Here is a 143,887-nt window from a genome sequence, read left to right as displayed (position 1 = left end):
TGTCAACCAACATAATTCATTATTTTACATGAAACTTGTATTAAATGCATTATGAAGAAAATTGTGATTTAGGCTCCACGAAATATGAAATGCGTAATGAAGAATATCGTGTCCTGTTGCCTTCACGAAAAAAGGGCCTTTCTGACTACAAGTGCACCAGTATCCCAAAGTATTAAGCGAAATCAAACATAGAAAACAACAGTGGCATTAATAAAAATGTTTTTCCAACGGATTAAGTCGCATATAAATGTGTGTCTTTTCTCACAAATTCTGATCAGAAAGTGTCCTCAGAAAAATCGAAAACAGTATATAGCAATACAAACACCATTTATAAAACGGGATTAAATAAATACAACATTAAGGTATATTCATAACGTTCAATAATGAAGAAAAAATTGAAATATAGGCTATCGTGTTCAAATTCTTGTCTTTTCTCACGAATACGCCACAAAAAAACATGCTGAAATACATTATGTACATGCACGAATTGAATGTGAGATTGTGTTGTCAAATTGGCCTGAACCGGTTTTGAGTGCCCATTTACAATTTATTTACAATACATTTACAGAATAATAGCAAACCACTCAATTCAATTGGGCACACGTCAATTCACGGGAGACTGCCAGGGTTGGGTCACTAACCTTGATTTACAGACCAATGATGATTAATGGCCCATCTCAGGGTCCTAGATTCATATTGTCATTGGGGCCGAGACAACAATGGTTTGATGACTGTCCATCTGTGGAGTATTCTAGAAGGACTGGGCTGATCCAGAAAGCTGGTTGTGTGTCTTCTACTGCCCTACTTAGTCTGTTTATTTGGAAGGTAAAGATTGCCTATTGACAAGATTGAAACGGTGTCTGTTTCCTTACATCAGTGTTTCTCAACAGCACACATCGTTGTTGTAGCTCCGGACAAACTCACCTGATTCAACTCATTGAGGGCTTGATGATTAGCTGCCACCACATCACAGTCTACAAACTAGTCAGTCTGTTCCAAAAGACTTCTAAGCAAAATATCCACTCGTAAATCCTCTTACAACTGTCCGCATCCAGTGTGTTAGAGACGCTAAAGGAAGTCGCCAACACAACACAACAGCGTGGACAGTCTCTTCAGCACTTCTCTCGCTCTGGTCCCACCCATCTCCCAACAACAAGTATCCTCAGGCCTGGGGCAGTGTACCAACCCATCTCCCAACAACAAGTATCCTCAGGCCTGGGGCAGTGTACCAACCCATCTCCCAACAACAAGTATCCTCAGGCCTGGGGCAGTGTACCAACCCATCTCCCAACAACAAGTATCCTCAGGCCTGGGGCAGTGTACCAACCCATCTCCCAACAACAAGTATCCTCAGGCCTGGGGCAGTGTACCAACCCATCTCCCAACAACAAGTATCCTCAGGCCTGGGGCAGTGTACCAACCCATCTCCCAACAACAAGTATCCTCAGGCCTGGGGCAGTGTACCAACCCATCTCCCAACAACAAGTATCCTCAGGCCTGGGGCAGTGTACCAACCCATCTCCCAACAACAAGTATCCTCAGGCCTGGGGCAGTGTACCAACCCATCTCCCAACAACAAGTATCCTCAGGCCTGGGGCAGTGTACCAACCCATCTCCCAACAACAAGTATCCTCAGGCCTGGGGCAGTGTACCAACCCATCTCCCAACAACAAGTATCCTCAGGCCTGGGGCAGTGTACCAACCCATCTCCCAACAACAAGTATCCTCAGGCCTGGGGCAGTGTACCAGCGGCCTGGACCAGAGTTAGGCTTCTCCGACTTGACCAGTGGTGGAAAAAGTACCCACTTGTCATACTTGAGTTAAAGTAAAGATACCTTAATATAAAATGACACAAGTATAAGTGAATGGCACCCGGTAAAATACTACTTGAGTAAAAGTAAAGATACCATAATATAACATGACTCAAGTATAAGTGAATGGCACCCGGTAAAATACTACTCGAGTAAAAGTCTAAAAGTAAATGGTTTAAAATATAGCAGCCTCTAACTTGCAGGGTTGAATTGGCATAAAAAGCTACCACCCGGTTTAAGGGTTATTTTCTTCTCCTCTGTCGTTCCTAATGCTGAGGACATCAGTTTGGAACAGTATGTAGTTACTATGTTTTGTAGAATGTGTTATAAAATAAATCATTACTAAGGTGAATCTTTAGTAAATGTGCATCCCCTCATCTCAGTCGTGGCTCTATGAAATATGTTGATTTTATAACTAACCAGTCTAAAAAAATTCCCAGCATACCACTAAGATCTAAATTCCACCTGTAGACAATGCCCTATATAGTGCATTACTTTAGACCACAGCCCTATATAGTGCACTACTTTAGACCACAGGCCTATATATCTTGCAGTACTTTTCACCACAGCTCTGTATAGTGTACTACTTTAGACCACAGGCCTATATAGTGCACTACTTTTCACCACAGCCCTATATAGTGCACTACTTTTCACCACAGCCCTATATAGTGCAGTATTTTTCACCACAGCCCTATATAGTGCCCTACTTTAGACCACAGCCCTATATAGTGCACTGCTTTAGACCACAGCCCTATATCGTGCATGACTTTAGACCACAGCCATATATAGTGCACTACTTTAGACCACAGCCCTATATCGTGCACTACTTTAGACCACAGGCCTATATAGTGCACTACTTTAGACCACTGCCCTATATAATGCACTACTTTAGACCACAGCCCTATATAGTGCACTACTTTAGACCACAACCCTATATCGTGCACTACTTTAGACCACAACCCTATATAGTGCACTACTTTAGACCACAGCCCTATGGACCCTGATCAAAAGTAGGGTACTATTTAGGAAATACAATGCCATTTGGAACACAAACATGATGTGCAGACAGGGACACCTTTTTAGGGACACCTCACTGATAATTAAGACACACAGGAGCAGCCAGTACAGATATTATTGTTATTATTATAGCAGTTGTGTTGTTGTCAATAGTAATGCTCTTATAATAGTGATATTAGGCCTGTAGACTTGCAGCTCTACAGTTAGATTAGAGCATGTCGTTTTAAAAAAAGAGTCAGGAAAACACAAGTGTCAATTCAAATTGTATTTGTCACATGCGCCGAATACAACAGGTTTAGACCTGACCGTGAAATGCTTACTTACAAGGTTAACCAACAATGCAGTTCATGAAATAGAGTTAAGAAAATATTTACTGAATGACCTAAAGTAAAAAATAAAATCAAAAGTAACACAATAAAATAACAATAAGGAGGATGTTGGTACCGGTATTGAGTCAATGTGCGGGGTACAGCTTAGTCGAGGTCATTTGTAGGTGTAGGTAGGGGTACAGCTTAGTCCAGGTCATTTGTAGGTGTAGGTAGGGGTACAGCTTAGTCGAGGTCATTTGTAGGTGTAGGTAGGGGTACAGCTTAGTCCAGGTCATTTGTAGGTGTAGGTAGGGGTACAGCTTAGTCGAGGTCATTTGTAGGTGTAGGTAGGGGTACAGCTTAGTCGAGGTCATTTGTAGGTGTAGGTAGGGGTACAGCTTAGTCCAGGTCATTTGTAGGTGTAGGTAGGGGTACAGGTTAGTCCAGGTCATTTGTAGGTGTAGGTAGGGGTACAGCTTAGTCCAGGTCATTTGTAGGTGTAGGTAGGGGTACAGGTTAGTCCAGGTCATTTGTAGGTGTAGGTAGGGGTACAGCTTAGTCCAGGTCATTTGTAGGTGTAGGTAGGGGTACAGCTTAGTCCAGGTCATTTGTAGGTGTAGGTAGGGGTACAGGTTAGTCCAGGTCATTTGTAGGTGTAGGTAGGGGTACAGCTTAGTCCAGGTCATTTGTAGGTGTAGGTAGGGGTACAGCTTAGTCCAGGTCATTTGTAGGTGTAGGTAGGGGTACAGCTTAGTCCAGGTCATTTGTAGGTGTAGGTAGGGGTACAGCTTAGTCCAGGTCATTTGTAGGTGTAGGTAGGGGTACAGCTTAGTCCAGGTCATTTGTAGGTGTAGGTAGGGGTACAGGTTAGTCCAGGTCATTTGTAGGTGTAGGTAGGGGTACAGCTTAGTCCAGGTCATTTGTAGGTGTAGGTAGGGGTACAGGTTAGTCCAGGTCATTTGTAGGTGTAGGTAGGGGTACAGCTTAGTCCAGGTCATTTGTAGGTGTAGGTAGGGGTACAGGTTAGTCCAGGTCATTTGTAGGTGTAGGTAGGGGTACAGGTTAGTCCAGGTCATTTGTAGGTGTAGGTAGGGGTACAGGTTAGTCCAGGTCATTTGTAGGTGTAGGTAGGGGTACAGGTTAGTCCAGGTCATTTGTAGGTGTAGGTAGGGGTACAGGTTAGTCCAGGTCATTTGTAGGTGTAGGTAGGGGTACAGGTTAGTCGAGGTCATTTGTAGGTGTAGGTAGGGGTACAGGTTAGTCGAGGTCATTTGTAGGTGTAGGTAGGGGTACAGGTTAGTCGAGGTCATTTGTAGGTGTAGGTAGGGGTACAGGTTAGTCCAGGTCATTTGTAGGTGTAGGTAGGGGTACAGGATAGTCGAGGTCATTTGTAGGTGTAGGTAGGGGTACAGGTTAGTCGAGGTCATTTGTAGGTGTAGGTAGGGGTACAGGTTAGTCGAGGTCATTTGTAGGTGTAGGTAGGGGTACAGGTTAGTCCAGGTCATTTGTAGGTGTAGGTAGGGGTACAGGTTAGTCGAGGTCATTTGTAGGGGTACAGGTTAGTCCAGGTCATTTTTAGGTGTAGGTAGGGGTACAGGTTAGTCGAGGTCATTTGTAGGTGTAGGTAGGGGTACAGGTTAGTCCAGGTCATTTGTAGGTGTAGGTAGGGGTACAGGTTAGTCGAGGTCATTTGTAGGTGTAGGTAGGGGTACAGGTTAGTCGAGGTCATTTGTAGGTGTAGGTAGGGGTACAGCTTAGTCCAGGTCATTTGTAGGTGTAGGTAGGGGTACAGGTTAGTCGAGGTCATTTGTAGGTGTAGGTAGGGGTACAGGTTAGTCCAGGTCATTTGTAGGTGTAGGTAGGGGTACAGGTTAGTCGAGGTCATTTGTAGGTGTAGGTAGGGGTACAGGTTAGTCCAGGTCATTTGTAGGTGTAGGTAGGGGTACAGGTTAGTCGAGGTCATTTGTAGGTGTAGGTAGGGGTACAGGTTAGTCGAGGTCATTTGTAAGTGTAGGTAGGGGTACAGGTTAGTCCAGGTCATTTGTAGGTGTAGGTAGGGGTACAGGTTAGTCCAGGTCATTTGTAGGTGTAGGTAGGGGTACAGGTTAGTCCAGGTCATTTGTAGGTGTAGGTAGGGGTACAGGTTAGTCCAGGTCATTTGTAGGTGTAGGTAGGGGTACAGGTTAGTCCAGGTCATTTGTAGGTGTAGGTAGGGGTACAGGTTAGTCCAGGTCATTTGTAGGTGTAGGTAGGGGTACAGGTTAGTCGAGGTCATTTGTAGGTGTAGGTAGAGGTAAAGGGAACAACAGTTCAGTTTTTTCCTCCCCAAAGTAGCAGGGAGAAACGTGGATAAACGTCTAATTCTCTAATGAGAGATAATTACATTGTTAATGTTGTAAATGATTGTTGTAGCTGGAAACGGCAGATTTTTTTGTAATATCTACATAGGCGTACAGAGGCCCATTATCAGCAACCATCACTCCTGTGTTCCAATGGCACAACATTACAACATTAAGCAGGTCTACACTGTATTTCTGATCAATTATGTTATTTTAATTGACAAAACAATTGCTTTTCTTTCAAAAACAAGGACATTTCTAAGTGACCCCAAACTTTTGAACGGTTTTGGTCTACCAACATATGTTTTATGACTGCATATCACCGGCAAGGGTTTTGGTCGGCCAACATATGTCTTATGACTGCAATGAGCGCAACAATACCCACAAATATTAAGTGAAATCAAGCTCATTAAACAGTATTGCCATTGATTAAAAAATAAATATATATACACATATATGTATTTAAATGTTCCCTGGCAGAGAGCCCAAAGAGGTCCATTACCTTGAGTAAACCCTGAACGGTTTCAAGATGCCTACCTGTTGAATATCCTCTTGTCTGCAGACAAGAAATGTATTATAGAGCATTGGTTAAATGAGGACATTCATACTATGGAAGAGTGGAGCGGTAGACTGAAAGAACTGTATTTAATGGAAAAGATCACCTACAACATAAAACTGCAGACAGATTTAGTCTACTTGAAAAGGATGGGAACCGCTCGTTGTAAATAATATTGTGTAGACACGACTCAGTCTCAAAGCAACCAAACATATGATCATTGTATATATATATATTATTTTATTGTTTAATTATTATTACTTTAGTTTCTTCGTTGTAAAGTTATCTTGTTTATTGTATAGCCTACTTGTTGGTGTCTCAGACGACCCGAACCTTAATAATAATCCCACAATTACGTCACAGACAATAATTCTACTAGTTGACTGCACGGACACACAGCAGGATACTGACACTCAGTCCGCAGTGGTCGGGAATGCGTTTTGGGGCTGGACACACCGCGAACCAGCCCCTACTGTTGTCGATCACACATACTAATGCCACGTTCACATGCAATCGGAGTTATCGGAAATACCTAGTTCCGACTGGGTAGTTTTACTTGCATGACCCTCAAAATTGGAAATACAAGTGGGAAACGGAGAAAATGTTGTTGACAATCTATTGGCTTATGAATTGTTCCGACTTGAACAGAACTTGAACACAATCATGTCGGAGTTACGACTTCCCATTGTCCAGTGTCCCAGGAGAATATGAAGCCAGCATTATACAGCATTCAAGTGCTATTCGGTACTAGGAAACTGACATTTCTGACTCGCTAACATGATTGACACAGTAATAATCATAATGAAACGGCCTTGGAAGAGCCACAAGTGTCAACCAACATAATTCATTATTTTACATTAACCTGTTTAACTTGTATTAAATGCATTATGAAGAAAATTGTGATTTAGGCTCCACGAAATATGAAATGCGTAATGAAGAATATCGTGTCCTGTTGCCTCAACACAGTCTCACATTCAATTCGCGCATATATGTACAAAATGTATTTCAGCAGATTTCGTGCGTTTTTGTGCATTTTTGGGGTGGTTCAATTCGTGCGAAAATACACGAATTTCTGTGCTACTTAATTCGTGCGAAAATACACGAATTTCTGTGCTACTTAATTCGTGCGAAAAGACACGAATTTAACCAGTAGGCGACACAAGCCTTTGCAACAACCATATAGACGCGATAATTTATATTTCATTTTTGTTCTTCTTAATGGCTAATTCAACGTCATGAATATACAGAAATGTTGTCTTTGTTTAACCATGTTTTAAAATGTGTCGTTGTATGCCTATATGTACTGTTTTAGACTTGCTGAACAGAATTTTTGAGAAAAGACGCACATTTACCTGCGACTTAATTCGTGGGAAATATTGTTTTATTAATGCCAATGCTGTTTTCTTTGCTTGATTTCGCTTAATACTTTGGATACTGGTGCACTTGTAATCAGAACGCCTTTTTGTCATGTAGGCAACCATACACGATTTTCTTCATAACCCATTTCATATTTCGTGGAGCCTAAATTACACCATTTAGGAGAGATCTTTCAGGAAGTCATCAAACTAAATCTCTCGGACGTTCGGTTTCCGTTTTATAAAAATAACACATTTTGGTCATTTTTCCGCAGTCTAGGAAATTCCCACCAGAGGGAAAATAAATAATATTGCAAATGCACAAGCACATTGCAAATGCATGTGGCCTTTTCTCCTAAACGGAAAATATTTCGAAGACGTAATGGACAGTTGGCCCCGAACAAGATGGCGTCGAGGCCTCAACGCTTTTTGAGTTATGGCCATTTTTCTGGGATTAAAGGTCAAAAACGTAAAGTAGGGTGCTAATTTGACCGCTTCACGTCAAAGTACATAAGCATACGGTGTCAGGGAAAAAAGAACCAGCCATTTATCTATCGTAATTTAAGAGAAATCGTACATTGACAAATTGGTCATGTTCACAAAAAGGAGTTAAAAAAAAAAAAGTTACAGATCCAGTTGCAGTGTGTTCAGACGAACATTTTTTAAGTGGGTCTCGAAGCTCTGCCACTGCATCGCAGTGCTAGCTGCGCCACCAGAGTCTCTGGGTTCGCGCCCAGGCTCTGCCGCAGCCGGCCGCGACCGGGAGGTCCGTTGGCCTAGCGTCGTCCGGGTTAGGGAGGGTTTGGCCGGTAGGGATATCCTTGTCTCATCGCGCTCCAGCGACTCCTGTGGCGGGCCGGGGGCAGTGCGCGCTAGCCAAGGGGGCCATGTGCACGGTGTTTCCTCCGACACATTGGTGCGGCTGGCTTCCGGGTTGGAGGCGCGCTGTGTTAAGAAGCAGTGCGGCTTGGTTGGGTTGTGCTTCGGAGGACGCGTGGCTTTCGACCTTCGTCTCTCCTGAGCCCATACGGGAGTTGTAGCGATGAGACAAGATAGTAATTACTAGCGATTGGATACCACGAAGAAAAGGGGATAAAAGGATGGAGTGAAAAAGTACGGTGCTTAAAGACACACAAAGCCTGCAATGGCATTGCCATTATCTCCAGGCCGTGCCGAGTTCAACGAGATGCCCCGCTTGACCGTAGCTAGCTCGGTCTGAGTGCAGCGACATGGACAAGAAGAAGGACCCAAATGACCCTTTGACCTCAATTTCATATTTTTTTGCTTTTGGGAGACAGAGAGAGAACCGTTAAGGTTAGAAGCACAATTTGACCTCAGGAACGTTCCTAAGGTCCTCCCGATCTGTGCAAGCCTAACATTGACCGTGTGGCATTAACCCTTAATAGTTAAAAGAAGGTGTTTACATCAAACAGTTTACAATGACATGTCTCCCCATAGGAATACATTGCCTGCTCCCCTAAATTCAACCTGAAGCCTATGTGGGTTAATAATGCCTTATGAACCTGTCTTCGATGACAATCCATCAGGCCACTATGAGGTCTACCTGTGTCGATTCTAAGCTTCCTGGAGCAACCGGAAGTGGTTAAATCACCCTAAAAGTGTTTGCCATACCCAACCTGCAGTTTGAGAGAAATAGTGCATTCAACCCTATGTAAATCAGTGAGTTCTTAACGTATAGACTTAAAACTCAGGATTCTGTAAAAGCCCACTCCAATGAGGATATGTGTTTACTTTCAGCTTCCTGTGCCAACCGGAAGTGCCATAATTGGTGTCAAAAGGGCTGTTTCGAAGGGTTAAAAAAGTCAAATCTTTCCAAAACTTAATATATGTGAATAGGCAACCCTCATGAACTGTAAATCAGTCATTCATCCCATCAGATTTCAAGGAAAAATGTACACACCCACACAGAAAGGATGGAGTGACACACTGAGGGGCTTAGAGGCAGACAGTGCCTGCAATAGTTACTTTTGTTTGAACTTTTAAAGAACCGTCAGACCTAGAGTTCTGAAACTTTACAAACCTGTTCTAGAGCTCAGGTCGATTAAGCACGGTGAGTTATGTGGCTCTAGAAGGTTCTCGGACCGATAAAAAGCCTCGGTGCATTTGCATTGACTTCAATTCATTTTGAGCATTACAAAATGGTGACATTTAGAAAAGTCCCAGAGTTGCAAGACTAGGTGCATTGAAACCGGCTCGGCCCATAGAGACGGACCCCGACATTTCTGTCCGATAGCTCATTCAAGGACCCCGTAGCAAGGCATGGAAAAAAGTGGAATTTCAGCACCAATTAAGGTTTTGCTCGGGCACCGAATGACCTATCGAGCCGAAACTTGGGATTCGAGGTCGCCTCACATAGGGCTAAACATAATGTGAAAACTGGACCCGCAGCTAGAACATAACTACGTATTATTTGTTTTATTATGGTTTAAATGGAAGGCGCTGTGAATTTTGGGCCTGCTCTGAAATATGTGATAGTTGGCTTCTAAACGAGTTGGAAAAAGTGAGTTTGGAGTCAGATGGTATCAGTTTGGTGTCTGAAAATATCTAATTGGCTGATGGACACTGACTTGCTAGTTGACTTTTGTGCATTTGCAATATGTTTCAACAGTGAAAAACCACCAAAATAGCATTCTGAAATCACCACTAAAAATGACATCACCATAGCCGTGCCGAGTTCAACGAGATGCCCCGCTTGACCTTAGCTTGCTCGGTCTGAGCGCAGCGACAGTGACAAGAAGATGACCCTTGACCTACATTTCAAGTCTTTTGCTTTTGGGAGACAGAGAGAGAACTGTTAAGGTTTAGAAGCACAATTTGACCTCAGGAACGTTCCTAAGGTCTCTGTGCAAGCCTAACCTTGACCGTGTGGCATTAACCCTTAACAGTTAAAAGAAGGTGTTTACATCAAACAGTTTACAATGACATCTCACCCCATAGGAACACATTGCCTGCACCCCTAAATTCAACCTGAAGCCTATGTGGGTTATGAATGTCTTATGAACCTGTCTTCAATGACAATCCATCAAGCCACTATGAGGTCTACCTGTGTTGATTCTAAGCTTCCTGGAGCAACCGGAAGTGATAAAATCACCCTAAAAGTGTTTTGCCATACCCAACCAGCAGTTTGTGATATATAGTGCATTCAACCCTGTGTAAATCAGTCAGTTCTTAACGTATAGACTTAAAACTCAGGATTCTGTAAAAGCATACCCCGATCAGGATATGTATTTACTTATAGCTTCCTGTGCCAACCGGAAGTGCCTTAAAATGGGGTCATAGGTGCTGTTTCGAAGGTTTAAAAAAGTCAGATCTTTCCAAAACTGTAAATGTGTGAATCGGTCAACCCTCATGAACTGTAAATCAGTAATTTTGCTAAACAGATGTCAAAGAAAAGCTCTCTCACACACACACACACACACACACACACACACACACACACACACACACACACACACACACACACACACACAGCAAGGATGGAGTGAAAAAGTATGGTGCTTAAAGACACACAGAGCCTTAAATGCTTTTAGGGGGGATCCAGACTTCCATACCCGCTCTGGGAGCGCTATACTACCGCCCCAAATCAATGGGTGCTGGCCTGAGTGATTTATGGAGGTTTTCAAAAAATATTCTGTTTTTTCTTCTCGAGTCAATGGCCTGAGTGATTTATGGAGGTTTTCAAAAAATATTCTAAGTCCAAACTTTTCATGCACCTGGTATTTTTTTGGGGTTACCAGGCGTCATTTTTCAAAACGGTTGAAATTGCTTTTAGGGGGCATCCAGAGTGTCACATGACCGGATGAGGTAACTATTCTTGTTCTTCTTGTAACTTTCCGGTAGGCTAGAAGCTTTCCGGTGTTTAGCTGCTCGACACAGGTCGACGCAGGTATTGCACTTGATTTATCGTTATCGTAACCGTAGGTGCAGCCAAGTGGAAATACGAAAGCTTTCTAGCTATTTCGCACTGACGGTAATTTGAACACAAGAACGTTTCTAGTGAAAAGGTGCTTACACTCAGAGCCATGTATTTACACTCAGCCACCCTAGCCTTATTACGGGTTAACGTTTTGGTAATTTTGGTTGGCCAACAAAATGTAAGACTACAATGACTGCATACGTTTCCCCAAATGTTATATGAAAAAAAAAAGTTTTGTTATTGATGGACAATGGCAAGGCTGCCATTGTATTTTCAGTTACATTCTGTTCAATAAAAATGGTTTACACGTTTATTTTTTAAGAAATACATGGAACTACAACCGAATAAAACACCATTAACCATCATGCATTGCTTACATTCATTCTATCCTGAAAAGTCTGTTCAGAAAAATCGAAAACAGTACATATAGGCATAAAACCACAATGTTTTAATAGGGATTAAATAAAGACAATATATATATAACCTCTTATGGTTAAATGGTTAAAAAAAGACAAAATATCTATATATTCATAACGTAAAATAAATAAATACAGGCGATCGCGTCTATGGTTGTTGCAACGGCTTGTGTGTCGCCTACTGGTTAAATTCGTGTCTTTTCGCACGAATTAAGTAGCACAGAAATTCGTGTATTTTCGCACGAATTAAGTAGCACAGAAATTCGTGTATTTTCAAACGAATTGAACCACCCCAAAAATGCACAAAAACGCACGAAATCTGCTGAAATACATTTTGTACATATATGCGCGAATTGAATGTGAGGCTGGGCTGGTTGCCTTCACGAAAAAAAGGGCCTTTCTGGCTACAAGTGCACCAGTATCCCAAAGTATTAAGCGAAATCAAACATAGAAAACAGCAGTGGCATTAATAAAAATGTTTTTCCCGCGGATTAAGTCGCACATAAATGTGTGTCTTTTCTCACAAATTCTGATCAGAAAGTCTGCTCAGAAAAATCGAAAACAGTATATATAGCAATACAAACACCATTTATAAAACGGGATTAAATAAATTTAACATTAAGGTATATTCATAACGTTCAATAACGAAGAAACAATAGAAATATAGGCTATCGTGTTTAAATTCTTGTCTTTTCTCACGAATTAAGCCACAAAACAACATGCTGAAATACATTATGTACATGCACGAATTGAATGTGAGTTTGTGTTGTCAAATTGGCCTGAACCAGTTTTGAGTGACCATTTACAATTTATTTACAATAAATTTACAGAATAATAGCAAACCACTCAATTCAATTGGACACACGTCAATTCAAGGGAGACTGCCAGGGTTGGGTCACTAACCTTGATTTACAGAACAGTGATGATTAATGGCCCATCTCAGGGTCCTAGACTCATATTGTCATTGGGGCCGAGACAACAATGGTTTGATGACTGTCCATCTGTGGAGCATTCTAGAAGGGCTGATCCAGAAAGCTGGTTGTGTGTCTTCTACTGCCCTACTTAGTCTGTTAATTTGGGAGGTAAAGATTGCCTATTGACAAGATTGAAACGGTGTCTGTTTCCTTACATCAGTGTTTCCCAACTCCAGTCCCCCAACAGCACACATCGTTGTTGTAGCTCCGAGTGGAAAAAGTACCCACTTGTCAAACTTGAGTAAAAGTAAAGATACCTTAATATAACATGACTCAAGTATAAGTGAATGTCACCCGGTAAAATACTACTTGAGTAAAAGTCTAAAAGCAAATGGTTTAAAATATACTTAAGTATCTAAAGTAAATGTAATTGCTAAAATATACTTAGGTATCAAAAGTAAAAAGTAAAGCAAACCAGATGGCACCTTTTTGTTGTTCTTTATTAATTTACAGATGGCCAGGGACACACTCCAACACTCAGACATCATTTATAAACGAAGCATGTGTTTAGTGAGTCGGCCAGATCAGATGCAGTAGGGATGTTCTCTTGATAAGTGTGTGAATTAAACAATTGTCGTGTCCTGATAAGCATTCAAAATGTAAAGAATAGTTTTGGGCATCAGGGAAAATGTACGGAGTAAAAAGTACATCATTTTCTTTAGGAATGTAGTGAAGTAAAAGTAAAAACCTTCATTTAATTAGGCATGTCAATTAAGAACAAATTCGTCTTTACAATGACGGCCAAACCCGGACGACGCTGGGCCAATTGAGCGATAGCCTATGGGACTCCCAATCACGGCCGGTTGAGATACAGCCTGGATTCGAACCAAGGAGTCTGTAGTGACGCCTCAAGTACTGAGCTGCAGTGCCTTAGACCGCTGCGCCACTCGAAGCCCAATTAAAGGACAGATACCCCCAAAACTATTTAAGTAGTACTTTCAAGTATTTCACTAAAGTACTTTACACCAATGGACGAGACATAGACAGAGCTGTAGGTGGTTTCGACCAGGGGACAATGGTGCCTGTTGGCGGCTTGGGCCCCGGTGGCCCCGCAGAGAGGGCAGTCATACAGCCGCAGGTACGGGCACATCATGTCCCCATCCTGGTCCTTGAGGCTGTGGGACGCATACACAGACTCAGACTCCCCGTTGTATTTGCAGAAGCCGCAGAACTTGCGCTCAGGTGATGGCACCTCCTCCGGCGTGTTTCTCCCACTCTGGCCCCAGGTGCCAGCGGGGGATCTGGACGCTGCTGTAGGGGGCTCGGGACCCTCGGTGCTGCTCGGCCATAAAGGAGCGTCTTCATGCAAGAGGTCGATTTCTGAATCCAGGGGTTCCATTTCGTGCCATAGGGGTGGTGTCGCCACAGGTGTTATCGGTGACAGCAAGGCTCGCGGCAGAAACTCTTCAAATTCCACCATGGTCGAGCATATCCCGGAGTCATGACCCTCAACGGTTGACGGTTCTGAGGTGAAGTTTCCTAACTTCATCTCCCGCACTAGGTCAGCCAGCTTCAAGTAGTCCCGCCACGGTTCGAAACGCTTGTTTTCGGACTCCGAGTAAGGCGGTAGGTCTATGAGTTGACAAATCATAGCGTTCATTCTCACACTTGTATTTTTTTAGCCCAAAAGACTAGTGTCTGATAACGATCGGAATGTACCAGAATAAAGAACGCTGGGTCTCAACTGACAACTCAACTGAAGGCAAATTTGACAACGTTCACGTTTTAACCTGTCGGTGTTTTGTTAAACAGCCAATCAGATGGCGTTGTGCGGAGTCCGTGGCACGTGACAAAGCCAATCAAATGGTTTCAAACTGACAACTGCTAAATTGGTCATTTTAGAAGATCAACTATTTGGGATACAATTTTACACCTCAACAATATTAAAAACGTCAAATATAACTGTTTAATCTATTCTATGTTCTAAATTGATAGGACTTCTAATTCTTAGTTATAGGAAGCTGTTTGATAATAGCCTATTTTAATAAGAAAATATCAGTAAAATAACTGTTAAAATTCAAAACTGCTTTTTAAAATATTTATTTTATTTCACCTTTATTTAACCAGATAGGCCAGTTGAGAACAAGTTCTCATTTACAACTGCGACCTGGCCAAGATAAAGCAAAGCAGTGCGACACAAACAACAACACAGAGTTACACGTGGAATAAACAAGCGTACAGTCAATAACACAATAGAAAAAAGTCTATATACAGTGAACTTCCTTGCTGTTCACTATGCTTCGACGTCCTTGCTGTTCACTACGACCAAAACGATTTTATAACACAATGGAAATGACAAAGGAACAACAACTGAAACAGACAATATTATAAAACATACAATGGAAACTACATAAACAGCATCCTACTGAAATGACCAGTCCAGGCAGGGACGGGGACGGGAGTTGGGGGAGTCGGGGTTTGGAGAGAGGGATGGGGACGGAGGGGAATACAGGGATTAGAGGAATGGGGAGATGGAGGAATTTCGTTACAGTCAAATAAATACACACGCAACAATCTACACAAAAGTCCATCTGTTATCATATCAGATCAATGATTACCTCAATCACCAATAATGATTTTCCCTTTGGGGATGATTAATAAAGTTACGTTGAAATCCATTGAATTGAAGAAAGACGGCAAAGAAGGAAGGATTTAAACAGTTTAGTAACGAGGTCTGCGTCTTAAATGACTCCCCATTACCATCCCAAGTATCAACCCAGATTTGAACTGAAAGTGTGTGAAGTTATATGGGTCCAACGTTATAATAATAATGCAGGTCTATAAATCACATTTTATTGTGTCACATATACATATTTATCAGATGTTATTGTGGGTGGAGCGAAATGCTTGTGTTCCTAGCTCCAACAGTGCAGTAATATCTAACTATTCACAACAATACACAAAATCTAAAATTAAAATAATGGAATGAAGAAATATATAAATATTATGATGAGTAATGTCGGAGTGGCATTGACTAAAATACAGTAGAATAGAATATAGTATATACATATGAGATGAGTAAAGCAGCATGTAAACATTATTAAAGTGATTAATGTTCCATTATTAAAGTAGCCAGTGATTCCATGTCTGTGTATATAGTGCAGCAGCCTCTAACTTGCAGGGTTGAATTGGCATAAACAGCTACCACCCGGTTTAAGGATGGACAGTTTAAGGGTTATTTTCTTCTCCTCTGCCTTTCCTAATGCTGAGCACATCAGTGTGGAACAGTATGTAGTTACTGTGTTTTGTAGAATGTGTTATAAAATAAATCATTACTAAAGTGAATCTTTGGTTATTGTACATCTCCTCATCTCAGTCGTGGCTCTATGAAACATGTGGCTTTTATAACTAACCAGTCTAAAAAGATTCCCAGCATAAAGATCACCTTTACCACTAAGATCTAAAGTCCACCTGTAGACAATGCCCTATATAGTGCACTACTTTAGACCACAGCCCTATATTGTGCACTACCAGCATAGCATAGGAGAGCTAGGAACACAAGCATTTTGCTACACCCGCAATAACATCTGCTAAATATGTGTATGTGACCAATAACATTTGCTAAATATGTGTATGTGACCAATAAAATGTGATTTATTTGATTTGCCGAACAAGGCAGAAAGTAACCTCCCCTGCAGCCGATTGTGTTGACGAGCTGGAACGCGCTCTGTATTACATTGGGTTGAAAGTTGCCGATGTACAGCACTGATCTTGGGTCAGTGTTCCATTATTTTCTGGTCGGCTTGGGGAGAGAAAGCTGATCCTAGTTAATTTACCACACTACCGTTCAAAAGTTTGGGGTCATTTAGAAATGTCTGTCACGTTCTGACCATAGTTCTTGTGTGTTTTAGTGTTGGTCAGGACTTGAGCTGGGTGGGCATTCTATGTTGTGTGTCTAGTTTGTCTGTTTCTATGTTTGGCCTAATATGGTTCTCAATCAGAGGCAGGTGTTTTGTGTTGTCTCTGATTGGGAATCATATATAGGTGGCTTGTTTTGTGTTGGGGTTTGTGGGTGGTTGTTTCCTGTCTTTGTGTTTTCGCTGCACCAGATAGGGCTGTATCGGTTTGCCACATTTGTTATTTTGTATTCGTTGTAAGTGTTCACTGTTTATCGTGTTATTAAACATGTTGAGCACTGGCTACGCTGCGTGTTGGTCCGATCCCTGTTTCACCCTCTCTTCTCTTGAAGAGGAGGAAGGCTGCCGTTACAGCAACCAAACATATGATAATTGTATATATATATATTATTTAATTGTTTAATTATTATTACTTTAGTTTCTTCGTTGTAAAGTTATCTTGTTTATTGTATAGCCTACTTGTTGGTGTCTCAGACGACCCGAACCTTAATAATAATCCCACACTTACGTCACAGACAATAATTCTACTAGTTGACTGAACGGACACACAGCAGGATACTGACACTCAGTCCGCAGTGGTCGGGAATGCGGAGTTGCGGGAATGCGGAGCCAGCATAATACAGCATTCAAGTGCTAGTCGGTACTAGGAAACTGACATTTCTGACTCGCTAACATGATTGACACAGTAATAATCATAATGAATCGGCCTTGGAAGAGCCACAAGTGTCAACCAACATAATTCATTATTTTACATGAAACTTGTATTAAATGCATTATGAAGAAAATTGTGATTTAGGCTCCACGAAATATGAAATGCGTAATGAAGAATATCGTGTCCTGTTGCCTTCACGAAAAAAGGGCCTTTCTGACTACAAGTGCACCAGTATCCCAAAGTATTAAGCGAAATCAAACATAGAAAACAACAGTGGCATTAATAAAAATGTTTTTCCAACGGATTAAGTCGCATATAAATGTGTGTCTTTTCTCACAAATTCTGATCAGAAAGTGTCCTCAGAAAAATCGAAAACAGTATATAGCAATACAAACACCATTTATAAAACGGGATTAAATAAATACAACATTAAGGTATATTCATAACGTTCAATAATGAAGAAAAAATTGAAATATAGGCTATCGTGTTCAAATTCTTGTCTTTTCTCACGAATAAGCCACAAAAAAACATGCTGAAATACATTATGTACATGCACGAATTGAATGTGAGATTGTGTTGTTAAATTGGCCTGAACCGGTTTTGAGTGACCATTTACAATTTATTTACAATACATTTACAGAATAATAGCAAACCACTCAATTCAATTGGACACACGTCAATTCAAGGGAGACTGCCAGGGTTGGGTCACTAACCTTGATTTACAGACCAATGATGATTAATGGCCCATCTCAGGGTCCTAGATTCATATTGTCATTGGGGCCGAGACAACAATGGTTTGATGACTGTCCATCTGTGGAGTATTCTAGAAGGACTGGGCTGATCCAGAAAGCTGGTTGTGTGTCTTCTACTGCCCTACTTAGTCTGTTTATTTGGAAGGTAAAGATTGCCTATTGACAAGATTGAAACGGTGTCTGTTTCCTTACATCAGTGTTTCTCAACAGCACACATCGTTGTTGTAGCTCCGGACAAACTCACCTGATACACCTCATTGAGGGCTTGATGATTAGCTGCCACCACATCACAGTCTACAAACTAGTCAGTCTGTTCCAAAAGACTTCTAAGCAAAATATCCACTCGTAAATCCTCTTACAACTGTCCGCATCCAGTGTGTTAGAGACGCTAAAGGAAGTCGCCAACACAACACAACAGCGTGGACAGTCTCTTCAGCGCTTCTCTCGCTCTGGTCCCACCCATCTCCCAACAACAAGTATCCTCAGGCCTGGGGGGCAGTGTACCAACCCATCTCCCAACAACAAGTATCCTCAGGCCTGGGGCAGTGTACCAACCCATCTCCCAACAACAAGTATCCTCAGGCCTGGGGCAGTGTACCAACCCATCTCCCAACAACAAGTATCCTCAGGCCTGGGGCAGTGTACCAACGGCCTGGACCAGAGTTAGGCTTCTCCCACTTGACCAGTGGTGGAAAAAGTACCCACTTGTCATACTTGAGTAAAAGTAAAGATACCTTAATATAAAATGACTCAGGTATAAGTGAATGGCACCCGGTAAAATACTACTTGAGTAAAAGTAAAGATACCTTAATATAACATGACTCAAGTATAAGTGAATGTCACCCGGTAAAATACTACTTGAGTAAAAGTCTAAAAGTAAATGGTTTAAAATATACTTAAGTATCTAAAGTAAATGTAATTGCTAAAATATACTTATGTATCAAAAGTAAAAAGTAAAGCAAACCAGATGGCACCTTTTTGTTGTTCTTTATTAATTTACAGATGGCCAGGGACACACTCCAACACTCAGACATCATTTATAAACGAAGCATGTGTTTAGTGAGTCGGCCAGATCAGATGCAGTAGGGATGTTCTCTTGATAAGTGTGTGAATTAAACAATTGTCGTGTCCTGATAAGCATTCAAAATGTAAAGAATAGTTTTGGGTATCAGGGAAAATGTACGGAGTAAAAAGTACATCATTTTCTTTAGGAATGTAGTGAAGTAAAAGTAAAAACCTTCATTTAATTAGGCATGTCATTTAAGAACAAATTCGTCTTTACAATGACGGCCAAACCCGGACGACGCTGGGCCAATTGTTCGATACCCTATGGGACTCCCAATCACGGCCGGTTGAGATACAGCCTGGATTTGAACCAAGGTGTCTGTAGTGACGCCTCAAGTACTGAGATGCAGTGATTTATACCGCTGCGCAACTCGAAGCCCAATTAAAGGACAGATACTCCCAAAACTACTTATTAAGTAGTACTTTCAAGTATTTCACTAAAGTACTTTACACCAATGGACGTGACATAGACAGAGCTGTAGGTGGTTTCGACCAGGGGACAATGGTGCCTGTTGGCGGCTTGGGCCCCGGTGGCCCCGCAGAGAGGGCAGTCATACAGCCGCAGGTACGGGCACATCATGTCCCCATCCTGGTCCTTGAGGCTGTGGGACGCATACACAGACTCAGACTCCCCGTTGTATTTGCAGAAGCCGCAGAACTTGCGCTCAGGTGATGGCACCTCCTCCGGTGTGTTTCTCCCACTCTGGCCCCAGGTGCCAGCGGGGGATCTGGACGCTGCTGTAGGGGGCTCGGGACCCTCGGTGCTGCTCGGCCATAAAGGAGCGTCTTCATGCAAAAGGACGATTTCTGAATCCAGGGGTTCCATTTCGTGCCATAGGGGTGGTGTCGCCACAGGTGTTATCGGTGACAGCAAGGCTCGCGGCAGAAACTCTTCAAATTCCACCATGGTCGAGCATATCCCGGAGTCATGACCCTCAACGGTTGACGGTTCTGAGGTGAAGTTCCCTAACTTCATCTCCCGCACTAGGTCAGCCAGCTTCAAGTAGTCCCGCCACGGTTCGAAACGCTTGTTTTCGGACTCCGTGTAAGGCGGTAGGTCTATGAGTTGACAAATCATAGCGTTCATTCTCACACTTGTATTTTTTATATCCCAACAGACTAGTGTCTGATAACGATCAGAATGTACCAGAATAAAGAACGCTGGGTCTCAACTGACAACTCAACTGAAGGCAAATTTAACAACGTTCACGTTTTAACCTGTCGGTGTTTTGTTAAACAGCCAATCAGATGGCGTTGTGCGGAGTCCGTGGCACGTGACAAAGCCAATCAAATGGTTTCAAACTGACAACTGCTAAATTGGTCATTTTAGAAGATCAACTATTTGGGATACAATTTTACACCTCAACAATATTAAAAACGTCAAATATAACTGTTTAATCTATTCTATGTTCTAAATTGATAGGACTTCTAATTCTTAGTTATAGGAAGCTGTTTGATAATAGCCTATTTTAATGAGAAAATATCAGTAAAATAACTGTTAAAATTCAAAATTGCTTTTTAAAATATTTATTTTATTTCACCTTTATTTAACCAGATAGGCCAGTTGAGAACAAGTTCTCATTTACAACTGCGACCTGGCCAAGATAAAGCAAAGCAGTGCGACACAAACAACAACACAGAGTTACACATGGAATAAACAAGCGTACAGTCAATAACACAATAGAAAAAAGTCTATATATGGTGAACTTCCTTGCTGTTCACTATGCTTCGACTAAATGGAGGAATTTAGTTACAGTCAAATAAATACACACGCATCAATCTACACAAAAAACCATCTGTTGTCATATATGATCAATGATTACCTCGATCACCAATAATGATTTTCCCTTTGGGGTGATTAATAAAGTTACGTTGAAATCCATCGAATTGAAGAAAGACGGCAAAGAAGGAAGGATTTAAACAGTTTAGTAACGAGGTCTGCGTCTTAAATGACTCCCCATTCCCATCCCAAGTATCAACCCAGAGTTGAACTGAAAGTGTGTGAAGTTATATGGGTCCAACGTTATAATAATAATGCAGGTCTATAAATCACATTTTATTGTGTCACATATACATATTTATCAGATGTTATTGTGGGTGGAGCGAAATGCTTGTGTTCCTAGCTCCAACAGTGCAGTAGTATCTAACTATTCACAACAATACACACAAATCTAAAATTAAAATAATGGAATGAAGAAATATATAAATATTATGCTGAGTAATGTCGGAGTGGCATTGACTAAAATACAGTAGAATAGAATATAGTATATACATATGAGATGAGTAAAGCAGCATGTAAACATTATTAAAGTGATTAATGATCCATTATTAAAGTAGCCAGTGATTCCATGTCTGTGTATATAGTGCAGCAGCCTCTAACTTGCAGGGTTGAATTGGCATAAAAAGCTACCACCCGGTTTAAGGGTGGACAGTTTAAGGGTTATTTTCTTCTCCTCTGTCTTTCCTAATGCTGAGGACATCAGTTTGGAACAGTATGTAGTTACTGTGTTTTGTAGATTGTGTTATAAAATAAATGATTACTAAGGTGAATCTTTGGTTATTGTACATCTCCTCATCTCAGTCGTGGCTCTATGAAACATGTTGCTTTATAACTAATCAGTCTAAAAAGATTCCCAGCATAAAGATCACCTTTACCACTAAGATCTAAAGTCCACCTGTAGACAATACCCTATATAGTGCACTACTTTAGACCACAGCCCTATATAGTGCACTACTTTAGACCACAGGCCTATATAGTGCACTACTTTAGACCACAGGCCTATATAGTGCACTACTTTAGACCACAGGCCTATATAGTGCAGTACTTTTCACCACAGCCCTATATAGTGCACTACTTTAGACCACAGCCCTATATAGTTCACTACTTTTCACCACAGCCCTATATAGTGCACTACTTTTCACCACAGCCCTATATAGTGCACTACTTTATACCACAGCCCTATATCGTGCACTACTTTAGACCACAGCCCTATATAGTGCACTACTTTAGACCACAGCTCTATGGCCCCTGGTCAAAAGTAGGGCACTATTTCGGAAATACAATGCCATTTGGGAACCAAACATGATGTGCAGACAGGGACATCTTTTTAGGGACACCTCGCTGATAATTAAGACACACAGGAGCAGCCAGTACAGATATTATTGTTATCATTATAGCAGTTGTGTTGTTGTCAATAGTAATGATATTATAATAGTGATATTAGGCCTGTAGACTTGCAGCTCTACAGTTAGATTAGAGCATGTCGTTTTAAAATAAGAGTCAGGAAAACACAAGTATCAATTCAAAATTGTGTGATTTAGGCTCCACGAAATATGAAATGCGTTATGAAGAATATATTTAGACCACAGGCCTATATAGTGCACTACTTTAGACCACAGCCCTATATAGTGCACTACTTTAGACCACAGCGCTATATAGTGCACTACTTTAGACCACAGGCCTATATAGTGCACTACTTTAGACCACAGCCCTATATAGTGCACTACTTTAGACCACAGGCCTATATAGTGCACTACTTTAGACCACAGGCCTATATAGTGCACTACTTTAGACCACAGCCCTATATATATTGCACCACTTTAGACCACAGCCCTATATAGTGCACTACTTTAGACCACAGCCCTATATAGTGCACTACTTTAGACCACAGCCCTATATAGTGCACTACTTTAGACCACAGCCCTATATAGTGCACTACTTTAGACCACAGCCCTATATAGTGCACTACTTTAGACCACAAGCCTATATAGTGCACTACTTTAGACCACAGGCCTATATAGTGCACTACTTTAATTTATAAGCGAAATCAAACATAGAAAACAGCAGTGGCATTAATAAAAATGTTTTTCCCGCGGATTAAGTCGCTCGTAAATTTGTTTCTTTTCTCACAAATTCTGATCAGAAAGTCTGGTCAGAAAAATCGAAAACAGTATATATAGCAATACAAACACCATTTATAAAACGGGATTAAATAAATACAACATTAAGGTATATTCATAACGTTTAATAATGAAGAAACAATAGAAATATAGGCTGTCGTGTTTAAATTCTTGTCTTTTCTCACGAATTAAGCCACAAAACAACATGCCGAAATACATTATGTACATGCACGAATTGAATGTGAGATTGTGTTGTCAAATTGGCCTGAACCGGTTTTGAGTGACCATTTTTTAAATATTTTGTTATTGGGGTGGATCAGTTTAATATTGCGGAAAGAATGTTGCTTCCAATGTAATTGTCTGCATCATTTCCAATCCCCCATATTTTTTGGGTAAATATATATATCCATACACGCATGCATACATATACACATATATACATACACATACCTATATTTCTTGCAACATAGAATGATTTCTATGATTTCTATACATACTTTTTTAAAGAATATACCTTTATTATTATTCCCCGCAAACCCTACCATCGATCCCCCAATTGGAGTAAACTAATAAACACTTCTGCTTTTACCTTCAATTTATACATCTTATACACATTTTATAGACACATTTTACTTTACAATAGTTCTCTCCTGTTTGTTCTTAGTCCTTCCTCTATTTCTGATGTCCATCCAGTTTGATTTCTATTTGTAACTGTGCTATTTCACAAAAGTTCCGAACCTATATACATTTTACAGATCCCGTATGTTTTACATTGTTTATCTTGTTATTAGTCCCACCCTTCAGCTCCATTCAACCCCTCCCATCTATCTCTCAACATCATCCATTTTGGATTTCTATTTGCCATATATTTTTCAACTGTGCTGTGATGCTTCACAAAATAATTGAACCTTCCTATTCTCATAGCTTCTACAGATTGTAAATTAAAAATAAACATTTTTGCTAAAATAATTATTATATTATTGATTGATTGACTATGGCTTTTCAAATCACCCAGTATTGCTATCTGTAGCGTTAGTTCTAGGCAAATGTTGCAATTCTTCAGCCATTCCTGGACCTGTGACCAAAAACGAGCTACATATGGACAATACCAAAATAAATGATCTAATGACTCTGCCTCCTCACAGCAGAATCTGCAGAGCTGGGAAGATTGTATCCCCCATATATATATATATATATAACATTCTATTAGTTGCAAGAATTTTGTATAGTAATTTAAATTGAAAAATTCGAAGTTTTGAATCCGGCATTGTTTTGCGTATCAATTCATAAACCATGTGCCATGGAATGGATACATCAAAAATCTCTTCCCAATTATTTTGCAATTTATATGGCACAGCTGTCAGTTTTTTGGTCCTTAAATGAAATTGGTATATGTTTTTATTTATCACACTTTTCTTTAACCATTTATGTTCTTTAATACAGGGCCGACATACAAGTTCCTTACTTTTTCCCCCTTCTACTTGCCTCTTCCATTTTTGTGGTAATGCTGCAATTAATTGGTTGTAATTTTGGGGAGAGCAGACATTTCCATATGTCTGTGTTAGCTACATGTGTGACATAACTCCACCAGTCCTATTTATGATATCATTCACTAAAATTATACCTTTTTTAAACATTTCTTCGATAAATATTTTTTTTTTAATCAATTAGTATATTTGAATTTAACCACAATATTTGTTGTACTATTTGTTCCGTCCTTTCAGGTGGATTAAACTGAAATTGCAACCAACTTTCTAAGGCTTGTTTAAAAAATAAAGATATTTTGGAGATTATTTCCTTTTCAAACAACCGAAAGTGAGCAGGTGTAATCTGAATAAAGGGGAAAAGGCCCTTCTTGAATATAGGATGAGACATTCGTACCAATTGACTAGAGAACCAGCTTGGATTTAAGTATAACTTTTGTATGACTGATGCCTTTAGTGAGAGGTCTAATGCTTTAATATTTAATAATTTCTGCTCACCGAATTCATATTCGTTATATAAATAGGCCCTTTTAATTTTATCTGGCTTGCCGTTCCAAGAAAAATGGAATATTTTTTGTTCATATAATTTAAAAAGCAGGTCACGAGGTGTAGGCAAAACCATAAGCAAATAGGTCAACTGTGATATAACTAAAGAGTTAATCAGGGTGATTTTTCCACAAATAGACAGGTATTTTCCTTTCCATGGTAGCAAGATCTTATCTATTTTTGCTAACTTTCTATAACAATTTATTGGAGTGAGATAATTTCTTTCTTTTGGGATTTGTATACCGAGTAAATGGTATGTTAAACTACATTGTAATGTAAAATGTGAATTTTTTAGTGATCCAATACGTAATATGGTACATTTATCATAACTTGGTTTTAATCCAGAGAGGATAGCAAAAGTATCTAGATCCTCTGTGAGGCCGTGGAGAGACTCTAATTGTGGTTTTAAAAGAAAACATGAATCATCAGCGTACAATGACACCTTTTACAACACCATTTACAATTTATTTACAATACATTTACAGAATAATAGCAAACCACTCAATTCAATTGGGCACACGTCAATTCACGGGAGACTGCCAGGGTTGGGTCACTAACCTTGATTTACAGAACAGTGATGATTAATGGCCCATCTCAGGTTCCTATACAACAATGGGTTGATGACTGTCCATCTGTGGAGCATTCTAGAAGGACTGGGCTGATCCAGAAAGCTGGTTGTGTGTTTTCTACTGCCCTACTTAGTCTGTTAATTTGGGAGGTAAAGATTGCCTATTGACAAGATTGAAACGGTGTCTGTTTCCTTACATCAGTGTTTCCCAACTCCAGTCCCCCAACAGGACACATCGTTGTTGTAGCTCCGAGTGGAAAAAGTACCCACTTGTCAAACTTGAGTAAAAGTAAAGATACCTTAATATAAAATGACTCAAGTATAAGTGAATGTCACCCGGTAAAATACTACTTGAGTAAAAGTCTAAAAGCAAATGGTTTAAAATATACTTAAGTATCTAAAGTAAATGTAATTGCTAAAATATACTTATGTATCAAAAGTAAAAAGTAAAGCAAACCAGATGGCACCTTTTTGTTGTTCTTTATTAATTTACAGATGGCCAGGGACACACTCCAACACTCAGACATCATTTATAAACGAAGCATGTGTTTAGTGAGTCGGCCAGATCAGATGCAGTAGGGATGTTCTCTTGATAAGTGTGTGAATTAAACAATTGTCGTGTCCTGATAAGCATTCAAAATGTAAAGAATAGTTTTGGGCATCAGGGAAAATGTACGGAGTAAAAAGTACATCATTTTCTTTAGGAATGTAGTGAAGTAAAAGTTAAAACCTTCATTTAATTAGGCATGTCAATTAAGAACAAATTCATCTTTACAATGACGGCCAAACCCGGGACAATTGTGCGATACCCGGACGACGCTGGGCCAATTGTGCGATACCCTATGGGACTCCCAATCACGGCCGGTTGAGATACAGCCTGGATTCGAACCAAGGTGTCTGTAGTGACGCCTCAAGCACTGAGCTGCAGTGCCTTAGACCGCTGCGCCACTCGGAAGCCCAAGAAAAGTCCAGATAAGCCAAAAACTACTTAAGTAGTACTTTCAAGTATTTCACTAAAGTACTTTACACCAATGGGCGAGACATAGACAGAGCTGTAGGTGGTTTCGACCAGGGGACAATGGTGCCTGTTGGCGGCTTGGGCCCCGGTGGCCCCGCAGAGAGGGCAGACATACAGCCGCAGGTACGGGCACATCATGTCCCCATCCTGGCCCATTGTGTTTGCAGAAGCTGCAGAACTTGCGCTCAGGTGATGGCACCTCCTCCGGTGTGTTTCTCCCACTCTGGCCCCAGGTGCCAGCGGGGGATCTGGACGCTGCTATAGGGGGCTCGGGACCCTCGGTGCTGCTCGGCCATAAAGGAGCGTCTTCGTGCAAGAGGTCGATTTCTGAATCCAGGGGTTCCATTTCGTGCCATAAGGGTGGTGTCGCTACAGGTGTTATCGGTGACAGCAAGGCTCGCGGCCGAAACTCTTCAAATTCCACCATGGTCGAGCATACGCCGGGGTCGTGACCCTCAACGGTTGACGGTTCTGAGGTGAAGTTCCCTAACTTCATCTCCCGCACTAGGTCAGCCAGCTTCAAGTAGTCCCGCCACGGTTCGAAACTCTTGTTTTCGGACTCCGTGTAAGGCGGTAGGTCTATGAGTTGACAAATCATAGCGTTCATTCTCACACTTGTATTTTTTATAGCCCAAAAGACTAGTGTCTGATAACGATCAGAATGTACCAGAATAAAGAACGCTGGGTCTCAACTGACAACTCAACTGAAGGCAAATTTGACAACGTTCACGTTTTAACCTGTCGGTGTTTTGTTAAACAGCCAATCAGATGGCGTTGTGCGGAGTCCGTGGCACTTGACAACAAATGGTTTCAAACTGACAACTGCTAAATTGGACATTTTAGAAGATCAACTGTTTGGGATACAATTTTACACCTCAACAATATTAAAAACTTCAAATATAACTGTTTAATCTATTCTATGTTCTAAATTGATAGGACTTCTCATTCTTAGTTATAGGAAGCTGTTTGACAATAGCCTATTTTAATAAGAAAATATCAGTAAAATAACTGTTAAAATTCAAAACTGCTTTTTAAAATGTTTATTTTATTTCACCTTTATTTAACCAGATAGGCCAGTTGAGAACAAGTTCTCATTTACAACTGCGACCTGGCCAAGATAAAGCAAAGCAGTGCGACACAAACAACACCACAGAGTTACACGTGGAATAAACAAGCGTACAGTCAATAACACAATAGAAAAAAGTCTATATACAGTGAACTTCCTTGCTGTCCACTATGATTCGACGTCCTTGCTGTTCACTACGACCAAAACGATTTTATAACACAATGGAAATGACAAAGAAACAACAACTGAAACAGACAATATTATAAAACATACAATGGAAACTAAATAAAAAGCATCCTACTGAAATGACCAATCCAGGCAGGGACGGGGACGGGAGTTGGGGGAGTCGGGGTTTGGAGAGAGGGATGGGGATGGAGGGGAATACAGGGATTAGAGGAATGGGGAGATGGAGGAATTTAGTTACAGTCAAATAAATACACACGCAACAATCTACACAAAAGTCCATCTGTTGTCATATATGATCAATGATTACCTCGATCACCAATAATGATTTTCCCTTTGGGGTGATTAATAAAGTTACGTTGAAATCCATCGAATTGAAGAAAGACGGCAAAGAAGGAAGGATTTAAACAGTTTAGTAACGAGGTCTGCGTCTTAAATGACTCCCCATTCCCATCCCAAGTATCAACCCAGAGTTGAACTGAAAGTGTGTGAAGTTATATGGGTCCAACGTTATAATAATAATGCAGGTCTATAAATCACATTTTATTGTGTCACATATACATATTTATCAGATGTTATTGTGGGTGGAGCGAAATGCTTGTGTTCCTAGCTCCAACAGTGCAGTAGTATCTAACTATTCACAACAATACACACAAATCTAAAATTAAAATAATGGAATGAAGAAATATATAAATATTATGATGAGTAATGTCGGGGTGGCATTGACTAAAATACAGTAGAATAGAATATAGTATATACATATGAGATGAGTAAAGTAGCATGTAAACATTATTAAAGTGATTAATGTTCCATTATTAAAGTAGACAGTGATTCCATGTCTGTGTATATAGTGCAGCAGCCTCTAACTTGCAGGGTTGAATTGGCATAAACAGCTACCACCCGGTTTAAGGGTTATTTTCTTCTCCGCTGTCTTTCCTAATGCTGAGGACATCAGTTTGGAACAGTATGTAGTTACTGTGTTTTGTAGAATGTGTTATAAATAAATGATTACTAAGGTGAATCTTTGGTTATTGTACATCTCCTCATCTCAGTCGTGGCTCTATGAAACATGTTGCTTTGATAACTAACCAGTCTAAAAAGATTCCCAGCATAAAGATCACCTTTACCACTAAGATCTAAAGTCCACCTGTAGACAATACCCTATATAGTGCACTACTTTAGACCACAGGCCTATATAGTGCACTACTTTAGACCACAGTCCTATATAGTGCACTACTTTAGACCACAGCCCTATATAGTGCACTACTTTAGACCACAGTCCTATATAGTGCACTACTTTAGACCACAGCCCTATATAGTGCACTACTTTAGACCACAGCCCTATATAGTGCACTACTTTAGACCACAGTCCTATATAGTGCACTACTTTATACCACAGCCCTATATAGTGCACTACTTTAGACCAAAGCCCTATATAGTGCACTACTTTAGACCACAGACCTATACAGTGCACTACTTTATACCACAGCCCTATATAGTGCACTACTTTAGACCACAGTCCTATATAGTGCACTACTTTAGACCACAGCCCTATATAGTGCACTACTTTATACCACAGCCCTATATAGTGCACTACTTTAGACCACAGTCCTATATAGTGCACTACTTTATACCACAGCCCTATACAGTGCACTACTTTATACCACAGTCCTATATAGTGCACTACTTTATACCACAGCCCTATATAGTGCACTACTTTAGACCACAGTCCTATATAGTGCACTACTTTATACCACAGCCCTATATAGTGCACTACTTTAGACCAAAGCCCTATATAGTGCACTACTTTAGACCACAGGCCTATACAGTGCACTACTTTATACCACAGCCCTATATAGTGCACTACTTTAGACCACAGTCCTATATAGTGCACTACTTTAGACCACAGACCTATATAGTGCACTACTTTATACCACAGCCCTATATAGTGCACTACTTTAGACCACAGTCCTATATAGTGCACTACTTTAGACCACAGTCCTATATAGTGCACTACTGTTGACCACAGCCCTATATAGTGCACTACTGTTGACCACAGTCCTATATAGTGCACTACTTTAGACCACAGTCCTATATAGTGCACTACTGTTGACCACAGCCCTATGGCCCCTGATCAAAAGTATGGCACTATTTAGGAAATACAATGCCATTTGGGACACAAACATGATGTGCAGACAGGGACACCCGCTTTGAGGATAACACAGTGCCACCAACGCGGCCGCTACCAAGGACTGTGTGCTCTCCTTCTCCGGGGCCGACTTGAGCAAGACATTTAACCATGTTAACCCTCGCAAGGTTGCCGGGCCAGACGGCATCTCACCTTTTTAGGGACACCTCGCTGATAATTAAGACACACAGGAGTAGCCAATGCAGATACTATTGTTATTATTATAGAAGACATGCATAATAATAAACAAACATACTATTTAAACATAAGGTTCTGTAAAGTGAGATTAGATTTAACGTTAAAGTCGTATACAGCCAATCAAATGACATCACATTTTATTCGTCACATGCTCCAAATACAACAGGTGTAGGTAGATCTTACCGTGAATTAATTACTTACAAGCCCTTAACCAACTAGGCAATTTAAGAAATATAGTTAAGAAAAGATTTGCTAAAGAAAGTAAACAATAAAAAGTAACACAATAAAATAACAATAATGAGGCTATATACAGGGGGTACCGGTACCGAGTCAATGTGCGGGGGTACAGGTTAGTCCAGGTCATTTGTACATTTAGGTTGGGGTAAAATGTCTATGCATTGATAATCAACAGCAAGTAGCAGAAGTGTAAAAACAAAGGGGGGGAGGGTGTGTGAATGTAAATACTCCGGGTGGCCACGTGATTAATTGTTCAGCAGTCTTATGACTCGGGGTCGAAGCTGTTATTAAGGAACCTTTTGGACCTAGACTTGGCGCTCTGGTATCGCTTGCCGTGCAGTGGCAGAGAGAGCAGTCTATGATTTGGATGACTTCAACCATTTGTTGGGCCTTCCTCTCCAATCTAAGTAGCATACACGTTGGAAAGTAAAAAAACAAGAAACCACCCTTCTAGATCTATTAAAATACAAGTATAACACTAAAATAGTAGCTAGCACGGTAAATGAGACATACAAAGTAGCTCTGCACACCACGTCATAAAACAGAAGTTGTCTTCTTGTCAATAGTAATGTTCTGATAATAGTTATTTTAGGACCGTAGACTTGCAGCTCTACAGTTAGATTAGAGCATGTCGTTTTAAAATAAGAGTCAGGAAAACAAGTCTCAAAACAAGACAACCCTTCCGTTTTTTCCTCCCCAAAGTAGCAGGGAGAAACGTGGATAAACGTCTAATTCTGCAGTGAGAGTTTGTTGATAAGGGCGGTTTATTAGTCGACACAGTAATAGAGGTTGGGAGGTTTTACAAAATCTCACAGCAACATCTAAAGACGCAGTTAGTTTGGTCACAGACAGACAGAGACATTTACACTTTAAAGTAAAAACAGAAAACTCAAAGCCACAATGTGTTGTAAAGAACAAGTGAACGGGCATGCAAATAATGAAAAACCACACGTTATAAACAAATAGAAATAAGTGAAAAAAAGTTGAAAACACACGAGAAAAAGTAAAGGCAATAAATAAAACAAATCACACGACTAACAGGCTATTACACAGTCTACAAACTAGTCAGTCTGTTCCAAACGACTTCTAAGCTAAATATCCTCTCGTAAATCCTCTTACAACTGTCCGCATCCAGTGTGTTAGAGACGCTAAAGGAAGTCGCCAACACAACAGCAGTCTCTTCAGCGCTTCTCTAGCTCTGGTCCCACCCATCTCCCAACAACAAGTTGACTATGTTAGTAGGTCTAGAGGGTAGCGCAGTAACGGCCTGGACCAGAGCTAGCGCTTCTATCACTTGACATAGACCGACCTGTAGGTGGTTTCCACCCGGGGACAGAAGCGCTTGGTGTGGGCTTGAGCCCCGGTGGCCCCGCAGAGAGGGCAGATATACTGCCGCAGGTACGGGCACACCACGTCCCCATCCTGGTCCTTGAGACTGTGGGACTCAAACACAGACTCAGACTCCCCGTTGTGTTTGCAGAAGCTGCAGAACTTGCGCTCAGGCGATGGCACTTCCTCCGGCGTCTTGGAGCGGGTCGCCTTCTTTCTCTCCCTCTGGCCCCGGGTGCCCACGGAGGGTCTTGATGCTGCTGTAGGGGGCTCGGAGCCCTCGCTGCGGCTCGGATGTAAAGGAGCGTCTTTACGCAAGGGGACAATTTTGGAACCCAGGGGTTCCTTTTCGTGCCGTAGAGGTGGTGTCGCCAACGGTGCTATCGGCGACAGCAAGGCTCGCGGCGGGAACTGTTCAAATTCCACCATGGTCGAGCATATACTGGAGTGATGACCGTCAACGGTTGACGGTTCTGATGTGAAGTTCCCTAACTTCATCTCCCGCACTGCGTCCGCTAGCTTCATGTAGTCCCGCCACAGTTGGAAAGTCTTATTTTCGGACTCCATTTTCGGTAGATGTTGGAGTTGATAACTAAACGATGCCATGGTTCAATGAATTGAGAACTAAACTGAAGGCAAGTTGGACAACACGCAGGTTTTGACCTGTCCGTGTTTTGGAAAGCAGCCAATCAAATGGTGTTGTGCGGGGGCCGTGCCAAGTGACAACAGCCAATCAAATGGTTTAGAAAATCAACTATTTGGGATACAATTTTACTCTTCAACAATATTCAAACACTTCAAAGATAATTGTTTAATCTATTCTAGGGTCTAAATTGATAGGACTTAGATTATAATTCTTAGTTATAAGAAGATGTTTTATAATAACCTATTTTAATAAAATATCACTGAGCGGGTCGCCTTCTTTCTCTGTTAAAATTCAAAACTGCTTCGACTTCCTTGCTGTTCACTACTATGATATTGTAACATTTCTCCTGGCTCATCGAATCATTCCAGTAAATATTGGTATTGGTACTGCGGAGTTGGAGGGATGGGTGGAGGGAATGGGGGTGAAGGAGAGGTTGGCGGGTAATGTTTCGGAGGACGCATGGCTCTCGAACCTCGCCTCTCCGGAGTCCGTACTGGAGTTGCAGCGATGGGGTAAGACTGTAACTACCAATTGGATATCACGAAATTGGGGAGAAAAATGGGTAAAAAGTCAAACAAAATAAAGAATGGTCTTACTGAAGAGCTCAGTAACCTCAACTGTTATTATTTTTGGAAGATTGTTGTATTTTTATCCCCCCAATATTGCGGACCACCTGCAGTACCCAGCGATAACCACTGATCTAGATATTTCATCTTGTTTCAGGAACATTACTGGTTAGTTACATTTATCCATCTTCCTAGAACCAGTACACTATTTTAGAACTTTGTATTCACTTGTTTTGAAGCCTACGATGAACCCCTATTCCCCATATAGTGCACATGTGGCCCTGGTCAAAAGTAGTACATTATATAGGGAATGGTGCCATTCTCTGTCTCTCTCTTCCCCTTAACTAGTGAGAAAGAGGAAGAGGAGAAAGAGGAAGGGCATGAAGACGCTACAGAACTGGTCTGTGGCCTGATCAGAGAACTCTCCTACCTAAAGTGAGTCTTCCTCTCTTTTCCCTCCTCTCCCTCCATCCTTCTACTTCTTCACCACTTTCTCCTAGTGATGACCTTTGACCTAATGAACTTTAGAAGTCAGCCTGATCCGCCCCACAGATCTCTGAGCTCTGATTGGCTAGATGGCTGTCTGCTCAGATGGACACATAGATTAGGATCTCTCCTCCTTAGTTAACACAGGAGAGGAGGAGAACAGGGGATGAGGTCCTAACCTTAGTTAACACAGGAGAGGAGGAGAACAGGGGATGAGGTCCTAACCTTAGTTAACACAGGAGAGGAGGAGAACAGGGGATGAGGTCCTAACCTTAGTTAACACAAGAGAGGAGGAGAACAGGGGATGAGGTCCTAAACTCTCCAAGCTCTCCTCCATCTCTTCTCTCTCTCAATTCAATGTTTCAAGTGAAATAAAAAATGAACAGTAAACATTACACAACGTTTCAAAAGAATAAATACATTTCAAATGTCACATGATCTATTCTAATGAAATGTGTACATAAAAGGTATTAAAAATGACTGTAAAACCACAACGAGGACATGGACCTATCAAGTAAGTGTTCATCAATCGTCGGGTACAGTGCAAGAAAAAGCATCAGAGTAATTTGAAGTAGCGGCATAAACTCATGTCCACATTTACAACATAACACGCACAGGGATTTATTATTTAACTAGGCATGTCAGTTAAGAACAAATTCTAATTTACAATGACGGCCTAGGAACAGTGGAGCCTTGTTCAGGAGTAGAATGACAGATTTATACCTTGTCAGCTCGGGGATTCGAACTTGCAACCTCTCGGTTACTAGCCCAACGCTCAAAACACTAGGTATGTGGCACTGTAGCACAGTGCGCAGCCTCTGCATTTATAGCTACCATTCGGAAGAGGGCGTAAAAGCGCCTGGCTCACTTTATTTTGTGGCTGGTAGTTGGCATGGATCAATTTGTTGCGTAAATTGCGACCTCTCCTATATACAATATGTGGTGGGTTCTTAAATTCAGCTGGCAGAGCTGGGTCCGATGATAAAACATGTCAATGTGTGTCTTGAGAGCATCTCCCACTTTGCGCGAGTTCAAAGTATATGTGGTGGTGAACATTACAGTGTTCTTTAGCTAGTGGGTCAATTTTGTAGTACTCCATCTCGTGTTTTCCCCATCGCCAAATCAAGCTCCATCCACACATTGCGGAGAGTAGCGGCTTCTTAGAGCCCTATTGCGCACCGCTTCTTTTTCTAGATTGTCCGGAGTGGAGTGGCATATACGGCGCAGACTGAAAAACGAGCTTCTTGGAAGTCCTCTTTTTAAACCGCTCGGCGTGGAAGCTGTTCACCTGTATTAGAGTATTTCTGTCCGTTTCTTTTCTATACAGAGTTGTAAACAGGGTCCCATTTGATTTCTCAATCCACATATCGAGGTAATGAACACGTTTAGTGTCACATTCCGTAGTGACTTTGAGATTGGGGTCAGTGTCATTGAGTAATGCCATACCAGTCTGACTGACGGCTCTTCTCCCGTTACCTTCAGATTTTGTGGCATAGAGAAAGTCAAGATATCAGACAGAGGAGGTGATATAAATAATACTCTTTGTAAAAGAGAATGTTTCGGGATTTTCACCCTCCAGACATTATTGCCTAAAGGTCTTAATTAATAATGAAATGCCCGTGCATGTTATGCTGTAAATGTGAACATGAGTTAATGTCTCCACTTCATATTACTCTGACGCTTTTTCTTGCACAGTACGCGATGATTTATAAAAACTTACTTGATGGGTCATGTCATCGTTGTGGTTTTACAGTATCGTTTAATACTTTATATACACACCTTATAAGAATACTTATGAAATGCACATTGTTATATGTGGTAACATACGCTTGTGTTCCCTGTACTCCAACCCCATTCGATGCATTGAACGGATGTGGGCGGAGCAATGTCTACATACGGGTGCAAATTAAAACCAGCTCTGAGCAAGGTCTCGAGGCCGATGCTTAAAGCTTAATGAAGAGCAGTGGCACGTTTATTACGTTTTCTCATCTTATTCAACTGTTACCAGGCATCTGCAACAAAGATAGCTCAGATGTTCCATTGCCTTTGGAATAACTAACCAGTCTAAAAAGATTCCCAGCATAAAGATCACCTTCACCACTAAGATCTAAAGTCTACCTGTAGACAATGCCCTATATAGTGCACTACTTTAGACCACAGCCCTATATAGTGCACTACTTTAGACCACAGCCCTATATAGTGCACTACTTTAGACCACAGGCCTATACAGTGCACTACTTTATACCACAGCCCTATATAGTGCACTACTTTAGACCACAGTCCTATATAGTGCACTACTTTAGACCACAGACCTATATAGTGCACTACTTTATACCACAGCCCTATATAGTGCACTACTTTAGACCACAGTCCTATATAGTGCACTACTTTAGACCACATACCTATATAGTGCACTACTTTTCACCACAGCCCAATGGCCCCTGATCAAAAGTAGGGCACTATTTAGGAATAAGAATGCCATTTGGGACACATACATGATGTGCAGACACCTTTTTAGGGACACCTCGCTGATAATTAAGACACACAGGAGTAGCCAGTGCAGATTTTATTGTTATTATTATAGAAGACATGCATAATAATAAACAAACATACTATTCAACATAAGGTTCTTTAAAGTGAGATTAGACTTCACATTAAAAGTCCTGTACAGCCAATGTAAGATGCAGAGGTTGAAAAGTCAAATTTAAAATAAAAAAAATTAACACTTCTAGATGTATTAAAGTAATTAAAATACAAGTATAACAGTTTAAAATAGTAGCTAGCATGGTAAATGAGACATACAAAGTAGCTCTGCACACCACGTCATAAACTAGCAGTTGTCTTGGCAATGGTAATGTTCTAATACATGTTATTTTAGGCCTGTAGACTAGCAGATGTACAGGTAGATTAGAGCATGTCGTTTAAAAGTCAGGAAAACAAGTCTCAAAACAAGAAAACAGTTCCGTTTTTTCCTCCCCAAAGTAGCAGGGAGAAACGTGGATAAACGTCTGATTCTGCAGTGAGAGTTTGTTGATAAGGGCGGTTCAGTAGGCGACACAGTAATAGAGGTTGGGAGGTTTTACAAAATCTCACACCAACATGTAAAGAAGCAGTTCGTTTGGTCACAGACAGACAGAGACATTTACACTTTAAAGGAAAAAAAAACAACCAAAATGTGTTGTAAAGAACAAGTGCACGGGCATGCAAATAATCACAAACCACACGTCATAAATACATAGAGATAAGCGACAATAGTTGAACACACACGAGAAAAAGTAAAGGAAATAAATAAAATCACACGACTAACAGGCTATTACACAGTCTACAAACTAGTCAGCCTGTTCCAAACGACTTCTAAGCTAAATATCCTCTCGTAAATCCTCTTACAACTGTCCGCATCCAGTGTGTTAGAGACGCTAAAGGAAGTCGCCAACACAACAGCAGTCTCTTCAGCGCTTCTCTAGCTCTGGTTCTCTAGCTCATCTCCCAACAACAAGTTGACTATGTTAGTAGGTCTAGAGGGTAGCGCAGTAACGGCCTGGACCAGAGCTAGCGCTTCTATCACTTGACATAGACCGACCTGTAGGTGGTTTCCACCCGGGGACAGAAGCGCTTGGTGTGGGCTTGAGCCCCGGTGGCCCCGCAGAGAGGGCAGATATACTGCCGCAGGTACGGGCACACCACGTCCCCATCCTGGTCCTTGAGACTGTGGGACTCAAACACAGACTCAGACTCCCCGTTGTGTTTGCAGAAGCTGCAGAACTTGCGCTCAGGCGATGGCACCTCCTCCGGCGTCTTGGAGCGGGTCGCCTTCTTTCTCTCCCTCTGGCCCCGGGTGCCCACGGAGGGTCTGGACGCTGCTGTAGGGGGCTCGGGACCCTTGGTGCTGCTCGGACGTAAAGCAGCGTCTTTATGCAAAAGGACGATTTCGGAATCCAGGGGATCCATTTCGTGCCGTAGGGGTGTTGTCGCCACAGGTGTTATCGGTGACAGCAAGGCTCGCGGCAGAAACTCTTCAAATTCCACCATGGTCGAGCATATCCCGGAGTCATGACCCTCAACGGTTGACGGTTCTGAAGTGAAGTTTCCTAACTGCATCTCCCGCACTAGGTCAGCCAGCTTCATGTAGTCCCGCCACGGTTGGAATCTCCTGTTTTCGGACTCCATGTAACGCGGTAGGTCTATGAGTTGACAAATCATAGCGTTCATTCTCACACTTGTATTTTTTATATCCCAACAGACTAGTGTCTGATAACAATCAGAATGTGCCAGAATAAAGAACGCGGTGTCTAAACTTCTGAACAGTGCTATGTGTTCAATTAATTGACAACTCGACTGAAGGCTTGACAACATGCATCTTTGGGCTTGTCCGTGTTTTGGAAAGCAGCCAATCAGATGGTGTCGTGCGCGAGCAGTGCGGAGTCCGTGGCACGCGACAACAGCCAATCAAATGGTTTCAAACTGACAACTGCTAAATTGGTCATTTTAGAAGATCAACTATTTGGGATACAATTTTACTCAATATTAGAAAACTTAAAATATAAGTGTTGAATCTATTCTAGGGTCTAAATTGATAGGACTTCTAATTCTTAGTTATAGGGAGCTGTTTGATAATAGCCTATTTTAATAACAAAATATCACTGAGCGGGTCGTCTTCTTTCTCTGTTAAAATTCAAAACTGCGTCGACTTCCTTGCTGTTCACTACTACCACCATTAAGTTAACGTAACATTTCTCCTGGCTCATGGAGTCAATTCAGTAATCATTAGTAGAGAAGGTACGTGTCAAACAATTAATCTTTATTAATCACATTGAAAAACGATTTCATAAAACACAACAGAAACGACAAAGGAACAACATACACCTGAAACAGACAATATTATAAAACATACAATGGAAACTACATAAACAGCAATCCTACTGAAATGACCAGTCCAGGCGAGTACCAGGGGGGGCGACCTGGAGCCTCTCTGCCCCCACATCCCAGCACTCTGACTGGGCATCACTCTCACTGGACCTGCGGAGTTCGAGGGACGGGGGCGGGGTAATGGCAGAATTTATATATATCACAAACACACACACACACACACACACCACAACAAAAATCCATCTGTAATCATATAAGATCAATCTTATTGAAGAAAGAGGACAAAGACTGGATGGATTTAACAGTTTAGTAACTAGATCTACATCTTAAATGACACCCCATTCCCTATATAGTGGCCTACTTCTGACCAGGCCCTGGTCAATAACAGAGCACCAAATAGGGAATAGGGGGCCATTTGGAACAGAGCCAGGACATGTCTGGGCCTGACCTGCAGCTGTAGGGCAGTTGGAGGGCAGAGTAGAGCTCTGGGGTGCTGGGCGTGTGAACTTTGACCCTGCCATGAACCTGCAGAGACCCCGATGACCCTAACCAGGGCATGATCCCAGACTCGGCAGAGGAGGGCGTGGCCAGCCGGCAGCCGGACAAGATCATGTGATCAGAATCTGAGAGATCTGCGAGTGCAAACAGGAATCCCCTGAAGTGACTAAAATACGATGCTATAGTAAAACCTGTTAGTAAAGCAATAACTATAGTTGTAACCAAACTAGTAAAGCTTTTGCAAATATCTAGCAGTATGTAGTGTTCATTGTTGATTATAAACTGGGTAGTTGGAGCCTAAATACTGATTGGCTGAAAGCCATGGTATATCAGACATGTATCATGGGTATGACAAAAACAAAGTAAAATTTACATTGGTAACCAGTTTATAATAGCAATAAGGCACCTCAGGGGTTTGTGGTATATGGCCAATATTTAAAATTTAACTAGGCAAGTCAGATAAGAACAAATTCTTATTTACAATGGACGGCCTACCCCGGCCAAACCCGGACGATGCTGGGCCAATTGTGCGCCGTCCTATGGGACTCCCAATCACGGCCGGTTGTGATACAGCCTGGAATCAAACCAGGGTGTCTGTAGTGACGCATCAGCACTGAGATGCAGTGCCTTAGACTGCTGCGCCACTCGGGAATCCCCAATAAACACTACATGACAAAAGTATGTGGACACCCCTTCAAATTAGTAGCTTCGGCTTTTTCAGCCACGTTCGTTGCTGACAGGTGTATAAAATCGAGCACACAGCCATGCAATCTTCATAGACAAACATTGGAGGTAGAATGGCCTGACTGACTTTCAACATGGCTGCCTTTCCAACAAGTCAGTTCATCACATTTCTGCCATGCTAGAGCTGCTCCTGTCAACTAAGTGCTGTTATTGTGAAGTGGAAACATCTAGGAGCAACAACGGCTCAGCTGCAAAGTGGTAGGCCACGCAAGCTCACAGAACGGGACCACCGAGTCCGGGACTACGGGACTACGTGCCTCCCGCTGAGGCACGTAGCGAGTAAAAATAGTCTGTCCTTGGTTGCAACAGTCACTAACGAGTTCCAAACTGCCTCTAGAAGCAATATCAACACAATACCTGTTCGTCGGGAGCTTCATGAAGTGGGTTTCCATGGCCGAGCAGCCGCACACAAGCTTAGGATCACCATACACAATGCCAAGCGTCGGCTGGAGTGGTGTAAAGCTCACTGCCATTCGACTCTGGAGAAGTGGAAACGCGTTCTCTAGAGTGATGAATCACGCTTCACCATCTGGCAGTCAGACGGACAAATCTGGGTTTGGAGGATGACAGGAGAACGCTACCAGCCCCAATGTATAAGGCCAACTGTAAAGTTTGGTGGTGGAGGAATAATGTTCTGGGGCTGTTTTTCATGGTTCGGGCTAGGCGCCTTAGTTCCAGTGAAGGGAAATCTTAATGCTACAGCATACAATGACATTCTAGACAATTCTTCGCTTCCAACTTTGTGGCAACAGTTTGGGGAAGGCCCTTTCCTGTTTCAGCATGACAATTTCCCCATGCACAAAGTAAGGTCCATACAGAAATGGTTTGCCGAGATCGGTGTGGAAGAACTTGACTGGCCTGCTCAGAGCCCTGACCTCAACCCCATCGAACACCTTAGGGAAAATTTGGAACGCCGACTGTGAGCCAGGCCTAATTGTCCAACAGAGCCCGACCTCACTAATGTGCTCGTGGGTGAATGGAAGCAAGTCCCTGCAGCGATGTTCCAACATCTAGTGGAAAGCCTTCCCAGAAGAGTGGAGTCTGTTATAGCAGCGAAGGAGGGACCAACTCCATATTAATATCCCTAATTTTGGAATGAGATGTTTGACCAACAGGTGTTCACATACAACTGGTCATGTATATACAGTAGATGTATAGAACAAGATTTCTGCTGACTCACTGAGGACGGTGCTCTCTCTCCTGTTGTGATGCTGCAACGGAGAGTCAAATAGATACTGCTGCTTCACCACACAGGCCCTCTGCTGCTCAAAGTCACGTCTCTACACACACACAGCAGTATTTAAAAAAATGTATTACAAGCATTTCGCTACACTAGCAATAACATCTGCTAACCATGTGTATGTGACCAATAACATCTGCTAACCATGTGTATGTGACCAATAACATCTGCTAACCATGTGTATGTGACCAATAACATCTGCTAACCATGTGTATGTGACCAATAAACATCTGCTAACCATGTGTATGTGACCAATAACATCTGAATTGATTTGAGACACTAAGTACGTAATAAAATAACCACAGTCAAACACTTCACTAAGAGGGGGTTGGGTTAAATGCAGAAGACACATTTCAGGTGAATGCATTCAGTTGTACAACTGACCAGGTATCCCCCTTTCCCTAACCACCCATCCCTCTAGTCTTTCTTTCAATCCAAGGAGACCGGTTTCACTCCCTCCCCCTTCCTGTCTCTCCCGTCCCTCACCTCGTGGCCCAATCGGATGGCGGCGTCGGTGAAGGCCCGTCTCTCCCTATGGAAGGTCCGCTTCTGGTGTTCTAGCTCCGCCCAGCTGTCCTGAAGCCGCTCCCACTCTTCCAGGAAGTAGCAGTCTGTCAGAGCATCCGGGACCGGAGTGATCACACTGTCCTGGGGAGGGGGAGATGACATGGAGAAATGGGGAGGGAAGGTAGAGATGGAGGAGAGGAGAAAGAGAGGGGCGTGGGGAGAGAGAGGGCTTGGAAGAAGGTGGATGACATGGAGAAATGGGGAGGGAAGGTAGAGATGGAGGAGAGGAGAAAGAGAGGGGCGTGGGGAGAGAGAGGGCATGGAAGAAGGTGGATGACATGGAGAAATGGGGAGGGAAGGTAGAGATGGAGGAGAGGAGAAAGAGAGGGGCGTGGGGAGAGAGAGGCTTGGAAGAAGGTGGATGACATGGAGAACCGGAGAGAAAGATGACTAAGTAACTTTGTCCAAAAGTTCAAAGCTTGCCTTAGCTGCCAAGTTAATGCCTAGACCAGCTCAGCGGATTAACATTCCTGTGTTTCACAGGTTTGAACCCAGCTGGTCACATACTTGTGTGTTTCTATGAACGCCAGTGTGTGTCGCTTTCTTCAGTGACTAGCCGTAACATTGTAGCGCGTGTCGGTTTCTTTAGTAACGAGCCGTAACATTGTAGCGTGTCGCTTTCTTCAGTAACGAGCCGTAACATTGTAGCGCGTGTCGGTTTCTTTAGTAACGAGCCGTAACATTGTACCGTGTCGGTTTCTTTAGTAACGAGCCGTAACATTGTACCGTGTGTCGCTTTCTTCAGTAACGTGCCGTAACATTGTAGCGTTCCGGTTTCTTTAGTAACGAGCCGTAACATTGTAGCGTGTCGGTTTCTTTAGTAACGAGCCGTAACATTGTACCGTGTCGGTTTCTTTAGTAACGAGCCGTAACATTGTAGCGCGTGTCGCTTTCTTCAGTAACGTGCCGTAACATTGTAGCGTGTCGCTTTCTTCAGTAACGAGCCGTAACATTGTAGCGCGTGTCGGTTTCTTTAGTAACGAGCCGTAACATTGTAGCGTGTCGGTTTCTTTAGTAACGAGCCGTAACATTGTACCGTGTGTCGCTTTCTTCAGTAACGTGCCGTAACATTGTAGCGTGTCGGTTTCTTTAGTAACGAGCCGTAACATTGTAGCGGGTGTCGGTTTCTTTAGTAACGAGCCGTAACATTGTAGCGCGTGTCGGTTTCTTTAGTAACGAGCCGTAACATTGTAGCGTGTCGGTTTCTTTAGTAACGAGCCGTAACATTGTAGCGCGTGTCGGTTTCTTTAGTAACGAGCCATAACATTGTAGCGTGTGTCGGTTTCTTCAGTAACTAGCCATAACTTTGTAGCGCGTGTCGGTTTCTTCAGTAACGAGCCGTAACATTGTAGCGCGTGTCGGTTTCTTCAGTAACGAGCCGTAACATTGTACCGTGTGTCGCTTTCTTCAGTAACGAGCCGTAACATTGTACCGTGTCGGTTTCTTTAGTAACGAGCCGTAACATTGTAGCGTGTCGGTTTCTTTAGTAACGAGCCGTAACATTGTAGCGCGTGTCGGTTTCTTTAGTAATGAGCCGTAACATTGTAGCGCGTGTCGGTTTCTTTAGTAACGAGCCGTAACATTGTAGCACGTGTCGGTTTCTTTAGTAATGAGCCGTAACATTGTAGCGTGTCGGTTTCTTCAGTAACTAGCCGAAACATTGTAGCGTGTGTCGGTTTCTTTAGTAACGAGCCATAACATTGTAGCGCGTGTCGGTTTCTTTAGTAACGAGCGGTAACATTGTAGCGTGTCGGTTTCTTTAGTAACGAGCCATAACATTGTAGCGTGTGTCGGTTTCTTTAGTAACGAGCCGTAACATTGTAGCGCGTGTCGGTTTCTTTAGTAACGAGCGGTAACATTGTAGCGTGTCGGTTTCTTTAGTAACGAGCCGTAACATTGTAGCGTGTCGGTTTCTTTAGTAACGAGCCGTAACATTGTTGCGGGTGTCGGTTTCTTTAGTAACGAGCCGTAACATTGTAGTCTGTGTCGGTTTCTTTAGTAACGAGCCGTAACATTGTAGCGCGTGTCGGTTTCTTTAGTAACGAGCCGTAACATTGTAGCGTGTCGGTTTCTTTAGTAACGAGCCGTAACATTGTAGCGTGTCGGTTTCTTTAGTAACGAGCCGTAACATTGTAGCGTGTCGGTTTCTTTAGTAACGAGCCGTAACATTGTTGCGGGTGTCGGTTTCTTTAGTAACGAGCCGTAACATTGTAGCGTGTCGGTTTCTTTAGTAACGAGCCGTAACATTGTAGCGCGTGTCGGTTTCTTTAGTAACGAGCCGTAACATTGTAGCGGGTGTCGGTTTCTTTAGTAACGAGCCGTAACATTGTAGCACTGTCGGTTTCTTTAGTAACGTGCCGTAACATTGTTGCGGGTGTAGTCCACCTGTAATAGATGCTGCTGCAGTTTGACCAACTGTTGACTCTGATCCAACTCTGTCTCTAGTTGGGCCAAGAGCTTATCCTGGTCAGTCCCCACAGCCACGTGACCTAAACACACAAAAACCACTGAATATTTCTTTAGTCATAAACAAATTCATGTTTATCTCATACAAGTCGCTGTGTGCTTCCGAAATGGCCCTATGTTCATAAGTGGTGCACTACATAAGGAATACGGTGCCATTTCGTGCTTCATCCCCTCTCACCCTGACTCAGGAGGTCCCGTAGTCTCCTCTGCACACTCTTCCATCCCTGGACCACACCCCCTGTCACATGTTCGCCCAGGGACTCCTCTGACTGGACCAGCATCTTGGCGTTGTCTGGGTCCTCTTCCTGGTCACCCACAGTGTCCAATAGGGTCTGTGGGAAAAGTGACAAAGTAGTAGCTTTCGGGCCAATCCTCTCAATCATACCCAGGGTTGGGTTCAGTTGCCAAATGTTGCAGATAGAAATGCCATGAATAGAGCTGACATGACTCCTTATTCTATGTATCGAGAGGCATGTTAGTTCTACATAACATGTTTATAGCTGAACGTTCCAAAATGTTGTCTCCTGCTGACCGTGCCCAAGTTCCAGTTCCCATCCGTAGTCCCTTCCTCCACCCCAAGACCCTGTCCCTTCCTCCCACCCCAAGACCCTGTCCCTTCCCCCACCCCAAGACCCTGTCCCTTCCTCCACCCCAAGACCTTGCCCCTTCCCCCCTTCCCCCCACCCCAAGACCCTGCCCCTTCCCCCCCCCCAAGACCCTGTCCCTTCCTCCACCCCAAGACCCTGTCCCTTCCTCCCACCCCAAGACCCTGTCCCTTCCTCCCACCCCAAAACCCTGTCCCTTCCTCCCACCCCAAGACCCTGTCCCTTCCTCCACCCCAAGACCCTGTCCATTCCTCCACCCCAAAACCCTGTCCCTTCCTCCCACCCCAAAACCCTGTCCCTTCCTCCCACCACAAGACCCTGTCCCTTCCTCCACCCCAAGACCCTGTCCCTTCCCCCCACCCCAAGACCCTGTCCCCCTGTCCCTTCCTCCCACCCCAAGACCCTGTCCCTTCCTCCACCCCAAGACCCTGTCCCTTCCTCCCTTCCTCCCACCCCAAGACCCTGTCCCTTCCTCCACCCCAAGACCCTGTCCCTTCCTCCACCCCAAGACCCTGTCCCTTCCTCCCACCCCAAGACCCTGTCCCTCTGTCCCTTCCTCCCACCCCAAGACCCTGTCCCTTCCTCCCACCCCAAGACCCTGTCCCTTCCTCCCACCCCAAGACCCTGTCCCTTCCTCCCACCCCAAGACCCTGCCCCTTCCTCCCACCCCAAGACCCTGCCCCTTCCTCCCACCCCAAGACCCTGTCCCTTCCTCCCACCCCAAGACCCTGTCCCTTCCTCCCACCCCAAGACCCTGCCCCTTCCTCCCACCCCAAGACCCTGTCCCTTCCTCCCACCCCAAGACCCTGTCCCTTCCTCCCACCCCAAGACCCTGTCCCTTCCTCCCCCCCCAAGACCCTGCCCCTTCCTCCCGCCCCAAGACCCTGTCCCTTCCTCCCACCCCAAGACCCTGTCCCTTCCTCCCACCCCAAGACCCTGTCCCTTCCCCCCACCCCAAGACCCTGTCCCTTCCTCCCACCCCAAGAACCTGTCCCTTCCTCCCACCCCAAGAACCTGTCCCTTCCTCCCACCCCAAGATAGGAGCCGTCTAACCCGTTCCCTGTCTGCTCTGAGCTATAGGAGCCGTCTAACCCGTTCCCTGTCTGCTCTGAGCTATAGGAGCCGTCTAACCCGTTCCCTGTCTGCTCTGAGCTATAGGATCCGTCTAACCCGTTCCCTGTCTGCTCTGAGCTATAGGATCCGTCTAACCCGTTCCGTGTCTGCTCTGAGCTATAGGAGCCGTCTAACCCGTTCCGTGTCTGCTCTGAGCTATAGGAGCCGTCTAACCCGTTCCCTGTCTGCTCTGAGCTATAGGAGCCGTCTAACCCGTTCCGTGTCTGCTCTGAGCTATAGGAGCCGTCTAACCCGTTCCGTGTCTGCTCTGAGCTATAGGAGCCGTCTAAAGCCCGTTCCCTGTCTGCTCTGAGCTATAGGAGCCGTCTAACCCGTTCCCTGTCTGCTCTGAGCTATAGGAGCCGTCTAACCCGTTCCGTGTCTGCTCTGAGCTATAGGAGCCGTCTAACCCGTTCCCTGTCTGCTCTGAGCTATAGGAGCCGTCTAACCCGTTCCCTGTCTGCTCTGAGCTATAGGAGCCGTCTAACCCGTTCCGTGTCTGCTCTGAGCTATAGGAGCCGTCTAACCCGTTCCCTGTCTGCTCTGAGCTATAGGAGCCGTCTAACCCGTTCCGTGTCTGCTCTGAGCTATAGGAGCCGTCTAACCCGTTCCGTGTCTGCTCTGAGCTATAGGAGCCGTCTAACCCGTTCCCTGTCTGCTCTGAGCTATAGGAGCCGTCTAACCCGTTCCCTGTCTGCTCTGAGCTATAGGAGCCGTCTAACCCGTTCCGTGTCTGCTCTGAGCTATAGGAGCCGTCTAACCCGTTCCATGTCTGCTCTGAGCGCGTGCAGTAGCGTGGTGAGTTTGTGTCGGAGCTTCATGGCCTCCCTTAACTCCGCCTCTCGCCGCTCCAGCATCACACGTAGCGCTGCCTCCTCCTTCCTGGGGGGTTGAAGGTTAAATCAGGTGCATTAGTGCTGGGCTGGAACCTGCGTCTCAATTTCCTGGATCAGAATAGGTGATCTCTGGGGTTCCAACCGGAATCCACAGCCCCAGTAGTCAACAGTAGTGCACTATAAAGGGAATAGGGTGCCATTTTGGACTCAGGCTCTTACCTTCCGTTGGTCCTGGCTGGTCTGTCCCTCTTCACCTGACCTCTGGGCACCGGGTTCAACAGCTCCATGGCTACAGAGAGAGGGAGAGAGACAGGGATGCAGTTAAGCCCCGCCCTCTTCAACATATCCATCCAAGATGTGGCGAGGGCACTAGACCAGTCTGCAGCACCCGGCCTCACCCTACTAGAATCCAAAGTCAAACGTCAACTGTTTGCTGATGACCTAGTGCTTTTGTCACCAACGAAGGAGGGCCTACAGCAGCACCTAGATCTTCTGCACAGAGTCTGTCAGACCTGGGCCCAGACAGTAAATCTCAGTAAGACCAAAATAATGGTGTTCCAAAAATGTTCCAGTTGCCAGGCCCACAAATACAAATTCCATTTAGACACCGTTGCCCTAGAGCACACAAAAAACTATACATACCTTGGCCTAAACATCAGCGCCACAGGTAACTACCACTAAGCTATGAACGATCTGAGAGACAAGGCAAGGGCCTTCAATGCCATCAAAAGGAACTCAATTTGACATACCAATTAGGACCTGGCTAAAAATACTTGAATCAGTTATAGAACCCATTGCCTTTAATGGTTGTGAGGTCTGGGGTCCGCTGACCAACCAAGAATTCCCAAAATGGGACAAACAAAAAATTGAGATTCTGCATGCAGAATTCTGCAAAAATATCCTCTGTGTACAAAGTAGAACACCAAATACGTGCAGAGTAGAATTAGGTTGATACCCGCTAATGATCAAAATCCAGAAGAGAGCCGTTAAATTCTACAACCACCTAAAAGGAAGCGATTCCCAAACCTTCCATAACAAAGCCATCACCTACAGAGAGATGAACCTGGAGAAGAGTCCCCTAAGCAAGCTGGTCCTAGGGCTCTGTTCACAAACACAAACAGACCCCACAGAGCCCCAGAACACAATTAGACCCAACAAAATCATGAGAAAACTAAAATAATTATTTCTAATATGTCAATTAATTAACAAAAAACAGAGCAAACTAGAATGCTATTTGGCCCTAAACAGAGAGTACACAGTGGCAGAATACCTGACCACTGTGACTGACCCAAACTTAAGGAAAGCTTTGACTATGTACAGACTCAGTGAGCATAGCCTTGCTATTGAGAAAGGCCGCCGTAGGCAGACCTGGCTCTCAAGAGAAAACAGGCTATGTGAACACTGCCCACAAAATGAGGTGGAAACTAAGCTGCACTTCCTAACCTCCTGCCCAATGTATGACCATATTAGAGACACATATTTCCCTCAGATTACACAGACCCATAAAGAATTTGAAAACAAACCCAATTTTTGATAAACTCCCATATCTATTGGGTGAAATACCAGTGTGCCATCACAGCAGCAAGATTTGTGACCTGTTACAACCCAGATTTAGGTATATTTATTTCATTTTTGAAATGTCTTCTTTAGTAACTTATGAGTGTAATGTTTACTGTACATTATTGTATTGTTTATCTATTTCACATGTGAACATGTTTCTCATGCCAATAAAGCCCCTTAAATTGAAATTGAATTGAGAGAGAGCGAGTCGTGTTTAGTCTGAAGTTACTTTTAAAACTTCTTAACCTCCACAGGATTGGTGGGTCCCCCTGCGGGACGGTTGAGCTAACGTAGGCTAATGCGATTAGCATGAGGTTGTAAGTAACAAGAACATTTCCCAGGACATAGACATATCTGATATTGGCAGAAAGCTTAAATTCTTGTTAATCTAACTACACTGTCCAATTTACAGTAGCTATTACAGTGAAAGAAAACCATGCTATTGAGGAGAGTGCAGTTTTGAACTGGAAAAGTTGTTAAACAAATTAGGCACATTTGGGCAGTCTTGATACAACATTTTGAACAGAAATTCAATGATTCATTGGATAAGTCAAACTTTGCACATACACTACTGCCATCTAGTGGCCAAAATCTAAATTGCACCTGGGCTGGACTAATACATTACGGCCTTTCTCTTGCATTTCAAAGATGGATTTTATTTTTTATTTTTTGTACCATTGTATTACCTTTTACCAGATCTAACGTGTTATATTCTCCTACATTCATTTCACATTTCCACAAACTGTTTTATTTCAGATGGTATCAGGAATGTGTATCCTTGCTGCAGGTCCTGAGCTATAGGCAGTTAGACTTGGGTATGTCATTTTAGGCAAAAATTGAAAAAAGGGGCGGATCCTTAAAGCCAGTAAGAAAAGGTAAAATATATTACTGTAATTTATTTATAAGGACTGAATGCTAAGGTTACCTGGGTTGCTAGCAACTTCAATTAGCACTGAGGTGTGAAGTGAGGTGTCAAAGCTCATGAGCCCAACAATGGCAGGAGAGTTTCACAGCCTCCCCCACCCAAATGCAGAGGCCTTTGAAGCCCTCTCCCTCTGTGCAGAGGTCATTACAATAGGTAGGTAGAAGGAGAGAGATAGTTCTAGCGCGGGCACTAGAACAGTCTGCAGCACCCGGCCTCACCCTACTAGAATCCGAAGTCAAATGTCTACTGTTTGCTGATGATCTGGTGCTTCTGTCACCAACCAAGGAGGGCCTACAGCAGCACCTAGATCTTCTGCACAGATTCTGTCAGACCTGGGCCCTGACAGTAAATCTCAGTAAGACCAAAATAATGGTGTTCCAAAAAAGGTCCAGTCGCCAGGACCACAAATTCCATCTAGACACCGTTGCCCTAGAGCACACAAAAAACTATACATACCTCGGCCTAAACATCAGCGCCACAGGTAACTTCCACAAAGCTGTGAACGATCTGAGAGACAAGGCAAGAAGGGCATTCTATGCCATCAAAAGGAACATAAATTTCAACATACCAATTAGGATCTGGCTAAAAATACTTGAATCAGTCATAGAGCCCATTGCCCTTTATGGTTGTGAGGTCTGGGGTCCGCTCACCAACCAAGATTTCACAAAATGGGGCAAACACCAAATTGAGACTCTGCATGCAGAATTCTGCAAAAATATCCTCCGTGTACAACGTAGAACATCAAATAATGCATGCAGAGCAGAATTAGGCCGATACCCACTAATTATCAAAATCCAGAAAAGAGCCGTTAAATTCTACAACCACCTAAAAGGAAGCGATTCCCAAACCTTCCATAACAAAGCCATCACCTACAGAGAGATGAACCTGGAGAAGAGTCCCCTAAGCAAGCTGGTCCTAGGGCTCTGTTCACAAACACAAACCACAGAGCCCCAGGACAACAGCACAATTAGACCCAACCAAATCATGAGAAAACAAAAAGATAATTACTTGACACATTGGAAAGAATTAACAAAAAAACAGAGCAAACTAGAATGCTATTTGGCCCTGAACAGAGAGTACACAGTGGCAGAATACTTGACCACTGTGACTGACCCAAACTTAAGGAAAGCTTTGACTATGTACAGACTCAGTGAGCATAGCCTTGCTATTGAGAAAGGCCGCCGTAGGCAGACATGGCTCTCAAGAGAAGACAGGCTATGTGCTCACTGCCCACAAAATGAGGTGGAAACTGAGCTGCACTTCCTAACCTCCTGCCCAATGTATGACCATATTAGAGACACATATTTCCCTCGGATTACACAGATCCACAAAGAATTCGAAAACAAATCCAATTTTGATAAACTCCCATATCTACTGGGTGAAATTCCACAGTGTGCCATCACAGCAGCAAGATTTGTGACCTGTTGTCACAAGAAAAGGGCAACCAGTGAAGAACAAACACCATTGTAAATACAACCCATATTTATGCTTATTTATTTTAACTTGTGTGCTTTAACCATTTGTACATTGTTACAACACTGTATATATATAATATGACATTTGTAATGTCTTTATTGTTTTGAAACTTCTGTATGTGTAATGTTTACTGTTAATTTGTATTGTTTGTTTCACTTTTGTGTATTGTCTACCTCACTTGCTTTGGCAATGTTAACACGTTTCCCATGCCAATAAAGCCCCTTGAATTGAATTGAAATTGAATTGATAGAATGGTGTGTGTAAGACTAGGAGAAATGGAGAGAAAGATGGAGTGGTATAGAATATGAGAGGGCACATTAAGTGTGAGAGAGATGGTTAGACAGAGATCCTTACAGGCGCCTCTCTCTCTGTGTCTCTCTGCAAGTTGGGTTAGTCTCTCCTTCAGTCTGGCGCTGTGCTGCTCTCTGCGCCTCAACTCTGACCCCTGCTGATTACACCGAGACTGCAGGCTGGAACCCTTCAGAGAGTGTGTGTGAAAGAGAGAAGAGGGAAAAGGTTATTCATCAACATGGTTGATATTTTCCATCAAACTCATGATACCTGAGACACACCTTCTCTCTCTCGCGTCTCAGTGCATCCTGTAGTCTGGCAACGTGCTGATTTCTCTCAACCAGTTGCTCCTGTGAACAAAACCCATATTTTACCAGGTAAGTTAATGGAGATCACATTCTCATTTACAGCAACGACCTGGGGAATGGAGCGGGGGGGAGCCATTTCTAAACTGGGGATGATTGGGGGCCATGATGGTATGAGGGCCAGATTGGGAATTTAGCCAGGACACCAGGGTTAACACCTCTACTCTTACGATGAGTCCCATGGGATCTTCTTGCCTTGTCTCTCAGATCGTTCACAGCTTTGTGGAAGTTACCTGTGGCGCTGATGTTTAGGCCGAGGTACATACGTGCCATCCGAAAGACAGCACATGGCAATGTCCCCTATCACTGCCCTGGGGCATTGGGATATTTTTTTTAGACCAGAGGAAAGAGTGGGTCCTATTGGTTCTCCAACACCACTTCCAGCAGCATCTGGTCTCCCATCCAGGGGCTGACCAGGACCAACATTGCTTAGCTTCAGAAGCCAGCCAGCAGTGGTATGCTGGGTGGTATGCAGGGTGGTATGCTGGGTGGTATGCAGGGTGGTATACTGCTGGCATAAGTTATTAACACAGAAAAACACACTATTCTATCACTCGCATTCTCACCTGACTGACTCAAACTCACAATGTTAATTTGTTAAGTACACACCACACGCACAAGCTTACCCCAAGGGAGGGCCCAGTCTCTGTGTGCTCGTCCCTGCCGGACCACCAGGAGGCGTGGAGAGACAGGTTACTGAGAGGAGGGCTAGGCTCCCCATGGAGGAGGTATGTGTCCTGGAGGTCTGGAGACAGAGAGAGGGAGGGGATTGGATGGTGGTATGAGGGGAGAGAGGGAGGGGGTTGGATGGTGGTATGAGTGGAGAGAGGGAGGGGGTTGGATGGTGGTATGAGTGGAGAGAGGGAGGGGATTGGATGGTGGTATGAATGGAGAGAGGGGCAGAGGTGGTAAGATACTTTTTTATTATTTAACTAGTCAAGTCAGTTAAGAACAAACAATTATTTACAATGATGGCTTACACCTGCCAAACCCAGACAACGCTTGGCCAATTGAGCACCGCCCTATAGGACTCCCAATCATTTCCGGTGAGATGAGGGAAAGAGGTATATACAGTGGACTTGGACTGAAATAGGTTCCGGTACTCATTTTGGGTGACAGTACTGTTTATATTTAGGTGCAGGAGCTCCACAATACTTCTGAGCTAATATAAGAGGAACAGGAGGTGTGTGTTAATATAAAGTTTTACCTGAGCTCTCCTGTCGTCTTCTCTGAGGTTGGGACCCTGCTGCCCGTCCCTGCCCACATCTAGAAGCCATCTGTGTTAACGTTTACTATCACGAACGGTAACTAGCTTAACAGGTATTCAGGTGTGTGTGTACTGTAGGTGTTGTGTTGGCCGTTCTACCTGAGCAGAGGTTTGCTACTTTACTGGCAGCCATCTTTAATTACCAGCTGGCAAGTGCAACCAGGTGCTAGCATTTCAGCTAATCAATAACCTCATTGATTGACATGCTCACAGCATTCTTTTTTCATACTGTTTGGTCGCGTTCCTCTGCTCAGACATTGCCGGCGTATAACAGATCTTACATGGTTCGAGCTAAGCCCCTTAGTTGCAGTGAAGGGAATTCTTAACGCTACAGAATACAATGTGTATCAGCTAACCAAGTTATAGCAATCTGGTACCCGACAGCACAGTCGATGACATAGCACGCAACCATTGGTTGATGCATGCAACATGGGCAGGGCAGTAAAGTACACGGGAGAGTGAAAAGCAGCACACTCGACCCTCCAGGAACTGAGTTAGGCACCCTGCTTTATATTCTAGGGCGTATTCAATTCTTACCCTACGAGGAGCCTGCTGGTCTTCTGTTCTACCTAATAATGAATTGCGCCCACATGGTGTCCCAGGTCTAACTCAGTCCCTGATTAGAGGGGAACCACAGAAAGAATGCAGGGGACCTGACTTCCAGGTCCAGAGTGGAGTCAGAGGGTTCTAGGGCCTACAGTCCAGGCTGCTGCCAATATACTGACTCATCTCTAGCCACTTTAATACTGAAAAGTTGATGTAATAAATGTATCACTAGCCAATTTAAACAATGCCACTTTAGATAATGTTGATATACCCTACAATTCTCATCTCATATGTATATACTGTACTCTATACTATCTCCTGCATCTTGCCTATGCCGTTCGGCCATCACTCATTCATATATTTTTTATGTACATATTATTCATTCCTTTACACTTGTGTGTATGAGGTAGTTGTTGTTAGATTACTTGTTAGATATTACTGCACGGTCGGAACTAGAAGCACAAGCATTTCGCTACACTCGCCTTAACATCTGCTAACCATGTGTATGTGACCAATAACATTTGATTTGAAAGTATCAACATACATCACCTTCTCCCTATAAAATGGATGGAGCTCATTAAATACTTAATATTGCCATGAGACAGTCCACATACATTAGAAATCTGAGATTGCACACAACTATATATTAGAATCCATACGATATATAAATTATAAAGCGGACTAGTTCTCCAGCCATGTTTAATTTGCCTCTTTGGAGGACATTCTGTTTTAACTTTTCATTTTGGGGGGAAAAGGAAGAAAACAAAGATGAAAACAAAACCATGAACATTTTAGACCATTTGACCAAACAGAAGATGTAAGGAGGGACTGAGTCTTTAGCTCAGGGATGGGTAACTCCCAAACAGAAGATGTAAGGGGGGACTGAGTCTTTAGCTCAGGGATGGGTAACTCCCAAACAGAAGATGTAAGGAGGGACTGAGTCTTTAGCTCAGGGATGGGTAACTCCCAAACAGAAGATGTAAGGAGGGACTGAGTCTTTAGCTCAGGGATGGGTAACTCCCAAACAGAAGATGTAAGGAGGGACTGAGTCTTTATCTCAGGGATGGGTAACTCCCAAACAGAAGATGTAAAGAGGGACTGAGTCTTTAGCTCAGGGATGGGTAACTCCCAAACAGAAGATGTAAGGGGGGACTGAGTCTTTAGCTCAGGGATGGGTGACTCCCAAACAGAAGATGTAAGGGGGGACTGAGTCTTTATCTCAGGGATGGGTGACTCCCAAACAGAAGATGTAAGGGGGGACTGAGTCTTTAGCTCAGGGATGGGTGACTCCCAAACAGAAGATGTAAGGAGGGACTGAGTCTTTATCTCAGGGATGGGTAACTCCCAAACAGAAGATGTAAGGGGGGACTGAGTCTTTATCTCAGGGATGGGTGACTCCCAAACAGAAGATGTAAGGGGGGACTGAGTCTTTATCTCAGGGATGGGTGACTCCCAAACAGAAGATGTAAGGGGGGACTGAGTCTTTAGCTCAGGGATGGGTAACTCCCAAACAGAAGATGTAAGGAGGGACTGAGTCTTTAGCTCAGGGATGGGTAACTCCCAAACAGAAGATGTAAGGAGGGACTGAGTCTTTATCTCAGGGATGGGTAACTCCCAAACAGAAGATGTAAAGAGGGACTGAGTCTTTAGCTCAGGGATGGGTAACTCCCAAACAGAAGATGTAAGGGGGGACTGAGTCTTTAGCTCAGGGATGGGTGACTCCCAAACAGAAGATGTAAGGGGGGACTGAGTCTTTATCTCAGGGATGGGTGACTCCCAAACAGAAGATGTAAGGGGGGACTGAGTCTTTAGCTCAGGGATGGGTGACTCCCAAACAGAAGATGTAAGGAGGGACTGAGTCTTTATCTCAGGGATGGGTAACTCCCAAACAGAAGATGTAAGGGGGGACTGAGTCTTTATCTCAGGGATGGGTGACTCCCAAACAGAAGATGTAAGGGGGGACTGAGTCTTTATCTCAGGGATGGGTGACTCCCAAACAGAAGATGTAAGGGGGGACTGAGTCTTTAGCTCAGGGATGGGTAACTCCCAAACAGAAGATGTAAGGGGGGACTGAGTCTTTATCTCAGGGATGGGTAACTCCAGTCCTCTGGGGCCTGATTAGTGTCACACTTTTCCTCCAGCCCGTTACTACACCTGACTCCACCAATCAACCAATCCTGATCTTCAGGTTGGAATGCAATTATATAAACACAACATGACACAATTTCAAAGATTTTCCTGGGTTACAGTTCATAGAAGGAAATCAGTCAATTGAAAGAAAGAAATTTGGCCCTAATTGATGGATTTCACATGACTAGGCAATGGGTGGGTATAGGCCCACACTTGGGATCCAGGCCAAGCAAAACAGAATGAGTTTCGACCCACAAAAGGGCTTTATTACTGACAGAAATACTTCTCAGCATCACCCCTCCCCCTCAGACGATCCCACAGGTGAAGAAACCGGATATGGATGTCCTGGGCTGGCATGGTTACACGTGGTCTGCGGTTGTGAGGCCAGTTGGACGTACTGCCAAATTCTATAAAATTATGTTGGATGTGGCTTATGGTAGAGAAATTAACATTCAATTATCTGGCAACAGCTTTGGTGGACATTCCTGCAGTCAGCATGTCAATTGCACTCTCCATCAACTTGAGACATCTGTGGCATTGTGTTTATATTTTTGAGCGGCCTTTTATTGTCCCCAGCACAAGGTGCACCTGTGTAACAATCATGCCGTTTAATCAGCTTCTTGATATTCCTTAACTGTCAGGTAGATTAGCAAATGAGAAATGCTCACTAACAGGGATGTAAACAAATTTGTGCACAAAATGTGAAATAATTTTTTGTGCGTATGGAAAATTGCTGGGATCTTTTATTTCAGCTGATGAAACATGGGACCAACACTCTACATGATGTGTCTGCAAGGAGACTGTCAGTGTCCCAAATGGCACCCTATATAGCATACTACTGTTGACCAGAGCCACACGGGACCTTAATCAAATGAGTAGACTGGGGAATATGGAGCCATTTGGGATATCCTAGGAGGTTGCACGACGTCTCTCACAGTTCCCCATAAACACTTGTTAAACAGCTAAAACATTACACCCTAAACAACAGGGGCCATATTCAGTAAGGTGACATGACTCCTGTTTTAACATGACAGAGAAATGCTGCACTATTATTATATATCTGCAGCGATGCACCCTACAGAACAGAACCCCTGGCTAGTCTACAGACCCCACCCTACAGAACCCCTGGCTAGTCTACAGACCCCACCCTACAGAACAGAACCCCTGGCTAGTCTACAGACCCCACCCTACAGAACCCCTGGCTAGTCTACAGACCCCACCCTACAGAACAGAACCCCTGGCTAGTCTACAGACCCCACCCTACAGAACCCCTGGCTAGTCTACAGACCCCACCCTACAGAACCCCTGGCTAGTCTACAGACCCAACCCTACAGAACCCCTGGCTAGTCTACAGACCCCACCCTACAGAACCCCTGGCTAGGCTACAGACCCCACCCTACAGAACCCCTGGCTAGTCTACAGACCCCACCCTACAGAACCCCTGGCTAGTCTACAGACCCCACCCTACAGAACCCCTGGCTAGTCTACAGACCCCACCCTACAGAACAGAACCCCTGGCTAGTCTACAGACCCCACCCTACAGAACAGAACCCCTGGCTAGTCTACAGACCCCACCCTACAGAACCCCTGGCTAGGCTACAGACCCCACCCTACAGAACCCCTGGCTAGTCTACAGACCCCACCCTACAGAACCCCTGGCTAGTCTACAGACCCCACCCTACAGAACCCCTGGCTAGTCTACAGACCCCACCCTACAGAACCCCTGGCTAGTCTACAGACCCCACCCTACAGAACCCCTGGCTGGTCTACAGACCCAACCCTACAGAACCCCTGGCTAGGCTACAGACCCCACCCTACAGAACCCCTGGCTAGTCTACAGACCCCACCCTACAGAACCCCTGGCTAATCTACAGACCCAACCCTACAGAACCCCTGGCTCGGCTACAGACCCCACCCTACAGAACCCCTGGCTAGTCTACAGACCCCACCCTACAGAACCCCTGGCTGGTCTACAGACCCAACCCTACAGAACCCCTGGCTAGTCTACAGACCCCACCCTACAGAACCCCTGGCTAGTCTACAGACCCCACCCTACAGAACCCCGGCTAGTCTACAGACCCCACCCTACAGAACCCCTGACTAGTCTACAGACCCCACCCTACAGAACAGAACCCCTGGCTAGTCTACAGACCCCACCCTACAGAACCCCTGGCTAGTCTACAGACCCCACCCTACAGAACCCTGGCTAGTCTACAGTGCCAAAAAGACCCCACCCTACAGAGACAATCTCCTGTTCCGATTGGCTAAAACCTGGACAAACTCCACCCTACAGAGACAATCTTCTGTCCCGATTGGCTAAAACCTGGATCACCCTCTCTCCCTCGCAGCTGCCGGTTTGGTTAGACACTCAGACTGTTTGCTTTGATTGGTCGGTTGAAAAAGGTAACCTTGGGTGAAAGGTTAGGATTCAAGAATTTATTGATCGGGACGTTGGGTCAAAAGCGACGGGCTGGGGAAGAGGGAAGTGATTGGTAAAACTTCACAGAAGCTCAAAGTCATTTCTGTCCTGCAGGAGGCTCTGTGTGTGTGTGTGTGTATAATACAACTGTGTGTGTACGTTTCTAAACCCCTATAGCCACAGTAAGTACATAAGATCCTTCTAAATGTTTCTATGTGGGCTGTGGATACATTAAACATAATGGTTACAAGCACACACCTTTCAGTCTGCCTCAGAATGGTGTTGAGACAAAAGGATATGTTTAGGCAACATTACTTAAACCTATCAACGGTTGCAATCCAGACGGAATAAGTAGGACTTCAGAAATCCTCCAACCAGAATTTCTGGAAAACCTGGACATTTGACAACCCTAAACCTTTCAGCGTCTAGTTGATTCTGGACTGGGCCTGAGAGATCAGGACCCAGAGAACGGAGGGATGAAGGGAGGAGAGGGACGTCCAAATTATCAGTCCAGTTTGGTTTCCTTCCAGCTGTTGGAGGTCCAGAGAAGGGGAGGAAGGAGGGGAGAGGAGGGGAGCTACGGACGGTTGGTAGGTCTTAGCTCCCGTAGTGCATAGTGTTGCTAGGCATCGCCATGGGAGACGACATGGAGATGGAAGGCCCGCCCATGGTGAACTGGCTGTTGTTGATTGGGTATTGAGGACTGTTGCCGGGCCCCGATTGGCCAGTTGCCACTCCTGAGGAAGAGAGAAACAGGAAGTGAATTGGGGTCTTCAAAGAGCAGCTAGGGGCAGTTTCCCAGACCCAGATTAAGCCTAGTCCTGGACTAAGAAACATTTTATATCTAAAATAAAACAAACATTAAAACAATGTCAGACCATACACGAACTGAACTGTGGACACGACTATGACATTAGCAACAGTAAACAGCTGTAGCTCTGTAACTATGGCGACACACTCACTCACCCTGGCCCACGCCTGTACTCATGATAGACCCAACTCTAGAAGATGTATGGTTCACTACCCCTGTGTTCACTGCCCACACACACACACAGAGGAGATAATTCACAAATTGGCAAATTTTATTTGGAGCAACAAAACACAGCAAAACTAGAATACAAAAAGGTCAGTTACACATATAGCTGGAGTTCAACATATAGACACACAACTGCCATTACACACAGCACAGTTAGGGTTGCAACATTCCAGGAACTTTCCCAACCTTTACAGAAATCCTGGTAGGACGATCAACGGATTTCCTGGAATAATCTAACTGGGATTTCTGGAAAACTTGGGGGACAGTATTTTGTAACCCTCTACAGCAGAGGTATTCACATGTAACACTGTAAAGTCTAGACTAGTGCTGGTTTTCTACCTGATGACTCATTACCCCCACCTGGACCCCCACCTGGATCCCCACCTGGTCTCCCAGGTGGAAATCACTCCCTGATTAGAAGGGATGCATTTTTAAAAAGCAGTGAAACTGGTTTAGAGATCCAGATGTGAATTAAAGGGCTATACAGTAAGGAGGGTAGGGATTGGTCAGTCACACACACACAGCGTACCAAGAGGGATGAGATTGTTGTGGGACACGGTGGAGCCACCGCCACCAATGACTGTACTCAGGTCATACACCGCAGGCATCCCTCCTGATAGACAGAGAGACAAATTAACAACAGGAAATAAACTATTCTGTATTCACCCGTCTGTGTGGTGTGTGTAGTACCTGATTCATGCCGTGTGTGTGTGTGTGTGTGTGGTGTGTGTAGTACCTGATTCATGCCGTGTGTGTGTGTGTGTGTGTGGTGTGTGTAGTACCTGATTCATGCCGTGTGTGTGTGTGTGGTGTGTGTAGTACCTGATTCATGCCGTGTGTGTGTGTGTGTGTGTGGTGTGTGTAGTACCTGATTCATGCCGTGTGTGTGTGTGTGTGTGTGGTGTGTGTAGTACCTGATTCATGCCGTGTGTGTGTGTGTGTGTGTGGTGTGTGTAGTACCTGATTCATGCCGTGTGTGTGTGTGTGTGTGTGGTGTGTGTAGTACCTGATTCATGCCGTGTGTGTGTGTGTGTGTGTGGTGTGTGTAGTACCTGATTCATGCCGTGTGTGTGTGTGTGTGTGTGGTGTGTGTAGTACCTGATTCATGCCGTGTGTGTGTGTGTGTGTGTGGTGTGTGTAGTACCTGATTCATGCCGTGTGTGTGTGTGTGTGTGTGGTGTGTGTAGTACCTGATTCATGCCGTGTGTGTGTGTGTGTGTGTGGTGTGTGTAGTACCTGATTCATGCAGTGTGTGTGTGTGTGTGTGTACGTACCCTGGTTCATGTTGTAGACTCCTCCATTGCTCCACATGTTCTCTGAGGGGGAGGAGTAGTGAGAGCCTGGGGGCGGGGCTGACGTGCTGCCTGTGTACCTGCGGAACACACAATCAACCAATCAGATGGAGGCGAGCTCAGGGACAGTCAGTCATATACAAAGGACTTTAACATGTCTAGCAGGGAAAGAGGAGGGTTTAGACCACGATGAAGAGGAGGAGGATAGCAGATAAATAACAGCTTTAGGAACAACAGAAGGATAGAAAGTGAAAGAGAGGGAGTGAGAGAGGGAGTGAGAGAGAGGGAGTGAGTAGAATTGTAAAAGGAAAGAGATGGAGAAAACAAGGAAATGGTAGAATGTCCATGCTGACCTGACCTGAAGAAATGACAGAGAGAGAGTGAGAAGAGAGGTAGAGAGAGGAAAGAGAAGGAACAGAGAGAGAGAGAGTGAGAAGAGAGGTAGAGAGAGGAAAGAGAAGGAGTGTGAGAAGAGAGGTAGAGAGAGGAAAGAGAAGGAACAGAGAGAGAGAGTGTGAGAAGAGAGGTAGAGAGAGGAAAGAGAAGGAACAGAGAGAGAGAGTGTGAGAAGAGAGGTAGAGAGAGGAAAGAGAAGGAACAGAGAGAGAGAGTGTGAGAAGAGAGGTAGAGAGAGGAAAGAGAAGGAACAGAGAGAGAGAGAGTGAGAAGAGAGGTAGAGAGAGGAAAGAAGGAACAGAGAGAGAGTGAGAGTGAGAAGAGAGGTAGAGAGAGGAAAGAGAAGGAACAGAGAGAGAGAGAGAGTGAGAAGAGAGGTAGAGAGAGGAAAGAGAAGGAACAGAGAGAGAGAGAGAGTGAGAAGAGAGGTAGAGAGAGAGTGAGAAGAGAGGTAGAGAGAGGAAAGAGAAGGAACAGAGAGAGAGAGTGAGAAGAGAGGTAGAGAGGAAAGAGAAGGAACAGAGAGAGAGTGAGAGTGAGAAGAGAGGTAGAGAGAGGAAAGAGAAGGAACAGAGAGAGAGAGAGTGAGAAGAGAGGTAGAGAGAGGAAAGAGAAGGAACAGAGAGAGAGAGAGTGAGAAGAGAGGTAGAGAGAGGAAAGAGAAGGAACAGAGAGAGAGAGTGAGAAGAGAGGTAGAGAAGGAACAGAGAGAGAGAGAGTGAGAAGAGAGGTAGAGAGAGGAAAGAGAAGGAACAGAGAGAGAGAGAGTGAGAAGAGAGGTAGAGAGAGGAAAGAGAAGGAACAGAGAGAGAGAGAGTGAGAAGAGAGGTAGAGAGAGGAAAGAGAAGGAACAGAGAGAGAGAGAGAGAGAGAAGAGAGGGAGAGAAGGAACAGAGAGAGAGAGAGTGAGAAGAGAGGTAGAGAGAGGAAAGAGAAGGAACAGAGAGAGAGAGTGAGAAGAGGGAGAGAGAGGAAAGAGAAGGAACAGAGAGAGAGAGAGTGAGAAGAGAGGTAGAGAGAGGAAAGAGAAGGAACAGAGAGAGAGAGAGTGAGAAGAGAGGTAGAGAGAGGAAAGAAGGAACAGAGAGAGAGAGAGTGAGAAGAGAGGTAGAGAGAGGAAAGAGAAGGAACAGAGAGAGAGAGAGTGAGAAGAGAGGTAGAGAGAGGAAAGAGAAGGAACAGAGAGAGAGAGAGTGAGAAGAGAGGTAGAGAAGGAACAGAGAGAGAGAGTGAGAAGAGAGGTAGAGAGAGGAAAGAGAAGGAACAGAGAGAGAGAGAGAGTGAGAAGAGAGGTAGAGAGAGGAAAGAGAAGGAACAGAGAGAGAGAGAGTGAGAAGAGAGGTAGAGAGAGGAAAGAGAAGGGACAGAGAGAGAGAGAGTGAGAAGAGAGGTAGAGAGAGGAAAGAGAAGGAACAGAGAGAGAGAGAGTGAGAAGAGAGGTAGAGAGAGGAAAGAGAAGGAACAGAGAGAGAGAGAGTGAGAAGAGAGGTAGAGAGAGGAAAGAGAAGGAACAGAGAGAGAGAGAGTGAGAAGAGAGGTAGAGAGAGGAAAGAGAAGGAACAGAGAGAGAGAGAGTGAGAAGAGAGGTAGAGAGAGGAAAGAGAAGGAACAGAGAGAGAGAGAGTGAGAAGAGAGGTAGAGAGAGGAAAGAGAAGGAACAGAGAGAGAGAGTGTGAGAAGAGAGGTAGAGAGAGGAAAGAGAAGGAACAGAGAGAGAGAGTGTGAGAAGAGAGGTAGAGAGAGGAAAGAGAAGGAACAGAGAGAGAGAGAGTGAGAAGAGAGGTAGAGAGTACTTCTGACCTGAAGAAGGGGTTTTTGAGATCCAGCAGGTTGCTGGACTTGCTTCCTGTCTGGTCCACCTGGGCCACCATACTGATGTCATAGCTCTGTCTGGGAGCACAGGTCAGATGAATCCTTTAAGGGGGAACCTTGACAGGTGTGTGTGTTCAGTGCGGTAGTTACCTGTTTAGGTGTGTAAGTGGGTGTGCATGGTAGTTACCTGTTTAGGTGTGTAGGTGGTAAAGTTACCCGTGTGTGTGTGTGTCTCACCTCTTGTTGGCAATGAGCGTTGCAGTGCCAGACAGGGTGTCTCCTGCCTTGGTGAAGAGAGGGGACTGGAGCAGACAGCGGACCTGGTACCAGTGGGTCAGAGGCTCCGTAGGGGAGGTGGAGAGCCACACTGTTACCCTGCACACACAGTTAGATAAACATACACACAGTTAGACACACACACACACACACACACAGCTAGATGGACACACAGTTTGATAAACACACACTTACCTTGGACACACAGCTAGATGGACACACGCACACAGTTAGATGGACGGACACACACACACACACACACACAGTTAGATGGACAGACACAGTTAGATGGACAGACACAGTTAGATGGACAGACACACACAGTTAGATGGACAGACACACAGACAGTTAGATGGACAGACACACAGATGACCACACACACAGACGATTAAGGACAGCAGGTCAATCAAGACGGACAGAGTTTACATAACAACACACAGTTAGATGGACAGAGTTTACACAACAACACACAGGGGACTCACGCTGAGCCGATGAAAGCCACGTCGAACCAGAAGGCCAGACCATGGACCAGACCTGATGTCATCATGTGGAACTTAAAGGGAATCTCCATCCTGAAAGAGAGAGGAGAGAGAGGAGAGAGATGGAATAGTTTAAGGATGAGTAAACTCTCAGCAGTAACCTCAGTCACCACAATCAGACTAAACAACATCAGGCCCTGGATTCATAACCAGTCTCAGAATGCTGATCTAGGATCAGGCCCCCCTGTCCATTCATTATCATCTAAAAATAGTTCAATTGATCCTGGATCCGCACTCCTACTCCAAGTCTCTAAATACAGGCCCCAGAAGGAGAGCTCTCTAAATACAGGCCCCAGGAGGAGAGCTCTCTAAATACAGGCCCCAGGAGGAGAGCTCTCTAAATACAGGCCCCAGAAGGAGAGCTCTCTAAATACAGGCCCCAGGAGGAGAGCTCTCTAAATACAGGCCCCAGAAGGAGAGCTCTCTAAATACAGGCCCCAGAAGGAGAGCTCTCTAAATACAGGCCCCAGAAGGAGAGCTCTCTAAATACAGGCCCCAGAAGGAGAGCTCTCTAAATACAGGCCCCAGAAGGAGAGCTCTCTAAATACAGGCCCCAGAAGGAGAGCTCTCTAAATACAGGCCCCAGAAGGAGAGAGGAGGCGATGGACTCACCTGTGCAGATCCCCCTCTTTTGCGTCCAGGAAGTTGACGGTGTATTTGACAGACTTGGACATGAGGATACGGATATCAAAGGTGTCCTGAGAGAGAGAGAGATCATTACATTTCTGTATTGGATAGATAGAGATAGACAGTTGAAGTCGGAAGTTTACATACACTTAGGTTGGAGTCATTAAAACTAGTTATTCAACCACTCCACAAAATTCTTGTTAACAAACTATAGTTTTGGCAAGTCGGTTAGGACATATACTTTGTGCATGACACAAGTCATTTTTCCAACAATTGTTTACAGACAGATTATTTAACTTATAATTCACAGTATCACAATTTCAGTGGGTCAGAAGTTTACTACACTAAGTTGACTGTGCCTTTAAACAGCTTGGAAAATTCCAGAAAATTATGTCATGGCTTTAGAAGCTTCTGATATGCTAATTGACATCATTTGAGTCAATTGGAGGTGTACCTGTGGATGTATTTCAAGGTCTACCTTCAAACTCAGTGCCTCTTTGCTTGACATCATTGGAAAATCAAAAGAAATCAGCCAAGACCTCAGAGAAAAAAATTGTAGACCTCCACATGTCTGGTTCATCCTTGGGAGCAATTTCCAAACGCCTGAAGGTACCACATTAATCTGTACAAATAATAGTACGCAAGTATAAACACCATGGGACCACGCAGCCGTCATTCCGCTCAGGAAGGAGACACGTTCTGTCTCCTAGACATGAACGTACTTTGGTGCGAAAAGTGCAAATCAATCCCAGAACAACAGCAAAGGACCTTGTGAAGATGCTGGAGGAAACAGGTACAAAAGTATCAATATCCACAGTAAAACAAGTCCTATATTGACATAACCTGAAAGGCCGCTCAGCAAGGAAGAAGCCACTGCTCCAAAACCGCCATAAAAAAGCCAGACTACGGTTTGCAACTGCACATGGGGACGAAGATGTTACTTTTTAGAAAAATGTCCACTGGTCTGACGAAACAAAAATATAACTGTTTGGCCATAATGACCATCGTTATGTTTGGAGGAAAAAGGGGGAGGCTTGCAAGCCGAAAAACACCATCCCAACCGTGAAGCACGGGGGTGGCAGCATCATGTTGTGGGGGTGCTTTGCTGCAGGAGGGACTGGTGCACTTCACAAAATAGATGGCATCATGAGGATGGAAAATTATGTGGATATTTTGAAGCAACATCTCAAGACATCAGTCAGGAAGTTAAAGCTTGGTCGCAAATGGGTCTTCCAAATGGACAATGACCCCAAGCATACTTCCAAAGTTGTGGCAAAATGGCATATGGACAACAAAGTCAAGGTATTGGAGTGGCCACCACAAAGACCTGATCCTATAGAACATGTGTGGGCAGAACTGAAAAAGCGTGTGCGAGCAAGTAGACCTACAAACCTGACTGAGTTACACCAGCTCTGTCAGGAGGAATGGGCCAAAATTCACCCAACTTATTGTGGGACGCTTGTGGAAGGCTACCCGAAACGTTTGACCCAAGTTAAACAATTTAAAGGCAATGCTACCAAATACTAATTGAGTGTATGTAAACTTCTGACCCACTGGGAATGTGATGAAAGAAATAAAAGCTGAAATAAATTATTCTCTACTATTATTCTGACATTTCACCATCTTAAAATAAAGTGGTGATCCTAACTGACCTAAGACAGGGAATTTTTCTAGGATTAAATGTCAGGAATTGTGAAAAACTGAGTTTAAAGGTGTATGTAAACTTCCGACTTCAACTGTATGTATATATATTTAAATTTTGTATTATAGCCACTATTCTTATTGTTGTTTTGATAATTGTTCTGAGTAACTTGGCTTCAGCAACATTCACCTTGTCAATCATGCCAATAAAGCAGAGAGCGAGAGAGATGGAGAGAGAGAGCGAGCGAGAGAGCGAGCGAGAGAGCGAGCGAGAGAGCGAGCGAGAGAGCGAGCGAGAGAGCGAGCGAGAGAGCGAGCGAGAGAGAGCGAGAGAGAGCGAGAGAGAGCGAGAGAGAGCGAGAGAGACTCACCACAATGGGTTGTCTGAAATACTCGTCTACTGCAGCTTCTCTCAGTGATGACAGATCAACACCATGGAAAGATGGCTGATACCTGACAGACAGACAGAGAGAGAGAGACCGTGGGAAGTGACTTTAGTTATTTGACTTTGTTACAATTATACAAAAATATTTAATTGTCACTAAGGCCTGGTGAATTCGCTCTCCCCCCCAACACTTTCCAGGTAAAAATGAAGCTTTAATAATATAGTAAATAAAGTTAAAGGTTATTCACCAGAAGTTGCATAATTAAGAGTGAGACTGTAGCTTGTTAAATAAAGTTAAAGGTTATTCACCAGAAGTTGCATAATTAAGAGTGAGACTGTAGCTTGTTAAATGAAGTTAAAGGTTATTCACCAGAAGTTGCATAATGAAGAGTGAGACTGTAGCTTGTTAAATGAAGTGAAAGGTGACTCACCAGAAGTTGCATAATGAAGAGTGAGACTAGCTTGTTAAATGAAGTGAAAGGTTAAAGGTTACTCACCAGAAGTTGGCCTTGGTGAACTGTTCCATGTATAACTGTTCGTCTGTGAAGGGAGCCAGGTGGACGTCACCTAAAGTGGGGAACATGTTACCTAGGAGAGGAGAGAGGGTTAGGGCTGTCACCTAGGAGAGGAGAGAGGGTTAGGGCTGTCACCTAGGAGAGGAGAGAGGGTTAGGGCTGTTACCTAGGAGAGGAGAGAGGGTTAGGGCTGTTACCTAGGAGAGGAGAGAGGGTTAGGGCTGTTACCTAGGAGAGGAGAGAGGGTTAGGGCTGTTACCTAGGAGAGGAGAGAGGGTTAGGGCTGTTACCTAGGAGAGGAGAGAGGGTTAGGGCTGTTACCTAGGAGAGGAGAGAGGGTTAGGGCTGTTACCTAGGAGAGGAGAGAGGGTTAGGGCTGTCGGCAACACCTGTATACGCCTTCTACGAATTCCATTTCCTCATCCCCCTCCATCTTTCCATCCATCTTACCGTTGGGCTGTATCCCTCTCTCATCCATCACTTCCTCTATCCCTCTCTCATCCATCACTTCCTCTATCCCTCTCTCATCCATCACTTCCTCTATCCCTCCCTCTCATCCATCACCTCCTCTATCCCTCCCTCTCATCCATCACCTCCTCTATCCCTCCCTCTCTCTCTCATCCATCACCTCCTCTATCCCTCCCTCTCTCTCTCTCATCCATCACCTCCTCTATCCCTCCCTATCTCTCTCATCCATCACCTCCTCTATCCATCACTTCCTCTATCCCTCTCTCATCCATCACTTCCTCTATCCCTCTCTCATCCATCACCTCCTCTATCCCTCCCTCTCTCATCCATCACCTCCTCTATCCCTCCCTCTCTCATCCATCACCTCCTCTATCCCTCCCTCTCATCCATCACCTCCTCTATCCCTCCCTCTCATCCATCACTTCCTCTATCCCTCCCTCTCATCCATCACTTCCTCTATCCCTCTCTCATCCATCACTTCCTCTATCCCTCCCTCATCTATCACCTCCTCTATCCCTCCCTCTCATCTATCACCTCCTCTATCCCTCCCTCTCTCTCTCATCCATCACCTCCTCTATCCCTCCCTCTCTCTCTCATCCATCACCTCCTCTATCCCTCCCTCTCTCTCATCCATCACCTCCTCTATCCCTCCCTCTCTCTCATCCATCACCTCCTCTATCCCTCCCTCTCTCTCTCATCCATCACCTCCTCTATCCCTCCCTCTCTCTCTCATCCATCACCTCCTCTATCCCTCCCTCTCTCTCTCATCCATCACTTCCTCTATCCCTCCCTCTCATCCATCACCTCCTCTATCCCTCCCTCTCATCCATCACTTCCTCTATCCCTCTCTCATCCATCACTTCCTCTATCCCTCCCTCCTCTATCCCTCCCTCTCATCTATCACCTCCTCTATCCCTCCCTCTCTCTCTCATCCATCACCTCCTCTATCCCTCCCTCTCTCTCTCATCCATCACCTCCTCTATCCCTCCCTCTCTCTCATCCATCACCTCCTCTATCCCTCCCTCTCTCTCTCATCCATCACCTCCTCTATCCCTCCCTCTCTCTCTCATCCATCACCTCCTCTATCCCTCCCTCTCTCTCTCATCCATCACTTCCTCTATCCCTCCCTCTCATCCATCACCTCCTCTATCCCTCCCTCTCATCCATCCCTCCCTCTCATCCATCACCTCCTCTATCCCTCCCTCTCATCCATCACCTCCTCTATCCCTCTCTCATCCATCACCTCCTCTATCCCTCCCTCTCATCCATCACCTCCTCTATCCCTCCCTCTCATCCATCACTTCCTCTATGCCTCCGACCCTCCCTCATCAATCACCCCCTCTCTCATCCATCACTTCCTCTATCCCTCCCTCCCATCCATCACTTCCTCTATCCCTCCCTCTCATCCATCCATCACCTCCTCTATCCCTCCCTCTCATCCATCACCTCCTCTATCCCTCCCTCTCATCCATCACCTCCTCTATCCCTCCCTCTCATCCATCACCTCCTCTATCCCTCCCTCTCATCCATCACCTCCTCTATCCCTCCCTCTCATCCATCACCTCCTCTATCCCTCCCTCTCATCCATCACCTCCTCTATCCCTCCCTCTCATCCATCACTTCCTCTATGCCTCCGACCCTCCCTCATCCATCACTTCCTCTATCCCTCCCTCCCATCCATCACTTCCTCTATCACCTCCTCTATCCCTCCCTCTCATCCATCCATCACCTCCTCTATCCCTCCCTCTCATCCATCACCTCCTCTATCCCTCCCTCTCATCCATCACCTCCTCTATCCCTCCCTCTCATCCATCACCTCCTCTATCCCTCCCTCTCATCCATCACCTCCTCTATCCCTCCCTCTCATCCATCACTTCCTCTATGCCTCCGACCCTCCCTCATCAATCACCCCCTCCCTCACTCCCTCATCAATCACCCCTCCCTCCCTCCCTCATCAATCACCCCCTCCCTCCCTCCCTCATCAATCACCCCCTCCCTCCCTCCCTCATCAATCACCCCCTCCCTCCCTCCCTCATCAATCACCCCCTCCCTCCCTCCCTCATCAATCACCCCATCCCTCCCTCCCTCCCTAATCACCTCCTCCCTCTCTCAGCTTTAACAACTTCTTGGCATGTAGGAAGCTCCCTAGCATTCCCTAATTCCCCTCTCCTTCCATCCCTCCCATCTCTCCCTCCCTCCTCACCGTTGGGCTTGAGGAACTTCTTGGCGTGTAGGTAACTCTCCAGCATTCTCTCGTTGAAGAGCATGTATCCCATGGGTTCAGAGATGATGATGTCCACCTGCTCTGGTAGAGAGATCTCCTCCACCTTCCCAGCTATCACCACCACACGATCCCCCATTCCGTTGGAGTTTACCAGCACCTACACACACACACGGGGTTAGGGTGTGTGTGTGTGTGTGTGAGGTAGGGTGTGTGTGTGATAGTGCGCATGGTTGAGGAGGCCTCTCAGTGTAGTCTAATTAACAACAGCTTTATTACTAAGAATCACCATAATAAAAATACATCACAGCAAAAGAAACAAACCCACACTCGTACGGTCAGTGTGGTGGTCAGTGTGGTGGCAAGTGTTTGTGTGTGTTACCTCTGCGTGCTGGGCCATGGTGCTAGCCTCCACAGCGTAGACCTTCCTGGCTCCGGCCTGCGCCGCAAAGAACGACAGAATACCTGAACCACAGCCCACATCTAACACCACCTAGAGAGAGTGGGAGCGAGGAAGAGGGAGAGAGAGAGAGATCACATATCATTGGATTGGCAGCACGCATAAAATCAGTCACCGCGTGTCTGTGCCCGTGTGTGGTACCTTGTCCTTAAAGTCAGCATGGTTCTGAAGGATGGCACGTTGGTAGGTTCCGGTCCGAACATAGTCCTGCATCATGTTCTGCTGCTGAGAGAGATAGCCATAGAACTAGAGGGAGACGAGGGTCAAAATGGAGAAGGCAAAGGTCATTCAGAGGCCAATCAGTCAAAATTCAGCAGTTATCTCCAATGTCTTTTAGACTTGATAACGCTGTGTGTGTGTGTGTGTGTGTGTGTGTGTGTGTGTGTGTGTGTGTGCGCAGTGATAAAAAAATAATAATAGGTGGGTAAACTGATGGCCACAGTAGAAAAAGTAACGCTTCCTTTTCTTTCAATGCATTTTTCTGAAAAAGGTGTGTAAACTGTTGGGCCTAAAAAAAGGTGTGTAAACTGTTGGGCCTAAAAAAAAGGTGTGTAAACTGTTGGGCCTAAAAAAAAGTGTAAACTGTTTACTTGCGTTACCCCTCCACTCCACCGCCGTGTGAGAGTTGGATTAGATGGAACTGCAGGAAATGCCTTAGACTCACAGTAGTCCAGCGCAGGTGTGTGTGTGTGTGTGCCCACCTGAAAGTATTGCACAGCAGAGGACTCTTCCGTCCGGTCACTGAAGACGGAGTGTTCTGCATTGTGGCCCCGGCAACTCTTCAGAATGTTATAGAAGGAAGTAAACTCTACACACACACACCCACACACAGTTAGAAACAGATTGAACATCACCACCGATGAGGCAATCACTGCACAACGTTTGTAAACATCCACACAGCCTACCTGCAGGTGTGGAGAACTGTAGCAGGACACTGTTGCAGCCCAGTGTGATGATGAATGACTGTTTCCCCACACGACTGCATTCCGTTTCCCTGGACAACGAACACTTGAAGACTGAGGTCTCATCGCCTGTTGACAAACCATCAGACAGGTCAGATAAAGATACACAATATTTACAAAGTCGAATTAAACCAACTTTTCAAAGCACTGGTAGGGAGTTAAAATGGCACTATCCTGAAGCATCCGCTGAAGCAGGTAAACAGGTGCAAGAGCTTGGCAAGCACGCATGCTTCTATTCTCATCTTGTGCACATGCTTCAGGTGAGAGACATTTTTACACACTAGTACTTTGAAAAGTTTATTTAATTACACTTTTTTGTATTGTCTCATTCCTACATGTAATGGACCAACCGCACGGGTAAAGTAAGTTAAAATATATTTTTATTCAACATTCTGGCTTGCAGAGGTCGAGAGAGTTAACTTTCCTGATCACAACGATTAAATTATGCCCAACATCAAATTCAATGAAATTCAACGTCGGGTTTCCAGGCTAACTGACGGGCTAACGTTACTCTACAATGAAGATTTGTAGCTACAGGACAAAGCCACCAAGATGTATAGGCATAGCCAGCCTCAAACTTAGCATGCTAGTTACCTAGCTATCTCATAACGTTAATAAGATGCTATTTTATATGTAGTGTATCAATATTCTGGTAATAACCACCCAATTTATACAACAGCAACATTAGTTCACTTTGAAAAACACATTTTGGGTAAACTTGTGCTATCCCAATGCACCGGCCCATCACAGTGAAATGCTACCTGGCTAGCTAGCTAGGAAGATGCTAAAGTTAGTTAGCCGCTGCTTTACCGAATCCTATTCATTCTTCATAGCATCGTGAAGGGTTCTCGGGCTACCACAAGGCAGGAAGCGCTAGCTAACTAGCGGATAATCAATACGCCGGGAGCTGGTTATAGCAGCTACTTACTATTGGAGAGATTTAGGAGAGCCGTGTCTGGGGTGCTTTTGACCTCCAACCTCAGGGGCTGTTGCTCGGAGTGTCGCTGGATCTCTCCGTTCACGTCCCCGATGGACCGCAATCGCACACAGGGAAACACCGATACCGCCATCTTTGCTACTTGACTTTGCTTCGTCGGCTCAGACTTCACGATCAAGCAAACTGTTGCTATACTGCCACCCACAGTCAGTCGGAGCATAACAGAAGCTGCATCTTGTGAAATACCAAGGCTATCTGACCTTGTTTCTCAAACCTGGTGGATAGAGGGTAGTCCAATAATGTGTGTATATATATATATATATCCATTAAAGAGTTTGGGGTCACTTAGAAATGTTGTTTTTGAAAGAAAAGCTATTTTTTTGCCCATTAAAATAACATTAATTGATCAGAAATACAGTGTAGACATTGTTAAATGTTGTAAATGACAATTGCAGCTGGAAACCGCAGATTTTTAATGGAATATCTACATAGGTATACAGAGGCCTATTATCAGCAACCATCACTCCTGTGTTCCAATGGCGCTTTGTGTTAGCTAATACAAGTTTATAATTTTAAAAGGCTAATTGATCATTAGAAAACGCTTTTGCAATTATGTTAGCACAGCTGAAAACGGTTGTGCTAACTAAAGAAGCAATAAAACTGGCCTTCTTTAGACTAGTTGAGTATCTGGAGCAATAGCATTTGTGGGTTCGATTACAGGCTCAAAATGTCCAGAAACAAAGAACTTTCTTCTGAAACTCGTAAGTCTATTCTTGTTCTGAGAAATGAAGGCTATTCCATTTGAGAAATTGCCAAGAAACTGAAGATCTCGTACAACGCTGTGTACTACTCCCTTCACAGAACAGCGCAAACTTGGTCTAACCAGAATAGAAAGAGTGGGAGGCCCCGGTGCACAACTGAGCATGAGGACAAGTACATTAGACGGTCTAGTTTGAGTAACAGACGCCTCACAAGTCCTCAACTGGCAGTTTCATTAAATAGCACCCGCCAAACACCAGTCTCAACAGTGGAGAGGTGACTCCTGAATGCTGGCCTGCTGCCAAGGAACTGACGTTTGTTTTGTTGCTTTGTCGGCACATTGGAAGAATGCCTTTCAAAAATGTTTAGGCGTCAACAATCTATCCAGAGAACCACCCACACACATAAAGTAGTCACACACACATAGTGGTAAATGTGATTTACTAGGTTGGAAACACAGTTACAAAGTTAAGGCACAGAGGATCGACAGTATATCAGGTATCAAATTAAAACTCCTCATTCAAGGCAGGTAGCTAGGCTAGACAGTTCCACGATATAAATATAAACTTATATAGGCTGATGGAATCATAAAAATGGCAGTCATGGTGATGTGGCTAATCAGTAATCTGATACAAGCTGAAGCACCAGCTGTGGCATATGGAAATGAGTGTTGTTTGTCTTAGTTAAATACGTTCCCATTTGCTACAGTGTTATCGGTGACTGAATGTAGGCCAGTGGAAAAACGTGCTACAGTGTTATCGGTGACTGAATGTAGGCCAGTGGAAAAACGTGCTATAGTGTTATCGGTGACTGAATGTAGGCCAGTGGAAAAACGTGCTATAGTGTTATCGGTGACTGAATGTAGGCCAGTGGAACAACGTGCTACAGTGTTATCGGTGACTGAATGTAGGCCAGTGGAAAAATGTGAGAAGGACATGAGAATTTCCAGGGAGAAAGGCCAGGACAGGAGTGTCTTCCTAAAAAAAGGTACAGGAGGGCACAACAATGTAACATTTAAGATCACATCAGTATCATCATGACCGAATGAACGAACCCTTCGATAAAAAGGCTGATTATTTTATAAAACCTTAAATAAAATAGGTAGAGGAAAGTTTAAAAGAAACATGTACCTGCCAGTCTCTTGTATAGAGTACAACTGGGGAATATGTGGTTAGTGTTCTGCATGAATTCTATATTCTAATTCTATGGTTCTGTATCCCTGGGTTGAGAATGTCAACCTGTACCGTGTGGTAGTTTGTACCAGGAAGTATACTGCATGTGGAACACGAGCAATAGAAGGTGACAAGACAGCATGTAGGCCAATAGGCTAAGAACTGTAGGCTAAATATCAATACATACCCTGGTTAAAACATTCAACTGTTGGTCACTTCCTTATTGTGCTGTACATGTCGTCGGACACATAAGTTGCATTCCAAATAACACCCTATTCTCTATATACTGCACTATAGGGCTCTGGTCAAAAGTAGTGCACTATATAGGGAATAGGGTGCTATTTGGGAGACACAAAGAGAGACAACCTCAAAAGGCACATTCACTGGCTGCCTGTCAGAGGCTGATATCATACTGATGGAAAGTACAGTGCATAGATACAATGTAGGGTTTCAGAACTACAGTAACTTTCCAGATTTTCCTGAAATTCCAGTAGAAGATTCCTGGATGTTCTGCTTATTCCCTCCTGATTCCAGGAATCTTCCAACAGGAATTTCTGAAAAACTGGGGAATTTTCAGGAAGTTACAACCCGAATACAATGTCATCATCATCATCATAACAAATAGGATATCACATCAACATCCTGAACATACATGTATAATGGCACTACTAGGCTTTATCTTAATACATGGACTGTCTAGCCTGGTCCCAGATCTGTTTGTGCGGTCTTGCCAACATCTATATGGTCATTGTCGTGCCTTGGCATGCCAGATCTGGGATCAGGCTAGAGGTTAACATTGGGATAGCTGCAGCACACAAACGGACCAGCAGTAGAGAGAGAAGAGGAAGGGTCCCTCATAGGACATACAGCAACAACTCCTCCTCCATACACTGACTGCTGCTGCAGAGAGAGACAGACAGAGGGGGTGGGGGGAGAGAGAGAGAGAGACACAGAGAGGGAGAGACAGACAGAGGGGGTGGCGGGAGAGATAGAGAGAGACACAGAGAGGGAGAGGGAGAGAAACACACAGAGAAAGAGACAAAGAGAGAGAGGGGGGGGGGCACAGAGAGGTATGGTAAATAAACAAAACACTATCAACCACACACATAATTATTATAATTAGGAGGATCTGACATATTGCCAATTCACCAGCATCTATCCCATCCTAAAACCCAGACAGGAGAGGAGACTGGAACAGGGGAGAGAGTGGAGAAGAGGAGACTGGAACAGGGGAGAGAGTGGAGAAGAGGAGACTGGAACAGGGGAGAGAGTGGAGAAGAGGAGACTGGAACAGGGGAGAGAGTGGAGAAGAGGAGACTGGAACAGGGGAGAGAGTGGAGAAGAGGAGACTGGAACAGGGGAGAGAGTGGAGAAGAGGAGACTGGAACAGGGGAGAGAGTGGAGAAGAGGAGACTGGAACAGGGGAGAGAGTGGAGAAGAGGAGACTGGAACAGGGGAGAGAGTGGAGAAGAGGAGACTGGAACAGGGGAGAGAGTGGAGAAGAGGAGACTGGAACAGGGGAGAGAGTGGAGAAGAGGAGACTGGAACAGGGGAGAGAGTGGAGAAGAGGAGACTGGAACAGGGGAGAGAGTGGAGAAGAGGAGACTGGAACAGGGGAGAGAGTGGAGAAGAGGAGACTGGAACAGGGGTGAGAGTGGAGAAGAGAGAGGGAGGGAAAAGAGGAGACGAAGGTGTACATCCGTAGAACAGGCTGCAGGACTCTGGAGAGAGAAGGAGAAGAGGGGGAGAGTGGATAAAGGTGTCCTAGACTACCCCAGAACAGGCTGCAGGACTCTGGAGAGAGAAGGAGAAGAGGAGGAGAGTGGATAAAGGTGTCCTAGACTACCTCGGACCAGGCTGCAGGAATTAGGGGGTGAGAAAAGAAGAGGTGGAAGAGGAGGACAGGAGATTGGGTACTAGGTTACCTCGGACCAGGCTGCAGGACTCTGGAGAGAGAAGGAGAAGAGGAGGAAGAGAAGGACAGGAGAATGTGTACTAGGTTACCTCGGACCAGGTTGCAGGACTCTGGAGAGAGAAGGAGAAGAGGGGGAGAGTGGATAAAGGTGTCCTAGACTACCCCAGAACAGGCTGCAGGACTCTGGAGAGAGAAGGAGAAGAGGAAGAGGAGGACAGGAGATTGGGTACTAGGTTACCTCGGACCAGGCTGCAGGACTCTGGAGAGAGAAGGAGAAGAGGAAGAGGAGGACAGGAGATTGGGTACTAGGTTACCTCGGACCAGGCTGCAGGACTCTGGAGAGAGAAGGAGAAGAGGAAGAGGAGGACAGGAGATTGGGTACTAGGTTACCTCGGACCAGGCTGCAGGACTCTGGAGAGAGAAGGAGAAGAGGAGGAAGAGAAGGACAGGAGAATGTGTACTAGGTTACCTCAGACCAGGCTGCAGGACTCTGGAGAGAGAAGGAGAAGAGGAGGAAGAGGAGGTACTAGGTTACCTCAGACCAGGCTGCAGGACTTTAATTTGGGGGTGGGGCATATATTTGTCCTGTTACACAAGTGTGTAATGTAAATGTGTTTCTTGCATATCCCAACTCCCCCTGTGGGGTCCCGACCAGGGTCACCATTGTATAGCGCCCCTGGAGTAATTCAGGTTAAGTGCCTTGCTCAAGGGTACAGCGACAGATTTTTCACCTTGTCGGCTCCGGTGTCCGAACCAGCGACCTTTTGATTACTGGTCCAGTGCTCTAACCTCGAGGCGACCTGTGGAGAAGAGGAGGAGAGTGGACGAAGGTGTTGTAGACTACCTCAGAACAGGCTGCAGGACTTGGGGGGTCTGAAGGGGTTGTCACTGGAGGGTACCCCCATCAGGAGAGGGTCCTGGTGAGCATTCTGCAGACAGTAGTTCTTCAGCTCCACTGCAGCCTGAGACACCTGGGGGTTCATTACAATAATTATTCATTACAGAATACAAGAAGATATATGAATGGGACTGATGCATTATGGGGCGGCTTGCCAGACACAGATTAAACCTAGTCCTGAACTAGACAGTGATCTCAATGGAGAATGTCTATTAAAAGCTGTAGTTAGTCCAGGACCAGGCTTAATCTGTGTCTGGGAAACTGCCCCTAGATACCAGGGCTCTCCAACCCCGTTCCTGGAGAGACACCTTCCTGTATTTTCACTCCAACCCCGTTCCTGGAGAGATAGCCTCCTGTATTTTCACTCCAACCCCGTTCCTGGAGAGATACCCTCCTGTATTTTCACTCCAACCCCATTCCTGGAGAGACAGCCTCCTGTATTTTCACTCCAACCATGTTCCTGGAGAGATAGCCTCCTGTATTTTCACTCCAACCATGTTCCTGGAGAGACACCCTCCTGTAGGTTTTCGCTCCAACACTAATCTAGCACACCTGATTCTAATAATTAGCTGGTTGATACGTTGAACCAGGTTGGTTACAACTGGGGTTGGAGTGAAACCATACAGGAGCTATATACACTATGGACCGGTTTCCCAGACACATATCAAGCCTAGTTCTGGTTCAAAATGAGCTTTAAATAGAGAATCTCAATGGAGCATGCTTTTAGTCCAGCACTAGGTTTAATCTGGGAACCCGGGCCTGTATGCTACTAACACATGACAGGTGTAGACACACCAGGACTAGGTTTAATCTGGGAACCCGGGCCTGTATGCTACTAACACATGACAGGTGTCGACACACCAGGACTAGGTTTAACCTGGGAACCCGGGCCTGTATGCTACTAACACATGACAGGTGTCGACACACCAGGACTAGGTTTAACCTGGGAACCCGGGCCTGTATGCTACTAACACATGACAGGTGTCGACACACCAGGACTAGGTTTAATCTGGGAACCCGGGCCTGTATGCTACTAACACATGACAGGTGTCGACACACCAGGACTAGGTTTAATCTGGGAACCCGGGCCTGTATGCTACTAACACATGACAGGTGTCGACACAGCAGGACTAGGTTTAACCTGGGAACCCGGGCCTGTATGCTACTAACACATGACAAGTGTAGACACACCAGGACTAGGTTTAATCTGGGAACCCGGGCCTGTATGCTACTAACACATGACAGGTGTAGACACAGTGGAGAGCTGACAGAGGAAACAAGGGCTCCGTACTGCATATTGACTGGCTGCATCACTGCTCGGTATGGCAATAGCACCGCCCTGGATCGCATGGCGCATCCCTGTCCCCTTATCCCTATACATATCTACCTCCATCCCTCCAGTGTCCCTGTCTCCTTACCCCTATACATATCTACCTCCATCCCTCCAGTGTCCCTGTCTCCTTACCCCTATACATATCTACCTCCATCCCTCCAGTGTCCCTGTCTCCTTACCCCTATACATATCTACCTCCATCCCTCCGTGTATCCCTGTCCCCTTACCCCTATACATATCTACCTCCATCCCTCCAGTATCCCTGTCCCCTTACCCCTATACATATCTACCTCCATCCCTCCGTGTATCCCTGTCCCCTTACCCCTATACATATCTACCTCCATCCCTCCAGTGTCCCTGTCTCCTTACCCCTATACATATCTACCTCCATCCCTCCGTGTATCCCTGTCCCCTTACCCCTATACATATCTACCTCCATCCCTCGTGTCCCTGTCTCCTTACCCCTATACATATCTACCTCCATCCCTCCGTGTATCCCTGTCCCCTTACCCCTATACATATCTACCTCCATCCCTCCAGTGTCCCTGTCTCCTTACCCCTATACATATCTACCTCCATCCCTCCAGTGTCCCTGTCTCCTTACTCTACCTCCATCCCTCCAGTGTCCCTGTCTCCTTATCCCTATACATATCTACCTCCATCCCTCCAGTATCCCTGTCCCCTTATCCATATACACATCTACCTCCATCCCTCCAGTGTCCCTGTCTCCTTACCCCTATACATATCTACCTCCGTCCCTGTCTCCTTACCCCTATACATATCTACCTCCATCCCTCCAGTATCCCTGTCCCCTTACCCCTATACATATCTACCTCCATCCCTCCAGTATCCCTGTCCCCTTATCCATATACACATCTACCTCCATCCCTCCAGTGTCCCTGTCTCCTTACCCCTATACATATCTACCTCCATCCCTCCAGTGTCCCTGTCTCCTTACCCCTATACATATCTACCTCCATCCCTCCAGTATCCCTGTCCCCTTACCCCTATACATATCTACCTCCATCCCTCCAGTATCCCTGTCCCCTTATCCATATACACATCTACCTCCATCCCTCCAGTATCCCTGTCCCCTTACCCCTATACATATCTACCTCCATCCCTCCAGTATCGCTGTCCCCTTACACATATCTACCTCCATCCCTCCAGTATCCCTGTCCCCTTACCCCTATACATATCTACCTCCATCCCTCCAGTATCCCTGTCCCCTTACCCCTATACATATCTACCTCCATCCCTCCAGTATCCCTGTCCCCTTACCCCTATACATATCTACCTCCATCCCTCCAGTATCCCTGTCCCCTTACCCCTATACATATCTACCTCCATCCCTCCAGTATCCCTGTCCCCTTACCCCTATACATATCTACCTCCATCCCTCCAGTATCCCTGTCCCCTATACATATCTACCTCCATCCCTCCAGTATCCCTGTCCCCTTATCCCTATACACATCTACCTCCATCCCTCCAGTATCCCTGTCCCCTTATCCCTATACATATCTACCTCCATCCCTCCAGTATCCCTGTCCCCTATACATATCTACCTCCATCCCTCCAGTATCCCTGTCCCCTATACATATCTACCTCCATCCCTCCAGTATCCCTGTCCCCTATACATATCTACCTCCATCCCTCCAGTATCCCTGTCCCCTATACATATCTACCTCCATCCCTCCAGTATCCCTGCACATGTAAATATGGTATTGGAACTGACTCAAAATATTTCCTGTGTATAGAATGCTGACCTACATACTGTACTTTATCCTGTACTTGATATTTCTTATTTCACGTGTTTTTTTTCTAGTAATACATTGTTATTGATTATTGCATTGTCGGGTTTTGAGTTGACAAAAAAGGCATTTCACTGTTCTTGTGCATGTGACATTAAAACTTGTACCGCAGTGGTGTTACTACACAGCCTCATTTCCATAGTAACAGATTAACACAGAAGTTTTGAATACATTTTCTAGTGACTAAACGACAGTTAGGCTACAGCTGGATTTCCAATGCAAAGAAGAGAGTACTTCATGCCCTGTACAGGAAGTAGCCTACCCCATTCACAGATTCTACTCTAGTGCTTATTGACGATAAGTGTCTTCTGACCAGGGGATCTTTGTTAGGAGCCCTGATGCTTTGCTATAAACATGAAAACACATCGCTTGTGGTACCGTTTTGGAAACATAAGGAACGCATCACTACAGTCCCTGGTTCGATTCCAGGCTGTATTACATTTGGCCGTCATCGGGAGTCCCATAGGGCGGCACACAATTGGCCCAGCGTCGTCCGGGTTTGGCCGGGGTAGGCTGGCATTGTAAATAAGAATTTGTTCTTAACTGACTTGCCTAGTTAAATAAAGGTTAAATAAATAAATTAAATCTCTTTCATTTCAGCGAGAAATACATTTTCAAAAAAACAACATGTAAATGATCACACACCATAAGAGTTACGATTAGTGTTCCTACATGGCCATGTTACAGCGCTTGTTTGCGGAAGACATAGCTAATTAGCACAGGTGGCGGCCTATCTAGCTGCTCCAAACACCTGTGCGTAACGCGTGCCACATTTTGTAACAATGCGAAGGGCTCCGCATAGCTCCACATTGACATGATTGGTTGACGGTGGGGGTGGAGTTGGGGGGATTGGTTTGAACTCCTGGAAAGAGATCCGGGAGGTAATGGGGATAGATGTGGTAAAGAGGTAATTGGAATGCAGACAGTGGGGGATAGAATGCTGGATTGGTGCACAGCCAACAAATCTGAAATAATGTGGATATTTGTCAAACCCGTCATGATTGATGTATTGTAAGAGTGGTTACTAAAATCTGATTTAGATATATTTGGCTGTTTTCACTGCATAACATTTAGAAGTTGTTCCTTTTCAGGTTTAGAAGAAGTGACTGCTAAATGCTAACTACCATTCGTATAAACTGGTAGCATAACTAACTTACAGAAATCATTGGTGGTAGTCAGTCGTTAAACTAATGCAGTTGATTGGTGACGTGAACAAGTATTGGGGTTGACATCCATACAATAATTAGTCAGATTTAACCTCAACATAGTGTGAAATGCACATAGCATTTCTGATAAATCAGTTATAAGGTCATTCATATTCCCCCCCCATCAAATCAAATTAGTGCACTAGGCCTTTTAGTCTACTCGTGAAAGGGCTGAGCAAAATACTGGTCAGCAGAGCGGGGAGAAATGGCGCCCCCTATGGCTACAATAAGATACACACGTCATTAATCATCCATTTCCCGAAACGGTTTTCGCAACATATGCTGATATGCCCCTTATCTTTAATGTCAGCTAGAAATAATATTTCAAATAAAAAATATACACTTACTGTAGACATAACCCCTCCCCACCCACCCACCCAACCAGCGTCTATGGCTACAGTAACTGTATATTTATTATTTATTTTTATATTTAAAATATTCTGAGACAAGAAAAGGGGCATATTAGCATAGGTTCCGAAAGCGATGATTATTGACGTTAAAGCACAGCTTCAGAATTGTAGTTTACATACATAGAGCCAAATGTAATAGCTGAAAACCATACATGCGGAAAAGGGTTTTCGGGAGCTAGGAGTAGCCTAGCTACACTAGGCAGAGGCAGTAATATGACAAGTTTACTTAGAGAAAGAAAAAAATGGCTTCGGAATATTACTAACCCGTGGGAATGTCAGTGAACTGACTCATCCAAGATAGGCCTACACGCTGACCCGACTTTCAATCTATTTCACTAGGCCACCGATGCAGGACCATGGTCCTAGGACTGTCTCGATAGCAGGCAAAAGTTGATGGAATTATGAATTACTTTCCTATTTGATCGCCTTTATTCTTTTTGGCTATGTCAACAATACTAGCCTACTGACAGGAGGCGACGATGTAGACCAGCCTACTGTTCAATAGACATTTGTAACATGACAACATTGATACAAGGCAGCAACATGTACAACTGTATTATACATAACATGACAACTTCATAAAGCAACCTTTGCATCATTGTAACGTCGTGTTTGTTACTTTGTTTCACGTCACTAGCCTAGCCTACTCCAAGCCGCGACGCTGTCCCAGCGACAGGAGTGTCGTTAACAGCTCTTCCGTGTTTGTTTGGTGTTAGTGTTGCTGCTACTATCCCTTTTACCTTGATCCTACGGACACTGGCCTCCAACCGCAGCTGTTTCACTACTCTCTGAGCGACGACCAAGTTGCTGCTGGCGTTGTTGTTTGACATGTCGAGGGTCAGAAGTGCGAAAGTAGGTTATCCTACTAGGGCGACTGTGAGTGAAAGTGTCAGAGTTTGTGAAGCAGTCAGTCTGTCGTTCTCTCCCCGCCCACTCGACACAATGTTTCCTCAACAACAACATTCTAATTGGTTGTCCGTCAATCGATCACTAAGTACGTTTACATTCACACTAACTATTTGATATTAAACTGATTATGGATGAAGGCCGAGTATGGCAATAGTCATGTAAACACCTTGTTCTTCTTATCTTAATCGGCGTAAGGTCATGATCGAAGTAAGCATACGTTGATTAACACACCTGGGTTTCTGAACAATTTAAAACAATTATTAGGACACGTAAACAGCAGAATCGGCGTGGTCTGCGGTGCATTTCATCTGCTGATGTGCCAGCAGCCGGTAGCGCGAAGCTTCGCTCTTTTGCGCGAATGAGAGGAGTTCGGAAAAACTGAAAGTATGCATCTTATAAACAATTTTCACAGACAAACTTTGTCTTTATATGTCCCAAATCAGAATCAAATAGTCTTCGCAAAGATAACATGGTCACCGTGGTAGAACGTTTATTTTGATTGGCGATTTTCTGCATTTATCAAATGGCAAAGCAGTAGCCTGATTTCAGATGTGGCCATATAAACTGGCTTATTAGGGAAATCGTTATTCTTGCAAAACATGTAAACGTTTTTAAACGAACTATTATATTAATCTGACTATCCACAATAATCGTATTATTGTGTGCATGTAACCTCTTTGTAGTTTACGCAGTCTCCAATATGGTGTAATTGCAGAACGCAATTCAGGGCGTTTCTTGATGTGATCGTTTCTTGACAGCAGGAAACGCCCATTGGTGCTTGTCTTTGGTCAATTCCGATGATAATGAGACTGACCGTTTCTCGACACAAATTATTTGTTTATATAGCAGGTTAGGATAACTGACGTGGCGGGTTAGGCTTCACTATAGTGAGTAGGTTCGATTAATCTCGCCCGTTTTACTCCAGTTGAAAGTTGATCGCATTCGATTTGGAACCTGGCTGCCTTCCCTGGCCTATGGCGAAGTCGGGTGAAAACAGAAGTGACTTAATTTAGCACGTGGATTGATGAGTACTATTCTGTGTGGTCCAATGCAAAAGTGATTTATCTTTATTTTATTTGGTTCATGGGGAATTTAACAGCAAACGGTATTTTATGTGCACTACGTCATCACGCACAGCCTTGTATCTGCAACAAGTCAATTTGATGAAAACACCTGTCTGTTGGGAAAATGCGCATATTGTTTATATGCGGATTAGAGAATATTCGCATGAAAATCTGTCATCAATTGGATGGAAACCTAGCTATTGCCAGTCTTCAACAGCTGTTGTCCCTAATGCGAAAGAAACGGCCACGGACCAATGACGAGCATCAATGGGTGTAATTTAACTCAAGAAATGGCTTTATCAGAAAACGCCTGTAATTGCCCGTCTCAGTGGCAGATTTACCATTAGGCATAACAGTCAACCGAGACGGAAGCGGAAGCTAGACACCCCACTCACTTTTTTCCCCTGGTTCAATTATAGGCAATGAACTATAGTAGACCAAACCCAGCTGCTATTCCATTGGTGTCTATGGCAGTCACCCAGTCCGGAACTGACAATGTTTTTCAATGATAAAAGGCCTGAGTAAGTGATCTTCATTTGTCCATCTTTATTTAAAAATATGTATTTAAAATATATATATATAATTATGGTAACAAAATAAAACGGGGCCTACATAATTTGCCTTAATGTTCATGCTTGAGGCTTTTACTGGGCTGGGTCTCAAATTCTGAGAATTGATGTGGGCTGGGAGGGTTTCGGACTCTGTATCAAGATGATACGTATAGGCAAGAGTGCACTCAGAAGAATGATGTTCCACCAGACCAGGACAGGCAGCGTATCTCAGAAGCCCATAACTCTAATTGTATCTGTTAATACCAATATACAGTTTATCCTAGTAACAATATGACTGTCCTGCTAATATGCATCACTATACCTGGTAACCTATCGAAAGGAGACCCATAGGCCTAACTGATCCAAATATTTCCCTCAGACAGGCTTGTTAGTTTGTAATACATTTTTTGAGCGATTTAAATGTCTGACAGAAAATCTATTTATGTATTTGCTTAATTAGTCAAGGCACAGACCTTATTTTCACCATTTATCCCCCCAAAAACATTAATTGTCCCATAGGCTTTGGCCAACGAGGCATGGCAGAGTTGCGCTGCTTTCACATGCTAGTCGTAACTAGAAAAAACCTCACATTTCCGACTAGCTAACTGGTAGTAGTTATATACGTGCAGTGTCCAACGAATCAGCCAGTAGAACATTTTGAGTTTCTTAGTTCCGACTAGCATTGGTGCCTACAAAAATACACCATTTCTATTGCTCTCTATAGACATGGGCCTCCAAATCACTGTCTGCCCTGAGTCTGTCACATCTACTGCAGCGTAGCCTCCCCCCGGTAACCATGATTAACATTCATGATTTGCCAAGAAAAAACAAATTCCTGTACACGTTTCTTATGTTCTGTTCAGAGACAGTCATTAGAAACTAGGCTAGAGGCTAAGAAACCAACAGAGTTATAAAACACCTGTGGGATGTACGTCAAGGTATGTTTGTAAAATCCTATGCTAAGCTTTGTAGTCTACACTTTCATCTGTTTTGTATTGTAGACGTGATTAGTGCAATAAAAAACACACACGGCCTAGACAAGGGGCGTGTTCAGCAGGACACAACATTATTTCTATCTGAAGGTTCCAGAACGTTATGTAGAACAAACGTGTCTCTATGACATGTAAAACAATGAATCATGTTGGCTCTATTCCTGGCATTTCTATCTGGAGACTGAACGTGGCCCATGCAATGACTGTGCAGAAACACTGATGCTTTTTTGTTTAATGCATAAAACAATTGCATTACAGTATGGATGTGGTACAGATAGTCACCTATCTAACTTCCATCCAAGGTAGCTTACGGTATCTTTGGCAGTAACCATTGTGTCCCCAACTATGACATTAAAGCCAAGGGATCTGCTCCGTTTGATACAAGAGAATACAGTCTTAACCCAGTGGTGGAAAAAGTACCCACTTGTCATACTTGAGTAAAAGTAAAGATAACTTAATAGAAAATGACTCAAGTATAAGTGAAAGTCAGCCAGTAAAATACTACTTGAGTAAAAGTCTAAAAGTATTTGGTTCAAAATGTACTTAAGTATCTAAAGTAAATGTAATTGCTAAAATATACTTAGTATCAAAAGTTAAAGTATACATCTTTTCAAATTCCTTATAAAGCAAACCAGGCTGCACCATTTTCTAGTTTAAAACTTACGCATAGCCAGGGGCTCAGACATCATTTACAAACCAAACATGCGCTTAGTGAGTCCAACAGATCAGAGGCAGTATGGATGACCAGGGATGTTCTCTTGATAAGTGTGTGAATTGGACCATTTTCCTGTCCTGCTAAGCATTCAAAGTGTAATGACTACTCTTGGGTGTCAGGGAAAATGTATGGAGTAAAAAGTACAATATTTTCTTTAGGAATGTAGTGAATTAAAAGTAGTCCAAGTCAAAACTATAAATAGTAAAGTACAGATACCCCCAAAAACTTCTTAAGTAGTACTTTCAAGTATTTTTTACTTAAGTACTTTACACCACTGTCTAAACCCCTCTCCCACTCCACCATGTGATACAGCAAAACATGTCTGTAAGACTGTGTGGTAGGCTGTGACTATAAGAGATGAACGGTTGTGGTCAGAGAGTTCAGTCCAAACCCAAGATAGAGAGGCTCAGTGAATGTGGTGTGGAATGTATACAGATGGGTCATTGTGCCCAATTGGTTGACCATGTAAAAGGACAAAGTGCCGGCCGGCCAATCCAGAAACACTCCTACTCTGTAGGGCACTTGTGCTTTGATTTTGGGGAGCTGTAACCTGTGTAGAATGTCTTTGTGCTGTGCATGGCCCTTATACTTCGAGGCGTACAAAGTCCAAGAATTGGCATTGCATCCTAGTGTTACGCTTTCACCGGTTCCTTTCCTCTCGATTCCCTTGTAGGCCATGCCTATGTGAACGTTGTGTAGACACTCCACCTCCAGGTAATGACGCTTGTCGAGGCCCTCCTTACACAGCACCTGGTTGCATTTATCAAACCTGTCTTGGGTGATGGGATACCACTGCTTCTTGCTCTGGCGCGTCACCTTCTTGTCCCCCTTAGACAGAACGAGGAAATCGTTCGCTGTGCTGGGGTCTAGTGTGAGTTCACATGCATCTGAAATGTGTTCAAATTAGAAGGTTTCAGTTACCTGTGTCTAGTAAAAATCTTCCCAGTGTGAAATAGTTCCCGATCGATCTGATCGTGACGTCATGCTGTAAAATTTATCACAGCGTGCAATTATTGAACTAGGAACATTTTCACGCTGGGATAAATTTTACGACATGTTAATTTTTAAAATTTGTTTTTATTTCACCTTTATTTAACCAGGTAGGCTAGTTGAGAACAAGTTCAAGTTCTCAACAACAACACAATCAGAACGATTGGGAACTCTCTCACACTGGGAAGAATTTTACATGACAACCTGCAACACAAGCTTTGCTGTCACACTTGACACATGAATCGGTACATAGTACCGCTAGATGTCAAATATTCCACAGAGGCCACTGTGAATTACTGTGTTCGCAAAGGTGAGAATGATAGATGGATATTTCCTCACATTTCTGCAGACCTGGTTTATTCCTGCTCTCTCCTCTGTGCTCCAGGCTGAAAGACAACATAAAGAGGGAGGAATGAAAACCTGGAAATGCTCACACTACTCAGGCAATGCAGTATATTTTCTATTTATTTAACGAGGCAAGTCAGTTAAGAACAAATTCTTATTTACAATGACGGCCTAGGAACAGTGGGTTAACTGTCTTGTTCAGGGGCAGAACGACAGATTTTTACGGGGATTCGATCTAGCAACCTTTTGGTTACTGGCCCAATGCTCTAACCACTAGGCTACCTGCCGCCCCAAATTATATTGACACTAGGATGTAACAAGGGTCATAGCTAAAGGTAATTCACTAACAGATCGTTGTTCTAATCTATCAACGTTTATATCTACTCGTGAATATTTGATTTAGAAGCACATTGGTATTCTTTTACACAATCTAACTCACTTCAGCTTCAGCTGAAAAGGGAAATCCAATTCAATGTCCCCGAGGGGATTGTAGCTCAGATCCAGCTCTTTCATCTGGAAGGGGTCGGACCTCAAAGCTATGACCAGGACAGAGGACACGGTCTCAGGCAATGTGATCAAACAACCAGATAGTCTGTAAATGAATAGGGAAAATAATTATGAAATAAATATTTGTTTCACCTTTAAAACTAGGAACATTGAAGAACCATCTATAGCCACAGGTCAGCAGAGTTCAGCGATTAAGGCAAACCCTTAATGTGTCATTGTCTAATTTGGCACTGCTGTACATACCTCAGTGCCTGCAGCGTGCAACGCTCGTAGAGGGCAAAAGCAAGGGACTCCAACCCCAAGTCCCCAAGGTCATTGCAGCTGAGGTCCAAGGTCAGAAGCTTCAAGGTGGGACGAATCAGCACTTTGCAGAGTTCCTTGCAGAGTTCCTTGACACCTTGCTCTCCAACATTGTTGTGGCTGAGGTTCAGAGTTTTCACCTTGCAGTTGGCGTTCCACAGCCCATCACAAAGGCGTCGCACCCCTACATCGCCCAGGTTGTTGTGGCCCAGATCCAGGACTGTAATACAGGAATTCGGAGATCGGAGAACTGAGGCCACAGTTGCACATAGCAGTGGTGTCATGTGACAACAGTTGAGCCTGTGAAAGAGTGAGTTCAAAGTTGCTGTTTTAATCTTTTCAATTTGAACATCACAATGCAAACTTAAAACATGTTTGATATACATACTTAATGTAATGATACACATTTCACAGTGATACTTACAATGCTGTAGAGCAAGACTGCAAAGCAGGAGCCAGTCTGTAGAAACCGTCCTCCGAGGTTTGTTTATTCCTGAAGTCAAACTCTTCAGGCTTCTCTGACATGAAGATAAATGCCAAGAAAGAGCACTGAAAGGGAGTTAGCGGCGTGTCAGAAGACGGTACCTGGTTGTCATTCTGCAGTATGGGGTCCTTCAGCTCCAGCAGACAGTGGATCAGGTTGATGCATCTCTCTGGGGAGAGGGACTTTCTTTTCAATATCTTGATGTATCCAATTAACTTTTTGTTGTGTTCTGAACTGCTGAGTGTCTCTCCCAGAAGTCCTTGAAGGAGGTCCCGGCTGGAGTCGTGAGAGATCCCGACAAGGAAGCGTGTGAAAAGGTCCAGGTGTCCATTTTTACTATCTAATGCACTGTCCAGAGCACCTTTGAGAAAATATAAAAAATCAATGGGAGTGCTTCCATTCTTCTTTTTGATTAAGGCTTTCACTGAGTCAATCCTGCGGTTTTCAAATTCATGAAATGCGTACAGAGCTGCTAAGAACTCCTGAACACTCAGGTGTATGAAACAGTACAGTTTCTTGGGATACAGTCCATGCTCTAATTGTACAACTTCAGTACATAGGCCAGGGCATTTAGCAGCATCCTTGACACTAATACCACAGTCCTTCAAGTCCTGTTCTGTGAAGTGCACGTTTTGAATTAACAGGTTATGATACGCTAGCTGTCCCAATTTGAAAATTACGTCTTTGAAGCAAAACAAAGTATTTTCTTTACCATCTTCATGAGTTGAATCGTACTTCTTAAAACTGATAATTGTTTGGTTCACTAGGTAATGGATGTACAATTCAGTAAGGGTTGTAGATAAAGATCTAGACTTTGGGCCGACTTTACCCAGGATATCCTGAAAAACAGTTGCTGCTATCCAGCAGAACAACGGTACATGGCACATGATGTAGAGGCTCCGGGTTGATTTAAGGCCTGAGATGATATGGCTGGCCATCAATGGATCACTGATTTTCCTTGTGAAGTACACATTCTTTTGTGAATCATTGAACCCTCTGATCTCTGTCACTCGATCACGACTCTCTGGAGGGATCTGATTGGCAGCTACTGGACGAGAGGTTATCCAGAGGAGAGCATTAGGGAGAAGACGGCCAGTGATGAGGTTTGTAAGTATAACGTCCAGGGTAGCAGATTCTAACACATCAGATATAGGAATGTTTTTTTGAAACTCCAGTGGCAGATGGATCTCATCCAGTCCATCAATAATTAACAAAATCTTAAGGTCATCATACAGCTTTATGTCTATGTCCTTAAATACAGGGTATAAGACCTGAAGAAGTCCATGCAGGCTGCATTGCCGATGTTTAATCACATTTAGATCCCATAAAGAAAGGAGAATTAAAAGGTCTAGATGTTGATTCTCTATCCCATCTGCCCAGTCCAGGATGAATTTCTGGACTGCCACAGTTTTCCCAATGCCAGCTACTCCCTTTGTCACCACACATCTGATGGGTTCTTCTTTATCATGCTTGAAGATATCTTGACATTTTATGACCGAGTCCTCCGAGGTGTCTTGGAGGTGTGCGGTTTCAGCCTGCCACACCTCATGTTCTTTATTGACGGTGGCAGAATCACAAGTGACCATATAAGTCTCTGTGTAGACCTTGTTAAGGGCTGATTTACTTTGTGTCACACCCTCTAGTATGCTCCCGGACTTCTTCTTAAGGGCTAATTTGATCTTGCCTTTGAGGCGAATGGTGTCTGCAAAGAAAAAAAAAAAATATATATATATTACTTTGGGTGAAATTAATGGATTGTCTTTTTTTCTTAATCTGAGGTACCAACCGAATTTTACTTACTTTCTTTCTTCTTGCTCTGGTCATTCAGTGGCACCAGTCCTGGTTGTGTCATCTACAGGAAGTTAACAAGACAGAACAGTAGATACATTTCCAAAACATGTAGAACAATCTTCTGAAGATTGTGTATAATAAATTATAAAATGAATTACCTGGTCAACCATCTCTGGTCCAGGGTCCTCGCCTGTCTGCCTGTCATGGCCTAGAGATGGGGAACATTTTAGAAAACACCACCAGATGAAAACAGTAATCAAACCATCTTCTGTCCGGAGATGAGCTTCTCTCACCATAATAAATGATCAGGTCCCGTTTAATTGAATTCCCAGTTGTTATTGGTGCAAAAATGTTGCTTCTATTAGTTGCTGTGATGGAAGTATGTTCAACGAGTGCTCCTCCAGCCTGGTTGTCCTCAGACAGCGGTGTTACGTCCATCGCCGTTGGTGTAGGAAAAGAAACAATAACAGCTTAGCCTCGTCATCACGTACACGTCTAGAGGGAATATTCAGGATCTCTCACTGGAATTAATTGACAATGTATTTACAGTACCAGTCAAAAGTTTGGACACCTACTCATTCAAAGGTTCTCTTTATTTTTACTATTTTCTACGTTGTAGAATAGTAAAGACATCAACTATGAAATAACATATGGAATTATGTAGTAAAAAAGTGTTAAACAAATCTAAATATATTTTATATTTGAGATTCTTCAAATAGCCACCCTTTGTCTTGACAGCTTTGCACACTTGGCATCCTCTCAACCAGCTTCACCTGGAATGCTTTTCCAACAGTCTTGAAGGAGTTGCCACATATGCGGAGAACTTGTTGGCTGCTTTTCCTTCACTCTGCGGTGTAACTCTTCCCAAACCATCTCAATTGGGATGAGGTCGGGTGATTGTGGAGGCCAGGTCATCTGATGCAACACTCCATCACTCTCCTTCTTGGTCAAATAGCCCTTACACAGCCTGGAGGTGTGATGGGTCATAGTCCCGCTAAGCGCAAACTAGATGGGATGGCGTATCACTGCAGAATGCTGTGGTAGCCATGCTGGTTAAGTGTGTCTTGAATTCTAAATAAATCAGTGTCACCAGCAAAGCACCATCACACCTCCTCCTCCTTGCTTCATGGTGGGAACCACACATGCAGAGATCATCCGTTCACCTACTCTGCATCTCACAAAGACACGGTGGTTGGACTCATCAGACCAAAGGACATATTTCCCTTTGGTCTAATGTCCATTGCTCGTGTTTCTTGGCACAAGTAAGTCTTCTTCTTCTTGGTGTCATTTAGTAGTGGTTCCGTTGCAGCAATTCGACTATGAAGGCCTGATTCAAGCAGTCTCCTCTGAACAGTTGATGTGTCTGTTACTTGAACTCTGAAGCATTTATTTGGGCTGCAATATGAGGTGCAGTTAACTCTAATTAACTTATCCTCTGCAGCAGAAGTAACTCTGGGTCTTCCTTTCCTGTGGCGGCCCTCATGAGAGCCAGTCATCATAGCTCTTCATGGTTTTTGCAACTGCACTTGAACAAAGTTCTTGAAATTTTCCGGATTGACTGACTTTCATGTCTTAAAGTAATGATGGAGTCATTTCTCTTTGCTTATTTGAGCTGTTCTTGCCATAATATGGACTTGGGTCTTTTACCAAATAGGGCTATCTTCTGTAACACCCCTACCTTGTCACAACACAACTGATCGGCTCAAACCCATTAAGAAGGAAAGAAATTCCACAAATTAACAAGGCACACATGTTAATTGAAATGCATTCCAGATGAGCACAAACCCACCGTCGCTGGACCAGACAGGACTGGCAAAAAGTGCTCTTCACTGACGAGTCGCGGTTTTGTCTCACCAGGGGTGATGGTCGGATTCGCGTTTATCGTCGAATGAATGAGCGTTACACCGAGGCCTGTACTCTGGAGCAGGATCGATTTAGAGGTGGAGGGTCCGTCATGGTCTGGGGCGGTGTGTCACAGCATCATCGGACTGAGCTTGTTGTCATTGCAGGCAATCTCAATGCTGTGCGTTACAGGGAAGACATCCTCCTCCCATATGTGGTACCCTTCCTGCAGGCTCATCCTGACATGACCCTTCAGCATGACAATGCCACCAGCCACACTGCTCGTTCAGTGTGTGATTTCCTGCAAGACAGGAATGTCAGTGTTCTGCCATGGCCAGCGAAGAGCCCGGATCTCAATCCCATTGAGCACATCTGGGACCTGTTGGATCGGAGGGTGAGGGCTAGGGCCATTCCCCCAGAAATGTCCGGGAACTTGTAGGTGCCTTGGTGGAAGAGTGGGGTAACATCTCACAGCAAGAACTGGCAAATCTGGTGCAGTCCATGAGGAGGAGATGCACTGCAGTACTTAATTCAGCTGGTGGCCACACCAGATACTGACTGTTTTGACCCCTCCTTTGTTCAGGGACACGGTATTCCATTTCTGTTAGTCACATGTCTGTGGAACTTGTTCAGTTTATGTCTCAGTTGTTGAATCTTATGTTCATACAAATATTTACACATGTTAAGTTTGCTGAAAATAAACAGTTGACAGTGAGAGGACGCTTTTGCTGAGATATTTATATATATACATACATACACACACACACACACACACACACACACACACACATATTCACAAACATATTTTTTAAAGCCCATTATGCCTACCTGTTGGTCATCCACCTCCTCGTTAATGGCAGTTGAGGTCAGATTCCCATCGTTCTCATTGTCTATGGACGAAAGGCGTATCTTTATCTGAATTTGGTGAAAAACCTGCCAATAATTTATTACACTTTTTAGTTAAAGGTCGACTTTGGGCACGAACAACGGTCCAACTCCTCTTCCTCAACAGAAATGGGGTGTGCCTTTGGTGGTTCATTGATGCGTCATTCCGGTGCGCTGCGACCAACATAGCTAGTTTGTTGTTATCTTAATTGTTTTCTTATTTTGTTTATAAAGTTTAGCCATTATTTTTGCCCAAAGTCGACCTTTATAGGAGTAGGTTCAATCTGGGTCCAGGAAACCGGCCCATAAAACACAGAATAACCCTGCACAGGTCATACGATTAACTGTTGTAAAATAAGCACACACTCATTTTTTAATCTGAAACCACTTGACTAGCGGAAAAAGTTAAATGCTACTGAGTAAATACTGTAATACAGGTTCAATAAAATCTAAGAATTCCTCCTGCAACAAAAAACATTGAGTATTAATATTGAGTTTTAATGCCTATACTCACCCTGCCGTCTACGTCTCCGTTTACTCCGACCTTTGACGTGTTTTAGAATTGAGGACACAACTTCACGAGCACCTCCTCTATATGTGTCTGTCATAACTGACACAATGGCTTTCACTTCCATCCTCCTCACACTGATGTCATACTTCTTCCTCAGACGGCGTTTAAATCGTTTTAACTTCCTTGAACTCAAACGATTCAATTTGGATTCCATGCTCCTCATCTTAAAATAAACACAAATAAATAAAAAGGTATTTAAAGTGGAACTGACAGCGTTTTAGCAACATGAAATCTGATAAATCTGTTCATATACAGGAAGAATGACGTTTTTTTATTACATTTTCTGACAAGCGAGCATTTTTATGGCCGTTTTCACGTTTTCATAAATGCATAGAATGTTTGGGAATGACGTATAGTAAGGCATTTGTGAAAATTCTATAGCAATGTAGTGGAAAAGTGACCATGCGTTTGGAAAATGATCAGACACCGCAGTGAATAAAACCACCTGTCTTGTCCAGGACCAGAGTCTACATAGACAGGTGCCATAGCCTATATGCAAATAAGCCATTTGCCACACGGGCCTGCCATCATTCCCTTTGAACTGGACTGTGTGTTTACAGGAAGTAGCAAAAGCTGAACTTTAGATCATGAGAATGCATTCGCCACAAAATATACCTGAATGGATTTCTGTAAATACCACGGGAGTCCGCTTACATTAGGGAACTTTACAGTCCTATTGATCAAACAACCATGAAACGGTAGTCTCTCTCTCTCCCTCAGTTGCCTATGAACATCAACAAGATCAACAACTAATGCTAGCCAGAGTGAGAATCTAAAATCTAACAAGGGAACTGAAACCCTCTCTAACTTGTTCAGCTAGTTGGCCGTCACTGATAACGGCGAACCTGCTCGTTCTTATACAACTAGCCTGCCAATGCATGCTTGTCCCAACCCACATTGACAAGTGAATGAACTTGCTTCCCGGCCCATTTGTTCAATGCCAAATACATTTGATTGACAACTAAGAGATATGTTAATTGTGGATATCAGTCGTTTATGTTCAGCCTAGCTAGCAAAGTGATTGACATGTCTTGGTGGCCAACCAAATGACACCTGCCTCCATCTTTAGCTGTAACCACCGACAAACAATGAGGAAAAAGTTTGGTCACCCCCCCCACTCCTCCAAAGACATGACATCCTCCCAGCAGCTAGCTAACTGTTAGGCTCTGTGTTCTTAGTTTGCTAAATAAATAGCCCAGGTGTGTCAAACTGAATCAGCACATGGGCCATATTGAAAATTATGAATTCGCAGACCAGACATAGCCCATTTCTTTTTACAAAAGAAACTTGTAACTGCAACCCAAACTGGCCATTGTTTGAAAAAAATGTCCCTTTCTAAAGTCCACTTACTGTATGTACAGAGGATGCTGTATACAGCATTTTAACACATTAAAACAAAAGAGATCAATGAGATTTGTCCAGCCTTAGCTGCTATGCTTGCAGATGTGCATAATATGATGCAACAGAAATCAACAAGTATTTTAATGACAAAAACGTAGCAATAGGTTGTTGTAACATGACATATTTTCATTGTTTTAGACTGTATGGATCACCAGTGTGGTTGAACGCAGCATCGCTGAATGGTACACTGAACATGCATTGTAGTTGAGTAGCCAGGCTACAGCTCTGTTACTGTAATAGGCCTATACGTTTCTCCTTTGTGTGGTGTTTTGTTGCAGGTTTAGTTTTTTTGTTATTCATTGTCAAGCTTTTAAAACCAAAGACTACAATATTTTAGCAGCCTTGCTAGGACTGTGGCGTGTGTGTGTACTTTCCCTCCGCTGTGCGCTGTAAACGGGACACACGAAAGCAGCGCAATTGAAGTTGAATTCAGATGCATCAGGTTGTAATTTCATAAAGTAGACGACTCAACTGTTGACTCATTTATGTATACTCACTTGTGTGTCCTATTTGGCCCGCGGGCCTTGTTTGGCACGTTGCCACCAGCCTATTAGCCGGGTTATGACTGACTTGTGATCATTTCCCTTTCTAGTTGGATTGTATTGACATTCCCAGCCTTAGTTTTTGTTCAAAATATTGAGTAATTGGAACAGTTTAAATGTTTGTACTTTTCTCTTAACTAATGTCTGTGTTCTATTCAGGTGCTGTTCTAATAACCATTTTCTGTGTTTATGCAAGTGGCTGACTGTACAAATCCTCGCTTATCAGTAGCTGCAATTTGGCAGTACGCCCAGACGTTGTTTTGACAAGATATCTCAGTTTCAAGGTCTGAACTTAGAGAGAAAGAGTCCTCGTGTTGGTATGTCACATGTTATGAACCAGTATTGGTCGGTCACATGAATGAAACAGAACGCTAATGATGAATGAATTATGCTAAATCATGCAAATATAACTTGTCTGTGTCTAGCCGTATATAAAGACACCTGCTGGGACTGCCCCAGCAGAGCTCCTGATTGTACTGTTGTGCATTGAGTTGGATGGAACCTCTCCAGCACGCTGACAATAAACAATGATTCAGTTAAGATTGACTTTGAGTGTCCCTGTGTAAGAATTTTCACAACACTGTGCTTCCCCATTGGGTGGAGGCAGCAAACAATGTACCAGGCCAGCTGTGATTTACCTGATAGCAGTATTTTTATGGACTACCAAGAAATGTGATGGTGAATTATACTAATCATGCATTGAACTGCATCCATCTATTCTGCAAACAATGCCTTACTGTACTTCATGGAATTTTTACTCAAATATAACCTATTTTTAAAACCTCATATAAAGTTGGTTTTGAAGCATAAACTAGGAATTTGATATTTTTGACTGGTATTAGAATTGTTTCATATCTGCAAAGTAGTTAAAACGCTGTCAATTCCACTTTAAAGTACATACAGTCTGGTTATTCTTACTCTCTATTTCACAATGTGAGTAGCCATGTGAAGTTTAGGCCTGTACCTTCAATCCCTTATCCCTCCCTGCCCTGGTTCCACCAGTGACCACACAAACTCTCCATAATGTCCACTTTTATTATTTGGCTTAATGTGAGAAATTCATGCAGGTCATTTACCTGGGGTGATAATAATTAGTGCACACCGTAGCAAACAGCTGCAAAACGTTTCGTAATTGAAAACGTTCAGCAATGAAAATGTGTTTATTGGAGAAATTCAGGTAGGTCCCTCCCCGTTTACTTCCTAGTGAATACACCCCCAGAACAGAGACTATAATTATCCCTGTCTTAGTTCACCTTCTTAAACATGTAAGCAATGAGTCATGTAATCTTTGTTGTTCATGTATCAGCAAGTATTATCATTGGTGTGTGTAGCCTACATTTCCAGAACCACACTCACCACTAAAATGGACCAGCCGGCGAATAATCGAGAACCTATGCTCTCTTGAAATTGCGCGCAAAAACAAAATCCTACATTTGGGCTACTGTGCAATATGGTTCAAGCCCGCCTTAGAAGCATTACAGCCGTGATAAATTGACTAAAGCAACTTAATGAATTATTTAAATGAACGATTTAATACTAAACTTCTCGGTTTGCACATTTCCGTATTGGCTGCAAAAAAACGAGCACATTTCCGTGTTGGCTGAAACACAGACGCAAACATTGGCATGGAAGGACAATGAAGCTTTCAGATAAAGTGCATTATTCAACGAATAACGTTACGTGAAATTAAATCAGATAGTAAGTTATAATGAAAGACATAGTTTCACTCAAACCTAGACTACTTTAAAAAGTGTTACCTGCCTTCAGATTTGGTGATTTCCCTGCTCAGCTCCAGGAAAGTAGCCAATTAGCCTACCATCAATTAATTCTGCCAATAAAGCTTGTCTTTCTGACTGTGTTGTAAGCAAAACATGTTTTAACTCAAAGCTCAACTTCTCGACTAACGTATCAAACGTCGTTGGCTAAAATAACTCATAACAGGTGTGGGGGGAAAATGGCGATAGGTGCATCTAAGAGCCTGGCTGACGCGCAACCAACGTGTCACCCAGAATATCAGAGCCTGCCTCCTCAGCGTGGGAGGCAGGTGAAATTCAACTTGGGGCATTCACATGGATCGCCGTTTGGGTCATAAAGCACGTGGTCCAAACGTGATATTTTTAATGCTACGCGTGTAAAGTAAGCAGGTGCAGGCGCTAAATGCACGCGTTAAGTTAACGCCTACACGGTCAAATAAGAGCGTGCAAATGTGCTTGCAGGCGATCCAACATGTGCTAAATAAACGGCTGCAAGCGGTCCTGCACACTTCAAATTAACACCTACAGCTGCTAAATATACACGCTAACTTTTGTCTTTGAAAATGGTTTATCAGCTAGTTTAAAGTGGAAGGATCTTTCTCATCACTGGCTATACAATTCAGCTAACATTAATCTAGCACCAGGATCAGCACTGGCTAGCTAATTTAGCTAACATCGGTAGCCTCGAACCCCAGCCATATTATATAATATAATTTGCCTCAAACTGACCGGCCATGCTGCTAGCCGCAGTGAACAGCGCAGTCTTGTGTTTTATTAAGAGCCCTGCTGAAAAAACATGTCAACCATAACAGCCACAGAAACACATTGGACTATGTTAATACTATCGAGGTAAATTACATACTAGCAATATTGTTGCTTGAATGCAGGGCCAGGCTGTAAAGGGTTGCGTCAATCGAATCTGGTATCAGGATAAAATGTGATTCAGAGTCACCGAATATACTTTAAGTATTTTTTATTTAACACAAGCGATAAATGGTAAATGCAATTTTCGTATATACGGGTTCACTGTATCACCACGCAGGGTAAAGCAGAGAACTGACTGAAATAGTACAGACATCTTCTTTTATACTGTGACAGAGGTAGTTCCAACTTTAGAGTTGGCCTGTCACAGTAGAGGCTTAGCGTGGTTTAAACTTGATAGCCTATCGGTGGTGCCCAGGCTGGTCCCAGCCTCACAGCACTCAGGATTCAGATGTCCGGAATGATGTTTGTGAAGATTGAGCTGAGTTGACGGTTTCTACATATTCCTCAGCTCCTGTTTTCTTGTTATTCAGTATTTCTCCATCTTGTCTCAACCTTGTGGTTAGCACAGTCGACACCCTAGATTAGCAACAGCTTTTCTGCAGTCACGCTATGTTTTGTGATTAACATGTCCTATTTCTATAAGGCATATATTTTTGTTAAAAAGAGAACAAAACCATCCTTCACAAGGCATACATAGATTAGACAATGGAGATACTCCAAAAACATCCTGTTCAAAATCCTGCTAACGTTAGTTGTCGATTTTTGGGCTGTTTTGGACAAGCTACCTAAATGTGACTAATAGGCTAGTACTGAAGCAGGACATGTTTTTGAGTTCTGTTTTTAGCCCAAAGCCTTGTTTTTTGTGTGTGTATTTAAGCAAAACAACAGCTGAAGGTTGGCAACTTCTTCAGCCTGACTGGCTGTCATTTCAATGCTAGCGTTAGCCGTGCTACCTCTCGATTAGCATGAAGACACTGAAAAGCTCACATAAAGCAAATTTGGCCAGTGACAACCTTGTAAAACCTTTGCTAACATCTACAACATATCAACTTTCGAACAGAATATACTTTAATGTCCACGTTCACTTCGTTTTCAGAATATTTACACCTCATTGAAGCCTATTAGGGTAAAATAACACCTTCAGGCATATCCCCAGTATGATATAGTACTGCTTCAAAGGAATAGGGTTCCTATTCCTTCCGCTTTATTTTCACACAATTGTGTCTTGCAGAAGGGAACAATGAAGAGGAGCTTGGAGTGGACAAGGGGGGGCTGATAAAGCAGCAGAGAAGACCTGATTCATCAAGTATCACGCTTAACTCTGGTGATTCTCATCTGGTTGGCATGCACAACACGACAAGGTATGCAACATTAAACCCAATCAAATATCCAATGTTATTAAAACATGTATTCCAATCTACTGTCAAGCAACGTTTAATGTCAGTTGTGCGTAAATGTTATGAACAACAAACAACCTATGGTTCTTGGAGTCAATGAATCAATTGAAAGTGACGACAATTAAACATTATTTTAAAACCTACTGTGCCAGTAAAGATGACAAAGAAATCTGCTCTTATGTTTCTGTTAGAATTGTTTCAGACAATTCAATCCGACACTCTTGTTAATGTTTGACGTCAGGCAAAACGTCTTCAGCCACCGTAGGAGGGAGAGGCGCTGCTTGGCATTTAACTGCAGTGTCTGTGGGTGTACCAGGAAAGAACGTTAGAAGTTAGGTCCCCATGATATCAGAGCTTCTTACCGTCTCCACTGCATCCCAGTCGATATCGATTTAAAAAACTGGAACAATAGATATCGTGTAGCACATGGTAGCAAGAATTCACTGGACTAACTTCAGTTTGCTTATTGTCCCAACAAATGTGTCAATTATGCATTTTACATATGTCATAGTGGGTTTTCTTTTATAGCTCTGCTTTCAACACCATCCTGACCCACAAACCGGTTAGCAGACTCAGGCCTCTGGGTGTAAACCCTGTAATAACAAATGACATTATCACAAGAATGTGTATCCCCAGAATGGACGCAACACCTAAACAGGCTGACAACCCGATCATGGTACACCTGATCACCTGATCACCAGTACATGAAGGAGCTGTGGGACCTGCCATAATGGTCATAGGACAACAGCCTCAGCGTAAGCAAAACGGTGAGACTTAATGACCATTCTCCCATCTACTGTACATTGACATGGAGATACTCAGCAGCTTCAAGTTCCTGGGCACCCTGATATCCTTTTCTGCCCTCAGTCACTTCACTCAAAGTCCCACTTGTGCTTCTCCACTACCCTCATCAACTTGCTGCACCACGACCTATGTACCAGCTACAGTGTCTGTTTTTATGGCCATAACACATTTAAATGAAATGTCCATATTTACTGTAAGATTTATTTATGGTAACATTGCACATATTGTAACATTATAGTCCCTTGACATAAACTAGCGGCGGCAGGTAGCCTAGTGGTTAGAGTCTAGGGGCGGCAGGTAGCCTAGTGGTTAGAGTCTAGGGGCGGCAGGTAGCCTAGTGGTTAGAGTGTAGGGGCGGCAGGTAGCCTAGTGGTTAGAGTGTAGGGGCGGCAGGTAGCCTAGTGGTTAGAGTGTAGGGGCGGCAGGTAGCCTAGTGGTTAGAGCATTGGATTAGTAACCAGAAGGTTACAAGATCGAATCCCCTGAGCTGACAAGGTAAAGATCTGTCGTTCTGCCCCTGAACAAGGCAGTTAACCCACTGTTCCTAGGCCATCATTGAAAATAAGAATTTGTTCTTAACTGACTTGCCTAGTTAAATAAAGGTAAAAAAATACATAACTTAACTACTTTGCATAATGCTCAGTTTACCCACTAAGAAATCATTAAAATATTAAAACTGTGTCCAACTTTTTTTTTTGCTGATGGCCGATCCTGCCGGGAACTTTCGTAATATCAACCGTTTTGGGACACATAACCAATTAACATTGGCTGCAGTATTGCAATAAACATTTAGGATAATTCCCCTTAAATGAATTCCCTTTAAATCAAATACAATTTTATTTGTCATATGCTCCGAATACAACCGGTGTAGACCTTACAGTGAAATGCTTACTTACAAGCCCCTAACCAACAATGCAGTTAAGAGAAATACATACAAAAAAATAATTAAAGTAAATAATTAAAAAGCAGCAGTAAAATAACAATAGCGAGGCTATATACATGGGATACCAGTACAGAGTCAATGTGCGGGGGCACCGGTTAGTCGAGGTAATATATATGTAGGTAGGTAGAGATAGATATTAATGTAGGTAGAGATAGATATTAAAGTGACTATGCAAGGATAATAACAGAGAGTAGCAGCAGTGTAAAATAGAAGGGGGGGGGGGGGCAATGCAAATTGTCTGGGTAGCCATTTTATTAGATGTTCAGGAGTCGTATGGTTTGGGGGTAGAAGCTGTTTAGAAGCTTCTTGGACCTAGACTTGGCGCTCCGGTACCGCTTGCCGTGCGGTAGCAGAGAGACTAGGGTGGCTGGAGTCTTTGACAATGACACCAAATGTTGGTGACTGTAGAATTCTACTCTCCATTTTCTCCCTGAAGGCTGCGTAGGGTTGGGTGTGTTGGCAGCCTTAAAACAATGCTGCATGTATTTGCTTCCGGGAACATCTTGGCAGCCTCATTCTCTTGTTTGTGTAAGAATTGTAGCTGTGGCTCCACTGGGAATCTCAGCCTAGGAATGGCCGAAGCCCCGGAACTGAAAATGAGAATCTTCTCCAGGGTTAAAGGGTATGCTTTCCTCTCTGAAAAAAGAAGGGAAGGGGAGTGCAAATTAACTAACTTAGTGCAAATTAATAGTTACATACCATCCACCACAGTATAAAGTGACTTACCTTCAACTTCTCTCTGAAGTCATAATTATGGCTCTACACCCCCATGTACCAGACAGACAGCAATCATGCGGCCCACCTGCTTGTATACACCATCATAGAGCGCTGTCACACAGAAGACAAACAGTAAATAAAGGACACATTACATAATACAAAAATCAAATGTCTTACTCAAGTCATACATATTGACATAAACAAACGTGTCTTTGTTTGTGAAAAAGTGTAACTCACCTTGAGAGTTGCATGGAAGCCATTTTTGCCAATCAGGTCCCTCAAATATTGCAGAGGAATGGATGGCACTCATTAGCAGCCGGAGAAATTCTCGAGGGACCACCCTCATCAGCTGCCCCTTTTCCGTCAGCATCCCTAAAAACCATGTCTATTTTTGCCTCCGGATTAAAGCGGGCTCTCTTAAAGCCTCTCATTGCACATTCATAAACGTTGTCCCTCATCACGTTAATTTGGTTGGCATCTCATTAACTTCAGCAGTGTTTGGAGGTCAACACTAAAAAAGAGACATTCAGAATAACAAAGCTCAGATACTTCCCACAATTCATCTGTAATAACAAGACATTTCATTATTTGCAGGGATGACTTACTCATCGTCATCATCACCAACATCGACAGACGAGAGTGGGCTCCATGGAGGGGAGGCCACATATTGTGGTGAAGGTGGACGATAAGCCTCAGGGAATGGTGGAGGGAAGGCCACAGGAAGTGGTATAGGTGGACGGGGGGGCCACGGGCAGTGGTATAGGTGGAGGGAAGGCCACAGGAAGTGGTATAGGTGGAGGGAAGGCCACAGGAAGTGGTATAGGTGGAGGGGGGGCCACAGGAAGTGGTATAGGTGGAGGGAAGGCCACAGGAAGTGGTATAGGTGGATGGGGGGGCCACGGGCAGTGGTATAGGTGGAGGGAAGGCCACAGGAAGTGGTATAGGTGGAGGGAAGGCCACAGGAAGTGGTATAGGTGGAGGGAAGGCCACAGGAAGTGGTATAGGTGGAGGGAAGGCCACAGGAAGTGGTATAGGTGGAGGGGGGGGGTCACAGGAAGTGGTATAGGTGGAGGGGGGGCCACAAGAAGTGGTATAGGTGGAGGGGGGGCCACAAGAAGTGGTATAGGTGGAGGGAAGGCCACAGGAAGTGGTATAGGTGGAGGGGGGGCCACAGGAAGTGGTATAGGTGGAGGGGGGGCCACAAGAAGTGGTATAGGTGGAGGGGGGGCCACAATAAGTGGTATAGGTGGAGGGAAGGCCACAGGAAGTGGTATAGGTGGAGGGGGGGCCACAGGAAGTGGTATAGGTGGAGGGGGGGCCACAAGAAGTGGTATAGGTGGAGGGGGGGCCACAAGAAGTGGTATAGGTGGAGGGGTGGCCACAGGAAGTGGTATAGGTGGAGGGGGGCCACAAGAAGTGGTGCAGAAGATGGGGGGGCGGCACAGGAATAGGTGCTGCCGTAGGTGTAACCTCATTTGTAGAAGTAGTCTGTAAAAGGTCATTTAAAGGCTTATACATTTCAAAAGCATGGAGAAAGCAATAAAGCTGTCAAACATAATGATTTACAGAAATAAAAATGTAGCCGCATGCATCACTCACTACAGAATGTAATCAATGTGTAGGTCAAGAAGACCTTTTAATGATGCATGTAGCTCTATTTTCTAAATAATATTTTCAGTGTGTATTACATTCAACAAGCAGTGTTGTTTCCTCCTCCCTGGTCCGTCCTAACTCTGGAGGGAAGACCACATCTGCAGACAGCATTCATGAAGCAATCCATGACAGTACTGCTGCGACTGTTGCTGGAAGCACGGAGAAACACAACGAGGCGGCTGTACTCATTAATGCCACCATGTATGACTGTCCTCCACCTAAATCAGAAAACACAGCACTGGTTGATACAAAAGCTGAACACATGAAATATACAAACGCCACCATCCTCCTTTACCACTTAGATGCTGGATCAGCTTCCTGCAGTACATAACAAAGCAGCAGACCAGATATTAAATTAACATCCAAAATGTGGAACAATGTTAATGAACAGTCTACCGCGGATCACAACTATAAGTACTTCGGTTCGCCCTTAAAGGCTACAACAAGGGTTTGTTCTAGACTGTTTCCTGCAGCGGAAGATGTGTGATTACAATCTCTACTTCAGTTGGATAAAATAACCACGTTTATCTTGGTGAGTCAAGAGGACAGACTCTCCTGTTGTTCACACTTAGGCACAAATACTTTGCTCCAACTGTGTTTACCTCCGTACGTCCTCAATATCAGCATGTTTGTTAATTTCATGATGCAGATATTCTATCATTAACAGAAGTAGCAGAAATGCAATTAAACAATTATTACCCACATGAGTGACATGTGGTATCAAGGGCCATCAGTGACATGTGCTATCAAGGGCCATCAGTGACATGTGGTATCAAGGGCCATCAGTGACATGTGGTATCAAGGGCCATCAGTGACATGTGGTATCAAGGGCCATCAGTGACATGTGGTATGAAGGGCCATCTGTGACATGTGGTATCAAGGGCCATCAGTGACATGTGGTATGAAGGGCCATCATACCACATGTCACTGATGGCCCTTGAATGTTCTTGGCTTGAAAATGGTTGTCGAGAAATGAACCAACTTGACAGAGCTGGAAGACTTTTAAAAATAATAATATGCAAATATTGTACAATCCAAGTGTGCAAAGCTCTTAGAGAATTACCCAGAAAGGCTCACAGCTGTAATCGCTGCCAAAGGGGATTCTAACACGTGTTGTCTTAGGTGGTTGAATACTTACCGTGCATTCGGTATTCAGACCCTTTCCCTTTCCCCACATTTTGATACGTTACAGCCTTATTCTAAAATAGATTAAATTAATTGTTTACCTCATCAATATACACACAATACCCCATAATGACAAAGTGAAAATAAGCTTTTAGACATTTTTGCAAATGTTTAAAAAAATGACAACTGAAATACCTTATTTACAAAATAGACCCCTGCTCCGCTCGGGAGAATATAATTACTTTTAAAAAGATGAAGAGATTCAACACATGAAGAAACAATATAAAAAGGACAATTTTATTTTTATATAATTATTATTTTTTTATCCCCTTTTCTCCCCAATTTTCGTGGTATCCAATCGCTAGTAATTACTATCTTGTCTCATCGCTACAACTCCCGTACGGGCTCGGGAGAGACGAAGGTCGAAAGCCATGCGTCCTCCGAAGCACAACCCAACCAAGCCGCACTGCTTCTTAACACAGCGCGCCTCCAACCCGGAAGCCAGCCGCACCTTTTTGTCGGAGGAAACACCGTGCACCTGGCCCCCTCGGTTAGCGCGCACTGCGCCCGGCCCGCCACAGGAGTCGCTGGAGCGCGATGAGACAAGGATATCCCTACCGGCCAAACCCTCCCTAACCCGGACGACGCTATGCCAATTGTGCGTCGCCCCACGGACCTCCCGGTCGCGGCCGGCTGCGACAGAGTCTGGGCGCGAACCCAGAGACTCTGGTGGCGCAGCTAGCACTGCGATGCAGTGCCCTAGACCAATAAAAAGGACAATTACTCAACTTTTCAACCTCATATTCATTATCTCCAGCACGATGTCAGTATCGATGTACAGTGTGGAACGAGATTACTGACACCCTTGATAAAATATGATCAACCAGGACTGTATAAAATAAATAATTCAAATACTGTGCTATATTGTATGCTATTTTTTGGGGGGGGAAATGATGTAAATAATAAACGCAGACGTTCTGTATATTACCTCGGAAACAATGGATGACGCAGCGGGACAAGGTGGAGCGGAGTTTGATTACAAGGTGTCCCGATATCTTATTTAATTATTTTTTGTTTTTTTGTTTTAATGTCCATTCTAGATTGCCCTTCTAGCTACTAATCATAAACTAATATTCAACAATGCTGTGGTATAAACTATTTTATACTAATACAATTGATCAGATACATATATATATATATAGTAATACTTTTTCTCTCAAAAAGGTAATTAGTTGCACCCTTTAAGAATTCTTATTAATAAAGAAGCCAAAAGTTTAGTATTTGGTCCCATATTCCTAGTACGCAATGACTACATCAAGGTTGTGATACTACAAACTTGTTGGATGCATTTGCAGTTAGTTTTGGTTGTGTTTCAGATTATTATGTGCCCAATAGATGGTAATGGTAAATAATGTGTTGTCATTTTGGAGACACCTTGATTGTAAATAAGAATATAATATGTTTCTGAACACCTCTACATTTAATGTGGATGCTACCATTGTTACGGATAATCCTATGTGAATCGAAGAATAATGATGAGTGAGAAAGTTACAGAGGGTCAAAGATCATACCCCCAAGACATGCTAACCTCTCACCATGACCAATGACAGGGGAGATTAGCATTATATATCCTACCCCCAAGACATGCTAACCTCTCACCATGACCAATGACAGGGGAGGTTAGCATTATATATCATACCCCCAAGACATGCTAACCTCTCACCATGACCAATGACAGGGGAGGTTAGCATTATATATCATACCCCCAAGACATGCTAACCTCTCACCATGACCAATGACAGGGGAGGTTAGCATTATATATCATACCCCCAAGACATGCTAACCTCTCACCATGACCAATGACAGGGGAGGTTAGCATTATGTATCCTACCCCCAAGACATGCTAACCTCTCACCATGACCAATGACAGGGGAGGTTAGCATTATATATCATACCCCCAAGACATGCTAACCTCTCACCATGACCAATGACAGGGGAGGTTAGCATTATATATCATACCCCCAAGACATGCTAACCTCTCACCATGACCAATGACAGGGGAGGTTAGCATTATATATCATACCCCCAAGACATGCTAACCTCTCACCATGACCAATGACAGGGGAGGTTAGCATTATATATCATACCCCCAAGACATGCTAACCTCTCACCATTACAATAACAGGGGAGTTGAAAATGTATTGGGAGTATGGGACAAAATACTAAACTTTTGACTACATTATTTATAAGAATCTTTAGGGGTGTAAATAATTTTACTTGTTAAACAAAATCTCTTTCTCTGAGCAATTGTATTAGTATAAAAATAAAAAAATCGCTTTTTTTTAGGATTAAATATAGCTCAGTATTTGAATGATTTATTTTAAACAGTCATTATTGCTCATATTTATCAAGGATGTCAATCATTTCGGACCTCGCTGTATGTGAAAATGGCATGTTTCTATGATCGGTGGATAAAAAGAGAAGAAGAAAGGTCCTTAAAAAATGTCAGGATCTAAAGTTTTTTTTAAAACAGTGATTTTTCTAGCCAGAGGAGGGTACTTTTCATAATCTCAGTATTTGAAAATCAATATTTATTTATTTTTTAACTTTCGATGTAATCAGGTAGAACTTTATATATTATTTTCTACAAAAGGTAGAAATTTGCAGTTTTCACATATGTAGACAATGGTATTGTGCTGGAAATAATAAAAAGGAGGTCGACAATTGGTGGAATTTCCCGTTAATTATTGAATTAATAAAAAAGGTTTTGTAAGTGTGCTGTTGTTGTGTGGTCATGATGCAGACTTCTACCAGTGTTTCTGTGGTAATACTGACACCTACTGGTTAATCACTGTCTTGACTGATCCCAAAGAGAAAGAACTAAGCTATAGCAATAGTACACTACATTCCCTGTACATTATTCATACATTAATACATTTATACATATATTTATCATTTATATTTTATTAACACTATTAAATTACTGCACATGCAAAGCATTTTAGAGCAATAGTACACTACATGCACAGTACATTAATACATTGATACATACATTTATCATTTATATTTTAATAACACTATTAAATTACTGCACATACAAAGCATTTTAGAGTAATAGGATGACATAATATTATAGCTACAGTGTGAACTACAAAAGGGAGATGTTTGTGTTGATATAATCCCAACTAGATGTCCATTTATTTTCACGTTTTAAACATTAGTGGCCAGCTCATACACTTTCTGGCCTCACGCCTTCGTTAAAGGTTCAACAATTAATTTGTGTTGATTCAATAAATAAATGTTTTCCCAATTATTCTAGTCATAAGAAAAATATTAAAATATCCAAAAAATATCCTTATTTATAACTGGATGTATGTAAGATGTTAAATATGAAATGGCTTGGTTTACGACATAAATGATGTATAGGTGAGATAGGTTTATGAACTTCACATAAATCATTTAAATAACTGAGTTCATTGTTTACTTAGGATACAGGAAGAATGCCAGGGATTCATGAAGTTCAATCTTCATTTTGGGACCCTGAAAGTCAAAAACAAATACACTGTTAGTTATTTAGTTACTTAGTTACCTGAGTGTCCATCATTGACATCAACATAATTTGTTTGATTGACATCTATTAAATTATTGGTTTTGATTGATAACGTATGAGGTCGTACTCACAGGTGATTGGTCCGATGGTGAGGGGTTCGAGGGGGACAGAGGGGGTGACAGAGCGGTATTTCCTTTTGGTGCACACCTGAGGAGAGAGACGGGAAGGAGTCAGAGAGACCAGACACTGAGACAGAGAGACGAGAAGGAGTCAGAGAGACCAGACACTGAGACAGAGACGGGGAGTCAGAGAGACCAGACACTGAGACAGAGAGACGAGGAGTCAGAGAGACCAGACAGAGAGACGCAGACAGAGAGACGAGAAGGAGTCAGAGAGACCAGACACTGAGACAGAGAGACAAGGAGTCAGAGAGACCAGCCACTGAGACAGAGAGATGAGGAGTCAGAGAGACCAGACACTGAGACGAGAAGGAGTCAGAGAGACCAGACACTGAGACGAGAAGGAGTCAGAGAGACCAGACACTGAGACGAGAAGGAGTCAGAGAGACCAGACACTGAAACAGAGAGACGAGAAGGAGTCAGAGAGACCAGACACTGAGATGAGAAGGAGTCAGAGAGACCAGACACTGAGACGAGAAGGAGTCAGAGAGACCAGACACTGAGACGAGAAGGAGTCAGAGAGACCAGACACTGAGACGAGAAGGAGTCAGAGAGACCAGACACTGAGACAGAGAGATGAGGAGTCAGAGAGACCAGCTACTGAGACAGAGAGACTCAGGAGAGCCAGAGAGACCAGACACTGAGACAGAGAGACGAGGAGTAAGAGAGACCAGACAGAGAGACGAGAAGGAGTCAGAGAGACCAGACACTGAGACAGAGAGACAAGGAGTCAGAGAGACCAGACACTGAGACAGAGAGATGAGGAGTCAGAGAGACCAGACACTGAGACAGAGAGATGAGAAGGAGTCAGAGAGACCAGACACTGAGACGAGAAGGAGTCAGAGAGACCAGACACTGAGACAGAGAGACGAGGAGAAGTCAGAGAGACCAGACACTGAGACGAGAAGGAGTCAGAGAGACCAGACACTGAGACAGAGAGAGGAGGAGTCAGAGAGACCAGACACTGAGACGAGAAGGAGTCAGAGAGACCAGACACTGAAACAGAGAGACGAGAAGGAGTCAGAGAGACCAGACACTGAGACGAGAAGGAGTCAGAGAGACCAGACACTGAGACAGAGAGGTGAGGAGTCAGAGAGACCAGCTACTGAGACAGAGAGACTCAGGAGAGCCAGAGAGACCAGACACTGAGACAGAGAGATTAGGAGTCAGAGAGACCAGACACTGAGACAGAGAGATGAGGAGTCAGAGAGACCAGACACTGAAACAGAGAGACGAGAAGGAGTCAGCGAGACCAGATACTGAGGCAGAGAGACTTAGGAGAGTCAGAAACCACTACAGCGGGAAAGATGCAGGACTAACCGGAGTGCAGGAGGAGCTCCTCTGGTCACAAAGGCTGAGTCTGCAGTGTAGGAAGACATCCCGGTAGTCCCCCTGGTACAGGAACAGCAGAGCAGAGAAGCGAGCCCTGAGAGACGAGCTGCTCTCCTCCACCCTCACCTGACGGAATTCAGTCGGACATCTAAGAAACAGGGAGGGTCAGGGTTTAGGTTAGATAACGCAACAAAAAATACACAAACATTAGGGTTTGGTTTCTCAGACACAGAATAAGCCTGGTCCTGGAGTAAAAAGCATCTCAATGGAGAAGCTCCATGTAAAGGGTTGTTAGTCCAGGACCAGACATAATCTGTGTCTGGGAAAACCTCCATGTGTTCCTTGAGTGTAAACCAAGACACACATACTTGTTCTGAATGATGTAGTATCGCATGATGTCCTCAGGGTCGGGGGATTGTGTGGCATAGCAGTCCTCCAGAACGACCACGAAACGCTCTGTCTCGGACTCCTCTACGGACACACCCACGTGCAGCACGGAACCCACCGGCAAGGTGACTCGGCCCGCTGGGTAAGCCTTTGTGAAGTTGTCGCTGTGGTACAGAGTCATGTTGGATCCCACTTTGGAGCCCTTACCGACTTGGACATCCTTCAGCCTGTCAAATGGGCAAATAGGAGATTTGGTTAATAAGAGATGTCGTCAGAGATGGTGAAGGACAAACAAAGTGACTTGGGTGAGAAATGCGAGAAATGCACTTTACAGGCTCAGTAAAATGAATCGTTAATATTATTATTTATAATAATTCTAATTAAAATAATAATAATAGTAAATACACATTATTGTTGAAGCACTTTTCAAGACACCCAAAGTCACTTTAGATAAGATAAGAAATTATTATTATTATAGTTTTAACACTATTACACAGTCAGCTTCAGCTGAGTATTTTGGTGGAGCAAACAGAACAACCAGTACAACCAGAACAACCAGTACAACCAGAACAACCAGTACAACCAGAACAACCAGAACAACCAGTACAACCAGAACAACCAGAACAACCAGTACAACCAGTACAACCAGAACAACCAGAACAACCAGAACAACCAGTACAACCAGTACAACCAGAACAACCAGTACAACCAGAACAACCAGAACAACCAGTACAACCAGTACAACCACTACAACCAGAACAACCAGAACAACCAGAACCACCAGTACAACCAGAACAACCAGTACAACCAGTACAACCAGAACAACCAGTACAACCAGAACAACCAGAACAACCAGAACAACCAGAACAACCAGTACTGTGATGAGTGGACAGAGGAGGTGCAAAACTCTTATATAGTTATCTAAAGGATCATCAAGAACCACAGGTTTGGAGTATAAACTGTCTATACATTAACAGGATACTGACAGTCCGACATGTGTTCGCCTGCATTGTGTTACATTGTGTTACATTATGTTACATTGTGTTACAGGGTTTGGTTTTAGAAGTGGGGGGGACATAATTATTATCATGTTTAAATCCAGTCGTATAAACACTCCAAACAGCCTACCTGACTGCTCGGAGGCGTCTGCATGGTCCTAAAGTACACCATTGCCTCGTATTGTATCACATTCCAATGATAAAACTGGGGGGGGGGGTCAAAAATGCAATTTCAGAATGTGGGGGAGGGGGACATGTCCCCCCCCGTCCCAAGTGAAAGTTGCGCCCCTGTTGTGTTACATTGTCCATGTTTGACATTGTTTACTGCAACGTCTCCACTTACGACAGGTAGGGTTTGATGGCCACATCCAGGCTGGTCTCTGATTCCAGAGGGTAGGCACAGGAGAAGGGCACGCTCACGGGTCGGCTGAAGGACACGTTGTGAATGTGGTAGATGAATAAACTGTTGGAAAAGATGGCGTCAGTTCCGTTTGTCTGGTGAAAGGGGGAAAAGGGAAGAAGATTAGAAGCCAGGAGAGGACCTCTCCCCAGTCCTCAGAATAATACAATTCTTGGACTATTGTATTTCAGTTCATCTGTTCATCATTTTCTGTTGATGGCAACATGTCTCACAGCAACTGTTCTCTGTTGAAGGTTTCGGTGAGGAACGGGGTGAACGGGTCGGGGTCTGTTCTCACCTCCAGAGTGTTTCCGCAGGTGCCCTCCGTGCGCTCCACCTGGTACCATACCATGCCGCCACGCTCTTCGTGAGCGTTACACCGGGGGTCGGCCAGGTTAGCGGTGGTGGCATCCAGACCAGCGGCCTCCAGGTTAGTCCTGTTGAGACCCACCTGTACCAGGCTCCGCCCACACACTACCGCTGGGTGCAGCAAAACAGGCTCATCTGTAAGAGAGAAAGAGAGCGACAGAGGGATGAGAAAAGAAAGACAACGGGAGAGTGTTATTCAAGAACCCCAAATGAAAAGAAGGAATTACAAATTCTCATATGCACTCCTAGAAAAAATGATTTCAAAATGGTTCTTCGGCTGTTTCCATAGGAGAACCCTCTAGGGAAGGGGTTCATCTTGGAACCCAATAGGCTTCTACCTGGAACCAAAAAAGGGTTCTTCAAAGGGTTCTCCTATGGGGGCAGCCAAAGAACCATTTTAGGTTCTAGATAGCACCTTTGTTTCTAAGATTGTACATAAGTCCTCAAGCAGGTCTTTTCTGAGAACTCACCTGGCCTCTCACACCGCCAAGTGACCCCATCGTTGCTCACGCAGGTCTCCCCCGCTCTGCAGGTACCACACATTGCTTTTGGCGTAGTCGTGGCAACCTGTGACTGTGTTGTTGTTGTGGTGCGATTGTTGTCTACTGGTGTTCTTGTCGAGGTGACAACATCTACTGGTGATTTTGTCGTAGTGGTGATATTTACGGATGTTTGTGTTGTCGTGGTGATCTTAATAGGTGTTTGTGTTGTCGTGGTGACCTTAACCGGTGTCTGCATTATCGTGGTAATCTTAACAGGTGTTTGCGGTGTTGTGGTGATCTTATCAGGTGTTTGTATTGTCGTGGGTATCGTAACAGGTATTTGTGTTGTTGGGGTGTCTTTTACAGGTGCATTTGTTGTCTTGGTGACCTTTACAGGTGTTTGTGTTGTCGTGGTGATCTTTACAGGTGCTTTTGTTGTCGTGGTGACCTTTACAGGTGCTTTTGTTGTCGTGGTGACCTTTACAGGTGCTTTTGTTGTTGTGGTTGTTGTTGTTGTGGTGGTTGTTGTTGTGGTTGTTGTTGTGACTGGTTTTGGTGTTGTGGTGGGAGCTGTCACATCTGGAACAAGGAGTTAAACAGGAGACACAGTTACGAGGGAACATTCATCGCTCATGTTTTGAAAGAACTAGTATGCTGGTATTACCAGAATCATACAATACACCTATATGAATGAATGGATGAATATGCTGAGTACTGTTGATATCTAGGGCCATAAGAAGAACATCATGGTGTATATAACCAGCTGGTGAATGACTAAGCAGTAAACAGTTAAAGAAGTAAATACAATAACTTCAATTCAAAAGGCAGAACAACAACAACAAGTCCCACTCAGAACTTGGCAAAGCAGGGGGCGAAACCTTACATGCACAATAGGCGAAGTAGCACCCGGGAGGCATGACCAACTTGTACACAAAGTAGTTCCCAGGGCATGCCTTGACGTGGATGGGCTGAGACTGCACCCAGCAGCAGTCCTCATTGAAGCTGGCGCAGACTGCACTCTGGACAATTTCATCCACCTGCTGGGGGGGAGGAAACGCCAGCCACAAGGGAGCCTGGGTGCCGCACTTGAACGAATCCACGCACTTGTCCGGCATGGACACGCTCTGGTTGCCGATGTACATGCGGTAATAGCCGTCCCAGTGGACGTTGCGGTCGCAGTGCTTGTTGCCCACGACGTTGTTGGTGGAACGCCAGGCGTCGTTCAGGACCGTGTAGATCTTGCAAGGGTTGGCGCACTGCTGGATGCCGTCGACCGTGATGCAGTCCTCCCCGTCGGCGCACTCGTTGAAGCCGCAGGTGAACCGGACATGGGCGAGGTTGGTGTTGGAGGTGGGATAGGAGCGGCGGACACGGCGAGGGGCGTGGTGGTGGTCGTCGGCGGTGTGGCCAGGTAAACAGATGAGGCCGTCGCCGGAGAAGCTCTTCTTACAGGTGCATGTGATGTCACCTGCCATGGGCGAGGTGCGGCAGACGGCTTGTTCGTGACACGCCTCGCAGCTGGTGACAATCGTACCTGTGGGAATATGGGAATATATGGGTTCTTTGTCTTTCTAGGTTGAGTTATCATGATAAACCTGTATGGTTTTGATGCCTCCATTTCTAGGTTGAGTTATCATGATACACCTGAATGGTTTTGATGCCTCCATTTCTAGGTTGAGTTATCATGATACACCTGCATTGTTTTGATGCCTCCATTTCTAGGTTGAGTTATCATGATAAACCTGCATTGTTTTGATGCCTCCATTTCTAGGTTGAGTTATCATGATAAACCTGCATTGTTTTGATGCCTCCATTTCTAGGTTGAGTTATCATGATAAACCTGCATTGTTTTGATGCCTCCATTTCTAGGTTGAGTTATCATGATACACCTGAATGGTTTTGATGCCTCCATTTCTAGGTTGAGTTATCATGATACACCTGAATGGTTTTGATGCCTCCATTTCTAGGTTGAGTTATCATGATACACCTGAATGGTTTTGATGCCTCCATTTCTAGGTTGAGTTATCATGATACACCTGCATTGTTTTGATGCCTCCATTTCTAGGTTGAGTTATCATGATACACCTGTATGGTTTTGATGCCTCCATTTCTAGGTTGAGTTATCATGATACACCTGCATTGTTTTGATGCCTCCATTTCTAGGTTGAGTTATCATGATACACCTGAATGGTTTTGATGCCTCCATTTCTAGGTTGAGTTATCATGATACACCTGCATTGTTTTGATGCCTCCATTTCTAGGTTGAGTTATCATGATACACCTGCATTGTTTTGATGCCTCCATTTCTAGGTTGAGTTATCATGATACACCTGAATGGTTTTGATGCCTCCATTTCTAGGTTGAGTTATCATGATACACCTGAATGGTTTTGATGCCTCCATTTCTAGGTTGAGTTATCATGATACACCTGAATGGTTTTGATGCCTCCATTTCTAGGTTGAGTTATCATGATACACCTGCATTGTTTTGATGCCTCCATTTCTAGGTTGAGTTATCATGATACACCTGCATTGTTTTGATGCCTCCATTTCTAGGTTGAGTTATCATGATACACCTGCATTGTTTTGATGCCTCCATTTCTAGGTTGAGTTATCATGATACACCTGCATTGTTTTGATGCCTCCATTTCTAGGTTGAGTTATCATGATACACCTGCATTGTTTTGATGCCTCCATTTCTAGGTTGAGTTATCATGATACACCTGACTTGTTTTGATGCTTCCATTTTAAGGTTCTGAGACTAAAGAGCAGAGAAAATACAGAAGTCAATTGTGTGGTGGGTTGTTTAAGCAATAAGGCATGAAGGGGTGTGGTATGTGGCCAATATACCACGGCTAAGGGCTGTTCTTAGGCACGATGCATCGTGGAGCTGGACACAGCCCTTAGCCCTGGTATATTGGCCCTATATCACAAACCCCAGTTGTCTTATTACTATTATAAACTGGTTACCAATGTAATTAGAGGAGTAAAACTAGATGTTTTGTCATACCCCTGGTATACGGTCTGATAAACCACGGCTGTCAGCCAATCAGCATTCAGGGCTCGAACCACCCAGTTTATAAAAACTCTATTAAATACTTAGTAAATACAATACTTAATACATGATACATGTATCCCTATACTGTCTAACCAAATATACTTGATCTCTTAATATGGCAGACACTCAATGAGAAAATCTATTTTACAAATTATATATTGTCTGTCATATATAGTATTCATTATGTAATATATATTTTGGACACACCTACTCATTGAAGGGTCTATCTTCTGTATACCACCCCTACCTTGTCACAACACAACTGATTGGCTCAAACGCATTGAGAAGGAAAGAAATTCCACAAATTAACTTTTAACAAGGTACACCTGTTAAAACTTCTTATGGCTGGGGGCAGTATTGAGTAGCTTGGATGAATAAGGTGCCCAGAGTAATATATAGGATAGATTCGGATAGCAAACACTCTGAAGTTTCTAAAACTGTTTGCATGATGTCTGTGAGTATAACAGAACTCATATGGCAGGCAAAAACCTGAGAATAAATCCAACCAGGAAGTGGGAAATCTGAGGTTTGTAGTTTTTCAACTCATTGCCTATCGAATATACAGTGTCTATGGGCTCATATTGCACTTCCGAAGGCTTCCACTAGTCTTTAGAACCTTGTTTCAGGCTTCTACTATGAAGGAGGGGGGAATAAGAGCTCTTTTAATCAGGTGTCTGGCATGAGCTGATCACGCGTGCTCCCGTGAGAGCGACCTGCGTTCCATTGCATTTCTAAAGACAAAGGAATTATCCGGTTGAAACATTATTGAAGATTTATGTTAAAAACATCCTAAAGATTGATTCTATACTTCGTTTGACATGTTTCTACGAACTGTAATGGCATTTTTTGGCTTTTCGTCTGACCTGCGCGTCGTGAATTTGGATTTGTGAACTCGCGTGAACAAAAAGGAGGTATTTGGACATTAATTATGGACTTTATCGAACAAAACAAACATTTATTGTGGAACTGGGATTCCTGGGAGTGCATTCTGAGGAAGATCATCAAAGGTAAGTGAATATTTATAACGCTGTTTCGGACTTTTACTGACTCCACAACATGGCGGATATCTGTATGGCTTATTTTTGTGTCTGTGCGCCGTACTCAGATTATTACATGGTGTGCTTTTTCGGTAAAGCTTTTTTGAAATCTGACACAGCGGTTGCATTAAGGAGAAGTTTATCTAAAGTTCCATGCATAACACTTGTATTTTCATCAACATTTATGATGAGTATTTCTGTAAATTGATGTGGCTCTCTGCAAAATCACCGGATGTTTTGGAAGCAAAACATTACTGAACGTAACGCGCCAATGTAAACTGAGATTTTTGGATATAAATATGAACTTTATCGAACAAAACATACATGTATTGTGTAACATGAAGTCCTATGAGTGTCATCTGATGAAGATCATCAACGGTTAGTGATGAATTTTATCTCTATTCTGCTTTTTGTTACTCCTCTCTTTGGCTGGAAAAATGGCTGTGTTTTTCTTTGACTAGGTACTGACCTAACATAACCGTTTGGTGTGCTTTCGTCTTAAAGCCTTTTTGAAATCGGACACAGTGGTGGGATTAACAACAAGTTTTTCTTCAAAATGGTGTAAAATACTTGTATGTTTGAGGAATTTTAATTATGAGATTTCTGTTGTTTGAATTTGGCGCACTGCACTTTCACTGGCTGTTGTCATATCGATCCCGGTAGCGGGATCTAAGCCATAATAAGTTTTAATTGAAATGCATTCCAAGTGACTACCTCATGAAGCTGGTTGAGAGAATGCCAAGAGTGTGCAAAGCTGTCATCAAGGCAAGGGAGGCTACTTTGAAGATTCAAAAATATTTAATATATTTTGATTTGTTTAACACTTGTTTTGGTTACTACATGATTCCATATGTGTTATTTCATAGTTTTGATGTCTTCACTATTATCCTGCAATGTAGAAAATAGTAAACATTTAAATAAAAACTTGAATGGGTAGGTGTGTCCAAACCTTTGACTGGTACTGTAAATATTTTGATGTATTAAATATATAGTATAATTGTGTGTACCTGAGGTATGTCCAGCTGTTGATGTATTAAATATACAGTATAATTGTGTGTACCTGAGGTATGTCCAGCTGTTGATGTATTAAATATATAGTATAATTCTGTGTACCTGAGGTATGTCCAGCTGCTGATGTATTAAATATATAGTATAATTGTGTGTACCTGAGGTATGTCCAGCGCTGGACAGAACCAGTAGAGGCACCAGCAAAGCTACCAGGATCATCCTCATCAACAGTAGTTACTTCTACAGGGGCAGAAACGAGGAACACTTATTATATTATATTTATCCACAATTTACATATACTGGATAGTCAGTCACTTTTAAATTCAAGTTTGAATTGATTTAATTTGACTGTATCTATACAGGTCATCCTATTGTGATAAAAAATATTTTATTTTCTGTCACAAGACTGCAATAAACCACGTTACAAAACATCTAATACAACTATAGATATTAAGCGTGGACACACACATCCTCTGGAGGGTATTATAACATTTCAAACTTAGCCAGTTCAGATATATTAATTTCACCAAACCAAAAACAACTTTGTTTAACCATACAGTATGAATAGTGATCTGAGAGAAGTACTGACTTACCAAATCTTGATGCTGACTGCTGGACACACCTGTAAGCTCAGCATTTATACCCTGGTTATCGGGGAGTGGGGGAAACGGGACACATTGTGCAATATTCCCAGGGACAATACCTTAGCCTGGGTCCCAGTATGTTTAGCTCTCATACCACTCCTTGACACTCCTTGTCATGATAAACTGTTTGGCAATGACCCTGAGTAAAGGACTGAAACGTCAGCCCAACCTGACTGGATTTCAGGCTAACAATGGGTCTGGAAGAGATTCAATGGCAACTATCAACGTTCATACGTAAGGAATGCAACAATCGCCTGATAACCATGGAAACCTGGGCTGTGATTAAGCTAAAGTCTATATGCTCTGTTGGGTGGCATGTCGAATAAATTGGATGTTTTCAAACGAATTAAGCAAACTTAAAAGAAATCTCTAAAACCTTAAATCAACAGGACAGGTGTGGTGGCTGATGGGAGGCATTAGGTCAACACCATATGATTTATGAGGTGATTAATGTCTGACAATAACCCAGAGAACAACTTCTTACCCCCAAGACATGCGAACCTCTCACCATTACAATAACAGTGGTGAGAGTATGAAATGTATGCCTTTAACTTTCTTACTCATTATTAACAATTCATTTAGGATTATCTGTAACCATGGTAGCATCCACATTAATGTAGAAGTGTTTAGAAACATATTCTATTCTTATTTACATTAAAAGTGACTCCAAAATAACACAATACATTATTTAACATACATTTCTATTGGGCACAAAATAATCTGAAACACAACAAGAACAAATAGCAAATGCATCCAACTCATTTATGTAGTCAATGTGTGCTATGAATATGGGACTAAATACTGTACTTTTTACTACTTTAATATAAGTGAATATAAGTGAATTTGTCCCAATACTTTTGGTCTCCTAAAATCAGTCGACCGTATACAAAAGGTGCTGTAATTTCTAAACAGTTCACCTGATATGGATGAAAATACCCTCAAATTAAAGCTGACAGTCTGCAATTTAGCCTCAACATTAGCCAATCATTTCACATCAAAAGTGCTAGAGTACAGAGCCAAAACAATTAAATATGTGTCACTGTCCCAATACTTTTGGAGCTCACTGTCCAGTGTTCTTGTCACTGTTCCCTTTATCGTTCAGTTTTTTGTCTTCTGTTTGTACTATAGATATGCCTGTTTCAACTGTGTTGCGTAACACATCTCCAATTAGTCAGCGGATTAATAACAGGAAAAGATCTGACCCAATCCCTTTGTCTTATTCCAAACCCTTTTCTCTTTGCTCCAGATGACCAACAATAGCCAGTTGTCACCATGATGACATTATATCAACTATTCACACTGAGGGAAAGGTGAACTGTTCCCACTCATCTAAACACAGACTCAAATGGCACCCTATTCCCTGTATAGTGCACAACTTTTGTTCACTAAGATGGTCAAAAGTAGTGCACTAAATAGGGAATAGGGTGTCATTTGAAACAGAGCCATAGTGTTCAACAGGCATTATCCCTCTCTCTATGGCTTATAGACGATACAGCAAGTTTAGTTATTTTGTTTTAGTGTTAAGTCACTTTTACATGCTTGAACAATTTGAGAGCTTTGTATTTAATGTTTAGAGTCCCTGTGAATCCATGAAACTCATGTATGAAGTTAAGCACATACTTTAAAATGGTTGCACCCTTATATTTTCAGTCGTGAAGAGGCCTGACAACGCTTCCTCTCTCCTCAGGACGCTGAAAAGATTTGGTTTTGGCCCTCAGATCCTCAAAATGTTCTACAGCTGCACCATTGAGAGGATCGTGACTGGCTGCATCACCTCTTGGTTTGGCAGTTATGAACTTAGCACATACTTTAAAACATTGTTTTTATTGCTTACAAGGGAGTCAAATAACATTAAGCCTGATCAATCAATTAGAAAACCTTAGTAAATAACATTAAGCCTGATCAATCAATTAGAAAACCTTAGTAAATAACATTAAGCCTGATCAATCAATTAGAAAACCTTAGTAAATAACATTAAGCCTGATCAATCAATTAGAAAACCTTAGTAAATAACATTAAGCCTGATCAATCAATTAGAAAACCTTAGTAAATAACATTAAGCCTGATCAATCAATTAGAAAACCTTAGTAAATAACATTAAGCCTGATCAATCAATTAGAAAACCTTAGTAAATAACATTAAGCCTGATCAATCAATTAGAAAACCTTAGTAAATAACATTAAGCCTGATCAATCAATTAGAAAACCTTAGTAAATAACATTAAGCCTGATCAATCAATTAGAAAACCTTAGTAAATAACACTAAGCCTGATCAATCAATTAGAAAACCTTAGTAAATAACATTAAGCCTGATCAATCAATTAGAAAACCTTAGTAAATAACATTAAGCCTGATCAATCAATTAGAAAACCTTAGTAAATAACATTAAGCCTGATCAATCAATTAGAAAACCTTAGTAAATAACATTAAGCCTGATCAATCAATTAGAAAACCTTAGTAAATAACATTAAGCCTGATCAATCAATTAGAAAACCTTAGTAAATAACATTAAGCCTGATCAATCAATTAGAAAACCTTAGTAAATAACATTAAGCCTGATCAATCAATTAGAAAACCTTAGTAAATAACATTAAGCCTGATCAATCAATTAGAAAACCTTAGTAAATAACATTAAGCCTGATCAATCAATTAGAAAACCTTAGTAAATAACATTAAGCCTGATCAATCAATTAGAAAACCTTAGTAAATAACATACTCAACACCTTAGCAACGGGCCTACGACCAAATATGGTCATGTCATGTATCCTTCTGTACATACTGAAAGAAATGGGTCTACCGTTCTCAAATTAGGACCAACAAAAAATACATGAACCCTTTAATAGAGGAAGAAGAAGCAACTTCTCTTAATGATTTAAGTCCTGCTGTTTAGTCACGTTAACTGTGAAACATTAAGTCGAAAAATAATGATGAAAATAAATGACATAAACAAGATGAAATTCTATCAGAACCTCAGCTTAGCTCTAACTCTGCTTAACCTAAAGTCAACAGCAGACATTGATATAATGACACAACAGACTGATGTAATAGTAAAAAGGTACAGTTCACTTTATTATCTCAGTCGTTAAGATACAGAAGCTCTCTGTTGTCCCATTGCAGTTCTGTTTGGTTCACTCTGACCCTTTGGTCCCTAGAAGACAAACAGTGAAAATACAAGGTTACCAGTGACAAACACATCCTTACCAAAGGATTGTGACCGCAGACAGAGCCGCCACCGGCAACTAACACATGACCTTCTGACCTCTGAACTCTTCACCCAATGACGAGCCGCCCCAAGCCTGCCTGCTGATCAGTTAACTGGTAATTGCCTTTTGCTAGCCTCTCGGGACGCAGTGGGAAAGAGGCGCCTGTCCTTAGTTACCCTAACATTTTTTAAACATTAATATATATATATCACAATCTCATAGAAACACATCAAACCCAAGTTATTATTTTATTGTTTGGTCTGATGTTCTAAACATATTGCTCAATATATGTCTGATGTTCTGAACATATTGCTCAATATATGTCTGATGTTCTGAACATATTGCTCAATATATGTCTGATGTTCTGAACATATTGCTCAATATATGTCTGATGTTCTAAACATATTGCTCAATATATGTCTGATTATCCAAACATATTGCTCAATATATGTCTGATGTTCCAAACATATTGCTCAATATATGTCTGATGTTCCAAACATATTGCTCAATATATGTCTGATGTTCTGAACATATTGCTCAATATATGTCTGATGTTCTAAACATATTGCTCAATATATGTCTGATGTTCCAAACATATTGCTCAATATATGTCTGATGTTCTGAGCATATTGCTCAATATATGTCTGATGTTCTGAACATATTGCTGAATATATGTCTGATGTTCTGAACATATTGCTGAATATATGTCTGATGTTCTGAACATATTGCTCAATATATGTGTGATGTTCCAAACATATTGCTCAATATATGTCTGATGTTCTGAACATATTGCTCAATATATGTCTGATGTTCTGAACATATTGCTCAATATATGTCTGATGTTCTGAACATATTGCTCAATATATGTCTGATGTTCTGAACATATTGCTCAATATATGTCTGATGTTCTTAACATATTGCTCAATATATGTCTGATGTTCTAAACATATTGCTCAATATATGTGTGATGTTCCAAACATATTGCTCAATATATGTCTGATGTTCTGAACATATTGCTCAATATATGTCTGATGTTCTGAACATATTGCTCAATATATGTCTGATGTTCTGAACATATTGCTCAATATATGTCTGATGTTCTGAACATATTGCTCAATATATGTCTGATGTTCTAAACATATTGCTCAATATATGTCTGATGTTCCAAACATATTGCTCAATATATGTCTGATGTTCTGAGCATATTGCTCAATATATGTCTGATGTTCTGAACATATTGCTGAATATATGTCTGATGTTCTGAACATATTGCTGAATATATGTCTGATGTTCTGAACATATTGCTCAATATATGTGTGATGTTCCAAACATATTGCTCAATATATGTCTGATGTTCTGAACATATTGCTCAATATATGTCTGATGTTCTGAACATATTGCTCAATATATGTCTGATGTTCTGAACATATTGCTCAATATATGTCTGATGTTCTGAACATATTGCTCAATATATGTCTGATGTTCTGAACATATTGCTCAATATATGTCTGATGTTCTAAACATATTGCTCAATATATGTGTGATGTTCCAAACATATTGCTCAATATATGTCTGATGTTCTGAACATATTGCTCAATATATGTCTGATGTTCTGAACATATTGCTCAATATATGTCTGATGTTCTGAACATATTGCTCAATATATGTCTGATGTTCTGAACATATTGCTCAATATATGTCTGATGTTCTGAACATATTGCTCAATATATGTCTGATGTTCTGAACATATTGCTCAATATATGTCTGATGTTCTGAACATATTGCTCAATATATGTCTGATGTTCTAAACATATTGCTCAATATATGTCTGATGTTCCAAACATATTGCTCAATATATGTCTGATGTTCCAAACATATTGCTCAATATATGTCTGATGTTCCAAACATATTGCTCAATATATGTCTGATGTTCTGAACATATTGCTCAATATATGTCTGATGTTCTAAACATATTGCTCAATATATGTCTGATGTTCCAAACATATTGCTCAATATATGTCTGATGTTCTGAGCATATTGCTCAATATATGTCTGATGTTCTGAACATATTGCTGAATATATGTCTGATGTTCTGAACATATTGCTGAATATATGTCTGATGTTCTGAACATATTGCTCAATATATGTGTGATGTTCCAAACATATTGCTCAATATATGTCTGATGTTCTGAACATATTGCTCAATATATGTCTGATGTTCTGAACATATTGCTCAATATATGTCTGATGTTCTGAACATATTGCTGAATATATGTCTGATGTTCTGAACATATTGCTGAATATATGTCTGATGTTCTGAACATATTGCTCAATATATGTGTGATGTTCCAAACATATTGCTCAATATATGTCTGATGTTCTAAACATATTGCTCAATATATGTCTGATGTTCTGAACATATTGCTCAATATATGTCTGATGTTCTGAACATATTGCTGAATATATGTCTGATGTTCTGAACATATTGCTCAATATATGTCTGATGTTCCAAACATATTGCTCAATATATGTGTGATGTTCCAAACATATTGCTCAATATATGTCTGATGTTCTGAACATATTGCTCAATATATGTCTGATGTTCTGAACATATTGCTCAATATATGTCTGATGTTCTGAACATATTGCTGAATATATGTCTGATGTTCTGAACATATTGCTCAATATATGTCTGATGTTCCAAACATATTGCTCAATATATGTCTGATGTTCTGAACATATTGCTCAATATATGTCTGATGTTCTGAACATATTGCTCAATATATGTCTGATGTTCTGAACATATTGCTGAATATGTCTGCTGTTTCCAACATATTGCTTAATAAATGTCAGCTGCAGAGAGACAAGAGATCATTTAAAAACAAGATGGAGAACAAGATATAGGATGAAAAAAAATATTGGAGTTTAGTTGCATGTACAGCCGACTAGCGCTCGCTAAAGCTATTTAGCAAAAGACATGGAGTCAAAGTATCAATTTAAGTCAGATTTGTCTCAGTTGATAGAGCACGGCATTAGCAATGTCAAGGATCACGGGTTCAATTTGAATGTAAATGAAAACCAGGAAAAATTTAATTTGGCAAACACAGTGTGTAAACATGTCATATTTCTCCCAGGTAGGTGTGACGGATACATCCAGTCTGCTCTCCAGGGGAAAGATACAGGAGAAAGGAAGGCTCGTCTGCTCTCCAGGGGATAGATACAGGAGAAAGGAAGGCTCGTCTGCTCTCCAGGGGAAAGATACAGGAGAAAGGAAGGCTCGTCTGCTCTCCAGGGGATAGATACAGGAGAAAGGAAGGCTCGTCTGCTCTCCAGGGGATAGATACAGGAGAAAGGAAGGCTCGTTTGCTCTCCAGGGGATAGATACAGGAGAAAGGAAGGCTCGTCTGCTCTCCAGGGGATAGATACAGGAGAAAGGAAGGCTCGTCTGCTCTCCAGGGGAAAGATACAGGAGAAAGGAAGGCTTGTCTGCTCTCCAGGGGATAGATACAGGAGAAAGGAAGGCTCGTCTGCTCTCCAGTGGATAGATACAGGAGAAAGGAAGGCTCGTCTGCTCTCCAGGGGAAAGATACAGGAGAAAGGAAGGCTCGTCTGCTCTCCAGGGGAAAGATACAGGAGAAAGGAAGGCTCGTCTGCTCTCCAGGGGATAGATACAGGAGAAAGGAAGGCTCGTCTGCTCTCCAGGGGATAGATACAGGAGAAAGGAAGGCTCGTCTGCTCTCCAGGGGAAAGATACAGGAGAAAGGAAGGCTCGTCTGCTCTCCAGGGGATACATACAGGAGAAAGGAAGGCTCGTCTGCTCTCCAGGGGATAGATACAGGAGAAGGGAAGGCTCGGCTGCTCTCCAGGGGATAGATACAGGAGAAAGGAAGGCTCGTCTGCTCTCCAGGGGAAAGATACAGGAGAAGGGAAGGCTCGTCTGCTCTCCAGGGGATAGATACAGGAGAAGGGAAGGCTCGTCTGCTCTCCAGGGGATAGATACAGGAGAAAGGAAGGCTCGTCTGCTCTCCAGGGGATAGATACAGGAGAAAGGAAGGCTCGTCTGCTCTCCAGGGGATAGATACAGGAGAAAGGAAGGCTCGTCTGCTCTCCAGGAGATAGATACAGGAGAAAGGAAGGCTCGTCTGCTCTCAGGGGATAGATACAGGAGAAAGGAAGGCTCGTCTGCTCTCCAGGGGATAGATACAGGAGAAAGGAAGGCTCGTCTGCTCTCCAGGGGATAGATACAGGAGAAAGGAAGGCTCGTCTACTCTCCAGGGGATAGATACAGGAGAAAGGAAGGCTCGTCTGCTCACCAGGGGATAGATACAGGAGAAAGGAAGGCTTGTCTGCTCTCCAGGGGATAGATACAGGAGAAAGGAAGGCTCGTCTGCTCTCCAGGGGATAGATACAGGAGAAAGGAAGGCTCGTCTGCTCTCCAGGGGATAGATACAGGAGAAAGGAAGGCTCGTCTGCTCTCCAGGGGAAAGATACAGGAGAAAGGAAGGCTCGTCTGCTCTCCAGGGGATAGATACAGGAGAAAGGAAGGCTCGTCTGCTCTCCAGGGGATAGATACAGGAGAAAGGAAGGCTCGTCTGCTCTCCAGGGGATAGATACAGGAGAAAGGAAGGCTCGTCTGCTCTCCAGGGGATAGATACAGGAGAAAGGAAGGCTCACTTGTCCAGTGAGGGAGTCCAGCAGCTTCTTAAACTAATAGGCTGTTGGAGTAGACAGCACGGGTGGCGCTGGTCTGGAGAAAAGACAAAAGGCAGTAAGGTAGATGTTTTATTTACATAGTCAGTTACTCCTCCAGTGTTGCCTAATCTTTTGGCACAAATTGATGAAATTTGTTCTCACCTCCAGAATGTTCCAACCTGGTACCACACCTTGCTGTTAGCCTCCTTGGGGCCAGCCAGGTAAGAAGAGGAAGCGTTCAGACCAGCAGCCTCCAGGTTAGCCCTGTCGAGACTTACCTGTACAAGGCTCCGCCCACACACTAGCTCTGGGGCCGTGATAGGTTGTCCTTTAACGTGGACGAGAAAAGTTGATAGAGGGAAAGAGGGAAAAATAAAAAGATGGAGAGAAAGTTGCTATCAGCCAATGTTACTATCAGCCAAGGTGAGCATGCCTACAGTCAAAAACACACAGGAAGTTCCGCTCCCACACCAGCTCTGGAGCTCAGTGATGAAGTCAGCAGGTTAAAACACACACAGGAAACACCAGCTCTGGAGCTCAGTGATGGAGTCAGCAGGTTAAAACACACACAGGAAACACCAGCTCTGGAGCTCAGTGATGGAGTCAGCAGGTAAAACACATCAACAGAAAAAAAGTTTCATAAAATATACAAAGTTACATCAGCAGCTTAAAGTGAAACTGAGAGCATTTGAACTATTTAGCAGATATGAAACAAACCGACATTCATAATATCAGTGAAAAATATCAAATTCACAGTTCATGCTACAAAAACTTCATAACAGCTTTTTAAAATAGGTTATATTTGACTCCAAATTCCATGATGTTGTCAGAATAGATGGATGCAGTTCAATGCAGGGTTAATATAATTCACCTATAACTGTATTGATATGACCCCTCTATGGAATGATGAGACTCTCACCAAAACCATGGTGTTCTCTGTTTTGCTCTGCGACCCTCACAAGTCTGAAGTCTGTACAGCTGATCTGTTAACTTCTGTCAGCATCTGAAGTCGATCTGCCGACTTCTATCAGCATCTGAAGTCGGTACAGCTGATCTGCCAACATCTGTCTGTAGCGTCCGAACAGTTTGGACTACACACTAATAACCTATCCGTGGAAAGGTGAGTCTCTCATGAACATGTACATGTTGGTTGTTTTGCTCTAGGACACCCACAAGCCTAACACGACTCGTATGAAGGTCCTGGTACCAGTTTTTAAAACATTATTGAAGCATATACGGAGCTAGTTTAGTGCCAAAAACAAGGGGTCAAATACACATATATATATAAAAAATATACAATAAAACGTTTCCTGATCTTTCTTATATCTCTCAGATATGGGACAGACACTTCAGAACAAACTTCCTTTAGATTTTTGGGGGGACTATCTGTGAATCTGTTAGTCAATGCGTTTGTATGGGCTAATAGCATTAAGGCCAAATTCAAATCATTTTTGTATATACACTATTGTTCAAAAGTTTTAGAACACCTATTAATTCAAGAGTTTTTCTTTATTTTTACTATTTTCTACATTGTAGAATGACAAGTGAAGATATCAAAATTATGAAAGAACACATGGAATCATGTATGAAACAAAAAAGTGTTAAACAAATCAAAATATATTTTATATTTGAGATTCTTCAAATAGCCACCCTTTGCATTGATGACAGCTTGGCACACTCTTGGCATTTTCTTAACCAGCTTCACCTGGAATGCTTTTCCAACAGTCTTGAAGGAGTTCCCACATATGCTGAGCACTTGTTGGCTGCTTTTCCTTCACTCTTTTCCTTCACTCTGCGGTCCGACTCATACCTAACCATCTCAATTTGGTTGAGGTCGGGTGATTGTGGAGGCCAGGTCATCTGATGCAGCACTCCGTCACTTTCCTTCTTGGTAAAATAGCCCTTACACAGCCTGGAGGTGTGTTGGGTCATTGTCCTGTTGAAAAACAAAAGATAGTCCCACTAAGCACAAACCAGATGGGATGGTGTCTCGCTGCAGAATGCTGTGGTAGTCATGCTGGTTAAGTGTGCCTTGAATTCTAAATAAATCACAGAGAGTGTCACCAGCAAAGCACCCCCACACCATAACACCTCCTCCTCCATGCTTCACAATGAGAAATACACATGCGGAGATCATCCGTTCACCCACACCGTGTCTCACAAAGAACCAAAAATCTCCAATTTGGACCCCAGGCCAAAATTTCCACCGGTCTAATGTCCATTGCTCGTGTTTCTTGGCCCAAGAAAGTCTCTTCTTCTTATTGGTGTCCTTTAGTAGTGGTTTATTTGCAGCAATTCAACCATGAAGGCCTGATTCACACAGTCTACTCTGAACAGTTGATGTTGAGATGTGTCTGTTACTTGAACTCTGTGAAGCATTTATTTGGGCTGCTATTTTTGAGGCTGGTAACTCTAAAGAACTTATCCTCTGCAGCAGAGGTAACTCTGGGTCTTCTATTCCTGTGGCGGTCCTCATGAGAGACAGTTTCATCATAGCGCTTAATGGTTTTTGCGACTGCACTTGAAGAAACTTTCAAAGTTCTTTAAATTTTTCGTATTGACTGACCTTCATGTCTTAAAGTAATGATGGACTGTCATTTCTCTTTGCTCATTTGATCTATTCTTGCCCTAATATGGACTTACTATTTTACCAAATAGGTCTATCTTCTGTATACCCCTCCCCTACCTTGTCACAACACAACTTATTGGCTCAGATGTATTAAGGAGGAAATAAATTCCACAAATTAACTTTTAAGAAGGCACACCTGTTAAATGAAATGTATTCCAGGTGACTACCTCATGAAGTTGGTTGAGAGAATGCCAAGAGTGTGCAAAGCTGTCATCAAGGCAAAGAGTGGCTATTTGAAGAATCTCAAATATAACATATATTTAGATTTGTTTAAAAAAAATTGGTTACTACATGATTCCATGCGTGCTATTTCATAATTTTGATATCTTCACTATTATTCTACAATGTAGAAAATAGTAAAAATAAAGAAAAACCCTTGAATGAGTAGGTGTTCTAAAACGTTTGACCGGTAGTGTATATATTCTTATACTACAAGGGGTTTGACATGTAGTGAATCTGTAAGCCAATGCGTTTATGAGCTAACATAATTAAGGCCAATTTCAAATCATTTATGTATATATATATTTTTATACTTCAATGGTTTTTAAAATTCCAAATCAAATAACTAAATGATCCTCGGTATGACCCCCCCTCCCAACCCCCACCGGTTTAGACAGGGTTTAGATTATGGAGGGTTAAAGCATCAGTGTGAAACAGCGCCCCTCTGTCTCCGTATGTGTAGACCATGTATCTGATGCTGTCTGGACAAACAGAGTATGGCATGTCATACTATTTCTGTCCACACAGCATCAGATACATGGTCTACATATAGAGGGGCGCTGTTTCTCTCACTCTGATGCTTTCTCTGGTGACATCATTTCAGCAGAGAGGAAGAAGTCGAAGAGAGAGGGCTCACTCTCGCCAAAATCTGTCCAGAATGAGCCCAAACTGCCCAATTGTGTTTCTATAGGCATAATTTGCACGAATGATATAATTACTTCTGTCTGGGTCTCTATGTTTTTGGTTGGATAGGTTTCTCAATTTCTTTCTTTCTTAGGGTTTTTCTGTCTTCATACTGTTTAGGCTTTCTACTGCCAAGTTACACCTTCACTTTCTTCTTAATATTGTGCAGTTGCTTTGGCTTTGATGCCTAATGATTGAGTCTTGCTCTGTTCAGGTAGACTGTGATTTTGCTGTGATCAGATAGGGGTGTTAGTGGGCTGACTGTGAACGCTCTGAGAGACTCTGGGTTGAGGTCAGTGATACAGTAATCGACAGTACTACTGCCAAGGGATGAGCTGTAGGTGTACCTACCATAGGAGTCTCCTCGAAGCCTAACGTTGACTATGTACAGACACAGCGTGCGACAGAACTGCAGGAGTTGTGACCCGTTTGTGTTGGTTGTTTTATCATAGTTGTGTCTATGGGGGCCATATTTGGGAGGGAATACTGTCACCTCCAGGTAGCTGTTTGTCCCCCTGTGTGCTGACAGTGTCAGGTTCTTGTCCAGTTCTGGGATTTAGGTCCCCACAGACTAGTAGAGTACTAGTAGATGTCAGACTAGTAGAGTACTAGTAGATGTCAGACTAGTAGAGTACTAGTAGATGTCAGACTAGTAGAGTACTAGTAGATGTCAGACTAGTAGAGTACTAGTAGATGTCAGACTAGTAGAGTACCACAGACTAGTAGAGTACATGTACCTGGGCCTGGAAATGGTTGATCTCCCCCTCTAGGATGGAGAAGCTGTCATCGTTAAAGTATGGGGATTCTATTGGGGGGATTTAGGTAGCACACATGAGGACATTTTTCTCTGTTGAGATCATTTCCTTGTTAATTTCTAGCCAGATGTAAAATGTTCCAGTTTTGACTAATTTAATAGAGTGGGTTAGGTCTGCTCTATATCAAATTAGCATACCTCATGAGTCTCTTCCCTGTTTCACACCTGGTAGTTTGGTGGATGGGACTACCAGCTCTCCGTAACCTAGAGGGCAACCATTCTCCTCTGTACCATGTTTCTTGTAGGATGACAATGTCTGTATTTCCAATTTATATGATAAAGTCCAGGTTCCTGCTCTTTAGGCCAAAGGCAGATGACCTCAGACCTTGTATATTCCAGGATGAGATAGTAAAAGCTCTGTGTTCCATAGTGTCTAGTGTTGCCTCTCTCTCTTTCACTTTTTTCACCCCCCCACCCCCTCCTCTGTACATTCTCCATCCTTGTAGAACTAATTAAAGTCTATTATGTAATTACGTTCTAATATGTAATTCTATGGTCTGTAGTCTGAAGAGAAGAGGTCATCTGATCATCTGGTTGTGACACAGTGTTGTTGTTACCAGAGCTGGGGTCCAATGACATTTTCTTTAATTCCATTTCAATACAGACAATGAAAAGCAATTCAATTTATCATTGATGACCATCATTTTCCATGTGGACTTTTCAATCCATGAATGGAATTTCACTTTACTTCCTGAATTGACTGAGTTGAAACATGTAGTTTATGAGACTGTAACCTCGTCACCCAGGATCAATAGAGAGAGACGACTGGTGGTGGAGATTATAGTCGATTTATTCATCAGTACTGATAACAGTCTGTAGGGGGCGATGTGGAGGTCGTTCTGTTGGTTTACTGAGATCTCAGTAGCTTGTCTGTTATGTGATGACATCATTCATTAAGGGGGAGTTGGGTTGTAGAGGAGGGATGTTTCTTCTGTTCAGAAACTCATCTGTTGAGTTGATCATTTACAAAGACTGTATTTGGATCAATGACATGTCAGAAAAAAGTTATAAAATATATTGATGTATAATGTAACTATAATGTCATCATCTCAACAATGTGTTCCTCCTCTGCTGAAACAAACATGGTAACTTTAGAACAGAGAAGTTGACAGTTTTAACACTTAGTCACCACAGCTAGCTGAGTTGTCTGGTGGTTTAGAAGTCTAACCTCCGGCCGGTTTGAACCAGTTTCACTCTGCAGCACATATAGGCCTGATGACACTGAGGTCACTACAGAGAAATCACCAGGATGTGTAGGATAATGCCCCTCCCTCTCCACCACCACCATCACTATACTCATCTCCTTGACATGCAGAGAGAAAGAGAGCGAGACTGTTCATGATTGTTTATTTCACTTTTGTTTATTATCTACTTCACTTGCTTGGGCAATGTTAACATATGTTTCCCATGCCAATAAAGTCCTTAAATTAGAGAGGGAGAGAGAGCGAGAGAGAGAGAGAGAGAGAGAGAGAGAGAGAGAGAGAGAGAGAGAGAGAGAGAGAGAGAGAGAGAGAGAGAGAGAGAGAGAGAGAGAGAGAGAGAGAGAGAGAGAGAGAGAGAGAGAGAGAGAGAGAGAGAGAGAGAGAGAGAGAGAGAGAGAGAGAGAGAGAGAGAGAGAGAGAGAGAGAGAGAGAGAGAGAGGTGTCAGATGAGGAGCTTTCAAATAAGGAAGACAGAGAGTTTCGGAAACACCCTGCTGTCAAGTGTGTAGCTGACAGAGACTCTGTTGTGGACCTGTGCTAGCTGGTAGTAAAGTAACTTTAACAGTATAGTAACTGGTGTGGTAAAGTAACTTTAACAGTATAGTTACTGTTATATTATAGTAACTTTAACATTATGGTCACTGTGATAGTAAAGTAACTTTAACAGTATAGTAACTGTGGTGGTAAAGTAACTTTAACAGTATAGTAACTGTGGGTAGTAAAGTCACTTTAACAGTATAGTAACTGTGGAGTAACTGTCCAGAATGAAGATACTCCATGTTGTCTCCTGCTGTCTCCTTTCAGGTGAGTTCTGTCTGTCTGTCTGTCTGTCTGTCTGTCTGTCTGTCTGTCTGTCTGTCTGTCTGTCTGTCTGTCTGTCTGTCTGTCTGTCTGTCTGTCTGTCTGTCTGTCTGTCTGTCTGTCTGTCTGTCTGTCTGTCTGTCTGTCTGTCTGTCTCAGGTTCTATAATACTGTCTAGATCATATAGTACATAAGGAATAAGATATGTATTTATCTATAAGGAGCCAGAAAGTTTGTTTTCCGCATGTACCTCATGATACTGAACTGAACTTAGAATGTTTGATATGTTGGTCTTTTACATGGGTTTATTCAGGGTTAAAGTTAGATTTGAGCAGGGTTAAAGTCAGGTTTGAGCAGGGTTAAAGTTAGATTTGAGCAGGGGTAAAGTTAGATTTGAGCAGGGGTAAAGTTAGATTTGAGCAGGGTTAAAGTTAGATTTGAGCAGGGTTAAAGTTAGATTTGAGCAGGGGTAAAGTTAGATTTGAGCAGGGTTAAAGTTAGATTTGAGCAGGGTTAAAGTTAGATTTGAGCAGGGTTAAAGTTAGATTTGAGCAGGGTTAAAGTTAGATTTGAGCAGGGTTAAAGTTAGATTTGAGCAGGGTTAAAGTTAGATTTGAGCAGGGTTAAAGTTAGATTTGAGCAGGGTTAAAGTAAGATTTGAGCAGGGTTAAAGTTAGATTTGAGCAGGGTTAAAGTTAGATTTGAGCAGGGTTAAAGTTAGATTTGAGCAGGGTTAAAGTTAGATTGTAGCAGGGTTAAAGTAGGTTTTGAGCAGGGTTAAAGTTAGATTTGAGCAGGGTTAAAGTAAGATTTGAGCAGGGTTAAAGTTAGATTTGAGCAGGGTTAAAGTTAGATTTGAGCAGGGTTAAAGTTAGATTTGAGCAGGGTTAAAGTTAGATTTGAGCAGGGTTAAAGTTAGATTTGAGCAGGGTTAAAGTTAGATTTGAGCAGGGTTAAAGTTAGATTTGAGCAGGGTTAAAGTTAGATTTGAGCAGGGTTAAAGTATACCTCACAGGTCATCAGTTGTGACTGTACTGTGTGTTTCTGTTTGACAGCTCTGTGTGTTGTGGAGTCAGATGTCATTAATGTGACGGGGGTGGGTGGAGGACATGTCATGTTCGGCTGCTCGTTCACATTGGCAGGGAACAACATCAAATACTTCTGCAAGGGGACATGTTCTGATGGAGACATTCTGGTTGAAACTAAGAGGAGTAAGAATGTAACTCAAAGTAGATACAGTATAGAAGACAAGGGAAATGTATTCTATGTGACCATCAAGAACCTGATGAAGTCAGACTCTGGGACCTACTGGTGTGGAGTGGAACGAACTATAAAGAACACGTTCCAAGAGGTGAATCTCACAGTTACAGATGGTAAGTGAACACTCAATAACAGTTGTCTTAAATTCTAAGCTTATTTTTTGTTAGAGGCTTCCTGGCATCATGAGAAAGGAACAAAATGGTGACTGTATTTGTGTCCTCTCTTTCTATTGACTCACAGCTCCTCACACTTCTACAACCTCCACTGTCTCCAGACCCCATGTCTCCTCAACCTTCCCAAACCTCTCTACAACATCTTCTAACATCTCTACAACCCTCCCAAACCTCTCTACAACATCCCCAAACACCTCCACAACCCTCCCAAACCTCTCTACAACACCCCCAAACACATCCACAACCCTCCCAAACCTAACAACATCCTCTAACCTCTCCACAACGTTTCTGGCATCTGGAGACTTCAAGGGCCGTCTATCAAGACCTGGTATGATGAATCTCTCATTTTAGACATTACAATTAATATGTTGTGATATGAAATGCTGTAATGCTGGATGAAAATCAATTGTACCTGTTCAAGCATTGGACAAATGTCACTTCTTCTCTCTCTCTCTCTCTTTTTTCACTCAAACTCTCTCTCTCTCTCTCTCTCTCTCGATTCTCCTCCCAAGGAATACTCTCTTGCAGGACAGAGTGCTGTTAAGTTTCATGTCTACTGATTTCAGTGGTGCCTAAAATATATAATGGTGTTCTATTATGTTATAGCAGGGACTATGTTGTCATGGGGATGCAGGAAGTGATGCAACATTTGAGGTTTTGTGGGAAGCAGCTGCTGATACCATGGCCTCTGTTGCTATGGTTACTCTGATCACTATCTTACTCTGTCTCTTCCTTTATATTTGTCATCCCAGAGCTAGTAAGATAGTCAAGTTTCTTACTTTATTTTTGTCATCCCAGAGCTAGCAAGATATTGAAGTCTTCCTTAATCACATCTTTATTGTCTGTCTGTCTGTCTGTCTGTCTGTCTGTCTGTCTGTCTGTCTGTCTGTCTGTCTGTCTGTCTGTCTGTCTGTCTGTCTGTCTGTCTGTCTGTCTGTCTGTCTGTCTGTCTGTCTGTCTGTCTGTCTGTCTGTCTGTCTGTCTGTCTGTCTGTCTGTCTGTCTGTCTGTCTGTCTGTCTGTCTGTCTGTCTGTCTGTCCGATCACACAACTGACCACCATCCAACCTACCTTATCTTATTGACTGATCTATCCACCAATCTACCATCCATCCAACCTACCTTATCTTATTGACTGATCTATCCACCAATCTACCATCCTACCTACCTTATCTTATTGACTGATCTATCCACCAGTCTACCATCCAGCCTACCTTATCTTACTGACTGTTCTATCCACCAGTCTACCATCCAGCCTACCTTATCTTATTGACTGATCTATCCACCAGTTTACCATCCAACCTACCTTATCTTATTGACTGATCTATACACCAATCTACCATCCAACCTACCTTATCTTACTGACTGATCTATCCACCAGTCTACCATCCAACCTACCTTATCTTATTGACTGATCTATCCACCAGTCTACCATCCAACATACCTTATCTTATTGACTGATCTATCCACCAATCTACCATCCTACCTACCTTATCTTATTGACTGATCTATCCACCAGTCTACCATCCAGCCTACCTTATCTTACTGACTGTTCTATCCACCAGTCTACCATCCAGCCTACCTTATCTTATTGACTGATCTATCCACCAGTTTACCATCCAACCTACCTTATCTTATTGACTGATCTATACACCAATCTACCATCCAACCTACCTTATCTTACTGACTGTTCTATCCACCAGTCTACCATCCAGCCTACCTTATCTTATTGACTGATCTATCCACCAGTCTACCATCCAACCTACCTTATCTTATTGACTGATCTATCCACCAGTCTACCATCCAACATACCTTATCTTATTGCCTGATCTATCCGCCAGTCTACCATCCAGCCTACCTTATCTTATTGACTGATCTATCCACCAGTCTACCATCCAGCCTACCTTATCTTATTGACTGATCTATCCACCAGTCTACCATCCAACCTACCTTATCTTACTGACTGTTCTATCCACCAGTCTACCATCCAGTCTACCTTATCTTATTGACTGATCTATCCACCAGTCTACCATCCAACCTACCTTATCTTATTGACTGATCTATCCACCAATCTACCATCCAACCTACCTTATCTTACTGACTGTTCTATCCACCAGTCTACCATCCAGCCTACCTTATCTTATTGACTGATCTATCCACCAGTCTACCATCCAACCTACCTTATCTTATTGACTGATCTATCCACCAGTCTACCATCCAACCTACCTTATCTTATTGACTGATCTATCCACCAGTCTACCATCCAACCTACCTTTTCTTATTGACTGATCTATCCACCAGTCTACCATCCAGCCTACCTTATCTTATTGACTGATCTATCCACCAGTCTACCATCCAACCTACCTTATCTTATTGCCTGATCTATCCGCCAGTCTACCATCCAGCTTACCTTATCTTATTGACTGATCTATCCACCAGTCTACCATCCAGCCTACCTTATCTTATTGACTGATATATCCACCAGTCTACCATCCAACCTACCTTATCTTATTGACTGATCTATCTACCAGTCTACCATCCAGCCTACCTTATCTTATTGACTGATCTATCTACCAGTCTACTATCCAACCTACCTTATCTTATTGACTGATCTATCCACCAATCTACCATCCAACCTACCTTATCATATTGACTGATCTATCCATCAGTCTACCATCCAGTCTACCTTATCTTATTGACTGATCTATCTACCAGTCTACCATCCAACCTACCTTATCTTATTGACTGATCTATCCACCAGTCTACCATCCAGCCTACCTTATCTTATTGACTGATCTATCTACCAGTCTACCATCCAACCTACCTTATCTTATTGACTGATCTATCCACCAGTCTACCATCCAGCCTACCTTATCGTATTGACTGATCTATCCACCAGTCTACCATCCAACCTACCTTATCTTATTGACTGATCTATCCACCAGTCTACCATCCAGCCTACCTTATCTTATTGACTGATCTATCCACCAGTCTACCATCCAACCTACCTTATCTTATTGACTGATCTATCCACCAGTCTACCATCCAACCTACCTTATCTTATTGACTGATCTATCCACCAGTCTACCATCCAGCCTACCTTATCTTATTGACTGATCTATCCACCAGTCTACCATCCAACCTACCTTATCTTATTGACTGATCTATCCACCAGTCTACCATCCAGCCTACCTTATCTTATTGACTGATCTATCCACCAGTCTACCATCCAACCTACCTTATCTTATTGACTGATCTATCCACCAGTCTACCACCCAGCCTACCTTATCTTATTGACTGATCTATCCACCAGTCTACCATCCAGCCTACCTTATCTTATTGACTGATCTATCCACCAGTCTACCATCCAACCTACCTTATCTTATTGACTGATCTATCCACCAGTCTACCATCCAGCCTACCTTATCTTATTGACTGATCTATCCACCAGTCTACCATCCAACCTACCTTATCTTATTGACTGATCTATCCACCAGTCTACCATCCAGCCTACCTTATCTTATTGACTGATCTATCCACCAGTCTACCATCCAACCTACCTTATCTTATTGACTGATCTATCCACCAGTCTACCATCCAACCTACCTTATCTTATTGACTGATCTATCCACCAGTCTACCACCCAGCCTACCTTATCTTATTGACGGATCTATCCACCAGTCTACCACCCAGCATACCTTATCTTATTGACTGATCTATCCACCAGTCTACCATCCAGCCGACCAAATGACAGTTGTATGTATCCATCTATGATATTTATAGTCTGGAAAGCATAGGGGTTGCAAAAATCTGGTAATTTCTGAAAAACCTGGTAATTTTAGCAAACTCACCAGCTTTGTTCAACCCTCATAAAGTCTCTCCTCCTGTCTGTGGTCAGGTCTGATGGTATCTATAATTTATACAGTACTCTGTAAAGTCTCTCCTCCTGTCTGTGGTCAGGTCTGATGGTATCTATAATTTATACAGTACTCTGTAAAATCTCTCCTCCTGTCTGTGGTCAGGTCTGATGGTATCTATGATATATACAGTACTCTGTAAAGTCTCTCCTCCTGTCTGTGATCAGGTCTGATGGTATCTATGATATATACAGTACTCTGTAAAGTCTCTCCTCCTGTCTGTGGTCAGGTCTGATGGTATCTATGATATATACAGTACTCTGTAAAGTCTCTCCTCCTGTCTGTGGTCAGGTCTGATGGTATCTATGATATATACAGTACTCTGTAAAGTCTCTCCTCCTGTCTGTGATCAGGTCTGATGGTGTGGACCAGTGCTGGTCTGGTAGTCATGGTGACCGTGTTAGGACTGGTCCTACTCCTGTTCTACAGACAGAGGAGAGGAACCAGGAGAACACCACCACCAGTCTCCTCCAACACACAACCTGACCCTACTGGAGAGGTGAGAGATATAAGGGTGTGTGTGTGTGTCCATAACAACCTGTAGTGTAGAGGTGATCGACAGGGAGGTGGTAAACTAGGGTTGAGTGTGTGAGTCTACAGCCTCTAGTGGGTTTCTACTGTAGTCTGTTATCATTCCTCAATCTGTCAACATGAAGAACCTGCTGCAAACAACACTTGTTCATTAGAAAGCTCAGTTTCAACAGATAATGGATTCTCAGACTCATAGGCTGCGCTTACACAGGCAGCCCAATTCTGATCTTAACGACTGGTCTTTTGACCAATCAGATTAGATATTTACCAATTAAAGGGCTGCCTGTGTAAATGCAGCCATATTAACCATGTAGTTCTTAATTTACATTTTTCTGTTTGAACCTTGAATCACATTGGCTGAGGGCCTCCACTCTTTTCCATATTGACCATGTCTGTAGTAATTGTCATCGGTTCTCTATGCAGGTTGACTGTGTGTATGAGGAGATCAGAGAGGCAGACAGACAGACAGACACACTCCCTGTGGTCATCTCTGTAGTCTACTCCACTGTCAAATCACCAACCTATCCTGCTGGTCAAGCCTCTACAACCTACCCTGCTTGTCAAGTCTCTACAACCTACCCTGCTGGTCAAGCCTCTACAACCTACCCTGCTGGCCAAGACCCAACAACCTACCCTGCTGGTCAAGCCTCTACAACCTACCCTGCTGGCCAAGACCCAACAACCTACCCTGCTGGTCAAGCCTCTACAACCTACCCTGCTAGCTCTGCCGCAGGTATTCCACAGATTCATGTGTAACTGCATAGGTGGAGTGTGTTTGAAACAGGGCGTTGCCAAATAAGTGGGAAGAGCAACATAAATGGTTCTATGGAAACCTAAGAGCTAATTGGGCAGTTTGGTGGTCAATTAATGTCTATATGAGTGGCTACTTGCTGCTTCCTTGTAGCATTTTAGCTAACCCTAACTCTTTTCCTAACCTTAACCTGATTTTCTTAACCTGCCACGTTAGTTATCCTGAATGGCAATGTACATTTTCCTAACCTGCTATTTTATTTCTACTAACCTCCCACGTTAATTATCCTAACCTGCCATGTTATTCTACTGTGGACTTCCCAAAGATATATAAATCCAAGCTATTCTACTGCAGATCACCCAGCTTCTCTCATCTACTCCAATGTGGATCTACCCAAAGATTCTAGAGTCTCCTCAAGACCTCCAACAGCCAGTGGAACCCAGGATGATTCCATCTACTCTACAGCCCAGCTACCCTAAGATACTGTAGAATCTACAAGATACTGTAACAGGAGTAGTGTAGGGTGTAGTGAAGGTACTGTAACAGGAGTAGTGTAGGGTGTAGTGAAGGTACTGTAACAGGAGTAGTCTAGGGTGTAGTGAAGGTACTGTAACAGGAGTTGTGTAGGGTGTAGTGAAGGTACTATAACAGGAGTAGTGTAGGGTGTAGTGAAGGTACTATAACAGGAGTAGTGTAGGGTGTAGTGAAGGAACTGTGACAGGAGTAGTGTAGGGTCTAGTGAAGGTACTGTAACAGGAGTTGTGTAGGGTGTAGTGAAGGTACTATAACAGGAGTAGTGTAGGGTGTAGTGAAGGTACTGTAACAGGAGTAGTGTAGGGTGTAGTGAAGGTACTGTAACAGGAGTAGTCTAGGGTGTAGTGAAGGTACTGTAACAGGAGTAGTCTAGGGTGTAGTGAAGGTACTGTAACAGGAGTAGTGTAGGGTGTAGTGAAGGTACTGTAACAGGAGTAGTCTAGGGTGTAGTGAAGGTACTGTAACAGGAGTTGTGTAGGGTGTAGTGAAGGTACTATAACAGGAGTAGTGTAGGGTGTAGTGAAGGTACTATAACAGGAGTAGTGTAGGGTGTAGTGAAGGAACTGTGACAGGAGTAGTGTAGGGTGTAGTGAAGGTACTGTAACAGGAGTTGTGTAGGGTGTAGTGAAGGTACTATAACAGGAGTAGTGTAGGGTGTAGTGAAGGTACTATAACAGGAGTAGTGTAGGGTGTAGTGAAGGTACTGTAACAGGAGTTGTGTAGGGTGTAGTGAAGGTACTGTAACAGGAGTAGTGTAGGGTGTAGTGAAGGTACTGTAACAGGAGTAGTCTGGGGTGTAGTGAAGGTACTGTAACAGGAGTTGTGTAGGGTGTAGTGAAGGTACTGTAACAGGAGTAGTCTAGGGTGTAGTGAAGGTACTGTAACATGAGTAGTGTAGGGTGTAGTGAAGGTACTGCAACAGGAGTAGTGGAGGGTGTAGTGAAGGTACTGTAACATGAGTAGTGTAGGGTGTAGTGAAGGTACTGTGACAGGAGTAGTGTAGGGTGTAGTGAAGGTACTGTGACAGGAGTTGTGTAGGGTGTAGTGAAGGTAATGTAACAGGAGTTGTGTAGGGTGTAGTGAAGGTACTGTAACGGGAGTTGTGTAGGGTGTAGTGAAGGTACTATAACAGGAGTAGTCTAGGGTGTAGTGAAGGTACTGTAACAGGATTAGTGTAGGGTGTAGTGAATGTACTGTGACAGGCGTAGTGTAGGGTGTAGTGAAGGTACTGTAACAGGAGTAGTCTAGGGTGTAGTGAAGGTACTGCGACAGGAGTAGTGTAGGGTGTAGTGAAGGTACTGTAACAGGAGTAGTCTAGGGTGTAGTGAAGGTACTGTAACAGGAGTAGTGTAGGGTGTAGTGAAGGTACTGTAACAAGAGTAGTGCAGGGTGTAGTGAAGGTACTGTAACAGGAGTACTGTAGGGTGTAGTGAAGGTACTGTAACAGGATTAGTGAAGGTACTGTAACAGGAGTAGTGTAGGGTGTAGTGAAGGTACTGTAACAGGAGTAGTGTAGGGTGTAGTGAAGGTACTGTAACAGGAGTAGTGTAGGGTGTAGTGAAGGTACTATAACAGGAGTAGTGTAGGGTGTAGTGAAGGTACTGTAACAGGAGTAGTGTAGGGTGTAGTGAAGGTACTGTAACAGGAGTAGTGTAGGGTGTAGTGAAGGTACTGTAACAGGAGTAGTGTAGGGTGTAGTGAAGGTACTGTAACAGTAGTAGTGTAGGGTGTAGTGAAGGTACTGTAACAGGAGCAGTGTAGGGTGTAGTGAAGGTACTGTAACAGGAGTAATATGTAATTCTATGGTGTGTAGTCTGAAGAGAAGAGGTTGTCTGATCGTCTGGTTGTGACACAGTCTTCTTGTTACCAGAGCTGGGGTCCAATGACATTTTCTTTAATTCCATTTCATTACAGACAATGAAAAGCAATTCAATTGATTATTGATGACCATCATTTTCTATATGGACTTGTCTGTCTCAATCCATGAATGGAATTTCACTTTACTTATTGAATTGACTGAGTTGAAACATGTAGTTTATTAGACTGTAACCTCGTCCCCCAGGATCAATAGAGAGAGAGACGACTGGTGGTGGAGATTATAGTCGATTTATTCATCAGTACTGATAACAGTCTGTAGGGGGCGATGTGGAGGTCGTTCTGTTGGTTTACTGAGATCTCAGTAGCTTGTCTGTTATGTGATGACATCATTCATTAAGGGGGAGTTGGGTTGTAGAGGAGGGATGTTTCTTCTGTTCAGAAACTCATCTGTTGAGTTGATCATTTACAAAGATTGTATTTGGATCAATGACATGTCAGAAAAAAGTTATAAAATATATTGATGTATAATGTAACTATAATGTCATCATCTCAACAATGTGTTCCTCCTCTGCTGAAACAAACATGGTAACTTTAGAACAGAGATATTGACAGTTTTAACACTTAGTCACCACAGCTAGCTGAGTTGTCTGGTGGTTTAGAAGTCTAACCTCCGGCCGGTTTGAACCAGTTTCACTCTGCAGCACACAGGCCTGCAGACACTGAGGTCACTACAGAGAAATCATCAGGATGTGTAGGCTAATGCCCTCCCCCTCCACCACCACCATCACTATACTCATCTCCTTGACATGCAGAGAGAAAGAGAGACTGTTCATTTTGATTGTTTAATTCACATTTGTTTATTATCTACTTCACTTGCTAAGGCAATGTTAACATATGTTTCCCATGCCAATAAAGCCCTTAAATTGAAATTGAGCGAGAGCGAGACAGAGACAGAGACAGAGACAGAGACAGAGACAGAGACAGAGACAGAGACAGAGACAGAGACAGAGACAGAGACAGAGACAGAGACAGAGACAGAGACAGAGACAGAGACAGAGAGACAGACTCTCTGCTTTGGCAATGTAAGTTTCCCATGCCAATAAAGCCCTTTGAGTTTAATTTTATTTAATGACAGACAGAGACAAAAAGACAGAGACAAAAAGACAGAGAAAGAGAACTAGATAAAGAGGGAAAGAGAGGTAGAGGAGAGGGGTGGAGTGTCAGATGAGGGAGGAGCTTCATTTAAGGAAGACAGAGCGTTTCAGAAACACCCAGCTGTCAAGTGTGTAGCTGACAGAGACTCTGTTGTGGACCTGAACTAGCTGGTAGTAAAGTAACTTTAACAGTATAGTAACTAGGGTGGTAAAGTAACTTTAACAGTATAGTAACTGTGGTGGTAAAGTAACTTTAACAGTATAGTAACTGGGGTGGTAAAGTAACTTTAACAGTATAGTAACTGTGGTGGTAAAGTAACTTTAACAGTATAGTAACTGAGGAGTAACTGTCCAGAATGAAGATACACCATGTTGTCTCTTGCTGTCTCCTCTCAGGTGAGTTCTGTCTGTCTGTCTGTCTGTCTGTCTGTCTGTCTGTCTGTCTGTCTGTCTGTCTGTCTGTCTGTCTGTCTGTCTGTCTGTCTGTCTGTCTGTCTGTCTGTCTGTCTGTCTGTCTGTCTGTCTGTATCAGGTTCTATAATACTGTCTTGATCATATAGTACATAAGGAATAAGATATGTATTTGTCTGTAAGAAGCCAGAACGTTTTACAGTTCTGAGTTTGTTTTCCACATAATGAACTGAACTTAAAATGTTTGATATGTTGTTATTTTACCTGTGTTTGTGCAGGGTTAAAGTACAATTTGTGCAGGGTTAAAGTACAATTTGAGCAGGGTTAAAGTACAATTTGAGCAGGGTTAAAGTCAGGTTTGAGCAGGGTTAAAGTACGATTTGAGCAGGGTTAAAGTAAGATTTGAGCAGGGTTAAAGTCAGGTTTGAGCAGGGTTAAAGTTAGATTTGAGCAGGGTTAAAGTTAGATTTGAGCAGGGTTAAAGTTAGATTTGAGCAGGGTTAAAGTTAGATTTGAGCAGAGTTAAAGTTAAATTTGAGCAGGGTTAAAGTTAGATTTGAGCAGGGTTAAAGTTAGATTTGAGCAGGGTTAAAGTAAGATTTGAGCAGGGTTAAAGTTAGATTTGAGCAGGGTTAAAGTTAGATTTGAGCAGGGTTAAAGTAAGATTTGAGCAGGGTTAAAGTTAGATTTGAGCAGGGTTAAAGTAAGATTTGAGCAGGGTTAAAGTTAGATTTGAGCAGGGTTAAAGTTAGATTTGAGCAGGGTTAAAGTAAGATTTGAGCAGGGTTAAAGTTAGATTTGAGCAGGGTTAAAGTAAGATTTGAGCAGGGTTAAAGTAAGATTTGAGCAGGGTTAAAGTTAGATTTGAGCAGGGTTAAAGTTACATTTGAGCAGGGTTAAAGTTAGATTTGAGCAGGGTTAAAGTTACATTTGAGCAGGGTTAAAGTTAGATTTGAGCAGGGTTAAAGTTAGATTTGAGCAGGGTTAAAGTTACATTTGAGCAGGGTTAAAGTTAGATTTGAGCAGGGTTAAAGTTAGATTTGAGCAGGGTTAAAGTACATCTCACAGGTCATCAGTTGTGTACTGTGTGTTTCTGTTTGACAGCTCTGTGTGTTGTGGAGTCAGATGTCATTAAGGAGGTGGTGGGAGGACAAGTGATGTTCGGCTGCTCGTTCACTTGGGCAGGGACCAACAACAAATACTTCTGCAAGGGGACATGTTCTGATGGAGACATTCTGGTTGAAACGAAGGGGAGTAAGAATGTAACTCAAGGTAGATACAGTATAGAAGACAAGGGAAATGGAGTCTTCTATGTGACCATCAAGAACCTGATGAAGACAGACTCTGGGACCTACTGGTGTGGAGTGGAGAGATATGGCCCAGACACATACCAAGAGGTGCATCTCACAGTTACAGATGGTAAGTGAACACAATCACATTTGCCTTGTTAAATTCAAAACGCTTGTTTTTAGGCTTAATGTCTTATGGTGCCTTTGAAAAGTATTCAGACCCCTTGACTTTTCCACATTTGTTTACGTTACAGCCTTATTCAAAATGTATTAAGTAGTTTTTTTTCCTCATCTATCTACACACAATACCCCATAATGACAAGGCAAAAACAGGTTTTTAGAATGTTTGCTAATTTATCAAATAAAAAATCTGAAATATCACATTTACATAAGTATTCAGACCGTTTACTCAGTACTTTGTTGAATCACCTTTGACAGCGATTGCAGCATTGAGTTTTCTTATGTATGACGCTACAAGCTTGGCACACCTGTATTTGGGGAGTTTCTCCCATTCTTCTTTGTATATCCTCTCAAGCTCTGTCATGTTGGATGGGGAACGTTGCTGCATAGCTATTTTCAGGTCTCTCCAGAGATGTTTGATCGAGTTCAATCCGGGCTCTTGCTGGGCCACTCAAGGACATTCAGAGACTTGTCTCAAAGCCACTCCTGCGTTCTTTGCTGTGTGCTTTTGGTCATTGTCCTGTTGGAAGGTAAACCTTCACACAGTCTGAGGTCCTAAGCGCTCTGGAGCAGGTTTTCATCTAGGATCTCTCTGTACTTAGCTTACATCCCCACAGCATGATGCTGTAACCACCGTGCTTCACCGTAGGGATGGTGCCAGGTTTCCTCCAGACGTGACGCTTGACATTCAGGCCAAAGA

General features: G+C 43.2%; 10 protein-coding genes and 1 pseudogene across 13 annotated transcripts in view; 1 reads left to right on the top strand and 10 right to left on the bottom strand.

Annotated features, from left to right (window-relative positions):
• Positions 1-1,059: 1,059 nt before the first annotated feature.
• LOC120023282 (nanos homolog 3-like) lies at positions 1,060-14,313 on the bottom strand. Its single transcript, XM_038967318.1, has 2 exons — positions 13,678-14,313; positions 1,060-1,068 (listed from the first exon to the last, which is right to left on the bottom strand). Exons 1-2 carry the CDS (start codon positions 14,311-14,313, stop codon positions 1,060-1,062), a joined length of 645 nt encoding a protein of 214 aa, XP_038823246.1.
• Positions 14,314-19,451: 5,138 nt separating this feature from the next.
• Positions 19,452-20,126, bottom strand: LOC120023271 (nanos homolog 3-like). The gene has a single exon (XM_038967310.1). The coding sequence runs from the start codon at positions 20,124-20,126 to the stop codon at positions 19,452-19,454; it is 675 nt and encodes a 224-aa protein (XP_038823238.1).
• Positions 20,127-25,663: 5,537 nt separating this feature from the next.
• On the bottom strand, positions 25,664-27,162 carry LOC120023260 (annotated as a pseudogene).
• Positions 27,163-31,686: 4,524 nt separating this feature from the next.
• LOC120027929 (nanos homolog 1-like) lies at positions 31,687-32,338 on the bottom strand. Its single transcript, XM_038973025.1, has one exon. The coding sequence runs from the start codon at positions 32,321-32,323 to the stop codon at positions 31,718-31,720; it is 606 nt and encodes a 201-aa protein (XP_038828953.1). The 5' UTR covers positions 32,324-32,338; the 3' UTR covers positions 31,687-31,717.
• A 4,646-nt stretch (positions 32,339-36,984) lies between these two features.
• Positions 36,985-37,663, bottom strand: LOC120027918. The gene has a single exon (XM_038973015.1). It carries the CDS (start codon positions 37,661-37,663, stop codon positions 37,016-37,018), a length of 648 nt encoding a protein of 215 aa, XP_038828943.1. The 3' UTR covers positions 36,985-37,015.
• Positions 37,664-38,182: 519 nt separating this feature from the next.
• si:ch211-286b5.4 (afadin- and alpha-actinin-binding protein) lies at positions 38,183-41,812 on the bottom strand. Its single transcript, XM_038973005.1, has 4 exons — positions 41,289-41,812; positions 40,743-40,842; positions 38,769-38,952; positions 38,183-38,470 (listed from the first exon to the last, which is right to left on the bottom strand). The coding sequence occupies exons 1-4, from the start codon at positions 41,628-41,630 to the stop codon at positions 38,371-38,373; spliced, it is 726 nt and encodes a 241-aa protein (XP_038828933.1). The 5' UTR covers positions 41,631-41,812; the 3' UTR covers positions 38,183-38,370.
• Positions 41,813-57,363: 15,551 nt separating this feature from the next.
• Positions 57,364-71,177, bottom strand: LOC120017684 (histone-arginine methyltransferase CARM1-like). 2 transcript variants are annotated; one of them, XM_038960612.1, is made up of 16 exons: positions 70,927-71,177; positions 69,942-70,067; positions 69,738-69,844; positions 69,178-69,282; positions 68,959-69,069; positions 68,559-68,736; positions 65,870-65,960; positions 65,359-65,440; positions 63,332-63,417; positions 62,663-62,752; positions 62,142-62,279; positions 61,893-61,982; positions 59,679-59,776; positions 58,934-59,017; positions 58,335-58,403; positions 57,364-58,105 (listed from the first exon to the last, which is right to left on the bottom strand). In XM_038960612.1, the coding sequence occupies exons 1-16, from the start codon at positions 71,153-71,155 to the stop codon at positions 57,966-57,968; spliced, it is 1,824 nt and encodes a 607-aa protein (XP_038816540.1). In that variant the 5' UTR covers positions 71,156-71,177; the 3' UTR covers positions 57,364-57,965. The 2 variants fall into 2 exon arrangements, with proteins under 2 accessions (XP_038816540.1, XP_038816549.1); XM_038960621.1 differs by lacking the exon at positions 58,335-58,403.
• Positions 71,178-72,118: 941 nt separating this feature from the next.
• LOC120017671 (guanine nucleotide-binding protein G(I)/G(S)/G(O) subunit gamma-5-like) lies at positions 72,119-81,363 on the bottom strand. Of its 2 annotated transcripts, none has more exons than XM_038960601.1 (3): positions 81,179-81,363; positions 75,626-75,752; positions 72,119-73,763 (listed from the first exon to the last, which is right to left on the bottom strand). In XM_038960601.1, exons 1-2 carry the CDS (start codon positions 81,266-81,268, stop codon positions 75,627-75,629), a joined length of 216 nt encoding a protein of 71 aa, XP_038816529.1. In that variant the 5' UTR covers positions 81,269-81,363; the 3' UTR covers positions 72,119-73,763; position 75,626. The 2 variants fall into 2 exon arrangements, with proteins under 2 accessions (XP_038816529.1, XP_038816520.1); XM_038960592.1 differs by having other exon boundaries at positions 72,119-73,766; positions 81,179-81,361.
• A 3,373-nt stretch (positions 81,364-84,736) lies between these two features.
• On the bottom strand, positions 84,737-96,322 carry LOC120017656 (NACHT, LRR and PYD domains-containing protein 3-like). Of its 2 annotated transcripts, none has more exons than XM_038960580.1 (11): positions 96,085-96,322; positions 92,328-92,547; positions 91,758-91,818; positions 89,380-89,528; positions 89,245-89,294; positions 89,096-89,147; positions 87,236-88,997; positions 86,755-87,111; positions 86,444-86,596; positions 85,999-86,045; positions 84,737-85,556 (listed from the first exon to the last, which is right to left on the bottom strand). In XM_038960580.1, the coding sequence occupies exons 2-11, from the start codon at positions 92,545-92,547 to the stop codon at positions 85,018-85,020; spliced, it is 3,390 nt and encodes a 1,129-aa protein (XP_038816508.1). In that variant the 5' UTR covers positions 96,085-96,322; the 3' UTR covers positions 84,737-85,017. The 2 variants fall into 2 exon arrangements, with proteins under 2 accessions (XP_038816508.1, XP_038816500.1); XM_038960572.1 differs by having other exon boundaries at positions 96,089-96,322.
• A 10,683-nt stretch (positions 96,323-107,005) lies between these two features.
• Positions 107,006-116,503, bottom strand: LOC120023249 (pancreatic secretory granule membrane major glycoprotein GP2-like). Its single transcript, XM_038967298.1, has 8 exons — positions 116,443-116,503; positions 112,066-112,716; positions 110,630-110,835; positions 110,275-110,426; positions 108,915-109,160; positions 108,535-108,694; positions 107,167-107,242; positions 107,006-107,025 (listed from the first exon to the last, which is right to left on the bottom strand). Exons 1-8 carry the CDS (start codon positions 116,501-116,503, stop codon positions 107,006-107,008), a joined length of 1,572 nt encoding a protein of 523 aa, XP_038823226.1.
• A 26,242-nt stretch (positions 116,504-142,745) lies between these two features.
• The window catches only part of LOC120023238, a 13,107-nt gene continuing 11,965 nt past the window's right edge, over positions 142,746-143,887 (top strand). Inside the window, exon 1 of the mRNA XM_038967286.1 lies at positions 142,746-143,137. Within this exon, the coding sequence (XP_038823214.1) occupies positions 142,876-143,137 (262 nt within the window). The 5' untranslated portion in view covers positions 142,746-142,875. The remainder of the gene's footprint in view (positions 143,138-143,887) is intronic.

The sequence above is a fragment of the Salvelinus namaycush genome, chromosome 2, assembly GCF_016432855.1.
Source record: "Salvelinus namaycush isolate Seneca chromosome 2, SaNama_1.0, whole genome shotgun sequence".
Taxonomy (NCBI): domain Eukaryota; kingdom Metazoa; phylum Chordata; class Actinopteri; order Salmoniformes; family Salmonidae; genus Salvelinus; species Salvelinus namaycush.
The sequence above is the reverse complement of the archived record's forward strand: the minus strand, read 5'-3'. Positions and strand labels throughout refer to the sequence as shown.

Excerpts from the sequence above, each read along its gene's own strand:
- LOC120023282 (XM_038967318.1), bottom strand. The coding sequence starts at position 14,313 with ATGAACGCTATGATTTGTCAACTCATAGACCTACCGCCTTACTCGGAG.
- si:ch211-286b5.4 (XM_038973005.1), bottom strand. The coding sequence starts at position 41,630 with ATGCCCTCTCTCTCCCCACGCCCCTCTCTTTCTCCTCTCCTCCATCTC. Across the intron at positions 40,843-41,288 it reads CCATCCGATTGGGCCACGAG|AGACGTGACTTTGAGCAGCA; the intron begins GTGAGGGACGGG and ends GTGTGTGTGTAG. Across the intron at positions 38,471-38,768 it reads CAACTGCCCTACAGCTGCAG|GTCCAGTGAGAGTGATGCCC; the intron begins GTCAGGCCCAGA and ends CGAACTCCGCAG.
- LOC120017684 (XM_038960612.1), bottom strand. The coding sequence starts at position 71,155 with ATGCTCCGACTGACTGTGGGTGGCAGTATAGCAACAGTTTGCTTGATC. Across the intron at positions 70,068-70,926 it reads TCTCCTAAATCTCTCCAATA|GCGATGAGACCTCAGTCTTC; the intron begins GTAAGTAGCTGC and ends GTTTGTCAACAG. Across the intron at positions 65,441-65,869 it reads TTCACCAAGGCCAACTTCTG|GTATCAGCCATCTTTCCATG; the intron begins GTGAGTAACCTT and ends TCTGTCTGTCAG.
- LOC120023271 (XM_038967310.1), bottom strand. The coding sequence starts at position 20,126 with ATGAACGCTATGATTTGTCAACTCATAGACCTACCGCCTTACACGGAG.
- LOC120023249 (XM_038967298.1), bottom strand. The coding sequence starts at position 116,503 with ATGATCCTGGTAGCTTTGCTGGTGCCTCTACTGGTTCTGTCCAGCGCT. Across the intron at positions 109,161-110,274 it reads GCCATCAAACCCTACCTGTC|GCTGAAGGATGTCCAAGTCG; the intron begins GTAAGTGGAGAC and ends CCCATTTGACAG. Across the intron at positions 107,243-108,534 it reads GGAGCTCCTCCTGCACTCCG|GTGTGCACCAAAAGGAAATA; the intron begins GTTAGTCCTGCA and ends CTCTCTCCTCAG.
- LOC120027929 (XM_038973025.1), bottom strand. The coding sequence starts at position 32,323 with ATGGAGTCCGAAAATAAGACTTTCCAACTGTGGCGGGACTACATGAAG.
- LOC120017671 (XM_038960601.1), bottom strand. The coding sequence starts at position 81,268 with ATGTCAAACAACAACGCCAGCAGCAACTTGGTCGTCGCTCAGAGAGTA. Across the intron at positions 75,753-81,178 it reads CCAGTGTCCGTAGGATCAAG|GTGTCTCAGGCTGCAGTGGA; the intron begins GTAAAAGGGATA and ends ATGAACCCCCAG.
- LOC120027918 (XM_038973015.1), bottom strand. The coding sequence starts at position 37,663 with ATGAACGCTATGATTTGTCAACTCATAGACCTACCGCGTTACATGGAG.
- LOC120017656 (XM_038960580.1), bottom strand. The coding sequence starts at position 92,547 with ATGAGGAGCATGGAATCCAAATTGAATCGTTTGAGTTCAAGGAAGTTA. Across the intron at positions 89,529-91,757 it reads GAGGAGGTGGATGACCAACA|GGCGATGGACGTAACACCGC; the intron begins GGTAGGCATAAT and ends TCCTACACCAAC. Across the intron at positions 88,998-89,095 it reads CCAGAGCAAGAAGAAAGAAA|ACACCATTCGCCTCAAAGGC; the intron begins GTAAGTAAAATT and ends TTTTCTTTGCAG.